General features: G+C 47.9%; 2 protein-coding genes, 2 pseudogenes and 24 gene segments (V, D, J or C); 1 reads left to right on the forward strand and 27 right to left on the reverse strand.

Annotated features, from left to right (window-relative positions):
* Positions 1-12,907: 12,907 nt before the first annotated feature.
* LOC119941213 lies at positions 12,908-25,748 on the forward strand. The segment is given in 8 exon segments: positions 12,908-13,097; positions 14,011-14,082; positions 14,802-14,879; positions 15,489-15,521; positions 18,532-18,849; positions 20,637-20,681; positions 21,865-21,933; positions 25,016-25,748. Coding segments are annotated over 8 exon segments (930 nt in total).
* A 13,720-nt stretch (positions 25,749-39,468) lies between these two features.
* On the reverse strand, positions 39,469-39,941 carry LOC119941220 (annotated as a pseudogene).
* Positions 39,942-42,361: 2,420 nt separating this feature from the next.
* LOC119941224 lies at positions 42,362-42,919 on the reverse strand. The segment is given in 2 exon segments: positions 42,362-42,765; positions 42,877-42,919. Coding segments are annotated over 2 exon segments (447 nt in total).
* A 2,080-nt stretch (positions 42,920-44,999) lies between these two features.
* Positions 45,000-45,667, reverse strand: LOC119941229. The segment is given in 2 exon segments: positions 45,000-45,433; positions 45,581-45,667. Coding segments are annotated over 2 exon segments (477 nt in total).
* A 1,652-nt stretch (positions 45,668-47,319) lies between these two features.
* On the reverse strand, positions 47,320-48,672 carry LOC119941234. The segment is given in 4 exon segments: positions 47,320-47,478; positions 47,670-47,741; positions 48,176-48,489; positions 48,630-48,672. Coding segments are annotated over 4 exon segments (588 nt in total).
* Positions 48,673-48,797: 125 nt separating this feature from the next.
* LOC119941239 lies at positions 48,798-52,664 on the reverse strand. The gene is made up of 4 exons (XM_038761615.1): positions 52,616-52,664; positions 52,139-52,461; positions 49,277-49,388; positions 48,798-49,009 (listed from the first exon to the last, which is right to left on the reverse strand). Exons 1-4 carry the CDS (start codon positions 52,656-52,658, stop codon positions 48,798-48,800), a joined length of 690 nt encoding a protein of 229 aa, XP_038617543.1. The 5' UTR covers positions 52,659-52,664.
* A 205-nt stretch (positions 52,665-52,869) lies between these two features.
* Positions 52,870-54,347, reverse strand: LOC119941247. The segment is given in 3 exon segments: positions 52,870-52,908; positions 53,880-54,193; positions 54,305-54,347. Coding segments are annotated over 3 exon segments (396 nt in total).
* Positions 54,348-56,757: 2,410 nt separating this feature from the next.
* LOC119941251 lies at positions 56,758-57,354 on the reverse strand. The segment is given in 2 exon segments: positions 56,758-57,197; positions 57,312-57,354. Coding segments are annotated over 2 exon segments (483 nt in total).
* A 3,234-nt stretch (positions 57,355-60,588) lies between these two features.
* Positions 60,589-61,139, reverse strand: LOC119941259. The segment is given in 2 exon segments: positions 60,589-60,992; positions 61,097-61,139. Coding segments are annotated over 2 exon segments (447 nt in total).
* Positions 61,140-61,275: 136 nt separating this feature from the next.
* On the reverse strand, positions 61,276-63,895 carry LOC119941268. The segment is given in 4 exon segments: positions 61,276-61,306; positions 63,252-63,322; positions 63,428-63,741; positions 63,853-63,895. Coding segments are annotated over 4 exon segments (459 nt in total).
* Positions 63,896-64,114: 219 nt separating this feature from the next.
* LOC119941279 lies at positions 64,115-66,534 on the reverse strand. The segment is given in 3 exon segments: positions 64,115-64,153; positions 66,069-66,382; positions 66,492-66,534. Coding segments are annotated over 3 exon segments (396 nt in total).
* Positions 66,535-68,701: 2,167 nt separating this feature from the next.
* Positions 68,702-69,226, reverse strand: LOC119941290. The segment is given in 2 exon segments: positions 68,702-69,057; positions 69,184-69,226. Coding segments are annotated over 2 exon segments (399 nt in total).
* A 198-nt stretch (positions 69,227-69,424) lies between these two features.
* LOC119941301 lies at positions 69,425-71,588 on the reverse strand. The segment is given in 4 exon segments: positions 69,425-69,453; positions 69,538-69,613; positions 71,086-71,399; positions 71,502-71,588. Coding segments are annotated over 4 exon segments (462 nt in total).
* A 408-nt stretch (positions 71,589-71,996) lies between these two features.
* On the reverse strand, positions 71,997-74,219 carry LOC119941312. The segment is given in 3 exon segments: positions 71,997-72,179; positions 73,730-74,043; positions 74,168-74,219. Coding segments are annotated over 3 exon segments (540 nt in total).
* Positions 74,220-75,543: 1,324 nt separating this feature from the next.
* LOC119941321 lies at positions 75,544-76,593 on the reverse strand. Its single transcript, XM_038761696.1, has 3 exons — positions 76,551-76,593; positions 76,126-76,439; positions 75,544-75,873 (listed from the first exon to the last, which is right to left on the reverse strand). The coding sequence occupies exons 1-3, from the start codon at positions 76,591-76,593 to the stop codon at positions 75,544-75,546; spliced, it is 687 nt and encodes a 228-aa protein (XP_038617624.1).
* A 1,368-nt stretch (positions 76,594-77,961) lies between these two features.
* Positions 77,962-80,510, reverse strand: LOC119941328. The segment is given in 3 exon segments: positions 77,962-78,093; positions 80,055-80,365; positions 80,468-80,510. Coding segments are annotated over 3 exon segments (486 nt in total).
* A 64-nt stretch (positions 80,511-80,574) lies between these two features.
* LOC119941333 lies at positions 80,575-81,796 on the reverse strand. The segment is given in 3 exon segments: positions 80,575-80,664; positions 81,235-81,632; positions 81,754-81,796. Coding segments are annotated over 3 exon segments (531 nt in total).
* A 3,397-nt stretch (positions 81,797-85,193) lies between these two features.
* LOC119941339 lies at positions 85,194-85,867 on the reverse strand. The segment is given in 2 exon segments: positions 85,194-85,720; positions 85,825-85,867. Coding segments are annotated over 2 exon segments (570 nt in total).
* A 2,649-nt stretch (positions 85,868-88,516) lies between these two features.
* On the reverse strand, positions 88,517-89,032 carry LOC119941344. The segment is given in 2 exon segments: positions 88,517-88,878; positions 88,990-89,032. Coding segments are annotated over 2 exon segments (405 nt in total).
* Positions 89,033-91,482: 2,450 nt separating this feature from the next.
* LOC119941352 lies at positions 91,483-91,999 on the reverse strand. The segment is given in 2 exon segments: positions 91,483-91,844; positions 91,956-91,999. Coding segments are annotated over 2 exon segments (405 nt in total).
* A 447-nt stretch (positions 92,000-92,446) lies between these two features.
* LOC119941361 lies at positions 92,447-93,049 on the reverse strand. The segment is given in 2 exon segments: positions 92,447-92,895; positions 93,007-93,049. Coding segments are annotated over 2 exon segments (492 nt in total).
* A 505-nt stretch (positions 93,050-93,554) lies between these two features.
* Positions 93,555-96,277, reverse strand: LOC119941370. The segment is given in 3 exon segments: positions 93,555-93,638; positions 95,632-95,996; positions 96,235-96,277. Coding segments are annotated over 3 exon segments (492 nt in total).
* Positions 96,278-96,479: 202 nt separating this feature from the next.
* Positions 96,480-98,647, reverse strand: LOC119941376. The segment is given in 3 exon segments: positions 96,480-96,518; positions 97,928-98,301; positions 98,605-98,647. Coding segments are annotated over 3 exon segments (456 nt in total).
* Positions 98,648-100,492: 1,845 nt separating this feature from the next.
* On the reverse strand, positions 100,493-101,083 carry LOC119941382. The segment is given in 2 exon segments: positions 100,493-100,878; positions 101,041-101,083. Coding segments are annotated over 2 exon segments (429 nt in total).
* A 544-nt stretch (positions 101,084-101,627) lies between these two features.
* On the reverse strand, positions 101,628-105,626 carry LOC119941391. The segment is given in 4 exon segments: positions 101,628-101,739; positions 102,151-102,275; positions 105,114-105,427; positions 105,584-105,626. Coding segments are annotated over 4 exon segments (594 nt in total).
* Positions 105,627-107,116: 1,490 nt separating this feature from the next.
* On the reverse strand, positions 107,117-107,729 carry LOC119941400. The segment is given in 2 exon segments: positions 107,117-107,553; positions 107,687-107,729. Coding segments are annotated over 2 exon segments (480 nt in total).
* A 4,219-nt stretch (positions 107,730-111,948) lies between these two features.
* Positions 111,949-112,452, reverse strand: LOC119941408. The segment is given in 2 exon segments: positions 111,949-112,310; positions 112,410-112,452. Coding segments are annotated over 2 exon segments (405 nt in total).
* A 3,118-nt stretch (positions 112,453-115,570) lies between these two features.
* LOC119941415 lies at positions 115,571-116,144 on the reverse strand (annotated as a pseudogene).
* Between the last annotated feature and the right edge of the window lie 5,752 nt (positions 116,145-121,896).

The raw sequence follows: 121,896 nt of genomic DNA on the forward strand, positions 1-121,896 counted from the left end.
CTGCCCACAGTAAGTCCTCACTGAAAAATATTGATTGATTGATTAGGTACCCACTCCACCTTACCCTCCCCTCAGCACTCATGTACATGTCTTCAAACTCAGTTGATTTCCCCCAATTGCAGTTTATTTTAGTGTCTGTCTTCCTTGCTAAGCTGTAAGCTCCTTGCAGAGAGAGATCATGTTTACTCATTCTATTGTGCTCTCTCTGTGCTGGGGAAGATACAAAATCATCAGGTCACACATGGGGCTCGTAGTCGGGGTAGGAGGGAGAACAGGTATTGGAAACCCATTTGTGCAGATGAGGAAAGTATGGTGCAGAGAAGTTAAGTGACTTGTCCAAGGTCACAGAACAGATAAATAGTGGAGCCAGAATTAGAACCCATGTCCTCTGACTCCCCAGGCCCATTCTCTTTCCACCAGGTCACAGTAAATGTTCAAGAAATGCCAATGATTGATTGATTGATCTTGCAGTTTAAACAAAAACAAACATTCCTGAATTATGTTCCCTGATCCATTCTTGTAGGAATTTTGAGTTTGCTCTTTATTTCCCTGAATCAACCACTGATAAATTCATTGAAGACTTTAATGTCTTCTCTTGGGCTTTTCTAGGGCAAAGGATGAGGATAACCCTTCTTCTTCAATGACTCATTTCTCTTTACAGATCAGTCTTCAGTTGCTGTTAATCTCTCGCATTGCCCTGAGAAACACAGGCTATTCAAGCTTGTTTGAAGTTATTCCTAATTCCTCCTAAGTAGGGGGCTTAGTTAAAGTGAACATGGATATGATTTTATTTTATTTATTTTATTTTATTTGTACATATTTATTCTATTTTATTTTGTTAATATGTTTTGTTTTGTTCTCTGTCTCCCCCTTCTAGACTGTGAGCCCACTGTTGGGTAGGGACAGTCTCTCTATGTTGCCAACTTGTACTTCCCAAGCGCTTAGTACAGTGCTCTGCACACAGTAAGCGCTCAATAAATACGATTGAATGAATATTATTCTCCTGGCTCTCCGACTGCCGTTACAGACTTCTTTATTGCTCCTGAGAGAGTTCCAGCCCAAGCCACCTTGAGCCATTCGTTCAGCCCAGCCAAACTGTTCTGATGGAAGATTTTCTCTCTCCAGCAAGCCCGCCACTGCTTAGCTCCTTTGCGGGGTCTTTTTGCAGAATTAAGGCCTTTGTCTACCCCTTTGGGAGAACTTCCACCCCCCCGGGAGCTCCTAATACCAAGAAAGTTCCCACACTCTCTCTGATAGTGGGCAGAGCTGCACCAGAGCTTGGAATTACCAAGAACCACAGATACTGGATTTGTGTCATCACAGCTGCAAGGGGGATCTCACCAAACCCTCCAAGAGTATTTCCTGTGCCAGGGATCATGTCGCAGCCTGTGTTCTACTTTCCCACATGCTTAGTACCCTCCCACCCCCAAACCGGGCCAGACTCTGGGCCAGGGCCCCACAGGGCACAGAGAAATTTGGCAACCCCTTCCCCTTTGGAGGTTGACATGATGACTCGGGAAGCCGGCCCCCATTCGGGCAGTGGGAGCTGGGACCGGTGCCTGGATAGTTCCTGGCATGTGGTCCCACCAGCTGGGCCTTTCCAGGGGTAAGTCAGCCTTGTCAGCTAGGGTGGGTAAGGTAGAAGAGGGGTGAAACTCAGGTGGGTACGGAAGTGTGGTGGTAGCCAGCGCTGCACGGAGCGGGTTGTCCTGGAGCACTGTGGAAGGTCCCACCTGACACAATAATACAAGCTCACCTCTTCCAGGAGGCCTTCCCAGACTGAGCCCCCTCCTTCCTCTCCCCCTCCCCATTCCCCCCACCTTACCTGCTTCCCCTCCCTACAGCACCTGTATATATGTTTGTACATATTTATTACTCTATTTATTTATTTATTTTACTTGTACATATTTATTCTATTTATTTTATTTTGTTAATATGTTTTGTTTTGTTGTCTGTCTCCCCCTTCTAGACTGTGAGCCCGCTGTTGGGTAGGGGCCATCTCTATATGTTGGCGACTTGTACTTCCCAAGCACTTAGTACAGTGCTCTGCACACAGTAAGCAATCAGTAAATACGATTGAATGAATGAATGAATGAAAGCTGGCATTGCTCACCTCCACTTGGAACACCAACAGCTTGGAGCCGCTTTTGTAGTTATGGTCCTTGATGCTTTCTGCCTTATCCCAATTGACCTTATTCCTGGTTGTGGAGACGTAGAGGAGGTGCTGCTGGGGCTTTCCTGGCTGTGAACGGTTCCAGTGGATGTAGCTCATGAACTTGCCAGCACTCTTACAGAAGAGGCCCATGTTTTTGCCCTTCTGGATGGTGATGGAGACCAGGCCCTGTTTCAGGGTGACCATCGTGTCCTTGGAAGCCATGAGGACCCACAGTAGCTGCAGAGAGGACCAGCCCCTCCCCGAGACAACCTCACATTCCCTCCGGACCACTGGGGCTGAAGTGACATTCACTCAGGCCTCCAGGGAATTCATTCAATCATTCAATCATATTTATTGGGCGCTTACTGTGTGCAGAGCACTGTACTAAGTGCTTGGGAAGAACAAGTCGGCAACATATAGAGACGGCCCTTACCCAACAACGGGCTCACAGTCTAGAAGGGGGAGACAGACAACAAAACAAAACATGTAGCTCTGAAAGGAGGATGAGATGCCCCACCATGGTCTGGGCTTCTCTGCCATAAGGAGCGAGGCACTGAAAGGGGCTTCGATACTCTGCAGCTGCACCAGAGCTCTAGCTGCGGGAGAGAAGATATTGGGTGCTCAGTGGTTGAGCACCGTGTAGTGCGGGATATAGGCGGTGCTGTGGGTACACTGGGGTGGGACAGGTTTGTGTCTCTCCACAGGGGACAGGTGAAATTGGAGAGATTCTTGAAGTTATTAAGAGAGTATATGAGATGAATCAATCAACTGTATTTATTGAGCACTTACTGTGTGGACTGTATTAATCACTTGGAGAGTACAGTATAGCAGAGTTGGTAGATTCATTCTCTGCCCACAAGGAGCTTACAGGCTAGAGAGGGGAAAAGGCATTAATATTAGTAAACATATTGCACATATGTATGTAAGTGTATCTACATGTTTTGTTTTGTTGTCTGTCTCCCCCTTCTAGAGTGTGAGCCCATTGTTGGGTAGGGACCATCTCTATATGTTGCCGTCTTGTACTTCCCAAACGCTTAGTACAGTACTCTGCACACAGTAAGCCCTCAATAAATATGAATGAATGAATGAAATCCAAGTGCATTGGGGACCCAAAAGGGAGTGGGAGAAGAGGAAATGAGGGCTTAGTCGGGGGAAAGTCTCTCAGCAGAGATGTGATTTTAATGGAAGTTTGAAGATGGAGAGAGTGATTATCAGTTGTATATGAAGGGGGACGGAGTTCCAGACCAGAGGCAGGATGTGGGCGAGAGGAGTCGGCGGCGAGATAGATGAGATCAAGGAACAGCGAGAAGGTTGGCATTAGAAGGGGGAAGTTGAGACAGGTGTTGTCCACAGACTGAATGAAAATGCAGAGAGCCAAAGGGGTAGGGGAATCTGATTCACTCTCTCTAAGAGAACGATTGAAAAAACCAAATGGTGTTACAGTGTCTTCTGTGGTTGAACCTAAGCTCATGCTATTTATTTGCATGTTTGGTGCTAAGTGCTTTCCTGGTTTTCTGTTCTGGATGAGCTGAGAATCACTGGGACCTTCTAGAGACCAGAAACTCATCCAATCATGCAATCATTCAATCAACGGTATAAAATCAGTGCCTACCATGTGTACGGCACTGACTTAAATGCTTCAGAGTGTGTGTGGGAGGAAAAGGCCAGTTTCTGCTCTCAAAGAATTAACAATCTAACCGGGTAGATGGGTGGATGTAAATCAGAAGCATTTAGAGAGAACAGGAAGAACAATAAAGATGCAACTTGAACCAGCAAGAGTGTGAAAACTAAAGAATTTAATGAATTAATGGAATGTGTACATTGGAAGCAGCCTCACCTAGTGGAAAAAGCACTAGACTTGGGTTCTAATCCCCTGGTTGGCTACTTTTCCGCCTGTGTGACCATGGCAAATCATTTAACTTCTCTGCATCTCAGTTAGTTACCCCATCTGTAAAACAGGGATTAAATACTTTTTCTCCCTCTCCTCTAGACTGTGAGAACCACATGTCTGGACTGATTAACTTGAATCTATTCCAACATTTAGGACAGTGCCTGAGGCATAGTAAGCATACAATAAATAATATTATTGTTATTTTCATTCATTCATTCAATCATATTTATTGAGCGCTTACTGTGTGCAGAGCACTGTACTAAGCGCTTGGGAAATACAAGTTGGCAACAAATAGAGACGGTCCCTACCCAACAGTGGGTTATTGTTATCATTTATGTAAGTACTTATGGGAAGTACTGGAAACTTGTACTTCCCAAGCGCTTAGTACAGTGCTCTGCACACAGTAATTGCTCAATAAATGAGATTGAATGAATGAATGAAGCACAAAGGCACTTGCTAGGTGGGTGATAAAAATGAATTGGGGAATCCAGTCTTTGCTGTAACTTTATGATGAACCCCTGTGTCATCACACACTGGGTCCCCAGGAAAAACCTGATCAGGTTGATGATACCTTTGAGAAGACTATTTAGATAAACTTGTTCAACTATTGGAATGACAAAGCCTCAAACAATAGAGCTGAAAAAAAACTAGGAAATGGACTCATATCTCATTTTCTTCCTCATAAAAGATGGAATACTGGCTCAGTGGAAAGGACCCGGGCTTTGGAGTCAGAGGTCACGGGTTCAAATCCCGGCTCCACCAATTGTCAGCTGTGTTCCTTTGGGCAAACCACTTAACTTCTCTGTGCCTCAGTTACCTTGTCTGTAAAATGAGGATTAAGACTGTGAGCCCCCTGTGGGACAACCTGATCACGTTGTAACCACCCCAGCTCTTAGAACAGTGCTTTGCACATAGTAAGCACTTCATAAATGCCATCATCATTATTATTATTACTGTATTACAAAAGTAATAGTCCTTCCTGGATCCTGCAGCCTGAGCTTTTCTTTCTCTGTATGGATGGGACTTTTTCTAAAGCTGAGCCATTTGCTTAAGAATCCTTGTCTTTAAAGACTTTTCTCAGTTCACAGGTTTAAGCCCCACAGAGATCCCTGAATGGGTGTCCCAAAGACAGTGCTCTTCCTCAATCCTGCTGCTTGGAGATGATGGTGGCGTCTGTTAAGGCAGAGCAAGAATTCATTCATTCAGTCGTATTTATTGAGTGCTTACTGTGTGCAGAGCACTGTACTAAGCGTTTGGGAAATACAAGCTGGTAACATGTAGAGACGGTCCCTACCCAGCAGTGGGTTCACAGTCTAGAAGCGGGCTCACAGTCTAGAAAAGCAAGAATGGGAGCCTGCCAGGTTCTGAGAAGGTATTGGCGGGAATTGTGATGTATGCCCAATCTCTGGCTAAAGTGAGTGGAGCCTCTGGGATTGTTCTCAGAGCAAGAGCTGCAGTTTGGACCTGTTTCCTCCAGAAATCAAGCTGGAGTCACCATTAGTTTGCCAAAGACCTTGAACCAGAGAATCAGTTCCAGAGCTGTGAAGGTTCAGGCCCTGTTCCTCGTGATTACAGACAGTGACTTTTTGTATGAGGGGTTGAGGCACCTGTGTCATCAAGGAGTCCCAGCTGGCACAGCAATAGATGCCAGCATCACTCTCGTCCAGTTTCTGGCCCAACAGGGAGCAGCTTTGATCACTTGCCATGTAATCGTGGATTTTGTTTGAGGTGAATCCGGATTCCAGGGTGAGTTCAGACTTGGCCAGGTTATAGTAGAGCAGTCGCTGGGGATCCTTCTCAGGCTGCTGGTGATACCAGTGAATGTACTTGATCCTTTTGTTGGAAAACTCACAGGAAAACGTTGTGGAAGCCCCCGCCTTTTCGGTGACTGAGACCAATGGCTGGTCCAGGGTGAGTGTTGTCTGACCAACTGCAATGGGGGCAGAAAGCAAACAGCCACATTGAGGAGGACGATGAGGAGGGGAAGGAGAATGAGGAGTATGAGGAGAGGAAGGAGAATGAGGAGGAGGAGGAGGAGGAGGAAAAGAAAAAGGAGCAGGAGGAGGGCAAGGATAAAGATGAAACATAGGAAGAGAAGAAGGAGGAAGAGATCATTCCCGAAGAAGTTAGCCTGGGAGCTGACTTCATTCATTCATTCAATCAATCTTATTTATTGAGCACTTACTGTGTGCAGAGCACTGTACTAAGCGCTTGGGAAGTACAAGTCAGCAACATATAAAGACGGTCCCTACCCAACAACGGGTTCACAGTCTGGAAGGGGGAGACAGACAATGAAACAAAACATGTGGCCAGGTGTCAAGGGAGCAGGGTGGAGAGAAGTAGGGTGACAGACCCCAGCATATTTCTACCTGTGGCACTCGATAGGGAGGAGGTAAGGAGGAGACGATGGTGGGGCTGGGGACCCTGGGGTTGGAGCGGTGAGTCACTGAAGTCTCCACTCTGCTGACTGGCTGGGTTTCTTGCTTTTTGACTGAGATGGGGGAAACGGCGGGGAGAAGTGACTGGGGTGTCCAGGAGTGATCATAGGGTGGCTGAATTCTTACTAATAATTATTACCATGGTTTTCGTTAAGTGCTTAGTATATTCATTCATTCATTCATTCATTCATTCATTCAATCGTATTTATTGAGAGCTTACTGTGTGCAGAGCACTCTAATAAGCACTTGGGAAGTACAACTCGGCAACATATAGAGACGGTCCCTACCCAATAATGGGCTCACATTCTTGAAGGGGGAGACAGACAACAAAACAAAACAAGTAGACAGGTGTCAGTAACAAATACCAATCCCAAACTCTGTACTAAGCACTGGGGTAGAAACAAGGCAATCAGGCGCACAGTCAGTCTAAGAAGGGGGGACAAGAGGTATTAAGTCCCCATTTTATGTATGAGGGAACGGAGGTACAGCGATAGTAAGTGACTTATCAAAGGTCCCACAGCAGATAAGTGGTGGAGCTTCAATTAGAACTCAGGTACTTTGCCAAGCGCTTAGTACAGTGCTCTGCATACAGTAAATGCTCAATAAAGACTGAATGAGCGAAGGTCCTCTGACTTGCAGGCCCGTGGTCTTCCCACTAAGCCATGCCGCTTCCATATTGGCCACGAGGAGGAGCTGGGAGGATGATGATAAGGGTGATCATGTCATTTATTAAGAGCTTCCTGGATGCTAAGCACTGTTCTAAGTACTGGTGTAGATACAAGCTGATAGGTCAAAAGAGAAGAATAAAGAGATTCATTCGATCGTATTTGAAGATGGATGAGGCATCCATCTCACTTTCCTCCCCCCTCAACCTCCAAACCCCTTTCACACCATCTTTTCTTCTTTTTTTTAGGGGGAGACGGGTAGCACAGCACATTAGGGGCTCTGGAGGGAGGGTTGGGATGGGGAGAACAGGGCTCTGTGCATTGTTGGTAATCAATTGGATTGATTGCAAAGAAATGACCAGAACAAGTGAGGTGACCATTTTAAAAGCTCCATCCTTCAGGCTGGACTCTATCTTCTTCCTTCAAGGCTGGTGCCCGGACCTTAGGGCATGTGGGCAGGGGACACCAAGTGAGACCTCGAAACTTGGCATTCCTGGTTTAGGGCAACAGGTCTGGGTGTTGTTGACCCCCATATTGTGTCTTTGGGGGCTCAGTGCAGGAATATGAAATGCTTCACCAGAAAACAGTGCCCTGTTGCTCTTTTTCCACAACCCAGGCACCTCTCAAGTCAATCTGGGGAGAAAGTCGAGGAATCACTGAGCTGACCCATAAGTGGCAGTCAGGACATTAGAGGGGATCGATCCACTCTGTGCCACCTGCCATCCTTGCTTCTCTCCCACTTCAGCCCAGCCCACAGACTTCACTCTGCAAACACCATTTTACTCACTGGGCCTCAATCTCATCTCCCTCATCGTCCACTTTCTGCTCACACGATCTCTCCTGCCCAGAAGTGCGGCCCCTTTCCATCCATCAGACTACCTCTCTACCCATCTTTTAAGCCCTAATAAAATCACACCTTCTCCAGGAATTCTTCCCTGGCTAATCTTGCATCTCACCCAATTATATCACCCAATTCTCTTTTCCTTCTGTTCTCATCTAGGGACTTGGGTTTCTCCCCCGAGGCACTTTGCTATTCACGCTGCCCATACACTCAAAGCACTTAAAAAATACATATGCATACTTTGATGATCTCCCCCCTCATATGTTTGATTTTGTCAGAGAAGCACCTTGGCTCAGTGGAAAGAGCCTGGGTTTGGGAGTCAGAGGTCATGGGTTCTAATCCCGACCCTTCCACTTGTCAGCTGTGTGACTTTGGGCAAGTCACTTCACTTCTCTGGACCTCAGTTCCCTCATCTGTAAAATGGGGATTAAGATTGTGAGCCCCACAGGGGACAATCTTGATTACCTTGTATCCCTCCCAGCTCTTATAACAGTGCTTGGCACATAGTAAGCACTTAACAAATACCAGCATTATTATTATTATTATTAGTATTATTATCTGTCTCCCTTTTTTTTCTATAAGCTCCTTGAGGGCATAAATTGTGTCACTCTACTGTATTGCAATCTCCCAAGCAATTATTTTAGTTTACTGGTTTACACACAGTGAATGCTCAATAAATCCCAGTGATAGATTAACTGATGGGGAAGTAGAGGAAAGAAGTTTTCAGGATGGCCTGCGGTCACAGTGAGCAGCAGTTCTAGGGCCCCTGGAATAGGTGCCATGGGCTGGTTGCAGGGTGAATAGGCCCATCCTGATTGTCAGTTTACAGGTTTAGGCCCTAGAGCGATTCCTGGGTGAGTGAATGAGGCTCGGGGAGGATTTTGGGTTGTCCCAGAGCCCACAGGACAGGTGAGCCAGAGTGTCCTTCCTCAGACCACCCCAAACCCTCAGAGACAACGGTGGCATCTGCTCAAGTAAGGCAGGAATGGGAGGCCACCAGCATCTGAGAAGGGGACACTGGAAATTGTGCTCTGTGCCCAACCTCTGGTTAAGACCAGTGGGATGGCAGGGATTGTTCTCCGGAAAAAGAACTGCAGGTCAGATATCCTGGCTCCAGAAACCAAGCTAGGGGCCTGGCTTAGTTTGCCAAGGATCCTGAAACAGGGGGTGAGATTCAGTGCCAGAGCTGTAGAGGGAAGGTCCTGCTCCTGGGAACCACAGATAGTGACTTTTATAAGAGGGGCGGAGGGACCCGTGTCATCGTGGAGTCCCAGGTGGTGCAAAAATAGGTGCCAGCATCACTCCTACCCAGTTTCTGAACCACCAGGGTGCAGCTTTGATCACTTGACTTGTAAGCATGGATTTTCTTTGAGTTGAACCATGATTCTAGCTTGGGTTGAGACATGGCCAGGTTATAGTAGAGCAGGCACTGGGCAGCCTTCCCATGCAGTTGGCCATACCAGTGAATGTACATGATCATTGTGTTGGAAAATTCACAGAGAAATATCATTGACTTCCCTGCCTGTTTGGTGACGGAGATCAATGACTGGTCCAGGGTGAGCACTGTGTAGCCTACTGTGATGGGGGAGGAAAGAAAATGTCCTTGAGGAATAGGAGGAGGATGAGGAGAAGGAGGTGAAGAAAGAGGAGGAGAAGGAGAAGGAGGAAGAAGAGAGGAAGATGAATAGGAGGTGAGGAAACAGGAGGAGGACGACAAGGAGGAGAAGGAGAAAGAGAATGAGGAGAAGAATGAGAAGGAGAATGAGGAGGAGGAGGAGAAGAGTAAGGAGGAGGGAACCATTCCAGGGTAAGAGCAGCTGAATTACCAGGAAGCAGGGTGGTGAGAAGGAGGGTGACAGACTCCCAGCTTGTGTCTGCCTGCAGCGCTTAGGGTTTTGGAGAAGAGAAAAGAAGGAGAGGATAGTGGTTCCCACCTGAACCTGAGCATCAAGTTGTCTGAAGTGGGGCCTGGGCCCAAGGGTTGGAGCGAGTCAGTGAGTCACCCAGATCTCCACTCTGCTGATTAGCTGGGCTTCTTGCCTTTTGACTGGGAGTGGGAGTAGAGAGATATGATCACATGGTGGCTGAATGCTTGTCGGCCCCCTAGGAAGACTGTGAGCCCACTGTTGGGTAGGGAACGTCTCTATATGTTGCCAACTTGTACTTCCCAAGTGCTTAGTACAGTGCCCTGCACACGGTAAGTGTTCAATAAATACGAATGAATGAATGAATGAAGAGTTAGGAGGAAAAGGAAATATCCTTCTCACTTCCCTTCACCACTCCTCCACTTCCAGATCCAGAGAAGAGTGTTTGCTCTGGCTCCGCCACCTGGCCTCCTCAGAAACGAACCCAGGGAGAAGGCAGAGGAGTCACTAAGATGTCCTGTCATTCGGCAACCAGGTTTTTAGAGGAGATCAATCAGCTCTGTGTCGATCCTCGCTCCTCTCCCACCACAGACCAGCCCACACACTTCTCTTCTCAAACACCAGCTGCCCACTGTGTCTCAATCTCACCATTCTTGTCATCCTCCTATTGCTCATATCCTCCCTCCTGACTGGAAGCGCCTCCCACTTCCCAAGTGGCAGACCACTGCTCTCCCCATCTTCAAAGCCCTATTAAAATGACACCTCCTCCAGGAAGCCTTTCCAAACTAATCTCTCATCTCTTCGCCGGATTCTCCCTCCCTTCTGCATTGTCTATGTGTTGGGGTCTGTTCCCCATAAACTCTCTGACACTCACCCCACCCTCACAACACTTGTGTCCGAATGTATCCATTTATTCAATCGTATTTATTGAGCACTGTTAAAATGCCACTGCTTCCTCTAACATATAACTTTAATGTCTGCAACACTTGTGTCCATATGTATCCATTCATTCAATAGTATTTATTGAGCACTGTTTAAGTGTCACTGCTTCCTCTAACATATAACTTTAATGTCTGTCTCCCCAGCTAGCCTGCAAGCTCGTTGAGGGCAGGGATTGAGCCTGTCTATTTTATTGTAGTCTCCTAATGGCTTAGTTCAGTGTCCTGTAACCCAGCAAGTGCTCAATGCTAGGGGCATAGTGAGGTGCAGTTGGTCCACCCTTTGACGCTTAGGTCTAGGGCCTTTGGAATATTTTCCATGGAAACATCGCTGAGAGGGTGGTGCCAGACACGTTGTCTTTGCCAGTTTACTGTACTACAGCGATCCCTGGGTGAGTGGATGAGGTTCAGGGAGGATGCTGGATTATCCCAGAGTCCACGGCACATGAGAGCCAAAACGTCTTTCTACAGCTTCCAATCCTCAGAGGCGATGTTGTTATCTTGGCAGGCAGAGCAGGGCTGGAAGGCCAATGGTGTCGGAGAAGGGGATGGGTGGGAATTATGCCCTGTGCCCAACCTCTGGCTAAAGTGGATTATAATAATAATAATAATACTAGTACTTGTTAAGTGCTCACTATGTGCCAGGCACTATACTGAGCAATGGAGTGGAAACCAGAAAATCAGGTTGGACACAGTCCCTGTCCACAGGGGGCTCACAGTCTCAATCCTCATGTTGTAGATGAGGTAACTGAGGCACAGAGAAGTGAAGCGATTTGCCCAAGGTCACACAGCAGACAAGTGGCAGAGACAGGATTAGAACCCATGACCTTCTGACTTCCATGCTCATGCTCTAACCACTATGCCATGCTGCTTCATGGGGTTGGAGAAGCAGCGTGGTTCAGTGAAAAGAGCCCGGGCTTTGGAGTCAGAGGTCACGGGTTCAAATCCCAGCTCCGCCAACTGTCAGCTGTGTGACTTTGGGCAAGTCACTTCACTTCTCTGGGCCTCAGTTCCCTCATCTGTAAAATGGGGATTAAAACTGTGAGCCCCCCTTGGGACAACCTGATCACCTTGTAACCTCCCCAGCGCTTAGAACAGTGCTTTGCACGTAGTAAGCGCTTAACAAATACCATCATTATTATTATTATGGGGTTCCTGGCTTTGTTCCCAGGGAAGAGCCGCAATTCAGAGCTGTCTGCAACAGAAACTATCCTGAAGTCCCTCTTAGTTTGCCAAGGAGATTTGAACAGGGGATGAGATTCAGTGCTAGAACTGTGAAGGGTTGGTTCTGCTCCCGGTGACCATGGACAGCAATTTTTTTGTATGAGAGGAGGGGGGAGCTATGTCACCATGGAGTACCAGCTAGCACAGTAATAGATGCCAGCATCACTCATGCCCAGGTTCTGGATCACCAGGGTGCTGCTTTGTTCTTTGCTTTTGTGAATGTAGACTTTCTTTGAGTCGAATACTGGATCCAGATTCGGCTGGGCTGTGTCCAGGTCATAGTAGAGCAGGCGTTGAGGAGCTTTCCCAAGTTGCTGGCAATGCCAGTGGATGTAGGTGATGCTTTTGTCAGAAAACTTGCAGAGGAATGTTGCCGGCCTGTTTAGTGATGGAGATCATTGACTGGTCCAGGGTGAGCGCTGTGTGGCCTGCTGTGATGGGGGCAGAAAGTAAATGCTGTGATGAGGAGGAGGAAGAGGATGAGGAGGAAAAGGACCAGGAGGAGGAGGAGGAGGAGGAGGAGACGCAAGCAGCTCCAGAGAGAGCTAACCCAAGGTGAAAGCAGCAGACTTACCAGGGAGCAGGGCAGCAAGAAGGAGGGTGACAGACTCCAGCATGTCTCCACCTGCAGCAGTCGGGGCTCTGGGGAGGAGAGAAAGAGGAGACAACAGTGGTTCCCACCTGATCCTATTAAAGACCAGTGAGGGATGGGGGAAGAATGAAAGGCAGAGTGGCTTTCAGGATAGCCCAGGGGGACAGTGATGGGCAGTTGTTCTATCCTTCGGCCCATAGTTTTTGGATCCCTGGAATAGGTGCTGTGGAAAGGTGGCTGAGTTGGTGGTCCTGGCTGTCACATTACAGATTTAGGCCCTAGGGGGCTCCCTGGGTGTATGGGTGGGGCTCAGGGAGGAGCCTCCAACCTCCAACCCCTCTCTTGGAGGAAAACCATCAAAGGAGCCAGAGCTTTGCTCCGCTGGATCCAGGGCTTTCAGTTAAGCTGCTGGGAGGTTTCTGTAAAAGGAGTTAGCACCGTGTCAGGAGTGAAGTACTTCGGCACAGGAACTAAACTGATAGTCACAGGTAAGTTGAGGAAAGCTCATAGTAGTTGAATGAAACGGTCCAGTTTGAGGGTTCTAAACTGTTTTTAATCAATGGAGTGGTTTAGATCAAGTCTATGCAGCTCTTGGGAAATGGGTTTAGTTGGATGTCCACTCCAGGGTTGAAGGTGCTGTACTATTCCAGAACTCTGTCTTATTTACAGCAACTGGGAAAGCCAGGACAAGGTAATAGGTGAGTGTTCTTGGCCGTAGGGCAGTGTGGAAATTAGATGCAGACTCGATTGAGGTGCTCAGAGGGGAGATGAGAGACAGTAGGGAAGTGCTCTGCCTTTCTGGGCCCCAGGGGAGCTCAGAGAAGGTTCAGAGAGAATCCCTTGAGCTTTGGGCTCCTGGGAGGTGGTGGAGACCAACTCTGTTATATTGCACTCTCCCAAGTACTTAGTACTGTGCTCTGCCCATACTAAGTGCTCATTAAATACGAAGGATTGGTGATTGATTGACCAGGACTTTGGACCTTCAGGGAGAAGATGAGGGTTTGGGTCAAAGGGGAGAAAGAAATATTGAACCCTCTCTGGAGAGTGAGCTGCACATAATGTCAGTGACCCATCCTGTCTCGGGGCTCACAGATGATGAACCTGCCCTAGAGTAAAATATTTCCTAAGCTTCTCAAAGAGGCCAGGGACCAGGATTCCATCTCCTTCATCCAAGGGGTCTCTGGTGCCCTGTTTCTGGGAAGCAGTACACAAACAGGGGGCTTGATGCAGGAGGGAGACATCTGGAATTTTCCTCTTGGTGTCACAGGAGGTCCCTGGGAGCTGGGATTCAGGACAAGGGTCTATATCTAGCGTCCTTCCCAACCATTAGTTCTTTTGTCTCTTACCTGGCCCAATCCCTAATTTCCTCGCCACTCAAGGGAGGATAATCCCATCTTCCAGCTCCAGGTCTGTCTCTCAAGATCTGGGGGAACATTGTTGAGGAAATTAAAGTAATGAAAGATGAAGATGCAGGTACCACTGGGTCAACAAATCAAGTATGATCACCCAGCTGAGTGCTTGGGAGTAAGGGAGCAGGAGGGACTAAACTCTGAGCTACCTGAATGGGTAACATTGATTTCTGGTTTCCATAAGATCGGATTTGTGGAGAGATCAGATATCTTTGGAGTCAAATACAGCTAGGCACAAGGAAGACAGCAAAGGGAGATTTGGAAATCCATTCTTGTTCTGGTGGGAATCCCCTTTAGGTGGTGAGTGTGTGAGGGCTTTGAAAGTTCAAGCCTTTATGTGGCAAGGATAGAATGGAAAAGGGACAATGAAATATCCACTATAACAGCCCCATGTTTTGTCCTTTGGATATTGCTGCACTATTGGGAACACAAAGAATCATTGCCGAGCAACATTGCCATCTCAGGGGACAAGGGATGAGGGAAAACAATTATTTCAGGCTTTTATTTAAGGACCCAATTATTATGATCCTTTTTATGGAAAATGGTTTGGTGATGGAATAACACTTATAATCACCTGTGAGTATTCCTAGAACAGGAAGAACTTCCAAATCATCCAGGAGAGGTAGGTAGACATTTTAGGAGGGATCAGGGAGGTTGATGAGAGGGTTTGCAGGAGAAAAAGAGACGGCAGAGTTGGATTTGCCATGGTACACTGATATCCATCTGGAACTCAGTGCTAAGCTGAACCTTTGTATAGTGTTCCGTGCCTACATTCGTGTAAAGCGCTCAGGCACTGTGCCTTCCAGAGTGGTGTTTATACTAAAGTGTTCGGTTCCGGCACCAAACTCATCGTCGTAAATGGTAAGTATGGAGGTAATTCTTTCTGTAGAGATTAGGATCTAGATGGGCCCCGATGCCAAGAACCCCCAGAAAACTTTCTAAATGGGGTCTCCCAGAGGGGTTAGCTATGACATTCTGGGGCCTCCTGACTGCCCCAACCAAGACACCTTTACTGTGCCCGATTTACCTCTACTCAAGCTCCTAGCACGCTTCTTCACACAGACACTAAGCACTTAAAATACCATAACTGTGTAGCTTAAACTGGGAAATTTGGCAGGAAAGATTGGCCCTGAATGGTGATTTCATTGCAGAAGTTTCTTCCACTTGGGAGTCTGGGGCCCTTTTGAGCACCAGTAAGAATCTTTTTCTGATGCCGCCAACAGGAGAAGTCAAATAGTAGAATCCACTAATGTGGCTTAAATCTGTGAATCTGTGATTCAATTATAGACTGAAAACTAGTGATGGGGGAGGGAGCATGATTGCCAGTTTTCTTGTACTGTACTTTCCCAGGCGCTAGTACAGTGCTCTGCACATAGTTAGCATTTAGTAAGTACTATTGATTGATTGCCCTCTCTAAGACTTTGACGGCAGTTTTTGTAACTCTGTATCATACTGTGGGGTTGGTGAAAGTCTTCGGAACTGGGACGAAGCTCATCGTAACAGGTATGGCATTTGAATTGAAATGTTGGCTGTTCAGGCCACCCAAAGATGGCCAAAGTAGCCAATGTTACCTGTGGATGCTTTGAATGATGCCAAAAATGACGGCTTGTATTTCTAAGGGTGTTTAATGATGGCTTGGTTAGGTATCATTGTTGAAGTCACCGGGAATTGGGAATTCATTTGGTTCTGAGTTCTCCTTTCCAAGGGGCTAAAATATTGGGTGGTTTGGAGACTCCCTTTTATCTGCAGAACTTTTCAAAGGTGATGGCTTTAGAACGCCTTCCATAAATGAACCCAATACAGTTCTTGTGAAAAATGACCAAGGGAGGCATTGTATCAATTAATCAATCAAAGGCATTTGTATAGCCCTTACTGTGTGAAGAGCACTACTTTCACGGCTTGGGAGAGTAGACCTGATACCTGCCCACAAGGAGCTTACTTACAGACTTCTGATCGCATATGTGCAAAGTTACAATAAAACCCATCCAACTCCAGTCTAATGGTCAAATGGGCAGAGGAAGGCTTCAGCAATGAATCAGTAGGATTCCACTTTGACTTACCAGGAAAACTAGTCAGAATTCCAAATGCTGAGAAACAGATTAACTAAATTTAGCCATTCACCAGCTAAAGCGATCATCATGAACATTTATATGTTCTGATGAGGACAAGGATCCTGGCGGTTTACAAGGTTAACACAAATCTTGGGGGTTCCACAACAAAGTGTACCAATAACTTTCTTTTTCTCCTTTTTATGAACATTCACATTAAAAATTCCAGTTTCCTCTATGAGACTATTCAAATAAATTATTTAAATAATGCTGAGGAGATCTGAAAAGAGTAAACTCATTTATCCTCCAAATAGATTGATGTTTGGATTTGTGATTCAACACTTGTCTCCTGTGTGGATAAGTCACTTACCTTCAGAGACCACAGCTTTTAAAATGGGGATTAAAACTGTGAGCCCCATGTGGGATATGGACTGTGTCCAACCTGATTAGCTTGTAACTACCCCAGCTCTTAGTACAGTGTCTGGCACATAATAAGTACCTAACAAATAATAATTAAAAAAAAAGCAAAATAACAAAAAAAACTGACCATTCAGCATGCTTTCCACTACTTTACATTTTATTGAAATTGCCTCTACATGACACATCATTGATTAATGAATTTTAATGAAAGCATTTTGATCAATAGTTTCCTTAGATAGCTAAAGACCCTTTAGATAATAAGCTTGTTGTGGGTAGATAATAAGCGTGTGTGTCTACCACGTCTATTATAGTGTACTCTCCCAAGCATTTAGTACAGTGCTCTGCACATATAGTAAGTGCTCAGTAAATAGGATTGATTGATAGAAGAAAGATTTATGACATATGTGCTCTTAAAAAATGTTTGAATGTGTAGGCTGCACCTACAAGCTAGATAAATTCCATGAAGGATCATGAGGTGAAATACTAGGATTGGAAAGCAGCAGGGGGATGGAAAACCTTCAATTAAATTTTGAGGGCAAAATGACCCTAATTGCAACTGTGTAGGAGGTATCAAAATTTTCGGGGCAGGCACAAGGCTTGCTGCTACTGGTAAGTGCAACCCCTGAGAACTCCAAAACAAATGGAGCCCTAGAGTGGGGGAATGAAGGTGAAATGTCCAAAGATTCATTCTTTTTTATGATCAGATGATGTGGTAAATTCTGGAAGTGAGAGAGTGTGGCATAGTCTTTGGCTTTCTGTCTGCCAAACATGAGAAACACTGAGTATCCTAATGGGGTTCTATGTTGGTTCGGCAGAATGGTTTGAGATAGGCAAAATGAATTAACGTGAAGCTATTAAAAATGTAAAATGGACCAGAATCTAATGTAGTAAAGAAGAAGAAGAATACTAAATTGTGGGAGACTTGCTCCAGTTGGATTAATAATGGTATTTGTTAAGCACTTACTATGTACAAAACACGGCACTAAGCGCTTGGGTAGATACAAGGTAATCGGGTCGGACACAGTCCCTGTCCCACAGGGAGCTCTTAGTTTGAGTTGGAAGGAGAATGGACATTGACTCCCCATTTTGCAGATGAGGAAACTGAGTCACAGAGCTGTTAAGTGAGTTGCTCAAGGTCACACAGCAGTTGAGGCAGAGCTGGGATTAGAACCCAGGTCCTCTGAATCCCAGGCCTGTCCACTTTCCATTAGACCATGCTACTCCTCTGCATGATTCTCTGATTGATTTCACTGGCACATCAGTGTGGGATTCCCAAAATTGTCAGGATCTTATTCATTGATAAAATATTTGCCTTTGATCCTGGAGTGTAGAAAATAAAGAAGACTTGAGTTTGAGTGATTCTGTGGCTAAGATGCCTTTGGGTGCCTTTTCTTCCATAGAGTAATTTAGGATGAAAATGGGTTCATTCCACAACAGAAATTCTAAAAATACCAGATGTGCAAATCTGCTCTTTACTAATTGACAACTGCATCCCAGTTGTCAGCTGTGTGACTTTGGGCAAGTCACTTAACTTCTCTGTGCTTCAGTTACCCCATCTGCAAAATGGGGATGAAAACTGTGAGCCCCCCATGAGACCACCTGATCACCTTGTATCCTCCCCAGCACTTAGAACAGTGCTTTGCACATAATAAACGCTTAATAAGTGCCATTATTATTATTATTATTATTATTATTATTATCTCAGTGACGTGAATTCCCAGTGCTACGAGTTAAGTGTTCATGGAGGTTTGGGGCTCTGAAACTGTGTCCACTAGACTCCCTCTAGGGAATAAGCTCTTTGTCAGCAGGGAACTTGTCTACCATTCTTTAACAATGTGCCCTCCCAAGTGCTTAGTACAGTGCTCTTCACTCAGTAGGCATTCAGTAAATATGATAGATTGATTAATTATTGATGCTGACAAATTTCAACCCTCTTATGTGCTTTATTTCCTTTCCTTTTTTTTCAGGCTTGTTGTAATTGCCATGCAGTGGTGGAACTCAGATCTCTGAACATTTTGTCTTTTATTTTTATTTTTTATTCTCAGAGAAAGATGCTACCCCACAATTGAGTGAACCCATCAAGTTTTTCCCATCTTCACTAGAGCAGAAACAACAAAATACAGAAACCTATGTTTGCCTCTTCAAGGATTTTTACCCTGATGTTATCAGAATGCACTGGAAGGAAGAGGGGAGTGATAAGATCCTGGAGTCCCAGCAAGGGGACCCATTCCTAAAGGAGGACAAGTACTGGCAGATGAGCTGGTTGACCGTTAAGAAATCATCACCAGGAAAGATTTACAAATTGATATACAAACATGAGAAGACTGGTCGGGAAGAAAAGGAAGTGCTTTTCCCAGCACCAGGTAGGGTTTGCTCATAGATGCAGAACTAATGACACTTCGATATTGCTAATGATTTGAAACCCAAATGCCAACGGTCAGGTTCTCTTTCGAAGGAACAAAGAGAATTTTGCTGTCACGATAGAACCCTGACATCTAATCTGGGTTCTGCCATGCGTCTGTTTAACCTTGGGTGAGTCACTTCACCTCTCTATGCCTCAGTTATCTCATCTATAAAATGGGGATTAAGATTGTGAGCTGCATGTGGGACAGGGTCTGTGTCCAACCTGACTAGCTTGTATCTACCCCAGTGCATAGGTAATCGCCTGGCACATAGTGAGCACTTAACATATAGCATTTTAAAAAAATGAAAAAAACTCTTGTCCCTAAACTTATTTTTCTTTTTTTAGTATGTTTACTTCTACTTAAAGCAACGTGGCTCAATGGAAAGAGCACGGGCTTTGGAGTCGGAGTTCATGGGTTCAAATCCCAGCTCCGCCAATTGTCAGCTGTGTGACTTTGGGCAAGTCACTTCACTTCTCTGTGCCTCAGTGACCTCATCTGTAAAATGGGAATGAAGACTGTGAGCCCCCCGTGGGACAACCTGATTGCCTTGTAACCTCCCCAGTGCTTAGAACAGTGCTTTGCACATAGTAAGTGCTTAATAAATGCCATTATTATTATTATTATTATTAAAGACCAAATTTCTGAGCTTTTCATTTCTTGCACTTAATAATAATAATAATAATAATAATAATAATAATAATAATGACATTTGTTAAGCGCTTACTATGTGCAAAGCACTGTTCTAAGTGCTGGGGGGATACAAGGTGATCAGGTGTCCCACATGGGGCTCACAGTCTTAATCCCCATTTTACAGATAATTTGCACTTAATTCATTTTGCACACTTTGCACTTCATCAATATGAATTTCATGTTTTAGGAAGAACAAACTAACCTTAAGAAAATTAATCAGTGGTATATATTGAGCATTTATTGTGTGCAGAGCACTATACTAAGCATTTAGGAGCAAAGCCAAGAGACTCTGAGTAGCCAAAAGCCTGGGACATGTCCAGTTTTGTGGCATTTTAGTGGAAAAGTGTTTGTCCACTGTATCTTTTCTCCAATAAGTACAAGTCGACTCAGGCTCTGCATTTCAGACCATCTCTCTTCCTCATAGCATTCCCCCCATTAGATTGTAAGCTTTTTAAACATAGAGATCATGTCTACCAACTCAACTTTCTTGCACTCTCCCGAGTGCTTACTACAGTGCTCTGCACAGAGTAAGTGTTCAGTAAATACCACTGATTGATTAACTGATTGATTTGTTTAGTTTCCCCAATGACACAAACATTCCTCTGTATTTTCTCTCAACTTTGGGAAAAGAAGAATTTCTGAATGCCGGGACTGCTATCAACCAGAAAATGCTTGTCGATTCCAAAATAAAAGATCTCTTTTCCTTTCACTTGATGGGGAGAACTCTAGGAAACACTTTCATGTCTTCAGCCCAACGACCAGTGAGGAGGGCAGAGATTTCTTCCTGGAGAAATCCTCTCCTCTTTTCCTATTATGTTCATGCATCTGGGCAAGTCATAAATCTTTGGTTTTTGTTTAAGATTGAAACCATTACATGCTGATATGCAGGCATTTGGTTTGAGCTGAAAGTCATTAAGCATGAGATAATCACAGTGGAGTTGATGGCGATTTTTTTCTCAGTGGAAGTTTAGCAGGCCTTTCTGTAGGGATCAATGCGGATATTTCCACTGAACTGGCTTGAAAACAGCTCTAATTCTTGTGTTTGTTTCTTCTAGCTCCTGTCTCCATCACTGCTACAAAAGCCTCTAATACGGTCAAAAGTAAGTCTCTCTTTGTTTTGGCTGCAGTTTAGGGAATGGTGACTTCCTCATCCTTGGCTTTCCCATGCTCATAGGAAGATAGTTCCTTTTCCCAGCTTAGTAATTGTTGAAGAAATGAGAAGCAGCATGGCCTAATAGAAAGGGGACAAGCCTGGGATTCAGAGGATCTGAGTTCTAATCCCAGCTATGCCACATGTCTGCTGCATGACCTTGGGCAAGTCACTTAACTTCTCTGTGGCTCAATTTCCTCATCCGCAAAATGGGGATTGACTATGAACCCCCGTGTGAGACAGGGAATGTGTCCACCTTGATTAGCTTATATCTACCCCAGGGCTCAGTACAGTGTCTGGCACATAGTAATCACTTAACAAATACCATTAATATGCTAACATTATTATTACTATTACTAATAAAAATAACATTCACTTAATAAGCACTCCAACTTTCTTTCTCCTACTTAATGTTTCTACTCATTAGGCTTCTCTCAAATACATAAACATTTCCCTCCACTGAATTTTGTGGTGAAAAACAAAATTCCAAATTTAGAGAGCTGATACTTCCAGGCAACTCTTTTTGGTACAAGGAAAGGCTCCTTTCTCTCTCACCTGAGGGGGAGAATTCCAGGGAACAAGTTTATTTCTTCATCTCAACCCTCATGTCCATGGCTCAGTGGAAAGAGCACGGACTTTGGAGTTAAAGGTCATGGGTTCGAATTCCGGCTCCACCACTTGTCAGCTGTGTGACTTCAGGCAAGTCACTTAACTTCTCTGGGCCTCAGTTACCTCATCTGTAAAATGGGGGTGAAGGCTGTGAGCCCCACGTGGGACAACCTGATAACCTTGTAACCTCCCCAGCACTTAGAACAGTGCTTTCCACATAGTAAGTGCTTAATAAATGCCATTATTATTATTATTATTCTGTGTGCGGAAGACTTTTCTTCCCAATGGAATATTCTCCTTTCAAGTACAGATGCATGCTTTATTGTATAGGAGATGAATGTTTGGCTTTTATGCATTCATGTAAAGTCACCCTACACTGACGTACAAACATTTGGTTGGAGCTCAGGAATCTGTGACTATTTTTCTGCATGGAGTTGTAACATGTCTTTCTATAGTGTTGACTATGTGGGTTTGTGCTTAATTGACCTGGAAATAACTCTAATTCTTGTTTTTGCTTCCCCTAGCTCATCGTCCCACCGTTGCCCCTACAGCCAAGGAAGACTGCACCACTGTTCCAGATCACATCCCCGGGGGTAAGTCTCTCTCTGCTCTGAGCTGTGGCTCAGGTAAAGGGCCTTTTCTCCTCATGACCGTCACCAGCTCGAGGTGGGAAGGGCCGAGCTGCCCAGCCCATCATTCGTGGGAGAAACTGGCAGGTCCCTTGGGAAGGGCAGTGCTCTGATGCCTGGGCTTCCCTGCCCATTGCTGGGAGTCAATGGGTGGTTAGAGCAGGGGATCTGGGCTCCGGGGGAGGGCTGGCTGTGAGGCCACAGGTTAGAGCCGCTCCTGGGAATAAAACTGTCCCAGTCAACCAGTATCCCCTGTGGGTTTCTGGGCCCCTCTCCTCAAATCCTCTCGGCTGCCTCCGCCTCCTCCAGTTCTTCTTCGTTCTCCTCTCCTCCTTCTTGGGTCCCTTGGCTACACTTTCCTGGCTGGCTCTGCCTCCTGGGCTATGAGATTTGGAAGCCGTTGCCCCTCCGGCTCGTAGCCAGGGCTGTGTGATTCTGTGCTCTAGGATGGACAGGGTTATGGTTGCCCCCCAACAACCCTCTGAACCTTGTGCAACTGGTACCTCAACCTCCATTTAATAATAATAATAACAATAATAATGGCATTTATTAAGCGCTTACTATGTGCAAAGCACTGTTCTAAGTGCTGGGGAGGTCACAAGGTGATCAGGTTGTCCCGAGGGGGGCTCACAGTCTTAATCCCCATTTTACAGATGAGGTAGCTGAGGCACAGAGAAGTGAAGTGGCTTGCCCAAAGTCACGCAGCTGACAAGTTGCGGAGCCGGGATTTGAACCCATGACCTCTGACTCCCAAGCCCGGGCTCTTTCCACTGAGCCATGCTTAGTAATTTAAGTGGATTAAGAGCAGGAGAGGGCCACCTTTTTTTATGATATTTGTTAAGGGCTATGTGTCAAACACTGTTCTAAGTGCTGGGGTAAATGCAAGTTAATTAGGTTAGACGCAGTCCCTGTTCCGCATGGGGCTCACAGTCTAAGTAGGAAGGAGAACAGGAGAAATGAGGCACAGAGAAATTAAGTGATTTGCCCAATATCACTGACACCCAGACTTGAGTTCTTTCCACTAGTCCAGCGTGCTTTTCTTGAGAATTCATCCCATGGGTTCCCAGGATGGTAGCTAATCTGGGCCCAGAGGGGCCAGCACTGGTTTTCCAGTCTCCTGAGGAAGATAGTCAGGGTGGGGGCCCAGGGGAGGAGAAGAGAGGGCCCTTCCTTTAAGGGACCCTTTCCTTAACTGAAATCATTTTTATCCCCTCGATATGAGTATCAGAATAAGACATCCTGTAGCTCCTTATCAGCACAAATGTTCAGGCCATTCACCAAAGTATCATCTTTAAGGAGAGAAGTGAACAGTGCTTGGCACATAGTAAGCACTTAACAAATGCCATCATTATTACTAGTCATTGCAATCGTAGTCTACTAGTAGTAGTAACAGCTGAGTGACTAGATGGTGCTTGAGAAGACCAGGATAAAGAAGTGACTTGTTCCCTGCCCATTTGGAGCTGTTGCCCAACAAGGCTGGAATAAAAACATTTACAGCACACACCCTAAGTCTCCTAGAATCAGTTTGCCCCAAGCCTCCCAAATCTTCTTGCCAGCTTAGTAGGGTGAGCTAGGGGAAATAGGGGATGTCTACTGGTCACTCCCCCTGATCTCCACACCCTGCAGGGCCAGTATAAAGGCTGGGTCTTGTGTTTTTGACTCCCCTAGGCCTGATGCAGAGCTTCGTGGGCTCTCAGGAAATCCCGGGGGCAGAGTGACCAGTGGTTGTCCAGAGGCAGTGATGGAATGGAACTGCCACCTGGAACGGGACTGGGGGAGGTGGGGAATCTCTGGCCGAGGCAGAAGTGGGGGTCATCAGAGGCCAGAATGTGGCAGGACAGCCTGTGGGGTTCCACCTTTGTAGGACCAAATTTGCTCCCCGGGGGCTGCTTGGAAATTCCCTCCCTTTTCTGGGGTTACAAATGCAAAAGAAAAATCCCCAAGAATTTCTCAACTGTGCTGTCCATGGAAGTCCAACCTGTTATAGTTGTAATGGTATTTATTGAGCACCAACTGAGTAAATTGCACTGTACTAAGCATTTGGAAAAGCGAAACGACACATATAACAGGTTTTGTATCTATAAGGAGTTTTCGCTGATGGGAGAGACAGACACAGGAATATTTATCAAGAATGGAATCAGATCTAATAATTAAATGTACAATTGAATATGTCCACACATCTAAGGGCTGAGAAGGGGAGTCCTCTCTTACCAAGGAGGCTCTCACATCATGATCTTGGGGCTGAGTCCCTGAAACTCTTTCTCCCTTGGAATATATGATTCTGGCCAAACGTCTTCTTATTAATCAAATCCCACACAACTAGGCCAAGGGGGTGACCATGGAAGCTTGTTGGAGGCAGGTTTAAAACAAGCCAAATGGAACACTTCTTCACAACAGTCTTGTTAACAATGTCAGCAATCAGTTAGTAAGTTTCTTTATACCTGAGAAGCAACATGGCTTAGTGGAAAGAACACGGGCTTGAGAGTCAGAAGACGTGGGTTCTAATCCCGGCTCTGCCACTTGAATGCGGGCAAGCCACTTAACTTCTCTGTGCCTCAGATCCCTCATCTGTAAAATGGGGATGAAGACTGTGAGGCCTAGATGGGACAAACTGATTACGTTGTATCTACCCTGGTGCTTAGAACAGTGCTTGGCACAAAGTAAGCACTTAACAAATACCAAAAAAAAAACCCTTGGGTTTTGTCTAGCACTTCTATGCCCAAAGTGCTCTCAATTACTTTTCTTAATTTTGCCCTCACAACAACCCTGTGAGGTAGGTAAAAAACCTCCCTCAAGCTCCCTCTATCAATCAATGTTATTTATTGAGCCTGGAAAACACTTGGGAGAGTACAATAGAATTAATAGATGTGATCCCTGCCCTCAAGAAGCTTACAGGAATCATTCAGGAAGCCACCATCAAACTGTTCCTCCGAGCATCCCGTCACCGTTGGGCCCCATCGCTGCTGCCAGTGTCAGAGTTCCAGGGAAGGGGTCCACTGGTCTGACACTGATCTGGCTTTGTTCATGTTCAATGTTTTTATTTCAGTTAAACAAGATGTGCAGTTCGTGAACACAACTGCTTTTTACACCTACACCATCCTTCTGCTCAAGAGCACCATGTATTGCGTCGTCATGTTGTTCTTCACGTACAAAAGGACCATGTCCAGTTAGAGGGGTAGAGGTTCGGCCCATTGACATCTCCGGAGAAATGTATGGGGGCCAACGGGATTTTCCAAGACCACATGCACGGCTTCCCTCCAGACCTGCACACGAGGGGCACAGTGGTACATGGATGTTTGATATGTGTTATTTTTGTTGCAATTACAAGTAATTCTTCTAAGTAATCACCAGGCAGAGGTTTATTTTCTAATTTTACTTTTGAACTGTAGAGAAAAATGAGGTTGTAACAAACACTCTTTCATTGATATTGTTTTTTATATTCTGGGCTTAGTTTTAGACTTATTTCTCATTTTCTTTATCAGTCTGTTTATTCACAAAAATAAAAGCACCACCATTCCTGCTACTAACAGTTGTGGAATTGTTCTTTCTCCTGTTCTCACCAGTAAATAATTTGTGTTTGCTTGTCTCCACCATTGGATTGTAAATTCCCACCCCCAATCCTTAACCTGGGAGCTAGTTGGGGCAGTAATTGTGTCTAATCTGTTGCATTTACCCCAGTTCTTAATGCAGTGTTTGGCACTTAACAAATACCACAATTATTATTATTAGTAGTATGATTATTATTGTTAGTAGCATGATCATTATTAAATTCCTCAGGGCAGGGACTGTGTCTTTCAGTTGTATTGATGACTCCCTATGATAAGCGCTCAATAAATGGTATTGATTGAAAAACCTCCACATTTGATGATGATTAATTTTATTTTTATAAAATTCTTCTTAAGGCTGAGGAAGCCAGGGGGATGTAGTGGAAGGAGAATAGAGCTGGCAGTTTCGGAGATTTCGGCTGTAGATCTGGTTCTAACAGCTCGGCTGGATGACTTTGGACAGATCCTCTTGCATCTCTAGACCCCAAATTCATCTGTAAAATGGGGCTAACACTAAATGCTGATTTTTTTTCACCACCCAGGGTAAAATTCACTAGGGTCAGGAGGACAAGGGGTAGGGGGATAGAGTGAGATCTCTCTATGCGAACAGACTATGGAAATGAAAAGTGCTATTAGCATTCCCCACGATACAGTCGTAATATGTTGTTTCAAAAGATGTTTGAATCATAATTGGTTCAGTTCTGGGGGATGTTTTCCCTTAGACCTATGTGTTATAGATTGGAATCCATTCCAGAACCTCTGGAAAAATAATATGAAATTTCTTGACATGCAATATTCTGTAAAAAGATCACTAAACTTCTATTTATTCCCTACTTAAAGAAATTCAAATCATAACATCCCAATGGTAATGAAATACAGAGGTTCAATATGGTTCTTAGCCTTTGCAGAAGGCTGAGGAAGTAGAAGCTTACTCTTATGACTGTGGCTGTGATACTTCAATTTTTGTAAAAAATGTGTCTGATTTATGCTGAACTGCAGCATCCTTCTTTTCTTCATAAAGCACCTTGTCATTGATTAAGTCCTTCCAAACATCTCTTTCCGCCTTTGAACTCCTCTATCGTGGTCACCTGGCATCAGTCATTTCTTAAAAGTGCATCTTTTTTCTTGAAAATTGATCCCAAGATCAGGGTCACCAGTAGTGCTCAGATTTTAGCCTTAGCAGGGGCCAGGATAACTTCCTACTTTTCCGTCTCCTCCTCCTTCTCCTTCTCCAACATAGGGGAATGGGGCTTTCTCTGCTTCATCTAAAAGCAGCACAGAATCGGGGTGCATTAGAAGGGCAGGGATTTTATCTGGATTTAGCAGACTTTTCTACTGTATCACAATCCTCTACTGTTTTCAGATAGTACAGAAAAGCCGTCAGTTTATTCATTATTATTAATAATTAATTAATTAATTAATAATGGCATTTATTAAGCGCTTACTATGTGCAAAGCACTGTTCTAAGCACTGGGAAGGTTACAAGGTGGTCAGGTTGCCCCACGGGGGGCTCACAGTCTTAATCCCCATTTTATAGATGAGGTCACTGAGGCACAGAGAAGTTCAGTGACTGGCCCAAAGTCACACAGTTGACAACTGATGGAGCCGGGATTTGAACCCCTGACCTCTGACTCCAAAGCCCGGGTTCTTTCCACTGAGCCACGCTGCTTCCCCTAATATAATAATAATGATGTTGATAATGATAATAATAGAGAAACAGTTTGACCTAGTGAAAAGAACTCAGGCCCAGAAATCAGAGGATTTGAGATCTGATGCCTGGTGTGTCATTGCCTGCTGTGTGACTTTAAGTCACCTAACTTCTCTTTACCTCAGTTTTCTCAGCTCTATAATAGGGATTAAATCCTACTCTCCCCTACTTAGACTATGAGGCCTACGTGGGACAGGAACTGTGTCCAACCTGATTAACATGTATCTATTTGCTTAGTACAGTGCTTGGCACATAGCAAGCACTTAATACATACACAGAAGTATGATAACAATAATAGTGGTATTTGTTAAATGTTTACTATGTCCCAAGCATTGTACTAAATACTGGGATAGATAAAACATCAGGATGGACACAGTACCTTGGGAACACAGTCTAAGCAGGAGGGAGAACAGATAAATTGCACAAGTTGGGTTCTTCCCAAGCGCTTAGTACAGTGCTCTGCACACAGTAAGCACTCATTAAATACGATTGAATGAATGAATGAAAAAGAGACATTTTATATTTTGAATCACCACAATCCTCTCTTACACGTTTTATCTATTTAACATCAAAGTCATTCAGGGTTAATAAAAGGCACAACCATATCATCAACATAAGGGTATGCCTGGGGCTCTTCAAAGTAATTCTGTATTTTGAAATCAAGCCTAACTTCTATATATGTCATTACACTGACAATTATTAAGAATTGCTTATACTAATAGAAGACACTGACAGATCCTTAAATAAAAGGAAATAAAAGGGGCTTTCAAGAGTAATTCTGTCCTTTGTAAACAATTCTAATTTTCTGTATATCATTAAATTTACGATTATTAAGAGGTGACTCTCTTAATAAAGTTTCCCAACCTGACTCATTTACATCCCAAACAATACGTCAGGAAATGTTTCATCATCATCATCAATATATTTATTTTATTGAGCACTTAATGGGGAAAGAAGACTCTATTAAGGTTTGGGAGAATATAACACAACAGAGATTGTAGACATGTTCCCTGCCCACCCGAGCTTACAGTCTAGGGACCAGCCAGGGGACCTGGACCAGAAGGGGTGACCCAAAGGGGAGCTAAATATTTAATCATATCATCTCTTAAGAAAAGCAGTGTGGCCTAATATATAGAGCATGGGCCTGGGAATCAGAAGGAACTGACTTCTAATCCCAGCTCCACCACATGTCTGCTGTATGAACTTGGACAGTTACACTTAACTTCTCTGTGCCTCAGTTATCTCATCTGTAAAATGGGGATTAATACTGTGAGCCCATGTGGGGCATAGACTGTATCCAACCTGATTATCTCGTATCTACTCCGGAGCTTAATACAGTTCCTGGCACAGAGTAAGCATTTAACGAGTACATTTTTTTTAAATAATCTTCCAAATGAACAATCAAACAGCCAAACCAAGGTCATGTCCTTCAACTGGATGCAAAAATGAAACAAAAACCTTGCCAGTAGCCTCAAGAGTGTTTGCTTAAAGGCAAAGGTTGTGGCCATTTGCTGGAAGAGAATGGCAGAGTGAGGTTATCAAGGATGCTGAGACCCTGGACAGACTTGATGTGAATTCCCACCAAAGCAGGATGTTTAAGTCAGAGGTTGGGGTTTGGTGGCCAAGAGGCTGCTCTTGGTCTGCTTTTTATTTTGAATTGACTGTGAGGTGAAAAGAATTAGAACAAGTACTTGGTAACATGTTGGCACAACATTATTACAACCCCAGAACTATGATCTCTACTCTGTGTCGGTCTTTGTTAATCCAGTAGTATTCAGGGTCAGTCGAAGCACCGGGCGGGGTATTTACCTCAAGAATTTCTGTACATTTTTGTCACTGCTGATAAAAGATATGAGAAGGTTTCTGAGCTGCTCTAGAGATGACAGTGAATTAGCACCCACGAAACGGTTCACCAACAAAAACAATGAGAAAATTAATTTTTAAAACTGTGTTTCGTGATGTTAATGCGTTTCTCCCAACCTGTTAATTTGATACATTGCTTGAACCCCTGGCAAAGACTCTAGGCTGTCCAATTTCTGAGCCGTAAATCACCTGCCTCACTTTCCCTTCACCAAGCCGGTCACCCCAAAGTCTCCACAGGCTGTGAAAGAGAAACATGGACTGCTTTTCTAGGGGAGCACAGTGTCTCTGGACAGCTGGACTCTGCTGGAAACTGGTGAATGGGATCAGTCAGAGAGTTGACCCAGTGCAAGGTTAAAGGCCGATGAATGGCTCCACTGTACCAACGACTCCTGGGGTTTGGGCCCCACCATGGCCCAGCACCTGCCCTTGGGCCTGTCTGTTCCATCAGCTCAGCCATTGCTCAATCATTCATTCATCAATCGTGTTTATCATCAATCGTATTTATTGAGCGCTTACTGTGTGCAGAGCACTGTACTAAGTGCTTGGGAAGTCCAAGTTGGCAACATATAGAGACGGTCCCTACCCAACAGTGGGCTCACAGTCTAGAAGGGGAAGACAGACAACAAAACAAAACATTAACAAAATAAAATAAATAGAATATAAATGTACAAATAAAATAGAGTAATAAATATGTATAAACATATATACATATATATAGGTGCTGTGGGGAGGGGAAGAAGGTAAGATGGGGGGTGGGGATGGGGAGGAGGGGGAGAGGAAGGAGGAGGATCAGTCTGGGAAGGCCTCCTGGAGGAGGTGAGCTCTCAGTAGGGCTTGAAGGGAGGAAGAGAGCTAGCTTGGTGGATGTGCAGAGGGAGGGCATTCCAGGCCAGGGGGAGGATGTGGGCTCATATTTTAATGAGCTCCTTACTGTGTGCAGAGCACTGTACTAAGCTCTTGGAAGGGTACAGTGTAAATAGGGAAGCAGTGTGGTTCAGTGGAAAGAGCACGGGCTTCGGAATCAGAGGACGTGGGTTCTAATCCCGGATCCATCACTTGCCTGCTGTGAGATCTTGGGCAAACCACTTAACTTTTCTGTGTCTCAGTTACTTCATTTGTAAAATGGGGGTTAAGGCTGTGAACCCTACGTAGGACAACCTGATTACCTTGTAGCTACCCCAGTGCCTAGAACAGTGCTTGGCACATAGTAAGCGCTTAACAAATACCATCATTATTATGATGGTACAGACAGTTTCCTTGCCCACAATGAGTTTACAGTCTAGTGGGGGGGACAGACATTAATATAAATAAATAAATTATGGAGATGTACAAATGTGTTGTGGGGATGAGGGTGAGGGTGAGGGTGAGGGTGGGGTGAAAAGCAGCTTGGCTCAGTGGAAAGAGCACGGGCTTGGGAGTCAGAGGTCATGGGTTCAAATCCCGCTTCCACCAATTGCCAGCTGTGTGACTTTGGGCAAGTCACTTAACTTCTCTGTGCCTCAGTTACCTCATCTGTAAAATGGGGATTAAGGCTGTGAGCCCCCCGTGGGACAACCTGATCACCTTGTAACCTCCCCAGCACTTAGAACAGTGCTTTGCACATAGTAAACACTTAATAAATATTATTATTATTATTATTATTAATAAGGATGTGATTCCAACTGCAGAGGCATTGCAGAGGGAGATGGAGTTGAGGAAATGAGGGCTTAGTCAGGGAATATCTCTTGGAGATGTGATATTAATAAGGGATGGAGACCACCTAGTCTCAGCAGCCCCCAGCTTGGCCATTGCCCTGTCTGCTCCTGCTCTCTCAAGCAATGTGGGCCCCTCAGTGCCCTCTATCCCTCCCCTGGTTCCTCCCAAACCAGGCCCCAGGAGCCCAGGAATAGGGTCAGAAACAAAGTCCAGTGCGCTTTTGCCCTCGCTGTCCATCTGGCCACTTTCTCCTGGACTGTGGAGGCAGATGCCTGGGCTACCACCCATGGGCCACCAGTAGCTAAGAGCCCCGTGAGCCATCACATCAGACTGCCACCAGTGACTAACAGTCCTGACCATGCTGGAAATCCTGAAGTTGCTAAATATGGAAATCCCCATGCTCAGGGAAGTTTCTTCGGTTCATTGGAAAAGGAGCACCCCGGCTAGCCATCCCCTACCTCTGTTCTGGTCCTCCCCCACCCCCCGGCTCACCCCAGCCGGGGTCGAACTGCGGGTGCCAGGAGGGTGACTGTTTTCTTCTCGGGCCCCTCTTGTATTGTTTTGTTTTTGTTAGCCTGCGGTCGGGTAGGGGGGAAACGTTCTCAGTGAAACCGGCCCGAACCGGTTAGGGCTCCGGGAGGGGGCTGGGCTGTTTGTGCGATGAAGTGAGAACAGTTAGCCCACAGGCAGAGCTGGGTCCCGGGCCTGGCCGCAGCTAATGGAAACCCGGCAGAGCAGGCGGGCGCCCATGATAGGTATCAGGCGTGCAGTAGGGGCTGTGGTCGTACCCCATTGACACCCCAGCAACCCCAGCTAGAGCTCCAGCGCGTGCAAGGCGCATGGCCTGCCCAAGCCCTGAGCCTGCAGGCAGCCACGAGGACCACAGGTTGCTGGGAACCCCGAGCGCAACTAGGCCCAAGCCCCGGAAACCCAACCGAGCCTGTAGTCCTCACTAGTAGTAGCGGAGTAACAGCATCGCTCATCGCTTCCTGAGCACCGTGTACTGTATTAAGCACTTGAGATGTACCTCAGAAACACAGGCCGTTGTCAACCTCCCTACCCACAAAGAGCTTACACGTCCATGGGGGAGCTGGCAAAGAAATATTCCCAAGCAGTGGAATCGGAATCAACGTCATCAAATGTTCAACCACGATGGAGTGAGCCAGGGGACCAGGACCAGAATGGGCCATCCAGAAGAGAAGTGTGCTCCTTCCTCACTGATGATGGTGGGTGGGGGAGGGCTTCAGGGAAGACTCAGGCAGCTTGACCTCCTCTCCCTCTCATCTCTTAGGGTCTGACACTGAAGCCGGGTTTTCCCTTTCTCTACTGGTGCCCTGGTTTCCAAGTTAAGATAGAGGAACTAAAGGCCCTCTCTGTCTCAGAGAAGAGAATTTCAAGGAATTCGGGGGGAAATCTGGACCCAAGACAAGACTGTGCATATATGACTTTGTGCAAATGAGCAGAAAGAGAGAGAGAAAGAACAAGAGAGACAGATAAAAAGTGAGAGAGAGAGAGAGAAGAAACAGGAAATTCCACTGGTTTTAGTAAACAAATATCAGACAGAAAGTTTTGGACTTTCACTAAATCATAAGCAACCGGAGGGTAGGAACCATGTCATTTACTCTCAAGGCATGTTCCTTAGTGCCGAGCTCAGGGCTCTGCATACTATAGGATCTCATTATAGACTGACTGTGCAGGTGATAATTACCAGGGTTGATATCTGTCTCCCTCTTCCCCTGGCCTCCCACACTGACAAGCTCTGAGGGGAGGAGATATTTCCACTCTGCGCACAGGAGCGAGAGTGGGATTTGAGGGGGAAAAAGACAGATTCCCAGAGGAGGGAAAGGATTGTTGATTCGTTATCATGGGCCTGTTAGGGTGAGGTCTGTCAGAAGAAAAACCTTCAATGAACATTGCCCTCTCCAAGGAGATTGACTTGTCAGTCAGTGGCTGGGAAGACCAAATGATGCGCAGATCTTGGAAGGCTTTTCTTTTAGCAACGGATCTTCTTTTTCCCCAAGCAAAACCAGTGTCTGTGTGAAAATGGTAATGGTCTTGTAGCCTATCTGCCAGCCATTACTGAACACTGGTTTTAAGTAAAATATTTACTGAGCTCTACTTTGTTTGAAAAGATAGTACTACTAGCAGTGAGATTGTACCCATACTAAAAATGGCATAGTTAATATGCACACTGGGCAATTTTGTTTCTGAGGGGTGAATCTTATTTTCCCCTGGATTCTTTTCCTCCCAGACTGGGGAGATCCACAACCTCCACTGCAGTTAAGACAAAAGTCACTTCAGAATTTGTCTCTTCTAAATGGTTAATTTTCCTCTAGGAGAAGGCTGTTTCCCAATCAGTCAGTCAGTGAGTCATTCCACAAGAATTTCTCAGGTGTCTTTGGAGTTTGTAGAATTTGTCTCTTCTAAATGGTTAATTTTCCTCTAGGACAAGGCTGTTTCCTAATCAGTCAGTCAGTGAGTCATTCCACAAGAATTTCTCAGGTGTCTTTGGAGTTTGTAGCTACCAGAGTAGAAGTTTCTTGGGTAGGTGTTAGAGAAGAAATATGAGCCCTCAAGGAGCTTATTAAAAGAGAAATCGAGGCAGACAAACAGGTATTCATCACCAACAAACATGCCAGTGTGAGAGCTAGTCACAAGAATTATCAGAGAGAGGAAGCAGAAGGGGGCTAGGGCCAGTGAGGGGAGTGAGATCACTCCGGGTGCTATATTGGGACACGTTTTGGGACTAGAGGTGGTTTTTAGGGGTCAGAATTGTATACTGAGTTCCCTTCCTCTGCCCCCTCACCGACCAAAGGCATTCAGCGGAGGTTAGGCTTATGGAAATCATTCCCACAGAAAGTTGTGCAGGTAGATGGTTAATAATGGGTTACCCAAGGGAAAATATAGGGATGTAGACAAGTTTATTGAGCAATTACTCTGCACAGAGCACCGAAACTATTGGAATAGTACAGCAGAAATACTAGACATGGTCCCTCCTCCAGGAGGCCTTCCCAGACTGAGCCCCTTCCTTCCTCTCCCCCTCGTCCCCCTCTCCATCCCCCCATCTTACCTCCTTCCCTTCTCCACAGCACGTGTATATATGTATATATGTTTGTACATATTTATTACTCTATTTATTTATTTATTTTACTTGTACATATCTATTCTATTTATTTTATTTTGTTAGTATGTTTTGTTTTGTTCTCTGTCTCCCCCTTTTAGACTGTGAGCCCACTGTTGGGTAGGGACTGTCTCTATATGTTGCCAATTTGTACTTCCCAAGCGCTTAGTACAGTGCTCTGCACATAGTAAGTGCTCAATAAATACGATTGATGATGATTGAGACTGCTGCATTTCCAGCACCCCGCCCCCGACGCTGGGGATGGAGGCCACTGAGGCAGGTGGGGGCTAAGAGGCTGCAAGTTTCCACTCCACCGGGCTCTGCCAGCTCGGGCCCTGGCCACCTCAGAGTTGTTTTTTTCCATATGAGAATCCTTGACTGGATTTTGTCTAAGCAGTAAAAGTGGAGCTGGAGGAGGAACGGCTGAGAACCTTTCTGGAGAACTGCTCTCACACCCTAACCCCAGCCGCTGCCATGAATTTCACATGAAACTTGTGGTTTGTTAAAAAAAAATGCAACCCCTGTAATGAAGTCATGTTATTTTTTCCTACAGTGACTCCCATGGTGTGGCTTAACTGCCATCATCTAAATGTTGAGGCTCCAAATCCAAATTTCCTGTTCCCTACCTCAATTGCACCTGCTGGTACTACAGATGTCATTCACCAACGCTAAACTGATTTCATTTTTGAGAAAGGCATCAGGTTGGGGATAGTTCAAAGTTGAGCTTCTCCAATGATTCACCCTATTTCCCCTTTACTGCATCAACTGTGCACTTGAGTCCGTAACCCCTAAGCACTTAGGTCCCTCAAGACTGTAAGCTCATTGTGGGCAGGGTTTGTTTTTTGGTTTTGAATTTTTGTGTTGTACTCTCCCAAATGATTAGTATAGTGTCCTGCTCTCATTAAGAGCTTGATCAATATGACTGATAGATTGATTAGGTACCCACTCCTCTCTCATCCCCATAGCGCTTCCTTACATATCTTCAAAATCAGTTGATTTTCCCATCTGTAATTTATTTTAGTGTCTGTCTTCCCCTGATAGAGTATAAGCTTCTCGAGAGCAGAGGTCATTCATGCTAACTCTATTGTACTCTCTCAAGGCTTTAGTACAGTGATGGTTTTTAATAATGAATAATTGTGGTATTTGTTAAAGCACTTACTATGTGTCAAGCACTGTACTAAGTGCTAGGGTAAATACTAGATAATCAGGTCTCATATGAGGCTCACAGTCTAGGTAGGAGGGAGAACAGGTATTAGATCCCCATTTTTGCAGATGAGGGAACTGAGGCCCAGATAATTTAAGTGACTTGCCCAAAGTCACAAAGCAGGAAAATAGCAGAGCCAAGATTAGAACCCAGGTCCTCTGATTCTCCAGGCCCATATTATTTCCACTGGGCCACAGTAAGCATTCAAGAAATTCCAATGATTGATTTATTGATTGCTCCTGCAGTTTTAACAAAATCAAACATTCCCGAGTTGGGTTCCCTGATATATTTTTGTGGGAGTTTTGAGTTTACTCTTTTTTATCCTGGATCAACCATTCATAAAATCCTTGAAAGCTTTAATAGTCTTTCTTGGACTTCTCTTGGGCAAAGGATGAAGATAACCCTTCTTCAACAACTCATTTCTCTTTTTGGATCGGTCTTTAGTTGTTCCCTTTGGTATCTCATATTGCCCTGAGAAATACAGGTCATTCAGAAGCTTGTTCTAGGCTTTCTCGAATTCCTCTTAAGCTGGGGACTTAGTTAAGTGAACATGGATATTATTATCATGGCTCTTAAATTGCCCTCACAGAATTCCTTATTGCAGCTGGGAGAGGTCCAGCCCAAGCCTCCTTGAGCAGTTGGTTCAGACCAGCCAAACTGTTGTTACGACAAATTTCCTCTCCCCAGGAAACCCAGTGCAATTTGCACCTTTGTGGGGCCTTTTTGCCAGAATTAAGGTCTTTGCCCCTTTCTGGGAATTTCCTCCCTTCTGGTAGCTCCTAATACCCAGAAAGTTACCCAGAAAGTTCCCGCACATTATGTGATAATGGACAGAATTAACCAGAACAACAGTTACTGTAACTGCCATTCTGTGTTGTCACAGTTGCAAGGGAGATTTCACCAAACCCTCCAAAGGCATTTCCTGTCCTAGGGATCATGTCACTCTTTGTGTTCTGCTCTCCCACGTGCTTAGTAGAGTGCAGTGCTTGGCACCCAGAGGGCATCAATAAATACTATTACTACTTCACTGAGGGCACCTGCCTCTGGGCCCTTACTAGGGGCCAGGGCCTCCCAGGGCACAGAGACATGGCAATCCCTGCCCCTTAGAGTTTTACAAGATTAATAGGGAAGCTGGTCTACATTCAGGCACTGGGAGCCTGCACCAGGACTGGTGCCTGGATCATTCCTGGCATGTGATCCCACCAGCTGGGTCCCTCCAAGGGTAAGTAAATGGAGTTCAGTCTGCTTTTGTAGCTAGGGTGGGTATGGTAGAAGGAGGGGTGAGATGGAGGCTTGGTGGGAGCAGCTCTGCAGCACACTTTTGTACAGGGAGCGGGGTGTCCTGGAGCACTGTGGGAAGTCCCAACTGGCACAGTAATACATGCCAGCATCACTTGCCTCCACCTGGAACACTATCAGTTTGCAGCTATTTTTGTTGTCACGGTCCTCGCTGCTCTGGAATTTTTCTGCCTTGAAACCCTCATCCCAGTTGGCCTTGTTCTTGGTTGTGGAGAAGTAGAGGAGGCGCTGCGGGGGTTTCCCGGGCTGTAAGCGATACCAGTGGATGTAGCTTGGGAACTTGTTGGTGCTCTTACAGAAGAGATGTGCAGTTCTACCCTGCTGGATAGTGAAGGAGACCAGGCCCTGGTCCAAGGTGACCATAGCATCTCCAGTGGCCACGAGGGCACACAGTAACAGCAGAGAGGACCAGCTTCTCTCCAAGACAACCCCATGCTCCCTGCGGACCACCGGGGCCAAGGCGATATTCTGCCAGGCCTCCAGGAAGGCTGAGAGGAGGGTGAGATGCCTCACCATGGACTGGGCTTCTCTGCAGCAGGGAAGGAGGAGCTGAAAGGGGTTTTGATCCTCTGCAACTGTACCAGAGCTCTAGTTGTAAGAGAGATGATGTTGGTTGCTCAGTGGTTGTGCTCTCTGGACACTCCGCTACACACTATGTTGTACAGGGTGTGGGAGGTGCTGAGAGATCACTGGGGCCGGACAGGTTTGTGGCTCGCCATAGGGGGCAGGTGAAACTGGAGAGATTCATCTTAAGAGAGCACAAGAGAGGAATCAATGAATCATTCAATCGTATTTATTGAGTGCTTATTGTATGCAGAGCACTGTACTAACATTTGGGAGAGTACAATATAACAGCAGGTAAACACGTTCCCTGTCCACAAGGAGCTAACAGCCTAGAGGTGAATCAGACATTAATGTAAATAAATACATTACAAACTTGTACATTAGTGTATAAAGGATGTGAATCCAAGTGCAAGGGTGACACAGAAGGGAGTGGAAGCAGAGGAACTGAGGCATTAGGGAAGGGCTCCAGGCAGAGATGTGGTTTTAAACGATTTTGAAGATCGGGAGAACGATCATCTGTTGGATATGACTTGCTGTGAGCAGGGAAAATGTCTGTTTATTGTTGTAATGTAGTTTCCAAAGTGCTTAAAACAGTGCTTAATCTATGATTGAATGAATATGATGGGGGAAAAACAGTGCTTAATCTCTGATTGAATGAATATGATGGGGGAGGGAGTTCCAAGCCAGAGGCAGGACACGGGCAAGTGGTCAGTGGCAAGAAGGATGAACTGGAGGATGAGCTGAGTAGGTTGGCATTAGAGAAGTTGTGACAGTCCCTGTACCAGCAGGGAATGAAAATGCGGAGAGCCAGGTGAGCTAGGGGAATATGAGCATGTGCTTTGAGTTTGCTTCCACTTAAGGAACACTTGAAAACTCTAAATGTGTTGGTGTTTCACTAGCTTCTTAATTTGATCCTAAACTCATGCTGTTCATTTGCATGTTTGGTGCTCATTACTTTTTGGTTTCTGGTTCTGACTGAGCTGAGAATCACCGGGACCTTCTAGGGGCCAGAAAACTCATACAATCATGCATGGCTCAGTGGAAAGAGCACAGGCTTTGGAGTCAGAGGTCAGGGGTTCAAATCCTGGCTCCACCAATTGTCAGCTGTGTGACTTTGGGCAAGTCACTTAACTTCTCTGTACCTCAGTTCCCTCATCTGTCAAATGGGGATTAAGACTGTGAGCCCCACGTGGGACACCCTGAGCTCACCTCCTCCAGGAGGCCTTCCCAGACTGAGCTCCCTCCTTCCTCTCCCCCTCCTCCCCCTCTCCATCCCCTCTGCCTTACCTCCTTCCCTTCCCCACAGCACCTGTATATATGTATATATGTTTGTAAGTATTTATTACTCTATTTATTTTACTTGTACATATTTATTCTACTGATTTTATTTTGTTAATATGCTTTGTTTTGTTCTCTGTCTCCCCCTTCTAGACTGTGAGCCCACTATTGGGTAGGGACCATCTCTATATGTTGCCAACTTGTACTTCCCAGGTGCTTAGTACAGTGCTCTGCACGCAGTAAGTGCTCAATAAATACGAATGAATGAATGAATGAGCAACCTGATCACCTTGTAACCTCCCCAGCGCTTAGAACAGTGCTTTGCACATAGTAAGTGCTTAATAAATGCCATTATTATTATTATTATTTATCAGTGCCTGCCATGTGCAGAGCACTGAATTAAGTTCTTTGGAGTATACGTGGGAGGGAAAAGACTGATTTCTGCCCCTGAGGAATTAGCAATCTAATAGGGGAGACAGTTGGACATAAGTCAGGAGCATATAGAGAGAGCAGGAGGGACCCCAGGAAAAACCTGCTGGGTTTGAAGATAATGCTGTAAAGACTACTAAGTTAAACTTGTTCACCTAATGGAATGACAGAGCCTCAAATGATAGAGTTGTAAAAACTAGAAAATGGACTCATATCTTATTTTCTTCCTCAAAACTCAGGAAATACTGAATGACAGAAATAACAGTCCCTCCTGGAGCCTGCAACATAAATATTTCTTCCTTTGGGTGGATGGGACTTTTCTAAAGCCAATCCCTTCACTTAAAAATCCTTGCCTTCATAGACTTCTCTCGGTTTACTGGTTTAGGCCCCAGAGCAATCCTTGGGTGTACGGAGGGGGCTCAGGGAAGATGCTAGTTTGTCCCAGAGCCCACGGGACATGAGAGTCATTGTTCTTCCACAATCCCACTACTTAGAGTTGATGACGACATCTCTTAAGGCAGAGAAGGACTAGGAGGACACTGATGTCTGAAGAGGGAATGGTGGGAATTGTGCTCTATGCCCAACCTCTGGCTAAAGTGGGTGTGACCTCTGGGATGGTTCTCAGAAAAAGAGTTGTGGTTTGAACCTGTTTCACCCAGAAACCAAGCTGGGCCATCATTAATTTGCCAGGTACTCTGAAACAAGGAGTGAGATTCAGTGGCGGAGCTGTTGGGAGCAGGCCCTGCTCCTGGTGACCACAGACAGTGACTTTGTGTGTGAGGGGCACAGAGACTTATGTCACCATGGAGTCCCAGCTGGTACAATAATAGGTGCCAGCCTTACTCGTGTCCACTTTCTGTATCAACAGGAAACAGCTTCGATCCTCTGATTTGTAAGCATGAATTTTGTTTGAGTTGAATCCTGATTCCAGGGTTACTTCAGACTTGGCCAGGTTATGGTACAGCAGGCTCTGGGGAGCCTTTCCCTTCTGCTGATGATACCAGTGGATGTGAGTGATGCTTTGATCGGAAAACTTGCAGAAAAGTGATACTAAAATCCGACTCGTTTGGTGATGGAGATCATTGGCTGGTCCATGGTGAGTGCTGTCTGGCCAGCTGCAAAGTGGGCAGAAAGAGAATCACTGTGGTGAGGATGGGGAGGATTAGGAGATTGAGGAGACAATTCTAGGCTGAGCTAACCCGGGATGAAAGCAGCTGACTTACCAGGGAGCAGAGCGGTGAGAAAGAGGGTAACATAACCCAGCATGTCTCTGCCTGCAATGCTCAGGGCTCTGGGGAAGGAATGATGAGGAGGTGATGGTGGTTCCTACCTGTACCTGAGCCCCAGGTAGTCTGAAATGGGCCCGGGGACCCTAGTCACTGAGGTCTCCACTCTGCCAATTGGCTGGGCTTCTAGTGACTGGAATGAGGGAATGGACGGGAAAGGTGATTGGGGTAACCCGGGTGCTATCACATAGTGACTTGATGCTAATGGGCCATGGGAAAGGACTGGGAGGAGAAAGGGAAGATGCATCTATCTCATTTCTCTCTCTAGCCAGTTCAGGACTTCTGTCACACCGTTTTTCTTCTCATTTTCTCCCGGGTTTCTAGCTTTAGGGGACACAGATAGCATAGGAAATTGGGAAGGAGGAGGCGGAGAGAAAGGTTAGGGAGAAGCGCCTTGCTCAGTACAGTGTCCTGTGCACCATATGCTTTCTGCTGATATACTTGATTTATGGATTAATTGATATGGATGGAAGACCAGAACAGGTTCGGCTGGCCACTTGCAAACCTCCATCCCTCAGGCTGAACTCTACTTCTTTTGAGGTTGGTATGAGCATATCAGTGCCCAAACCCTGAGACAAGTGTGCAGGGGCAATCAAGTGAGACCATAAATCCATCACCAGAGAACAGTGCTCTGTTCCGGTTCCTCCAACCAGGCTCCTGGCAGGTTAACCTGGGGAGAAAGCAGAGGCATCACTAAGATGATCCATATAAGTGGAAGTCAGGAATTAGAGGGGATCGATCCATTCTGCCCCTCCTTCTATCCTTGCTGCTCTCCCGTTACAGCCCAGCCAACACACTTCACTCTGCTAACACTAGGACTTGATCTCATCTCCCTCATCAACCACTTCTTGCTCACCAATCACTCCTGTCTGGGAGTGCTCACCCTGACCTATCTATCAGACCACCACTCTACCATTTTTTATGCCCTAATAAAATCACACCTTCTCCAGGAGGTCTTCCTAACTTATCCTCTCCTTCCTGTCCCCTCCCTCCTGTGCAACCTATGCACTTGGGTCTTTTCCCCCTAAGCACTTTGATACTCATTCACCTCTCAATGCAACCGCACTTTGTGTACATGTCCTTATACTCTGCTCCTTCTCTGTGTGTGAAATTAATTTTAGTGTTGTGCCTCTTACTATACTGTAAGCGTCTATACTCTCCCAAGTGCTTTCTTCAGTGTTCTGCACATAGAAATTGCTCAATAAGTACCAGTGATTGATTGATTGATGGAGGAGGGATGAGAGAGTAGAGGTTTTCAGGAGGGACAAGGCTCACAGTAAGGGTCAGTTGCTTCACCCTTTGTTCTAGGGTCTCTTGAATAGGTTCTGGGGGAAGATGGCCATGTGTTTGGGCCCCACCAGGTTGTAGGTTGTGAGTTTATAAATTTAGGCCCAGAGCAATCCCTTGGTAGGTGGATGGGGCTCAGGGAGGATACTGAGTTGTCCCAGAGCCCACAGGGCAGTAAGAGACAGCTTGGAGAAGATGATAGTGTCTGTTAAGAGCAAGACTGGGAGGCCAACAATGACTATGAACGGTGGTCTGTGGGAGTTGTGACTCGCCCGCTTACTTCCTGCCCTCCCTGTCCCATTTACAGATATGAAGGACTCCCAGTGTACTTAATAATAGTAGTAATAATGGGGTTGTTTGATAAGAGCACACTTTGTGCCAAGCATTAAATTGACTGCTGAGGTGGATTAAATACAATCAGGTGTGACAGAATCCCTGTCCCACATTCTGCCATTTTCCTTATCTGTAATGTATTTAAATGTCTGTATCCCCTTTACTAGACTGCAAGCTACTTGAGGGCTGGGGTTGTGCCTCTCTGCTGTACTGAACTTCCTCAAGCATTTATTTCAGTGTTCTGCACACAGTAAGTGTTCAAGAACTACCAGTGATCGATTGATCAATTGATGTGGGAAGGAGAGAGGAGTGGTTTTCAGAACAGCCTGGGGGCCTAGTGAGGGACAATTGGTCCATCCTTTGACCAGATTTCTAGAGCCTCTGGAATAAGTTCCAAGCCAAGGGAGATGAGTCGATGGGCCCAGCTGGGTTGTTGGTTGGCACTCTTCAGGTTTAGGCCCTGGAGCGGGCAGTGGATGGCATTCACTTTAGGATACTGGGATGTCTCCGAGCCCAAGGGATATGAGTCAGAATATCCTTTCACCGACCCATCCCTTGGAGATGATCGTGGTGTCTGCTCTGCCAGAGCAAGACTGGGAATCCATCAACATCTGAGAAGCAGATGGTGGGAATTGTGCTTTGTGCCCAACCTCTGGCTAAGGTGGGTGTGGCTGCTGAGACTTTTCCCACATGAAAAGCTGCAGAACGGACCTGTTTGAACCAGAAATCCAACTGGGAACAAGCTTAGCTTGCCAAGGAGCCTGAAACAGAGGCCGAGATTCAGTGCTGGCGCTGTGCAGGGGGCAGGCCCTTCTCCTGGTGAATATAGACAGTGACTTTTTGTATGAGGGGAGGAGGGACTTGTGGCACTGTGGAGTCCCACCCAGCACAGTAATACGTGCCGGCATCACTCATGCTCAGCTTCCGTACTTTCAGGATACACTGATGATCTTTGCTCTTGTAAGAAGAGAATTTATCGACACTGAATCCTCCATCCAGAGTGGGTTGAGATGTGGCCAGGTTACAGTAGAGCAGTCGCTGGGGACCCTTCCCACGCTGCTGGCGATACCAGTGGATGGAGGTGATAGTTTGGTCAGAAAGCTCACAGACAAATGATGCTACTGACCCGGCCTGTTTGGTGTTGGAGACCATCAGCTGGTCCATGGTGAGCGCTGTCTGGCCAGCTGCAATGGGGGCAAAAAACAAATCACAGTGATGAGGGCAAGGAGGAGGAATAGGAGGTGGAGGAGTCAATTGTTAGCTGAGCTAACCCAGGATGAAAGTAGCTGACTTACCAGGGAACAGGGCGGTGAGAAGGAGGGTGACAGAGCCCAGCATGTCTCCGCCTGCAGTTTTGGGGGCTCTGGGGAGGAAAGGACCTGCTTCTGAAAGGTTCTGTAGTATGGCCGCGGACCCTGGGGTTGGAGCACTGAGTCACCAAGGTCTTCACTGTGCTGATTGGCTGAACTTCTTGTGACTAGAATGAGGGGACAGAGGGGAAAGGTGATTGGGGTAACCTGGGTGCTATCACATGGTAACTACATGCTTATTGGGCATGGAGGAGAGCTGGAAAGAGAAAGGGGAGATGCATCTATTTCATTTCTCTTCACCACCAATTCAAGCCTGCATTCACAATGTCATTTCTACTCATTTTCTCCCAATTTTCTTGTTTTCAGGGCACAGGTAATAGAGGGAAATGGGAATGAGAAGGTGGAGAGAAAGGTTAGTACAGTGTCCTGTGCCCCAGTAGGTGTTCTGTTGTTAGTACTACTGGATGGATTGATTGACAGCAGATGAAAGAGCAGAACAGGTTCAGTTGGCCACTTGCAAACCGCCATCCCTTAGTCTGGACTGTACTTCTTTTGGGAACGGGATGAGGGTATCGATGCCCAGACCCTGGAACATGTGGACAGGAGGCACCAAATTAGACCTTGATCATTGGCATTTCTGGTTTAGTGTACTAGCTCTGGGTGTTATTAACCCCCAAGTTATGCCCATGGGGGCTCAGTGTAGGCTTTTGAAATCCATCACCAGAGAACAGTGCTCTGCTCTGGCTTCACCACCCAGTGAACCTGGGTAGAAGGCAGAGGAATCCCTGAGATGACTCTTAAATGGCAGCAGGGACATTAGAGGGGATTGATCTGCTCTGCCCCAACTTGCATCCTCGCTCCTCTTCCACTACAGCCCAGAGAAGCAGCGTGGCTTAGTGGAAAGAGCATGGACTCTGGAGTCAGAGGTCATGGGTTCGAATCCTGGCTCCACCATTGGTCAGCCGTATGCTTTGGGCAAGTTACTTAACTTCTCTGTGCCTCAGTTACCTCATCTGTAAAATGGGGACTAAGACTGTGAGCCCCACGTGGGACAACCTGCTAACCTTGTATCTACCCCAGTGCTTAGAACAGTGCTTTGCACATAGTAAGCACTTAACAAATGCCATCATTATTATTATTATTCACTCTGATAACATCATCCTACTCACTGGGCCTCGATCTCATCTCCCTCATCATCCATTTATTTTTTTTTAATGGTATTTGTTAAGCACTTACTATGTGCCAAGCAATTTCTTGCTCACCAATGCCTCCTTCCTGGAAATGCCTGCCCCTTCTTATCCCTTAGACCACCACTTTCCCCAACGTTTAAGCCCTAAAAAAAGCCCGCCTTCTCCAGGAGGTCTTTCCTGACTAATCTCGCATCTTTTTCTCCTACTCTCCTTCCTTCTGTGTCACCAATGAACTTGGGTCTCTTCTGCCTAAGCACTTTGGTACTCACCTCAACCCCAAACACCACAGCACTTATACCCTGCTCCATCTCCATATGTTTAATTCATTTCAACATCTATCTCTATTGCTAGACTGTAAACTCTCTCGGGGTTGGTATTGTGTCCACCTACTGTATGGTACTCTCTCATGTGCTTACTTCAGCGTTCTGCACACAGAAATCGCTCAATGGCTATTGGGAATGATCGATTGATTGAGGAAGGATTGAGAGATTACAGGATTACGGGAAGGCCCACACTTTGGTCCTTAATTCTAGGCTCTCTGGAATAGGTTCCATGGAAGGATGGCCGCATGGGTGGTCCCAGCCAGGTTGTTGCTGTCAGTTTACAGGTTTAGACTCCAGACTCCAGAACGATCCCTGGGTGGGTGGAGGGGGCTCAGGGAGGATGCTGGTTTGCCCCAGAGTCCACAGGACATGAGAGCCAGATTGTCCTACCATGATCCTTCTGCTTATAGACAATGGTGGTGACTGTTAAGGCACAGCAGGACTGAGAGGCCATCCATGTCTGAGAAAGGCGTGGTGGGAATTGTACTCTGTGCCCAACCTCTGGCTAAAGTGATTGGGTCTGCTGGGGTTAGGGAAAGTCTGCATGGAAAGACCTTCAGGATAGATCTGTTTGTCCTGGGGAATGCATCATAGTTTACCAAGGAGACTGAAGCAGGGGCTGTTGTTCACTGCTGGATCCGTCGGGGCCAGAAGTTGCTCCTGGTGACCACAGACTGTGACTTTTTTGTACGGGGAATAGAGGCAGCTGTGTCACCGTGGAGTCCCAGCTGGCACAGTAATAGATGCCAGTATCACTCATGCCCAGTTTCTGGACCACCAGAATACAGCTTTGTTCATTGTTCTTGTAAGCATAGAATTTGTCCGAACTGAATCCTGCATCCAACGTCTGTTTTGATATGCCCAGGTTATAGTAGAGCAGGCGCTGGGGAGCCTTCCCAGGCTGCTGGCGATACCAGTGGATGTATGTGATGCTTTTCTGAGAAAGCTCGCAGGGGATTTTTGCAGACTTCCCGGCCTGTCTGGTGATGGAGACCATTGGCTGGTCCACGGTGAGCGCTGTCTGGCCTGCTGTGATGGGGGCAGAAAGTAAAAGTCTATGGTGAGGAGGAGGAGGAGGAGAAGGAAGAGGATGAATAGGAGAAGATGGAGCAGGAGAAGGAAGAGGAGACCGTAGCTCCAGATAGAGCTAATCTGTGGCAAAAGCAGCCGACTTACCAGGGAGCAGGATGGCGAGAAGGAGGGTGACAGACCCCAGCATGATTCCACCTGTAGCGCTCAGGGCTCTGTGGAGGAAGCAAGGTCCTACCTGACTCTGGTTCCCAATTGTTCTGAAGTGGGACCAGGGACCCTAGGGTTGGAGAGGTGAGTCAACAAGGCACCTGTTCCACTGACTGGCTGCACTTTTTTTTTTACTGGGCTGTGGGGACAGAGGGGAGATGTGATTGGTGTATGGAAGTGTGATCACATCATGGCTGAATGCTTGTTGGCCACGGGGAAGAACTGGGAGGAGAAAGAGATGAGGCATGGCAGAGAGATAGCAGGAGCAGCAGAGAGAACCCGTCACACGCCACTGCAGGCTTATTGAGCAATCCTGGAAGAAGTGACTTGATCTTGTCTGCACTTCACTGAAATGTCAGTCAGTCAATAGTATGTACTCAATGCCTGCTGTGTTCAGAGCACTGTACTGGGTGAGCCTAAAAGAGGACTGAAAACCGTGTTGAAGGAACACGGATCTTGAGTTGAAGGAATTTATAATTGGGTGGGGTCAAGCCAATGCTGGATGGAGAATCAGTCAGAGAATATAACTAATGACAAAAGAAATGGAGTCTCAGATCTTTCTCCTTTCATCCAGTTCCAGGTGGGCTGTGAGAGTCGTGAATCTCCCTCTTGCTTCTCTGCAGGGCTTGATTGGTTCTGGGAGAGGTTGGGAGCTCCTGAGCTCCAACCCCATTTCTTGGCCTTCTCCTCCCATCAGTGGCCAGTAAGGGGTCTCAGTCTACTACTAATAATGGTAATAATGGTAATGTTTGTTAAGAGCTTACCATGTGCCAAGGACTTTATCGAGCACGGTGGTGGATAAAATAAGAACAGGTGTGACAAATCCCTGTCCCATATTCCGTATTCTGCCATTTTCCTTATCTGTAATTTATTTTAATGTCTGTCTCCCCGATGTGGACTTCAAGCTCCTGGAGGACCAGAGTTGGGTTTGTGTAGCATACTAAGCATTTAGTTCAGTTTTCTGCCCACGGTAAGTGCTCAATAACTACCAACAACTCAATAACAGCCCACAGTAAGTGCTCAATGACTGATTGATGTGGGAAGGGGAGAGGAGTGCTTTTTTGGGATAGCCTGGGGACCTAATGAGGGGCAATTGGTCCACACTTTGACCAGTGTTCTAGAGTCTCCGGAATAAATTCTGAGCAAAGGGAGCCAAGTAGCTCAGTCCAGCTGGGCCTTTGATTGTCAGTCTTCAGGTTTAGGTCCCAGAGCGGGCAACAGCAGTGACTGCCCTTGGGGTTCTGGGAGGATAATGGGTTGTCTCCAAGACCACCAAATATGATCCTTCCACAGACCCCAAACCTTGAATAAGATTATGGTGTCTGCACTGCCAGAGCAAGACTGGGAGGTCACCAGCATCTGAGAAGGGAAGAGTGGGAATTGTGTTCTGTGCCCAACCTCTGACTAAGCTGGCTGGGGCTGCTGAGGTTGGTCTGCAGAGAAAGAGCTGCAGAATGGAGTAGTTTGCTCCAGCAACCAAATCGGACTAAACTTAGTTTGCCAAAGAGGCTGAAGAAGAGGGTGAGATTCAGTGCTGGAGCTGTGATGGGGGGCAGGGCCTGCTCTTTGGTGATCAGAGACAGTGACTCTTTGTAGGAGGGGCAGAGGGACCTGTGCCACTGGGGAGTTCCAGTTTGCACAATAATAGATTCCAGCATCGCTCAAGTCCAGTTTCTTTAGCCGCAGGGTACAGGTTTGATCTTTGGCCTTGTAAGCATAGAATTTGTACGACTGAATCCTGCCTCCATTGCACGTTGAGATGTGGCCAGGTTCATATAGAGCAGTCGCTGGGGAGCCTTTCCAGGCTCTTGGTGATACCTGTGGATGTAGACTGTCTTTGGATCAGAAAACTTGAAGAGAAAAAAATGCCAATGATCCAGGCTGTTGGGTGATGGAGAGCATTGGCTGGTCCATGTGGAGCACTGTCTGGCCAGTTGCAGTGGGGGCAGAAAGTAAATCACCATGGGGAGGATGGGGAGGAAGAGTAGGAGGTGGAGAAGCCAATTGAAAACTGAACGAACCTCACAGAGAGGGGCAGCTGCTCCTCCCTTTGACCCTTAGTTCTTGGCTCTCTGGAATAGGTTCCGTGGAAAGATGGCTGTGTGGGAGGTACCAGACAGGAGTTTACAGGTTTAGGCTCTAGAGTGATCCTTGGATGGATCGTTGGGACTCAGGAAGGATGCTGAATTGTCCAGAGCCCACAGGACATGAGAGATAATGCTCTTTCACAATCCCACTGCTTGGAGATAATGGTGGCATCTGTTAAGGAGAGCAGGCCTTGGAGGCCACCGATGTCTGACAAAGGCACAGTCAGAACTGTGCCCTGTGCCCAACCCCTGGTTAACATGGGTGAGGCTGCTGGGATTGTTCTCTAGAAAAAAAAATGCAGGACTGATCTGTTTGCCCCAGGAGATCCTCATAGGTTACCGAAGAGGGGCTGAGGTTCACTACTGGAGCTGTCAGGAGCAGGCCTTGCTCCTAGTGACGACAGACTGTGATTTTTTGTACGGGAAATTGAGGGACCTGTGTCACCGTGGAGTCCCAGCTGGCGCAGTAATAGATGCCAGCATCATTCGTGCCCAGTTTCTCAATCATCAGGGTGCAGCTTTGATCTTTAGTCTTGTAAGCATGGAATTTGTCTGAACTGAATCCCGCATCCAACGTCTGTTTCGATGTGGCCAGGTCATAGTAGAGCAGGCGCTGGGGAGCCTTCCCAGGCTGCTGGCGATACCAGTGGATGTATGTGATGCTTTTCTGAGAAAGCTCGCAGGGGATTTTTGCAGACTTCCTGGCCTGTCTGGTGATGGAGACCATTGGCTGGTCCATGGTGAGTGCTGTCTGGCCTGCTGGGATGAAGACAGAAAGGATATGTCTGTGGTGAGAAGGAGGAGGAGGAGAAAGAGGAATAGGAGGAGATGGAGCAGGAGAAGGAGGAGGACAATGCAGCTCTAGGTAGACTAACTCATGGTGAAAGCAGCCAACTTACCAGGGAGCAGGGCGGCAAGAAGGAGAGTGATAGATCCCAGCATGTTTCTGCCTGCCACTTTTGGGGCTTCGAATAGGAGTCAAGGAGAAGAGGATGATGGTTCCCACCTGACCCTGAGTCCCAAGTGTTCTGAAGTAAGATCGGAGACCCTCGGGTTGGAGAGGTGAGTCACCATGGTATTCGCTCTGCTGATAGGCTGGGCTTCTTTCTTTTGACCGGGCTGGAGGCCAGAGGGGAGATGTGATTGGTATATTGAAGTGCGATCACATTATGACTGAACGCTTGTTGGCCATGGAGGGTGCTGGGAGGGGAAAGAGATGAGGCATGGCAGAGAGGCAGAGAGATCCCATCATATACTACTGTAGGCTTCTTTAGCAATCCTGAGAGAAATGACAAGATTTTATCTACACTCCACTGAAATGTAAGTCAGTCAATAGTATGTACTGAATTTATTCATTCAACTGTATTTATTGAGCACTTACTGTGTGTACAGCACTGTACTAAGAGCTTGGAAAGTACAATTCATCAATAGAGACAAGCCCTGCCCAAAACAGGCTTACAGTCTAGAAGAGGGGAGGCAGACATCAAAACAAATAACAGGCTACAATAACATCAATATAAATGCCTACATTTTCAGAGCTCTGTACTCGGTGAGAGATAAAGAATACAGAAAGACACGGACAGTGATTTGAAGAAGTTTTTTGAAGGGAGGGTGTGGTGTGGTGAATCTAATGCTGGATGGAGAATTAGAAAATAGAACTATTGAGGAGAGAAACAGGGACTCAGAACTTTCTCATTTCATCCAGTTCCAGGTGGGTTGTGAGAGTCAGACTCTCCTACTTAATTCTCTCCAGTGCTTGATGTGTTTTGAAAGAGAGTGGGGGATCTTGAGGTCCAACCTTTCCTTGCCCTCCCCCTCCCATCTCTGGACATGAAGGACTCCCAGTGAAAATAATAAGGATAATATGGTAACAATGGTGGTGTTTGTTAAGAGCTTACTATGTGCCAATCACTGAATTGACTGCAGGGGTGGATTAAACTTGATCAGGTGTGAAAAAAATCCCTGTCCCGTATTCTGCCATTTTCCTTATCTGTATTTGTATCTTCATTTTAAGATCTGTCTCCCCTTTCTGGGTTGCTAGTTCCTTTGAGGGCCAGGATTGTGTTTGTCTACTGTACTCTCCCAGTCATTTAGTTCAGTGTTCTGCATACAGTAAATGCTCAGTATCTACCAGTGAATAACTGATTGACTGATTGATGTGGGAAGGAGAGAGGATTGCTTTTGGGGGTAGCCTGAGGGCCTAGTGAGGGGCAATTTGTCCGTCCTTTGACCAAACTTCTAGGGTCTCTGGAATAGGTTCCAAGCAAAGGGAGCAAAATAGGTGAGCCCAGCGTGCTGTAGGTTGTCAGTCTTCAGGTTTAGGGCCCAAAATGGGCAGTAGCAGTAATTGCCACCCCATCACTGAGTGGGTGGATGAGTTTCACAGATGTATTTGAGCCCAGGGGATATGAGAACCAGAGAGCCTTTCCACAGGCCCTATCCCTTGGAGATGACTGTGGTGTACACTCTGGAATAGCAAGACTTGGAGGCCACCAGCAGCTGAGGAGGAGGTGGTGGCAAATGTGCTCTATGCTCTATGCCCAACCTCTAACTAAGGTGCATGGGTTTGATGGGATGAGTCACTGACATATCCTCTCTGCTGATTGGCTGGACTCTTTGTGACTTGAATGAGGGGACAGATGGGAAAGGTGTTTGCGGTAACTCGGGTGCTATCACATGGTAACTACATGCTTACTGGTCACAGGGGAAGACTGGGAAGAGAAAGGGAAAATGAATCTATCTCATTTCTCTCTACCACCAATTCAAGACCTCTTTCACACTGTCTTTTCTTCTCATCGTCTCCAAGCTTTCTTGCTTTGGGAGCACAGGTAACATAGGGAAATGGGAATGAGAATATGGAGGGAAAAGTTGGGGTGAAACACTGTGCTTAGTACAGTGACCTGTGCACCATAAGCATTCTGTCAATAATATTGCTTGATGGATTGATTGATTGATTGGAAACCTCCTTCCTTCAGGTTAGAGGCCAGCATGAGCTTATCTCTGCCCAAAGCCTGGGACATGTGGGCAGGAAGCACCAAGTGTGACCTCGAATCTTGGCATTTCTGGTTTAATTCACCAAGTCTGGATGGTATTGCCACCATATTGTGCCCATGGGAGCTCAGTGTGGGTATCTGAAGCCCATCACCAGAAAACAGTGCTCTGCTCTGGCTACATAACCCAGGCTCCTCGCTAGTGAACCTGGGGAGAAGACAGAGTAATCACTAAGATGACCCATAAATATCAGCCAGAACATTAGTGGAGATCGATTTTCTCTGCCTCACCTTCCATCCTCCGCTCCTCTCCCACTACAGCCCAGACCACACACTTTGCTTTGCTAACCCCATCATCCCCACTAGTCCTCAGTCTCATCTACCTCATCAACCACTTCCTGCTCATGCAATCTCTCCTGCCTGGAAGGGCCTGTCCCTTCCCATCCATCAGGTCACCACTCTCCCCATTTTTCAAGCCCCGATGAAATCATACCTTCTCCAGGAAGTCCGCCCTCACTAATCTCTCATCTTCTTCCCCTACTCTCCCTCCCTTCTCGGTCACCTCTGCACTTGAGTCTGTTCTCACTAAGCACTTTGATACTCACCCCACCCCCTAACACTACAGAACTTATGTACTTTTGTACATATCCTTATAGCCTATTCCTTCCACTATGTGTAATTTATTTTCCTTTCTGTCTCTCCTGCTAGACTAAGCTCTGTGAGGGTCTGGATTGTGTCCACCTACTGTATGGTACTCTTCCAAGTGCTTAGATTAGTGTTCTGCATAAAGAAAGTGTTAACTACCAGTGATGTATTGATTGATTGATTGACTGATTGAGGAGGGTTCTAGAGAGTAGAGGTTTTCAAGAGGGCCCAGGCTCACAGCAAAGGGCAACTGAGCAACCATTTTCCCCATAGTTCTGGAGTCCCTGGAATAGATACCGTGGAGTTGTGGCTGCGTAGGATGGGGTGGTGGTGGGGTGCCAGCCAGGTTATCGGTTGTCAGTTTACAAGTTTAGGCCCCAGAGTGATCCCTGGGTGGGTAGATGGGACTCATGGAGAATGCTAGGTTGCACCAGAATCCACAGGTCATGAGAGCCACAGTGTCCTTCCATGATCCTACAGCTTGGAGACAATTATAGCATTGTTCAGTCAGAGAGGGCCTGAGAGGCCACCAATATTTGAGAAGGGGAAGGTGGGAATTGTGCTCTGTGCTCAATCGCTGGTTAAGGTGGGTGGGGGCTGATGGGATTGTTCTCCAGAGAAAGAGCTGCAGGGCAAATCTATTTGCACCTGGGCCTCATAGTTTGCCAAGGAGACTGAAGCAGGGGGAGAGATTCACTGCGGGGGATGTGGAGAGCAGGTCTTGCTCCTGGTAACTACCAACAGTGATATTTTTGTACGGAGAGCAGAGAGACCTGTATCACTGTGGAGTCCCAGCTGGCACAGTAATAGATGCCAGCATCACTCATGACCAGGTTCTGGACCTCCAAGGTGCAGCTTTGATCTTTGCTCATGTAAGCATAGAATTTGTTCGAACTGAATCCTGCATTCATCGTCTGTTTAGACGAGTCCAGGTGATAGTAGAGCAGGCGCTGGAGAGCCTTCCCAGGCTGCTGATGATACCAGTGGATGTACGTGATGCTTTTCTGAGAAAACTCGCAAGGGATCTTTGCACTCTTCCTGGCTTGTCTGGTGATGGAGACCACAGGTTGCACCATGGTGATCGCCGTTTGCCCTGCTGTGATGGTGACAGAAAATAAAAGTCTGGGTGAGGAGGAGCAGGAGGATGAGGAGCAGCAGGAAGAGAAGGAAAAGGAGGCATTGGAGAAGGACAAAAAGGAAGAAATGCAGTTCAAGACCAGGCTAACCCAGGGTGAAAGTAGCCGACTTACCAGGGAGCAGGGCTGCGAGAAGTAGGGGGACATAACCCAGCATGTCTCCGCCTGCAGTGCTTGGGGTTCGGGGCAGGAGAGGAGGATGATTCCCACCTGCTCCTAATCCCCAAGTGTTCTGAAGTGGAATGGGGTACTCTGGGTTTGGAGAAGTGAGTCACTGAGGTCTCTGCTCTGCTGATTGGCCGAGCTTTATTCTTTTGGGTGGTAAAGGAAGGGTGCAGAAGAAAGGTGACGGGGGTACCAGAGTGCGTTCACGTGGTCACTACGTGCTTATTGGCCATCTGGGAGAGCTGGGAGGAGAAAGAGATGAGGCACTTCAGAGAAATAGAGGGATGGCGGGGATAGCAAAGAGATCCCAACACAAGTCACTGCGGGCTTCTTGAGCAATCCTGAGAGAAATGAAATAGTGGTGGTGTTTTTTCAGAGCTTATTATGTGCCACTACTGTACTGAGCACTGGGGTGGTTAAAATACAGAAACTGTGACAAAATTCCTGTCTAACATTCTGCCATTTCCCTGGCTGTAATTTACCTTAATGTCTGTCTCCCCTTTCTGTACAGGAAGCCCCATGAGGGCCCAGATTATGCCTGTCCACTGTATTATACTCCCCCAAGCATTTATTTCAGTGTTCTGCACACACTAAGTGCTCAATAATTTTATTGATTGATTGATGGGGGAGGAGAGAGGAGTGGTTTTTTGTGACACCCTGGGGGCCTAGTGAGGGACCAACCTTTGACCATAGTTGTAGGGTCTCTAGAATAAATTCCGAGCAAAGGCAGCTGAGTAGGTGGGCCCAGCTGAGTTGTCTACTGTCAGTCTTCAGGTTTAGGCCCCATGGCTAGCAAGAGCAGTGACTGAGTGGGTAAGTGGGGTTCAGGGAGAATGGTGGGTTGTCTCCGAGCCCTCGGAACATGAGAGCCGGATTGTACTTCTGCAGACCCCATCCCTTGGAGATGTTGATGGTATCTGCTCTGGCAGAGAAAGACTAGGAGGTCACCAACAACTACAAAGAGGATGGTGGAAACTGTGCTCTGTGCCCAACCTCTGGCTAAGATGCATGGGGCTGCTGGGGTTTGTCTGCAGAGAAAGAGCTGCTGGATGGAACGGTTTGCTCCAGAAACAAAATCGGGGCCCAACTTAGGATGTCAAGAAGACTGAAGTAGAGGGTGAGATTCAGTGCTGGAGCTTTGCAGAGGCACAACTTGCCACTGGAGACCACAGACAGCAGTTTTTTGTATGAGAGGCAGAGGGACCTGTGTCACTGTGGAGTCCCAGCTAGCACAGTAATAGGTGCCAGCATCATTCATTTCCAATTTCCGTACCCTCAGGGAACATTTTTGATCTTTACTCTTGTCCACATAGAATTTGTCTGAGCTGAATCCCGCATCCAGCTTGTGTTGAGACGTATCCATGTTATAGTAGAGCAGGCGCTGGGGAGCCTTCCCAGGCTGCTGGCGATACCAGTGGATGTAGGAGGTCCTTCGGTTGGAAAACTCACAGAGAAATGATGCTACTGACCTGGCCTGTCCTGTGACAGAAATCATTGGCTGGTCCATGGTGAGCGCTGTCTGGCCAGCTGCAGTGGGAGCAGAAAACAAATCACTGTGGTGAGGACGGAGAGGAGGAGTAGGAGATTAAAGAGACAATTTTAGGCTGAGATAACCCAGGATTAAAGCAGGCGACTTACCAGGGAGCAGGGTGGCGAGAAGGAGGGTGACAGACCCCAGCATGTCTCCGCTTGCAGTGCTTGGGGCTCTGAAGAGGAAGTGAAGAGGAGATGATGGTGGTTCCCACCTGTTCTGATCCCCAAGTGTTCTGTAGTGTGGCCGGGGCCTTGAGGTTGGATTGGTGAGTCACCAAGATCTCCACTCGGCTGATTGACTTGGCTTCTTGTTACTGGAAAGAGGGGGCGGAGGGGAAAGGTGATTGAGGTAACCTGGGTGCTATCACATGGTAACTCCATGCTTATTGGCCTTGGGGGAGGGCTGGGAGGAGGAAGGGAAGCTGCATCTATCTCATTTCTCTCCCCCACCAATTTAAGACTCTTTTTACACCATCTGTTCTTTGCATTTTCTCCCCGTTTTCTTGTTTTTGTGGAACAGGTAGCATAGGTAGCACAGGTGGGAAGGAGGAGGTGGAGGCAAAGGTTAGGGAGAAGCACCGTGCTTAATATGCCTATGCGCTGTAGGCATTCTGTCAATTCTATTGCTTGATGGATTGATTGATTGTGGATAAAAGACCAGAAAAGGTTCAGCTGGCCACTTGCAAAGCTCCATCCTTCAGGCTGCATTCAACTTTTTTCCAGGCAGGGTTGAGTGTATCAATGCCAGGACCCTGGGACTTGTGGGAGGGAACAACAAAGAGACCTCGAACCTTGGCCCTCATAGTTTGGGGCACCAACTCTGGGTTTTATTGACACCCAAGTTGTACTCATGAAGGTCCAGTGCAGGCATATTTATTCAATCTCGTACTTATTGAGCACCTACTGTGTGCAGAGCACTAAGCACCTGGGAGAGTACACTACAACAATAAACAGACACAATCTCTGCCCATAATGAGCTTACAGTCTTGAGGGGGAGACAAATATTAACATAAATAAATAAATTACAGATATGTACAAAAGTGCTTTGGGGCTGCGAGGGGGGAAGAACAAAGGGAGCAAGGCAGGGTGACCCAGAAGGGAGTGGGAGGAGAGGAATGAGTGTACTTAGTCAGGGAAGGCCTCTTGGAGGAGATGTGCCTTCAATAAGGCTTTGAAGGGGGAGAGAGTGATGTCTGTCATATTTGAGGAGGCAGGGCATTCCAAGCCAGAGAACAGTATCTCTGTCTCCACCACCCAGGCTCCTCGCATGTGAACCTGGGGAGAAGCCAGAGGAATTACTGAGATGGGTCATAACTGACAATTAGAAATTAGATTATGATAAGCAGCGTGGCTCAGTGGAAAGAGCATGGGCTGAGAGGAAATGGGTTCAAATCCTGGCTCTGCCACTTGTCAGCTGTGTGACTTTGGGCAAGTGACTTAACTTCTCTGAACATCAGTTACCTCATCTGTAAAATGGGGATTAAAACTGTGAGCCCCCCATGGGACAACCTGATCACCTTGTAAGCTCCCCAGTGCTTAGAACAGTGCTTTGCACATAGTAAGCACTTAATAAATGCCAACATTAGATGGAATCTATCCGTTCTGCCAGACCTTCCATCCTCACTCCACTCCCAATAAGTGCCAAACCCCCACACTTCCCTCTGCAAACACCATCCTACTCACTAGTTCCTGATTTCATGTCCCTCATCATCCACTTGCTCATGCAATCTCTCCTGACTGGAATTGCCTGCCCTTTCTTGTTCATCAGACCACCAATCTCCCCATCTTTTAAGATCTAATAAAACTGCACTTTCTACAGAAGGTCTTCCCTGATAAATCCCTCATCTCCTTCCCCTACTCTCCCTCCCTTCTGTGTGACCAGTGAACTTGGGTTTGTTCCCCTAAGCACTCTGATACGCTTCCAACCCCCTAAAACCAAAGCACTTATGTACATATACTTATACCCTGCCACTTCTCCATATGAATAATTACATTTAGTGTCTATGTGAAGGGCAAAATTGTGTCCACTTTCTATATGGTACTCTCCCTAGGACGTAGTTCAGTGTTCCGCACACAGAAAGTGCTTAGTAACTACTGGTGATTGATTGATTGATCGTTGGAGGAGGAACTGAGAGAGTAGAGGGTTTCAGGAGGGCCCAGGTTCACAGTGAGGGGCAGTTGCTCCACCCTTTGACCCTTAGTTCTCCGCTCTCTGGAATAGGTTCTTTGGAAAGCTATTTGAGTGTGGTTGTTGTTTTTCAGCTTATAGATGTAGGCCCCAGAGCGTTCCTGGGTGAGTGATTGAGGTTCAGGAAGGATGCTGGGTTGTTCCAGAGCCCACATGACATGAGAAATAGAGTGTCCTTCTATGATTCCACTACTCGGAGATGATGGTGGTATCTATTAAGGCAGAGCAGGACTGGGAGGCCACCAGTGTCTCAGAAAGGCACAGTTGGAAATGTGCTCTGTGTCCAACCTCTGGCTAAAACTGGTGGGGCCGCTGGGATTGTTCTCTGGAAAAAGAGCGGCAGGACAGAACTTTTCACAGCGGGGGGCCCTCATAGTTTATCAAGAAGACTGAAGTAGGGGATGAGAGTCACGGCTGGAGCTGCTGGGGGCAGACCTTGCTCCTGGTAACTGCGGACAGTGACTTTTTGTATGAATATCAAGGGGACCTGTGTCACCGTGGAGTCCCAGCTGGCGCAGTAATATATGCCAGCATCACTCGTGCCCAATTTCTGGACCTGCAGGATGCAGCTTTGTTCTTTGCTCTTGTAAGCATGGAATTTGTCAGAACTGAATCCTGCATCCTGTGTGGGTTGAGATGTGGCCAGGTTATAGTAGAGTAGGCGCTGGGGAGCTTTCCCAGGCTGCTGGCGATACCAATGGATGTACCTGATGCTCTTGTCAGAAAACTCGCAGGGGATCTTTGCGATCATCCTGGCCTGTCTGGTGATGGAGACCATTGGCTGGTCCAGGGTGAGTGCCGTCTGTCCAGCTGGGATGGGGACAGAAAGTAAATGTCTATGATGAGGAGGAAGATGAGGAGGAGAAGGAGGAGAAGAAGGCAGTTCCAGACAGGGCTAACGTGGAGCAAAAGCAGTCGACTTACCAGGGAGCAGGGTGGTGAGAAGGAGGGTGACAGACCCCAGCATGTCTCCACCTGCAGTGCTTGGGTTCTGGGGAGGAGAGGATGGTGGTTCCCACCTGTTCCTGAGCCCCCAGTGGCCTGAAATGGGGTCCAGGCCCTGGGGTTGGAGCAGTTAGTCACCGAGGTCTCCGCTCTGCTGATTGGCTGGGCTTCTTGGCTTTGGACTGGTTTGGTGGAGTGAAGAGAAGAGGTGATTTGGAATCCAGACTGCATTCACATTGTCATTAGGTGCATGCTGGTTGTCGGGGAGAGCTGTGAGGAGAAAGAGATGAGTCACATCAGAGAGGCAGAGAGATGGCAGGGGGAACAGAGAGACCCTGTTATATGCCACTGCAGCCTTCTTGAGCAATCCTGAGAGAAATGACATCATCTTTTCTGCACTTCACTGAGAAGTAGTATGCCTAGTGGTTAGAGCAGGGGCCTGGGAATCAGAAGGACCTGGTTTCTAATCCCGGCTCCACCACTTGACAACTGTGTGGCCTTAGGCAAGTCACTTCACTTCTCCGTGCCTCAGTTATCCCAACTGTAAAATAGAGATTAAGACTGTGAGCCCCATGTGGGACATGGACTGTGTCCAGCCAGACTCAGTTTTATCCAATCCAGTACAGTGTCTGGTACATAATTAGCACTAAACAAATGCCATAAAAAATGTCAGTCAGTCAATACTTGTACTGAATGAATGTCTGCTGTGTTCAGAGCACTGTACCAGCTGAGAGTAGAAGAGGACAGAAAGACATGGACCCTGACATGAAGAAGTTTATAATCGGGTGAGGTGAATCTGAAGCTGGATGGTGAATCTGTCGGAAAATATAACCAATGAGACGAGAAACGGACTCAATCCCACGTGGGCTGTAAGAGTTGTTACCCTCCTGCTTGCTCCTCTGTACTGGGCTCAGTTGGTTTGGGAGAGGTGCGAGGCCCTCAGCTCCAGCTTAACTCCCTGCCCTTTCCATCTCTGACCATGAAAGACTCCCAGGTTATGTAATAACAACAATAATAATGATGGTGGTGTTTGTTAAGATCTATGTGCCAAGCACTGTACTGACCTGCTGAGGGGGATAAAACGCAGTCACTTCTGATACAATCCCTGTCCCACATTCTGCCACTTTCCTTATCTGTAATTTATTTTAATGTCTGTCTTCCCTTTCTGGACTGCAAGTTCCTTCTGGGCTGGGATTGTGTCTGTCTACTGTATTGTACTCTCCCAAACATTTATTATTCTACACACAGTAAGTGCTCAATAGCTTCCAGTGACTGATTGATAGATTGATGTGGGGAGGGGATGAGAACAGGTTTTCCAGACAGCCTGGAAGCCTAGTGAGGGGCAATTGGTCCATCTTTTGACCACAGTTCTAGGGTCTCTGGAATAAATTCTGAACTAATGCTGGAGTGAAGTCAGTGGGCCCAGCTGGGTTGTCAGTTGTCAGTCTTCAGGTTTTGGCCTCAGAGTGGGCAGTGGCAGTGACTGAGTACTGGGTGGTTGGATGGGGTTCAGGGAGGATATTGAGTTGTCTCCGAGTCCACCGGATATGAGAGCCAGAATGTCCTTTCACAGAACCCATCCCTTGGAGATGATGGTGGTGTTTGCTCTGCCACAGCAAACCTGGGATGCCACCAGTGTTTGAGAGGGGGACAGTGGGAATTGTGCTCTGTGCCCAACCCCTGGCTAAGGTGGATGGGTCTAATGGGGTTGGAGTGCAGAAAAAGATCTGCGGGAAGGACCAGAAACCAAATCAGGGCCCAACTTGGTTTGCCAAGGAGACTGAAGCAGGAAGTAAGATTCGGTGCCAGACCTGGTGAGGAGGCAGAGCCTGCTCTTGGTGATCAGAGACGGTGATTTTTTTGTATGTGGGGCAGAGGAACCTTTGCCATTGTGAAGTCCCAGCTGGCAGAGTAATAGGTGCCAGCATCACTTTTTCTCAGATTCTGTACTTTCAGGGTACAGGTATGTGGGCAAGGGAGTACCAAGTGAGACCTCAAACTTTGGCATTCCTTGTTTAGATCACCCACTCTGGGGGTTATTGACCCTCACGTTGTGTCTATGGGGGCTCAGTGCAGGCATATGAAACCCATAGCCGGAGAACGGTGCTCTACTCTGGTTCCATCATTAAGGCTGCTCGCCAATTAACACGCAGAGAAGACAGAGGAATCACTAAGATTTCCTAACAGATGACAGCCAAGATCTTAGAAGGGAATCGATTCACTGTGCCCCCCCTTTCATCCTCACTCCTTTCCCACTACAGCTCAGCCCACACACTTCATTCTGCTAACACCATCCCACTCACTGGGCCTTTATCTTATCTCCCTCATCATCCATTTCTTGCTCAAGTAATCCCTCCTGCCTAGATGTGCCTGCCCCTTCCCATCCACTAGACCTCTGCTATCTTTTACACTCTAAGAAAACCACACTTTCTCCAGGAGGTCTTCCCTGATTAATCTTTTATCTCCTTTCCCCACTTTCCCTTCTGTATCATCTATGCATTTGAGTCTTTTCCCCTTAAACATTCTGATACTCACTCGCCCCCAGCCCCTAACAGCACAGCACTTATGAACATATCCTCATACCTGCTCTTTCCCCATATGTGTAATTCATTTTAGTGTCTGTCCCTCCTGGTAGATTTTTAGGTCCATAAGGGTCAGTATTGTGTCTACCTACTTTATAATACTCTCCCAAACACTTAGTTCAGTGTTCTTGCATGCAGAAAGTGTTCAATAATTTCCAGTGATGGATTGATTAGTGGAGGAAGAACTGAGAGAGTAGAGAGTTTCAGGAGGGCCTAGGCTCACAGTGAGGGGCAGTTGACCACCATTTTACTCATAGTTCTCAGCCTTCTGAACTAGGTTCCAAGGAAAATTTTCTGCGTGGGAGAGCCCACCCAGATTGTCATTTGTCAGTTTACAGGTTTAAGCCCCAGAGCTATCCCTGGATAGGTGATTGTGGCTTGGGAAAGATGCTAAGTTGTCCTAGAGCCCACAGGACAAAAAGACAGTGTTCTTCCATGATCCCACAGCTTGGAGGCAATGGTGGTGTCTGCTAAGGCAGAGGAGGACTACGAGGCCATTGATGTCTGAGAATGGAGTGCTAGGAATTGTGCTCTGTGCCCAACCTCTGGCTAAGGTGGATGGGGTCCCAGAGATAGTTCTCTGCAGAGAAAACTGCAGGGCAGAACTGTTTGTTCCAGGAACCAAATTGGAGCCAAGCTTATCCTTCCAAGAAACTTGAAACAGAGGGTGAGATTCACTGCCAGAACTGTTGCGGGGGAGGCCTTGCTCCTCGTGACCACAGACAGTGGTTTTTTTGTATGAAGGGTGGAGGGACCTGTATCACTGTGGAGTCCCAGCTGGCGCAGTAATAGGTACCAGCATCACTAATGCTCAGCATCCGTACTTTCAGGATACAGGTATAATCTATGTTCTTGTAAGTAGAAAATTGATCGGAGCTGAATCCTGCATCCAGGCTGGGTTGAGATGTGGCCATTTCACAGTAGAGCAGGCGCTGGGGAGCCTTCCCGGGCTGCTGGCGATACCAGTGGATGTGCCCGATGTTTTTGTCGGAAAGCTTGCAGAGAAATGATGCCGACGCCCTTGTCCTTTTGGTCAGGGAGACCATTGGCTGGTCAATGGTGAGCGCTGTCTGGCCAGCTGCAATGGAGGCAGAAAGAAAAGCACCATGGTGAGGATGTGGAGTAGGAGATTAAGAAGACAATTCTAAACTGACTAACCCAGGATGAGAGCAGCTGACTTACCAGGAAGCAGGACGGTGAGAAGAAGGGTGACAGATCCCAGCATATCTTCTCCTGAAACAATTGGGGCTCTTGGAGAGCAGGAACGGAGGAGATGATGGTGGTTCCCACCTTTCCTGAGTACCATGTGTTTTGAAGTGCGGCCGGGGCCCTGGGGTTGGAGCGGTAAATCACCGAGCTCTTCACTCTGCTGATTGGCTGGGCTTCTTGTGACTGGAATGAAGGGACAGAGGGGAAAGGTGATTGGGGTAATCGAGATGCTATCCCATGATAACTGCCTGCTTATTGGCCATGGGGGAGGGTTGGGAGGAGAAAAAGAAGATATATCTATCTTATTTCTTTTTCCCACTAAGTCAAAACTCCTATCACACCATCTTTTTCCGTCATTTTCTCCCAGTTTTTTTGTTTCGGGGGCACAAGTAGCATAGGGAAATGAGAATGAGCAGGAAGAGGGAAAGGTTGGGGAGAAGCACAGTGCTTAGTACATTGTCCTGTGCACCATAGGTGTTCTGTTGATACTCTTCAGTGATGTATTGATTAAGTGTGGATGACAGACCAGAACAGGTTCGGTTGGTCCCTTGCAAACCTCTGTCGCTCAGCTTGGATTCTACTTTTGAGACCCGGATGAGCCTATCAGTGCCTGGATCCTGAAACAAGTGCACAGTGGGCTCCAAGTGTGACCTCTAACCTGGGCATTCCTGGTTTAGGGCACCCACTCTTGGTGTTATTGACGTGTCTGCGGGGGCTAAGTGGATGCACATGAAACCCATTGGCAGAGATAATAATAATAGTAATAATGATGGCATTTATTAAGCGCTTACTATGTGGAAAGCACTGTTCTAAGCGCTGGGGAGGTTACAAGGTGATCAGGTTGTCCCACAGGGGGCTCACAGTCTTAATCCCCATTTTACAGATGAGGTAACTGAGGCACAGAGAAGTTAAGTGACTTGCCCAAAGTCACACAGCTGACAATTGGCAGAGCCGGCATTTGAACCTGCGACCTCTGACTCCAAAGCCCGTGTTCTTTCCACTGAGCCACGCTGCTTCTCTATCAGTGCTCTGCTCTTGCTCCACCTTCCAGGGTGCTCATTCATTCATTCAATCACATTTATTGAGCACTTACTGTGTACAGAGCACTGTACAAAGCACTTGGGAGAATACAGTATAGCAACAAACCAAGTGAACCTGCAGAGAAGACAGGATTTACTAAAATTGCCTATCAGTTGATAGCCAGGTTCTTAGAGGGGATCGATCCACTCTTCCCCACTGCTCATCTTCGCTGCTCTCCCTCTTCAGCCCAGACCACTCTTCTAACACCATCCTACTTACTTGCCTTGATCTCATCTCCTTTATCTTCCACTTCTTTCCCATTCAATCCCTCCTGCGTGGATATGTCTGTGCCTTCCCATCCACGGGGCCACAGCTCTCTCCATCTTTTAAGCTCTAATAAAATCACATATTCTCCAGGAGGTTTTCCCTGACTAATCTCTCATCTCCTTTCCCTACTCTCCCTTCTATGTCATCTATGCATGTGGGTCTTTTCCCCCTAAGCACTTTGATAATAATCACTCCACAACACCACAGCATCGATGTACTTATTCTCATACCCTGCTCTTTTCCCATATGTGTATTTCATTTTAGTGTCCATCTCTCCTACTGACTGTGCCCACTTACTTTATGGTACTTTCCAAAGTTCAATGTTCAGCACACAGAAAGTGCTCAATAACTTCCAGTGATGGATTGATTGATTGGGGAGGGACTGAGAGAGTAGAGGTTTTCAGGAGGGCCCAAGCTCACAGTGAGGGGCAGTTGTTCCACCCTTTGGCCCTTAGTTCTTAGCTCTGTGGAATAGGTTCTGTGGAAAGTTATCTTTGTGGGAGGTTCCAGACAGGTTGTCAGTTGTCAGTTTACAGGTGTAGGTCCCAGAGCAATCCCTGGATAGGTGGATAGGGCTCAGAGAAGATGCTGGGTTGTCCCAGAGCCCAAGGGTCATGAGAGACAGTGTATTTCCACAATCTCAGAGCTTGGAGATGATGGTGGTGTCTGTTAAGGGAGAGCAGAGTGGGAGGCCACCAATGTCTAAGAAAGGAATGGTGGGAATTGTGCTCTGTGTCCAACCTGTGGCTTAGGTGGATGGAGCTGCTGGGATTTTTCCCACCTGAAGAGCTGCAGGATGGACCTGTTTGCTCCAAAAAACAAACTGGGGCCAAGCTTAGCTTGCCAAGGAGCCTGAAACAGAGAGGGAGATTCACTGCCAGAGCTGTGGGGGGCAGGCCCTGCTCCTGGTGACTACACAGTGATTTGTTGTGTGAGGGGCAGAGGGACCTGTGTCACTGTGGAGTCCCAGCTGGCACAGTAATAGATGCCGGCTTCACTAATGCTCACTTTCCGTACTTTCAGGGTACAGCTTGGATCATTGCTCTTGAAAGTAGAAAATTTACTGGCGCTGAATCCTGCATCCAGCGTGGGTTGAGATGTGGCTGTGTTACAGTAGAGCAGGCGCTGGGGAGCCTTCCCAGGCTGCTGGAGATACCAGTGGATGTAGCTGATGCCTTCTTTGGAAAACTCACAGAAAAATGATGCTAATGTTCCAGTCCGTTTGGTGATGGAGACCATTGGCTTGTCCATAGTGACCTCTGTCTGGCCTGCTGCAATGGAAGCAGAAGGTAAATCACCATGGTGAGGATGGAGAGGAGGAGTTGGAGAATAAGGAGACAATTCTAGGTTAAACTAACCCAGGATGAAAGCAGCCGACTTACCAGGGAACAGGGAGGCAAGGAGGAGGGTGACAGAAACCAGCATGTCTCTGCCTGCAGCACTCGGGGCTCTGAAGAGAAGGCAAGGAGTAGAGGATGGTGGTTCCTTCCTGTCCCTGAGCCCCAGTGGTCTGAAGTGGGGTCTGAGGCCCTGGGATTGGAGTAGTGAGTCACTGAGGTCTCTGCTCTGATATTTGGCTGGGCTTCTTTCTCTTAACTGGTTTACGGGGGTGGAGAGAGAGGTGACTGGGGTACCAGAGAGCTTTCATATGGTCACTAAATGCTTGTTGGCCATGGGGGAGAGCTGGGAGGAGAAAGAGATGAGACACGTCAGAGAGGCAGGTGTAAGTAGGTAGGTAGGCCTTGGGGGAGGGCTGGAAGGAGAAAGGCCAAGTGTATCGATCTCATTTTTTCTCCCCCCACTAAGTTAAAACTGCTTTCGCACCATCCTTTCTTCTCATTTTCTCCTTGTTTTCTTGCTTTGGGGGCCCAGGTAGCACAGAGAAATGGGGAAAAGGAGCTAGAGAGAAAATCTTGGAAGAAACACCATGCATAGTACAGTATTCTGTGCACCATAGGCATTCTGTTGATATTCTTGATTGGTGGACTGATTGATTGTGGATGAAGGACCAGAACAGATTTGGTTGGCTGCCTGCAAACCTCTGTCCCACAGTCCGGACTCTACTTCTTTTGAGGCCGGGATGAGGACGCTTATCTGTGCCCAGACCCTGAGGCATGTGGGAAGGGGGCACCAAGTGAGCCCTCCAACTTTGGCCTTCCTGGTATAAAGGCACTAGCTCTGAGTGTTTTTGATCCCCACTTTGTGCCCAAGCAAGCTCAGTGCAGGCATATGAAACCCTTCACCAGAGAACAGTGCTCTGTTCTGGCTCCACCACTCCGACTCCCCTCAAGTGAACCTGGGGAGAATGCAGAGGAATCACTAAGATGATCAATATGTGGCATCCAGGACATAAGAGAGGATCGATCTGTTCAAACCCACTTTCCATCCAAGCTCCTCTCCCAGTATAGCCCAGCCCACAAAATTCACTCTGCTAACCTCATCCTCCTCATTGGAAAGTGATTTCAGCTCCCTCATCATCCACTTCTTGCTCACCAATCCCTCCTACCTGAGAGAGTCTGCCCCGTCCCATCCACCAGACCAAAACTCTCGCCATCTTTTACTCTTCAATAAAATCACACTTTCTCCAGGAAGTTTACCTTCACTAATCTCTCACCTCCTTCCCCTATTCTCCCTCCCTTCTGTGTCACCAGTGAACTTGCGTCTGTTCCCCCAAGCACTTTGATACTAGCTCCATCCCTGCAATGCCACAGCACTTACATACTTATCCTTATACCCTACTTGTCATTCATTCAATCATATTTATTGAGCACTTACTGTGTGCAGGGCACCGTACTAAGCACTTGGGCAGTACAAGTCAGCAACATATAGAGACGGTCCCTACCCAACAAGGGGCTCACAGCCTAGAAGGCGTACTTAATTTTAGTGTCTGTCTCTCCTGCTGGGCTGTAAACTCTGGGAGGGTAGGGATTGTGTCTCCCTACTGTATAGTACTCTCCACTGTGCTTAGTTCAGTGTCCTGCACACAGAATGCGCTCAAAAACTACGGATGTTTTATTGATTGATTGATGGACGAAGAAATGAGAGAGTAGAGGCTTTCAGGAGAGCCCAGGCTCACAGTGAGGGGCAGCTGCTCAACCCTTTGGCTCTTATTTCTCGGCTCTCAGGAACAGGTTCCATGGAAAGATGGCTGCATGAGTTGTCCGAGACAGGTTGTCTACTGTCAGTTTACAGGTTTAAGCTCCTGTAAACTCCTGGGTGGGTGGAGGGGGATCAGGGAGGATGCTGGGTTGTCCCAGAGCCCACAGAACATGAGAGCCAGAGTGTCCTTCCACACTCCAGCTGCTTGGAGACGATGGTGGCATCTGTTAAGGCAGAGAAAGAGTGGAAGGCCACTACTGACGAAGAAGGGGATGGTGGGAATTTTGCTCTGTGCCCAACTTCTGGCTAAGGTGGATGGGCCACTGAGATTGTTCTCCAGAGAAAAGAGCTGCAGGACAAGATCTGATTACCCCTCAGGGCCCTCCATTGCTTGAAACAATGGGAGAGATTCACTGTTAGAGCTACAGAGGGCAGACCCTGGTCCTGATGACTACAGACAGTAATATTTTTGAAAGGACGGTTGAGGGACCTGTGTCACTGTGGAGTCCCAGCTGGCACAGTAATAGGTGCCCGCATCATTCACTTCTAGTTTCCTTACACTCAGAGTGCAGCTTTGATCTTTGGCCTTGTAAGTAGAGAATTTGCCTGAGCTGAATCCTGAATCCAGAGTGGGTTGAGATGTGGCCATCTTACAGTAAAGCAGGCGCTGGGGAGCCTTCCCAGGCTGCTGGCGATACCAGTGGATGTAGGTGATGCTTTGGCCAGAAAACTCACAGGGAAGTGATGCTGTTTTCCCCGTCTGTTTGGTGATGGAGACCACCGGCTGGTCCATGGTGAGCGCTGTCTGTACTGCTGCAATTGGGGCAGAAATAAATCACCGTGGTGAGGATGGGAGGAGGTGGTGGAATTGAAGGAGACAATTGTAGGCTGAGCTAACCTGGGATGAGAGCAGCCAACTTACCTGGGAGCAGGATGGTGAGAAGTAGGGTGATATAACCCAGCATGTCTCTGCCTGCAGCGCTCGGGACTCTGGCGAGGAGGCAAGGGGAAGGTGATGTTGGTTCCCACCTGTCCCTGAGCCCGGGTGTTCTGAAATGGGACTGGGGACCTTAAGGTTGGATCGTAGTCACCGAGGTCTCCAATTCTGCTGTTTGGCTGGGCTTCTTGAGTTGTGAATGAGGGGTTAGAGGGAAAAGGTGATTGGTGTAACCCGGGTGTTAGCACATGGTAAGCCCATGCTCATTGGCCTTGGTGAAGGCTGGGAGGAGTAAGGGAAGGTGCATTTATCTCATATTCCCACCCCCACCAATTCAAGACTCCTTTCACATTGTCTTTTCTTCTCATTTTCTTCCAGTTTTCTTGTTCTGGGGACACAGGTAGCATAAGAACTTAGAAGTGAGGAGGTTTGGAGTAAGGTTGGGGAGAATCACCGTGTTTAATACAGTGTCCTGTGCACCATAGGCATGCTGTCGATATTCTTGATTGATGGATTGATTGAATGTGGCTAAAATACCAGAACAGGTTTGGCTGGCTGCTTGCCGACCTCCACCCTTCAGTCTGGACTCTACTTCTTTCAAGGCCAGGATGAGCTTATCTGTCCCTGGACCCTGAGACATGTGGGCAGGGAGCACCAAGTGAGATCTCGTACTTTGGCATTCCTGGTCTAGGGAACCAACTTGGTGTTATTGACCCCCATGTTGTGCCCATGGTGAGTCAGTGCAGTTAGATAGCACCGGCAATGGGTTCATCATCAGAGAACAGTGCTCTACTCTGGCTCTATCACCCAGCTTCTAGGTGGCTACCAGGACAGTAGAGGGGCTCGATCTGCTATTCCCCATCTTCCATCCTCACTCCTCTGCCACTACAGCCCAGCACATCCACCTCACTCTGCTAATACCATTTGTACTCCCTGAGCCTTGATCTCATCTCCCTTGTCATCCACTTCTTCCTCATGAAACCTCCCCCCCCACCCCCAGGAAGTGACTACCCTTTTCACTTTATCAGACCACCACTCTCCTCAACTTTTAAGCCCTAATAAAATCCCACCTTCTCCAGGAGGTCTTCCCTGACCAATCTCTCATCTCCTTCCCCTACTCTCTCTCCCCTCTCTGTCACCAGTGAACTTGGGTCTGTTCCCCCAACTACTCTGATACTCACCCCACCCCAGCAACATCACAGTACTTATGTGCATATTCTTATACCCCACTCCTTCCCTCTTTGTATAAGTCATTTTAATGTCTGTCTATCTTGCTTGATTGTAAACTGTGAGGGTTGGCATTGTGTTCACCTACTATAGGATATTCTCCCTGGCCCTTAGTTCAGTGTTCTGCACAGAGAGAGTGTTCAGTAACTACCAGTTATTGATTGATTGATCGATTGAGGAGTGTCTGAGAGAGTAGAGGGTTTCAGGAGGGCCCAGGCTCTCAGTGAGGCTCAGTTGCTCGGCCCTTTGTTTCTCTGGAATAGGCTCTGTGGAATGATGGCTGCATGGGTAGCTAGATTGTCAGTTGTCAGTTTACAGGTTTAGGAACCACAGCTATCCCTGGGTGGGTGGAGATGGCTCAGGGGGGATGCTGGGTTGTGCTAGTGCCCAGAGGACACAAGAGCCAGATTGCCCTTCCACAATCTCACTGCTTGGAGATAATGGTGGCATCTAAGGCAGAGTGGGATTGGGAGGCTACCAGTGTCTGAAAAGGGGATTGTAGGAATTGATCTGATTAAGGTGGGTGGGGTCATAGCGATTGTTCTCCAGAGAAAGAGCTTCAGGTCAGATCAGCTTGGAGAAGCAGCGTGGCAGTGTGGCTCAATGGAAAGAGCCCGGGCTTTGGAGGTGGAGGTCAGTGGTTCAAATCCCGGCCCCGCCACTTGTCAGCTGTGTGACTTTAGGCAAGTCCCTTAACTTCTCTGGGCCTCAATTACCTCATCTGTAAAATGGGGATTAAGACTGTGAGCCCCCTGTGGGACAACCTGATCACTTTGTAACCTCCCCAGTGCCTAGAACAGTGCTTTGCACATAGTAAGCACTTAATAAATGCCATTATTATTATTATTATTATTATTATTATTATCCATTTGCATCCAGGGCCCCTCAAAGTTATGGAGGACAGTGAAGCAGGGGGTGAAATTCACTGCTAGAGCTACTGGGGGCAGGCCTTGCTCCTGGTAACTGTATCAGTGACTTTTTTGTAAGGAGTGCAAAGGGATCTGCATCACTGTGGAGTCCCAGCTGGCACAGTAATAGGTGCCAGCATCAGTCGTGCTCAGTTTCTGGATCTCCAGGGTGCAGCTTTGATCTTTTCTTTTGTAAGCATAGAATCTGTTTGAATCGAATCCTGCAGTCATCGCCTGTTTCAATGTGTTCAGGTTATAATAGAGTAGGCGCTGGGGAGCCTTTCCACGCTGCTGCCGATACCAGTGGATGTACATGATGCTTTTGTGAGAAACTTCGCAGTGGATCTTTATGGTGTTCCCAGTCTGCCTGGCAATGGAGACCATTGGCTGGTACAGGGAGAGTGCTGTTTGAACAACTGCAGTGGGGACAGAAAGTAAATGTCTTTAGTGATCAAGAGGAGGAGGAGGAGGAGGTGGAAGTAAAGGAGGAGAAGAACGTAGCTCCAGACAGGGCTAATGTGTGGCAATAGCAGCCAACTTACCAGGGAGCAGGGCAGCAAGAAGGAGGGTGACAGACCCTAGCATGTCTCTGCCTGCAGCACTTGGGGCTCTAGGGAGGAGAGAACGGTGGTTCCCACCTGTCCCTGAGCCCGCAGTGGTCTGAAGTGGAGTCCGGGCTGTGGGGTTGGAGCAGTGAGTCACTGAAGTCTCTGCTGTGCTGATTGGCTGGGTTTCTTTCTTTTGCAAGGTGGAGCCAAGAGGTGATGGGGTAGCAGGGAGCACTTACACGTTCCCTACATGCTTGTTGGCCACTGGGGAGAGATGGGAAGAGAAAGAGAAGAGGAACATCAGGGAGGCAGAGGGATGGCAGGGGCAGCAGAGAGACCCCATCATACGCCACTGCAGGCTTCTTCCGCAATTCTGAGAGAAATGACATGATCTTGTCTGCACTGCAGTGAGAAGCAGGATGACCTAGTGGATAAAGCAGAGGCCTGAGAGTCAGAAGGACCTGGGGTTTAATCCTGGCTCTGCCACTTGACTGTTGTGTGGGGAAGTCACTTCGCTCCTCTGGGCCTCAGTTATCTCATCTGTAAAATAGGGGTTACGACTGTGAGCACCATGTGGGAGATATAGTGTGTCCAGCTGGATTCACTTATATCTATCCCAGTATCTGACACAGAATAATCACTTAAGTGCCATGAAAATAAAATCGGACAGTAAATAATACGTACTGAATGCCTGCTGAGTTCAGAGCACTGTACCGGGAAAAAGTAAGAGGATGGAAAGACATGGACCCTGACTTGAAGGAATTTATAATTGGGTGAGCTGAATTTGCTGCTGGTTGGAAAATCAGTCAGGGAATATAACAAATGGGGAGAGAAACAGAGACTCAGATCTTTCTCCTTTCATCCAGTCCCATGTAGGCTGTGAAAGTTGTGAGCCTCCTGCCCACTCGTCTCTACTGGGCTCGATTGGTTCTGGGAGAGGTGGGAGGTCTCTTCCTGCCCTCCCCTTCCCAACTCTGACCATGAAAGCCTTCCTGGCTACTTAATAATAATAATAATAATAGTGGTGTTTGCTTAGTGTTTGCTATGTGACAAGCACTAGATTAATGTCTGGGGTGGATAAAATACAATCACATCTGACTCAATCCCTGTCCCACATACTGCCATGTTTCTTATCTGTAATTTTTTTTAATGACTGACTCCTCTTTCTGGACCGCAACCTCCTTTCAGCCCAGAATTGTGTCCATCTACTGTATTGTGCCCTCCCAAACATTTAATTAGTGTTCTGCATGCAGGAAGTGCTCAATACCTACCAGTGATTGATTGACTGATTGATGTGGGGAAGGGAGAGGAGTAGTTTTCAGGACAGCCTGTGGGCCTAGTGAGGGGCAATTGGTCCATCCTTTGACCAGAGTTCTAGGGTCTCTGGAATAAATTCCGAGCAAAGGGAGCTAAATAGATGGGCCCAGCTGGGCTGTCAATTGTCAGTCTTCAGGCTTATATCCCAGAGTAGGCAGTGGTGGTGACTGCCATCCCATCACTGGGTAGGTGGATGGATTTCAGGGAGGATGTTAGATTGTCTCTGAGCCCACGGGACATGAGAGCCAGAGTGTCCTTCCACAGACCCCCATCCCTTGGCAGAGCAAGACTTGGGAGTCCACAAGAGTCTGAGAAGGGGTGGTGGGAATTGTGCTCTGCCCAACTTCTGGCTAAGGTGGATGGGGCTGCCAGGGACAGAAAGAGCTACAGGACAGAAAGGTTTGTTCCAGAAACCACAACAGGGCCCAACTTAGTTTGCCAAGGAGTCTGAAACCAACGGTGAGATTCACTGCTGGAGCTGTGTGGGCGAAGGCCCTGCTGTAGCTGTGTGGGAGAAGGCCTTGCTCTTGGTGAAACAGGCAGCGTTTTTTGTATGAGGGGCAGAGGGACCTGTGTCACTGTGGAGTCCCAGCTGGCACAGTAATAGGTGCCAACATCACTCTTGTCCAGTTTCCATATCCTCAGGTAACAGCTATGATCTTTGCTCTTGTATGTGTAGAATTTATCTGAGCTGAATCCTGCATCCAGCGTGGGTTGAGACGTGGCCATGTTACAATAGAGCAGGCGCTGGGGAGACCTTGCAGGCTGCTGGCGATACCAGTGGACGTAAGTGATGCTTTTGTTGGACAGCTCACAGAGAAATGATGCCAATGCCCCGGCCTGTTTGGTGATGGAGACCATTGGCTGGTCCATGGTTAGTGCTCTCTGGCCAGCTGTGATGGGAGCAGAAAGTAAATCACTGTGGTGAGGATGGGGAGGAGATTAAAGAGAAAATTCTAGGCTGAGCTAACCCGGGATGAAAACAGCCAACTTACCAGGGAGCAGGGCGGCAAGAAGGAGGGTGACAGACCCCAGCATGTCTCTGCCTGCAGCACCTGGGGCTCTGGGAAGGAGGTAAGGAGGAGAGTATGGTGGTTCTCACCTGTCCTGAGCCCCGGGTGATCTGAAGAGGGGCCAAGGAACTTGTGGTTGGAGCCGTGAGCCACCAAAGTCTCCATGCTGCTGATTGGCTGGGCTCCTTGTGACTTGAATGAGGGGACGGAGGTGAAAGGTGATTGGGGTAACCCGGGTGTTATCACATGGTAACTACATTGTTATTGGCCATGGGGCAGGGCTGGGAGGAGCAAGAGAAGATGCATCTATCTCATTTCTCTCCCCTACAAATTCAAGTCTCTTTCACACTGTCTATTCTTCTCATTTTCTCCCAATTTTCTTGCTCTAGAGGCACAGGTAGCAAAGGGAAATGGGAATGAGGGGGTTGGGATATAGGTTTGGGAAAAGAACTGTGCTTAGTACAGCGTCCCGTGCATCTATGTGTCCTGTTGATACTTGAGTGTGGACAAAAGACCAGAACGGGTTTGGTTGACCCCTTGCAAACTTGTGTCCTTCAGGCTGGGCTCTATTTCTTTAGAGTCAGGTATGAACGTATTGGTGCCTAGACCATGGGACGTGTGAGCAGGGGGCACTAAGTGTGACCACGAATCTTGGCGTTCCTAGTTTAGCGCACCAGCTCTTAGTGTTATTGACCCCCATGCTGTGCCCATGGAGGGCTCAGTACAGGCATATGAAACCCATTGCTAGAGAACAGTGCTCTGCTCTGGGTCCACCATCCAGGCTCCTCAGAAGAGAACCTGGGGAGAGGATGGATGATTCACTAATATTTCCTAGCAGTTGGCAGCCAGGATCCTAGAGGGGTTCGATCCACTCTGACTCACCTTTCATCTTTGCTGCTCTCCCACTATAACCCAGCCCATACACTTCGCTCTGCTAACACCATCCTACTCACTGTGTCTTGATCTCATCTTCCTCATCATCCACTTTTTGCTCACTCCACCCCTCCTGTCTGGTTGTGCCCGCCCCTTACCTCCACCAGAGCAGCACTCTCCCCATCTATTAAGTTCTAATAATATCACACCTTCTCCAGGAGGTCTTCCCTGACTAATCTCTCATCTCCTTTCCCTATTCCCCTTTTTGTGTCACCTAGGCATTTGGGTCTTTTCCCCCTAATCATCCCATCCCCACAATGCCATAGCACTTGGACCTAGAAGGGAAGAAGCAGGAACTGATTTCCGTGGCTCAATGGAAAGAGCACGGCTTTGGAGCCAGAGGTCATGGGTTCAAATCCCAACTCCACCAACTGTCAGCTGTGAGACTTGGGGCAAGTCATTTAACTTCTCTGTGCCTCATTTACCTCATTTGTAAAATAGGGATTAAAAACTGTGAGCCCCCCTTGGGACAACCTGATCACCTTGTAACCTCCCCAGTGCTTAGAACAGTGCTTTGCACATAGTAAGCACTTAAATACCATCAATATTATTACATATCTTTATACCTTTATTCTTCCCCATGTGTGTAATACATTTTTGTGTCTGTCTCTCCTGCTAGACTGTAAACTCTGTGAGTCAGGATTATGTCCACCTCCTATATGGTGCTCTCCCTAGGGTTTAGTTCAGTGTTCTGCACACAGAAAGTGCTCAGTAACTACCAGTAATTGACTGATTGATCGTTGGAGGAGGGACTGAGAGAGTAGAGATTTTCAGGAGGGCCCAAGCTCACAGTGAGGGGCAGTTGTCCCTTAGTTCTTGACTCCCTGAAATAGGTTCAGTGGAAAGCTATCTGCACGGGAGGGTGGGGCCCAACCAGGTTGTTGATTGTCATTTTACAGATTTAGGCCCCAGAGCAATCCCTGGGCTAGTGAATGGGGCTCAGGGAGGATGCTGGGTGATCCCAGAGTCCACAGGACATGAAAACCTATTATTTGGAAATGATAGTGTAATCTGTTAAGGCAGAACAGGACTGAGAGGCCACCAGTGTCTGAGAAGGAAACTGTGGGAATTGTGCTCTGCTCCCAACCTCTGGATAAGGTGGGTGGGGCTGCTGGGATTCTCCAGAGAAAGAGTGACAAGACTGATGTTTGCTAAATGGGCCGCCCCCCACCACATTGTTTGCTAAGTAGACTGAAACAATGGGTGATATTTATCACTGCGGGAGGTGTGGGAGACAGTGACTTTTTTTGTACAGGGAGTAGAGGGAGCTGTGTCACTGTGGAATCCCAGCTGGCACAGTAATAGGTGCCAGCATCACTCGTGCCCAGTTTCTCAATCTCCAGGATGCAGTTTTGATATTTTTTTTGGTAAGCAGAGAATTTGTCTGAACTGAATCCTGAATCCAACGTCTGTTTCGATGTGTCGAGGTTATAGTAGAGCAGGCGCTGGGGAGCCTTCCCAGGCTGCTGACGATACCAGTGGATGTAGGTGATGCTTTTCTGAGGAAATTCGCAGTGGATCCTTGCGGATTTCCCAGCCTGTTTGGTGATGGAGACCATTGGCTGGTCCATGGTGAGCGCCGTTTGGGCCGCTGTGTTGGGGACAAAAAGTAGAAGTCTTTGGTTAAGAGGAGGAGCAGGGAGAGGAGGAGGGAGAAGCAGGAGGAGTCCGCAGCTCCAGACAGGGGTAATCCAGGGCTAAAGCAGCTGACTTACCAGGGAGCAAGGCAGTGACAAGGAGGGTGATGCAGCCCAGCATGTCTTTGTCTGCAAGCCCCGGGTCTCCGGGAAGGAGAGGACTGTGGTTTCCACCTATGCCTGAGCCCCAGGTGTTCTTAATTGAGCTCTGGGCACTGGCGTTGGAGAGATGAGTCACAGAGGTCTCCACTTTGTTGATTGGCTGGGCTTCTTGCCTTTTGACTGGGATAGATGTGTGTAAAGGAGAGGTGATTGGGCTACCAGATTGCATTCACATGCTTACTACATGCTTGTTGGCCACCGGGGAGAGGTTGGAGGAGAAAGAGAAGAGGCACATCAGAGAGGCATAGGGTGGGTAGGGGCAGCAGGGAGATCCCATCACATGCCACAGCAGGTTACTCGAGCAATCCTGAGAGAAATGAAATGCTCTTGCCTGCACTACACTGAAATATCAGTCAGTAGTATGTACTGAATGCCTACTGTGTTCACAGGACTACCAGGTAAGAGTAAAAGAGGAGAGAAACATATGGACCTTGACTTGAAGGAGTTTATAATAGGGTGGGGTGAATCTAATACTGGTTGGAGAATTAGTCAGAGAATGTAACTAAGGAGGAGAGAAACAGGGACTCAGGCCTTTCTCCTTTTATTCAGGCCCTGGCAGGCTGTGAGAGTCGTGACTCTCCCGCTTACTTCTCTCACCTGCTTGCTTCTCTCTAGGGCTTGATTTGCTTTGGGAGAGGTTGTGGAACTCTGAGCTCCAACCCCACTTCCTGCCCTCCCCCTCCCATCTATGTCCATGAAGGACTTCACTTCTCTGGGCCTCAGTTCCCTCATCTGTAAAATGGGGATTAAGACTGTGAGCCCCCCGTGGGACAACCTGATCACTTTGTGTCCTCCCCAGCACTTAAAACAGTGTTTTGCACATAGTAAGCACTTAACAAATGCTATCATTATTATTTTTATTACATAATAATGGTGGTGTTTGCTAAGAGTTTACTATGTGCCAAGGACTGTATAGAGTGCTAGGGTGGATAAAATACAAGCAGGTGTGACACAATCCCTTTCCCACATCTTCTCATTTTTCTTATCTGTAATTTATTTAAATGTCTGTCTCCCCTTTATGGACTTCAAGTTCCTTCAGGGCCTGGATTGTGCCCTGTTTACTACATTGAACTCTATCAAACATTTAGTTTGGCATTCTGTACCACAGTAAGTGCTCCATAACTACCAGTGATTAATTGGTGGATGTGGCAAGGAAAGCGGGGTGTTTTTCAGGAAAGCCTGGGGATCTAGTGAGGGATGAGGGTCAATTAGTCCATCTGTTGATCATGGTTCTATGGTTTCTGGAATAAGTTCTGAGAACTGGGAGCCAATAAGTGGGCCTAACTGGACTGTTAGTTGTCAGTCTTCAGGTTTAGGCCCCAGAGTGGGTAGCGGCAGTGATTGCCATCCGGTTGCTGGGAGGGTGGATGGAGTTCAGGAAGGATGCTGGGTGATATGAAAACCAGCGCGTCCTTCCACAGACACCATTCCTTGGAGATGACTGTGGCGTCTGCTCTGGCAGAGGAAGACTGGGAGGCCCCCAGCCTCTGGGATGGTGGGAAATGTGCTCTGTGCCCAACCTCTGGCATCTGAGGAAGGGATGGTGGGGCCGCTGAGATAATTCTCTTTCTATGGAAAAAGCTGCAAGACAGACCTGTTTGCTCCAGAAACCAAGTTGGGGTCTAATTTACCGTGCCAAAGAGCCTGAAACAGCGGGTGAGAATCACTGCTGGAGCTGTGGGGAGCAGGTCAATCAATCATATTTATTGAGCGCTTACTGTGTGCCGAGCACTGTACTAAGCGCTTGGGAAGTACAAGTTGGCAACATATAGAGACAGTCCCTACCCAACAGTGAGCTCAGTCTAGAAGGGGACTGGTTCCTGGTGACCCCAGATGGTGGTTTTTTGTATGAGGGGCAGAGGGAACTATGTCACTGTGGAATCCCAGCCGGCACAGTAATAGATGCCCGTATCACTCATGCTCAGTTTCTGTACTTTCAGGGTACAGCTATGATTCATGGTCTTGTAAGTAGAAAATTTATCAGAGCTGAATCCTGCATCCAACTTGGGTTGAGGTGAGGCTGGGTTACAGTAGAGGAGACGTTGGGGAGCTTTACCGGGCTGCTGGCGATACCAGTGGATGTAGGTGGTGCTTTGGCCAGAAGGTTTGCAGAGAAATGATGCCATTGACCCAGCCCGTTTGGTATGGGAGACCATTGGCTGGTCCATGGTGAGCGCTGTCTGGCTAGCTGCAATGGGAGCAGACAGTAAATCACTATGGTGAGGACAGGGAGGAGGAGTAGGAGATAAAGGAGACAATTCTAAACTGAGCTAACCCAGGATGAAAGTAGCTGACTTACCAGGGAGCAGGGCAGCGAGGACAAAGGTGACATAACCCAGCATTTCTCTGTCTGTAGAGCTTGGGGCTCTGGGGAGAAGACAAGGAGGTTCCCACCTGTACTGAGCCTCAGATGTTCTGAAGTCGGGCTGAGGCCCTGGGGTTGGAGCCTGGAGTCAACAAGGTCTCCGCTCTATTGATTGGCTGGGCTCCTTGTGACTGGAATGAGGGAACTGAGGGTAAAGATGATTGGGGTAAACCAGGGTGCTGTCACATAGTAACTACATGCTTATTGGACATGGGGGAGGGCTGGAAGGAGAAAGAGAAGATGCATGTATATCATTTCATTCCCCCACTCAAGGCTCCTTTTACCCCATCTTTTCTTCTCATTTTCTCTCAGTTTTCTTGTTCTGGGGGCACAGGTTGCATAGAAAAATGTGAAGGAGGAGGTGGAGAGAAAAGTTGGGGAGAAGAACCATGCTTAGTACAGTTTCTTGTGCTCCATATGTATTCTGTTGATGTTCTTGATTGATTCATTCAATCATATTTATTGAGTGTTTACTGTGTGCAGAACACTGTACTAAGCACTTGGGAAGTACAAGTTGGCAACATACAGAGACGGTCCCTACCCAACAGTGGGCTCACAGTCTAGAAGGGGGAGACAGAGAACAAAACAAAACATATTAACAAAACAAAATAAATAGAATAAATGTGTACAAATTAAATAGAGTAATAAATGCATACAAACATATATACATATATACAGGTGCTGTGGGGAGGGGAAGGAGGTAAGGTGGGGGGGATGGGGAAGGGGAGGAGGGGGAGAAGAAGGAGGGGGCTCAGTCTGGGAAGACCTCCTGGAGGAGGTGAGCTCTCAGTAGGGCTTTGAAGGGAGGAAGAGAGCTAGTTTGGCGGATGTGGGGAGGGAGGGCATTCCAGGCCAGGGGGATGACGTGAGCCCGGGGTCGACCGCAGGACAGGCGAGAATGAGGCACGGTGAGGAGATTAGCGGCAGAGGAGCGGAGGGTGCGGGCTGGGCTGGAGAAGGAGAGAAGGGAGGTGAGGTAGGAGGGGGCAAGGTGATGGACAGCCTTAAAGCCGAGGGTGACGAGTTTCTGCCTGATGCGTAGGTTGATTGGTAGCCACTGGAATTGATTGTGGAAGAAAGACCAGAACAGGTTCTGCTGGCCACTTACAAACCTTCGTCCCTCAAACTGGACTCTGCTTCTTTTGAGCAGGGCAGCGAGGACAAAGGTGACATAACCCAGCATCTCTGTCTGTAGAGCTTGGGGCTCTGGGGAGAAGACAAGGAGGAGGACGAGGACAAGGACAAGGACAAGCGCATAGAGAGCACAAGTGAGAGCTAGATGTCCAGATCCTGAGACATGCGCATAGAGAGCACAAGTGAGAGCTAGAACCTTGGCAGTCCTGGATTAGGGCACTGAGTCTGGGTGTCCCTGACTCTCAGGTGGGGTCCACAAAGGCTCAGGACAGGTGTGTGAAACCCATCGCCAGAGAACAGTGCCCTGCTTGGGCTCCACCACCCAGTATCCTTGCAAGTGAAACTGGGGAGAAGGTAGAGGGAGTCAGTGAGATTCCCTATTGGTTCATGGCCAGGATCTTAGAGGGGATTGATCCGCTCTGCCCCACCTTCCATTCTCACTCCTTTCCCATTAAAGCCCAGCCCAGAAACTTTGCTCTGCAAACATCGCCCTACTCCCTGGGCCTCAATCTCGTGTCCTTCGTCATCCACTTCTTGCCAATGCAATTCCTTCTGCCTGTAAATGCCCTCCCTTTCCCATCCATCAGACCATCACTCTTCCCAACTTTAAAGCCCTAATAAAATCACATCTTTTCCAGGAGGTGTTCTTTGAATAATCTCTCATCTCCTTTCCCCCCTCCCTCCTGAATCTGTCACCAACTGACTTGGATCTTTTCCCCCTAAGCACTTTGATATTCATCCCACCCCCATAATGCCACAACACTTTCATTCATTCAATCGTATTTATTGAGAGCTTACTGTGTGCAGAGCACTGTACTAAGCACTTGGGAAGTACAAGTTGGCAACATATACAGATGGTCCCTACCCACCAGTGGGCTCACAGTCTAGAACACGTATGTACTTATGTACATAACCTTATACCCAACTCCTTCCCCATATGTGTAATTCATCTTAGTGTCTGTCTCTCCTATTAGACTGTAAACTCCATGGGGGTCAGGATTATGTCCACCTACCTAGGGCTTAGTTCAGTGTCCTGCACACAGAAAGTGCTTAGTAGCTACCAATGATTGATTGGTTGATAGATGGAGGAGGGCCTGAGAGATTAGAGGGTTACAGGGGGGTCCAGGCTCTCAGTGAGGGGCAGTTACTCCACTCTTTGGCCCTTAGTTCTCAATTTCCTGGATTAGGTTCTGTGGAAAGATGGCTGCATGGGTGGGCCCAGCCAGGTTGTCAGTTGTCAGTTTACGGGTTTAGATCCCAGGGTGATCCCTGGGTAGCTAGGTGAGGCTCAGGGAGGATGATAGATTGTCCCAGAGCCCAAGGGACACGAGAGCCAGAGTGCCCTTGTATGATTTCACTGCTTGGGGACAATGGTAGCATCTAAGATAAAGAGTGGGAGGCCACCCCTGTCTGAGAAGGGAATGGTGGGAATTGTGCTCTGTGCCCTACCTCTGGCTAAAGTGGGTGGGGTTGTTGGGATTGTACTCCAGAGGAAGAGCTGCAAGACAGATCTGTTTGTTCATTCATTCAATTGCATTTTTTGAGCACTTACTTTGTACAGAGCACTGTACTAAGCACTTGGGAAGTACAAATCGGCAACACATAGAGATGGTCCCTACCTAACAATGGGCTCACAGTCTAGAGGGGGGAGATGGACAACAAAACAAAACATGTAGACAGGTGTCAAAACTGTTGAATAAACAGAATTATAGCTATATGCACATCATTAATAAAATAGAGTAGTAAATATGTACAAGTAAAATAAATAGAGTAATAAATATGTACAAACATATACAAGCGCTGTGGGGATGGGAAGGAGGTAGGGCAGAGGGAGGCGGGGTGATGGGGAGGGGAGGAGGAGAGGAAAATGGGGTATCAGTCTGGGAAGGCCTCCTGGAGGAGGTGAGCTCTCAGTAGAGCTTAGAAGGGAGGAAGAGAGCTAGTTTGGCTGATGTGGGGAGGGAGGGCATTCCAGGCCAGGGGAAGGACATGGGCCGGGGGTCGACGGCGGGACAGGCGAGAACGAGGTACAGTGAGGAGGTTAGCGGCAGAGGAGTGGAGGGTGTGGGCTGGGCTGGAGAAGGAGAGAAGGGAGGTGAGGTAGGAGGAGGTGAAGTGATGGAGAGACTTGAAGCTGAGAGTGAGGAGTTTTTGCTTGCTTACCCCTCAAGAGCCCCACAGAGTTTGTCAAGGAGCCTGAAACAATGGTTGTGATTCACTTCTGGAGCTATGGAGGGCAGACCCTGCTCTTGATAGCTACAGATGGTGATATTTTTGTATGGAGAGTAGAGGGACCTGTGTCACTGTGGAGTCCCAGATGGCACAGTAATAGATGCCAGCATCACTCAGTTCCAGTTTCCTTATACTCAGGGTGCAGCTTTGATCTTTGCTCTCGTAAGCATAGAATTTGTCTGAGCTGAATCCGGCATCCAGCTTGGGTTGAGACGTGGCCTGGTCAAAGTAGAGTAGGCGCTGGGGAGCCTTCCCAGGCTGCTGGCGATACCAATGGACATAGGTAGCCTTGTTGGAAAACTCGCAGAGAACTGAAGCTAGTGTTCCAGCCTTTTTGGTGATGGAGACAATCGGCTGGTCCATGGTGAGAGCAGTCTGCCCAGCTGCAGTGGGGGCAGAAAGCAAATTGCCATGGTGAGGACCCGGAGGAGGTGGAGGAGACAATTCTAGGCTGAGTTAACCCAGGACAGAAGCAGCAGACTTACCAGGGAACAGGGAGGCGAGGAGGAGGGTGACTAAGCCCAGCATGTCTCCTCTTGAAATACTTGGGGCTCTGGGGAAGGGGCAAGGAAGAGAGAATGATGGTTCCCGTTCAGTGGTCTGAAGAGGGGCTGGGGACCCTAGGGTTGGAGTGGTGAGTCACCAAGGTCTCCCCTCTGCTAATTGGCTGGGCTGCTTGTGACTGGAATGAGGGGACGGAGGGGAAAGGTGATTGGGGTAATCTGGTTGCTATCACATGATAACTGCATATTTATTGGCCATGGGGGAGGGTTGGGAGGGGAAAGGGAAGATGCCTCTATCTCATTTCTCTCTCCCACCATTTCAAGACTTTTTCCACACTGTTTTTTCTTCTCATTTTCATTGGCTCTTTAAATAGGTTCTGAGAAAAGATGGCTGCGTGAGTGAGCCCAGCCAGGTTGTTGCTGTCATTTTACAGGTTTAGGCCCCAGAGCGATCCCTGGGGGGGCTAAGGGAGGATGCTGGCTTGTTCCAGAGCTCACAGGACATAAGGGTCTGAGTGTCCTTCCATGAATCCGCTGTTTGGAGATGATGGAGGCTTCTGTTAAGGCAGAGTAGGGCTGTGAGTGTCTGAGGAGGGGATGGTGGGAATTGTGCTCTGTGCCCAACTTCTGGCTAAGGTGGATGAGGCTGCTGGGATAGTAGTCCAGAGAAAGAGCTATAGGACACATCTGTTTGCTTCCGGAGGACCCCATAGTCTGCCAAGAAGACTGAAACAAAGGGTGAGATTCACTATTGGAGCTATGGAGGGCAGGCCTTGTTGCTGGAACAACAGAGAGTGATATTTTTGTACAGAGAGCAAAGGGACCTGTGTCACTGTGGGGTCCCAGCTGGCACAGTAATAGATGCCAGCATCACTCGTGCCCAGGTTCTGGACCTCCAGGGTGTAGCTTTGGTCTTTCCTCTTGTAGGCATAGAATTTGTCTGAACTGAATCCTGCATTCATCGTCTGTTTAGCTGTGGCCATGTTATAGTAGAGCAGGTGCTGAGGAGCCTTCCCAGGCTGCTGGCGATACCAGTGGATGTATGTGATGCTTTTCTGAGAAAAGTCACAGGAGATCTTTGTGGACTTCCTGGCCTCTCTGGTGATGGAGACCGCTGGCTGGTCGAGGGAGAGTGCCGCCTGTCCGGCTGCGATGGGGACAGAAAGTTAATGCCTTTGATGATGAATAGGAGGAGGAAGAGGAAGAGAAGGAGGGAAAGAACGCAGCCTCCAGACAGGACTAAAGGGTGGTGAAAGCAGTCAACTTACCAGGGAGCAGGGTGGCAAGAAGGAGAGTGACAGACCCCAGCATGTCTCCGCCTCAGTGCTCAGGGCTCTGTGGAGGAGACAAAGAGGAGAGGATGATGGTTCCCACCTATCCCTGAGCCCCAAGTGTTTTGAAGTGGGCCTGGGGGCCTTGGATTTGGAGGGTTGAGTCACGGAGGCTTCCATTCTGCTGATTGGCTGGGCTCCTTTTGACCAGATTGACGGAACTGAGCAGAAAGGTGGTTGTTGTAACCCGGGTGCTATCACATGGTAACTCCACAATATTGGCTATGGGGGAAAGCGGGGAGGTGATAGAAAGATGCATCTATCTCATTTCTCTCCCCAACCAGTTCAAGACACCTTTCACACTGTCTTTGCTTGTCACTGTCTCTTAGTTTTCCTGTTTTGAGGGCTCAGGTTGCATAAGAAGATAAAATAAGGTGGTGGAGAGAAACACTAGGGTGAAGCACTTTGCTTAATACAGTATCCTGTGCACCACAGGCATTCTGTCAATTGTATTGGTTGATGGATTGATTGTGCATAAAAGACCAGAACAGGTCCCATTGGTCACTTGCAAACCTCTGTCTTTCGGGCTGAACTCTATTTCTTTCAAGGCCAGGATGAGCATATCTGTGCTCAGACCCTGGGGCATGTGGGAAGAGGGCACCAAATGTGACCCCAAATCTTGGCATTACTGGTGTTATTGACTGCCACATTTTGCCCATGGACGCTCAGCACAGACTGTTCATCACCAGAGAACAGTGCTCTGTTATGGCTCCACCACCCAGTCTCCTCTGAAGTGTACCTGAGCAGAAGACCGAGGAATCAATCACTAAAATGACACATACGTGGCAGCCAGGACATTGGAGGGATTAATCCATTCTGCCCCACCTTCCATCCTCACTCCTCTCCCACTACAGCCCAGCTCACACATTTTGCTCTGGTAACACCGTCCTCCTCACTGGGCCTCCAACTCATCTCCCTCATCCACTTTTTGCTCACACAATCAATCCTGCCTGGAAGTTCCTGTCCCATCCCATCCATCAGACCATTGCTCTCCCTATTTATCAAGCCTTATTAAATTACACCTTCTCCAGGTCTTCCCTAATTCATCTCTCATTACCTTCCCCTACTCTCCCCTCTGTGTCACCTATGAGCTTGGTCCTGTTTCCACTAAGCACTTAGATACTCACCCCACCCTCTAGCACCACAGCACTTATGCACATATCCTTAAACCCTACTCCTTCCCACTATTTGTAATTTATTTTAGTGTCTGTCTCTCCTGATAGTAAGTTCTGTGGGGGTTGGGATTGTGTCCACCTACTGAATGATACTCTCTCAGTCGCTTTGTTCAATGTTCGGTACAGAGGAACTGCTCAGTAATTGCCAGTGATTGATCGATGCAGGAGGGACTGAGAGATTACAGGGTTTCAGTAGGGCCCAGTTGGTTCACCCTTTGGCCCCTAGTTCTCAGTTCTCCAGAATAAGGTCCATAGAAAAGCTATCTGTACGGGGAAGTACCAGCCAGGTAGTCTTGTTGTGAGTTTACATTTTTTAGACCCCAGAACAATCCTTGAGTGGGTGGGTGGATGGATCTCAAGGAGGAGTCTGGGTGGTCACAGAGCCCACAGAACATGAGAGACAGTGTGTCCTTCCATAATCTTGCTGCTCAGAGATGTTGGAGGCTTCTGTAAAGCCATAGCCAGACTGGGAGGCCACCAGTGTCTGAAAAGGGGATGGTGGGAATTGTACTCTGTACCCAACCTCGGGCATATGAGAAAGGGATGGTGGGGCCACTGAGATTGTTCGCCACAGAAAGATCTTCAGAACACACCTGTTTGCTCCAGAAAACAAACTGAGGCCCAATTTAGCTTGCCAAGGAGCCTGAAACAGATGGTGAGATTCACTGTTGGAGCTGTTAGGGGGAGGCCCTCCTCCTGGGGATTGGAGTTGGCAGTTTTTTGTATGAGGGGTGGAGGGAACTGTGTCACTGTGGAGTCCCAGCTGGCACAGTAATAGGTGCCAACATCACTCATACTCAGCTTCCAAACTTTCAGGTTAAAGCTTAAATCGTTGCTCTTGTAAGTGTAGAATTTATCTGAGCTGAATCCTGAATCCAGAGTGTGTTGAGACAAGGCCAGGTTACAGTAGAGGAGGCGCTGGGGAGCCTTCCCAGGCTGCTGGTGATACCAGTGGATGTACGGGATGCTTTGTCCAGAAAACTTGCAGGGAAGTGATGCCGATGTCCTGGCCTGTTTGGTGGTGGAGATATTGGCTGCTCCATGGTGAGCACTATCTGGGCAGCTGCAATGGGGGCAGAAAGTAAATCACTGTGGTGAAGACGGGGAGGAGGAGGAGGAGATTAATTTTAGGCTGAGCTAACCCAGGATTAAAGCAGGTGACTTACCAGGGATCAAGGTGGCGAGAAGGAGGAGGGTGACAGACCCCAGCATGTCTCTGACTGTAGCGCTCAGGGCTCTGGGGAGGAGGCGAGGAGGAGATGATGGTGGTTCCCACCTGTTCTGATCCCTAAGTGTTCTGAAGTGTGGCCGGGGCCCTGGGGTTGGAGCTGTGAGTCACCAAGGTCTCCATTCTGCTGATTGGCTTGGCTTCTTATGGCCCTTAATCTCAACTCCCTCGTCATCCACTTCTTGCTCACACAGTCCTTCCTGCCTGAAAGGGCCTGTCCCTTCTCATCCACCGGACCAGCACTCTCTCCATCTTTCAACCCCTAATGAAATCACACCATAACCAAGACGTCATCTCTGACCAATCTCTAATCTCCTTCCCCTACTTTTCCTCCCTTGTGTGACAACAGTGAACTTGGGTCTGATCCCTCTAAGCACTTCGATACTCACCCCATCCCGAAAATGCCACAGCACCTATGTACATAACCTTATACCCTGCTCCTTCCCTCTATGTGCACTTAATTTTAGTGTTTGTCTCTCCTGCTGGGCTGTAAACTCAATGAGGGTTGGAACTGTGTCCATTTCCTGTATAGTATTCTCCATAGTACTTAGTTTGGTGTTCTGCACACAGAAAGTCCTCAATAACTACCAGTGATTGATTGACTGATGGAGGAGGGACTAAGAGAGTAGAAGGTTTCAGGAGGGGCCAGGCTCACATTGAGGGGGAGTTGCTCCACCCTTTGGTCCTTAGTTCTTGGCTCTGTGGATTAGGTCCCCTGGAAATGTGACTGAATGGGTGGTCTCAGCCAGGTGGTTGTTTGCCATTTTACAAGTTTAGGCCTCAGAGTGATCCCTGGGTGGGTGGGTGGGGCTCAGGGATGATGCTGGATTGTCCCAGAGTCCATGGGACATGAGAGCCAGAGTGTCCTTCCACGATCTTGCTGCTTGGAGATGAAGGAGGCTTCTGTTAAAGCACAGCCCAAATGGGAGGCCACCAGTGTCTAAGAAGGGGTTGGTGGGAACTGTGCTCTGTGCTCAACCTCTGGCTAATGTGGGCGGAGCTGCTGGAATTGTTCTTCGGGGAAAAAGCTGCAGGACACATCTGTCTGCATCTGGAGGCCCCCATAGTTTGCCAAGGAGACTGAAGCAGTGGGTGAGATTCACTATTGGAGCTGTTGGGGGAAGGCCCTGCTCCTGGTGACCAGAGTTGGCAGTTTTTTGTATGAGAGGTGGAGGGAACTGTGTCACTGTGGAGTCCCAGCTGGCACAGTAATAGGTGCCAACGTCACTCATGCTCAGTTTCCTTACTTTCAGGGTACAGCTCAGATCATTGCTCTTGTAAGTGAAGAATTTGTCTGAGCTGAACCCTGAATCCAGAGTGTGTTGAGACGAGGCCAGGTAACAGTAGAGCAGGCGCTGGGGAGCCTTCCCAGGCTGCTGGCGATACCAGTGGATGTACGTGATGCTTTGTCCAGAAAACTTGCAGGGAAAGGATGCCGATGTCCCAGCCTGTTTGGTGGTGGAGACCATTGGCTGGTCCATGGTGAGCACTGTCTGGCCAGCTGCAATGGAGGCAGAAAGTAAATCACTGTGGTGAAGATGGGGAAGGAGGAGTAGGAGATTAATTTTAGGCTGAGCTAACCCAGTATTAAAGCAGGTGACTTACCAGGGATCAGGGTGGCGAGAAGGAGGGTGACAGACCCCAGCATGTCTCTGACTGTAGCACTCAGGGATCTGGGGAGGAGGCAAGGAGGAGATGATGGTGGTTCCCACCTGTCCTGATCCCCAAGTGTTCTGAAGTGCGGCCGGGGCCCTAGGGTTGGAGCGGTGAGTCACCGAGGTCTCCATTCTGCTGATTGGCTTGGCTTCTTGTGACTCGAATGAGGGGATGGAGGGGAAAGGTGATTGGGGTAACTGGGTGCGATCCCATGGTAACTACATACTTATTGGCCATGGGTGAGGGCTGGGAGGAGAAAGGGAAGATGCATCTATATCATTTCCCTCCCCTACTAAGTCAAGATTCCTTTCACATCATCTTTAGTTTTCATTTCTCCGAGTTTTCTTGTTTAGGGGGCACAGGGAGCATAGGGAAATGGGAAAGAAGAGTTGGAGAGAAAGGTTGGGTAGAAGCACCGTGCTTAATATAGTGGTCTGTGTGCCACAGGCATTCTGTTGATACTCTTTATTGTTGGATTGACTGATTATGGATTGAAGACCAGAAGAGATTCAGTTGGCCACTTGCGAATCTCTGTCCCTCAGTCTGTACTCTATTTTTTTGGAGGCCTGGATGAGTGTATCAGTGACTGGGCCCTGAGATACGTGAGCAGGGGGCATCAAGTGTGACCTCAAATTTTGGCTTTCCTGATTTAATTCACCAGCTCTGAGTGTTAATTTCCCCTCCTTGTGCCCATGGGCACTCAGTACAGGTATATGAAACCTTTCACCAGAGAACAGTGCTCTGTTCTGGCTCCATCACCCAGGCTCCTCTCAAGTGAGTCTGGGGAGAAGGCAGTGGAATCACTAAGATGACCAAAATGTAGCAGCCAGGGCATTAGAGAGGATCAATTTGCTCTGACCCATCTTCCATCCTCGTTCCTTTCCCAGTACAGCCCAGCCCACAAACTTCACTCTGCAAACACCATCCTACCCACTGGCCCTTAATTTCAACTCCCTCATCATCCATGTATGACCTTGGGCAAGTCACTTAACTTCTCTGAGCCTCAGTTACCTCATCTGTAAAATGAGGATTAAGACTGTGAGCCCCACGTGGGACAACCTGATCACCTTGTATCCCCCCAGCGCTTAGAACAGTGCTTTGCACATAGTAAGCGCTTAACAAATGCTATTATTATTATTATTATCCACTTCTTGCTCACACAATCCTTCCTGCCTGGGAGGGTCTGTCCCTTCTTATCCATCACACCACCACTCTCTCCATCTTTCAACCCCTAATGAAATTACACCTTTTCCAGGAGGTCTTCCCCATACTTTCCCTCCCTTGTGTGTCAACAGTGAACTTCGGCCTGATCCCCCTAAGCACTTTGATACTCACCCCACCCCCAAAATGCCACAGCACCTATGTACATTGCCTTATACGCTGCTCTTTCCCTCTATGTGTACTTATTTTTTGTATCTGTTTCCCCTGCTGGACTGTAAACTCTGTGAGGGTCGGGATTGTGTCCACCCCTATGTAGTACTCTCCATAGTGCTTAGTTCATTGTTCTGCACACAGAAAGTGCTCAATATCTACCAGAGATTAATTGATTGATTGATGGAGGAAGGGTTTAGAGAGTAGAGGCTTTCAGGAGGGCCCAGGCCCAAAGTGAGAGGCCCTTAGTTCTAGGCTCTCTGGACTAGGTTTGCCTGGATGCACCCAACTAGGTTATCAGTTGTCAATTTATGGGTTTAGGCCCCAGAATGATTCCTCGGTGGGTGGAGAAGGCTCAGGGAGGATTCTGGGTTTAGAAAAGCAGCACGGCTTAGTGGAAAGAGCATGGGCTTGGGAGTCAGAGGTCATGAGTTCTAATCCCGGCTCTGCCACTTGTCAGCTGTGTGACTTTGGGTAAGTCACTTAACTTCTCTGTGCCTCAGTTACCTCATCTGCAAAGTGGGTATTAAGACTGTGAGCCCCACGTGGGACAACCTGATAACCTTGTATCTATCCCAGCGCTTAGAACAGTGCTTGGCATATAGTAAGCGCTTAACAAATACCACCATTATTTTGTAGTAAGTGCTCAGGAGAGTACAATACAACAGAATTAGCAAGGCACACTCACTACCCACAGTGCTCTTCACATAGTAGAGAAGCAGCATAGAGTAGTGGCTAGAGCACGGTCCTGGGAGTCGGAAGGTCATGGGTTCTAATTCTGCTCTGCTACTTGTATGCTTTTGACCTTGGGCAAGTCACTTCACTTCTCTGGGCCTCAGGTGTCTCATCTGTACAATGGGGACTGAGACTATGACCCCCAGGTGGGACGGGGACTGGGTCCAACCCAATTTGCTTGTATTCACACCAGTGCTTAGTACAGTGCCTGGCACATAATAAGCGCTTAACAAATGCCATCATCATCATCATCCTAGAGCCCACAGGACATGAGAACAAGAGTGTCCTTCCACATTCTCATTGCTTGGAGACTTTGGTTGCATCTGTTAAGGCAGAGCAGGACTAGGAAGCAACCAGTGTCTGAGAAAGGAATGGTGGGAATTGTGCTCTGTGGCCAACCTCTGGCTAAGGTGGGTGGGGTTGCTGAGATGGAAGAGTTGCAGGACAGAACTGTTTACCCCTCAGGGCCCCCCACAATTTGTCAAGGAGCCTGAAACAATGGGTGAGATTCACTGTTGGAGCCTGCCCTCGGTAACTACAGGCAGTGATATTTTTGAAAGGACGGTTGAGGGACCTGTGTCACTGTGGAGTCCCAGCTGGCACAGTAATAGGTGCCCGCATCACTCATTTCCAGTTTCCTTACACTCAGAGTGCAGCTTTGATCTTTGGTCTTGTAAGCATAGAATTTGTCTGAGCTGAATCCCGCATCCAGCTTGGGTTGAGATGTGGCCAGGTTGAAGTAAAGCAGGCGCTGGGGAGCTTTGCCGGGCTGCTGGCGATACCAGTGGATGTACATGTTGCTTTGGCCGGGAAACTCACAGGGAAATGTTGCTATTTTCCCAGTCCGTTTGGTGATGGAGACCATCGGCTGCTCCACGGAGACCGCTGCCTGACCAGCTGCAATGGGGGCAGAAAGCAAATCACCATGGTGAGCATGGGGAGGAGCCGGAGGAGTTGGAGCAGACAATTGTAGACTGGGCTAACCTGGGATGAGAGCAGCCAACTTACCAGGGAGCTGGATGGCGAGAAGTAGGGTGATATAACCCAGCATGTCTCTGCCTGCAGCACTTGGGACTCGGGGGAGGAGGCAAGGAAGAGATGATGGTGGTTCCCACATGACCCTAGGCCCCCAGTGTTCTGATGGGACCCTAGGGTTGGATCCGTGAGTCACTGAGGTCTCTACTCTGCTGTTTGGCTGGGCTTCTTGAGGTGTGAATGAGGGGATAGAGGGGAAAGGTGATTGGTGTAACCCGGGTGCTAGCACATGGTAACCCCATGCTCATTGGCTTTGGTGGAAGGCTGGGAGGAGTAAGGAAAGATGCATCTGTCTCATATTCCCTCCCCAACCAATTCAAGACTTCTCTCACAAGATCCTTTCTTCTCATTTTCTTCCAGTTTTCTCATTTTGGCGGCACAGGCAGCGTAAGGACTTAGGAACGAGGAGGTTTGGAGAAAGGTTGGGGAGAATCACCGTGCTTAGTACAGTGTCCTGTGCACCATAGGCATTCTGTTGATACTTTTGATTGATGAATTGATTGTGGATAAAAGACCAGAACAGTTTTGGTTGACTGCTTGCAAACCTCCATCCCTCAGTCAGGACTCTACTTCTTTCGAGACCAGGATGCGCTTATGGATGAGCTCCAGGACGGTCCCTGGAGACATGTGGGCAGGGAGCAATCAAGTGAGATCTCGAACCTTGGAGCTCCTGGTCTAGGGCACCAACTCTGGTTGTTATTGACCCCCATGTTGTGCTCATGGGGGGTCAGTGCAGGCACATACTATACTATGCAGGCATAGTATAGTGCTCTGCACACAGTAAGTACTCAATAAATATGATTAAATGAATGAATGAATAAGGCACTGGCAATGAGTTCATTATTAGAGAACAGTGCTCTACTCTGGCTCTATCACCCATGCTCTTCCGTGGCAACCAGGACAGTACAGGGGATTGATCTGCTAATCCCCAGTTTCAGTCCTCACTCCTCTGCCACTACAGCCCAGCATACTCAACTCACTCTGCTAACACCATTCTACTCACTGGGCCTTGATCTCATCTCCCTCATCATCCACCACTTGCTCTTGCAAATCCTTTTATCCAGGAAGTGCCTTCCCCTCCCCTCCATCAGACAACACTCTCCCCAGCTTTAAAACCCTAATAAAATCCCATCTTCTCCAGGAGGTCTTCCCTGACCAATCTCACCTCTTTCCCCTACTCTCTCTTCCTTCTGTGTCACCAGTGACCTTGGGTCTGTTCCCCCTAACTACTTTGATACTCACCCCACCTACAAACACCACAACACTTATGTGCATATTCTTATGCCCCACTCCTTCCCTCTCAATTAAGTCATTTTAATGTCTGTCTCTTTTGCTGGATTGTGAACTGTGAGGGTTGGGATTTGTTTCCACCCACTATATGACATTCTCCCTGGCCCTTAGTTCAGTGTTTTGCACAGAGAAAATGCTCAATAACTACCAGTGATTGATTGATTGAGGAAGGTCTGAGAGAGTAAAGGGTTTCAGGAGTTCCCAGGCTCACAGTGAGGGGCAGTTGCTCCATGCTTTGGCCCTTAGTTCTCAGATATCTGGAAATATCTGTGTTCTGTGTTCTATCCAGCTACCCTGGGATCAGTCTGGGGCTGGGTGAGGCTCAGGAAGGATGGTGGGTTGTCCCAGAGCCCAAGGGACGTGAGAGTCAGAGTGTACATTAAAATGACTTAGAGAGGGTAGGAATGGGCTTTAAGAATATGCACATAAGTACTGTGCTGTTTGTGATTATCAAAGTAGTTAGAGGGGACAGACCCAAGGTCACTGGTGACACAGAACGGAGAGAGAGTAGGGGAAGGAGGTGAGAGATTGGTCAGGGAAGACCTCCTGGAGAAGGTGGGATTTTATTAGAGCTTAAAAGTTGAGGAGAGTGGTGGGAAGGGGAAGGCACTTCCTGGATGAAAGGATTTGCAAGAGTAAGTAGTGGATGACGAGGGAGATGAGATCAAGGCCCAGTGAGTAGAATGCTGTTAGCAGAGTGAGTTGAGTGTGCTGGGCTGTACTGGCAGAAAAGTGAAGATGGAAGGTGGGGATTAGCAGATCAATTCCCTCTATTGTCCTGGTTGCCACCGAGGAGCGTGGATGATAGAGCCAGACTAGAGCACAGTTCTTTGCTAATGAACTCATTGCCAATGTCATATTCATTCATCCATTCAATCATATTTACTGAGTGCTTACTGAGCACTGTACTATGCCTGCATGGAGACGATGGTGGCATCTGTTAAGGCAGAGAAAGAGTGGGAGTCCACCACTTTCTGAGAAGGGAATGGTGGGAACTGTGCTCTGTGCCCAACCTCTGGCTAAGGTGGGTGGGGTTGCTGGAATTGTTTACCAGAGAAAGAACTGCAGGATATATCTGTTTACCCCTCAGGGGCCTCCCATAGTTTGCCGAGGAGGCTGAAACAATGGGTGTGATTCACTTCTGGAGCTACGGAAGGCAGACCCTGCTCTTGAGAACTACAGGTGGTGATATTTTTGTGTGGGGAGTAGAGAGACCTGTGTCGCTGTGGAGTCCCAGCTGGCACAGTAATAGGTACCAGCATCACTCATTTCCACTTTCCTTATATTCAGGATGCAGCTTTGATCTTTGCTCTGGAAAACACTGAATTTTTCTGAGCTGAAACCTGCATCCAGCCTGGGTTGAGACGTGGCCAGATTATAGTAGAGCAGGCGCTGAGGAGACTTTCCATGCTGCTGCCAATACCAGTGGATGTACGTGATCCTTTCGTCAGAAAACTTGCAGAAAAATGATGCTATTTTCCCTGTCTGTTTGGTGATGGAGATCATTGGCTGGTCCATGGTGAGTGCTTTCTGACCAGCTGCAATGGGGGAAGAAAGAAAATCATTATAGTGAGGATGGGGAGGAGGAGGATGAGGTGGCAGAGACAATTCTAGGCTGAGCTAACCCAGGAAGAAAGCAGCAGACTTACCAGGGAACAGGATGGTGAGAAGGAGGGTGATAGAACTCAGCATGTCTCCTCCTGCAGCACTCAGGGTTTTGGGGAGGAAGCAAGGCAGAGAGGATGGTGGTTTCCACCTGACTGGTTTCCACCTGACCCTGAGCCCCAAGTGTTTCTGAAATGGGCTCTGGCACCCTGGGGTTGGAGTGGTGAGTCTCTTAGGTCTCCACTCTGTTGATTGGCTTGTCTTCTTGTCACAGGAATGAGGTGTTGGAGGGGAAAGGTGACTGGGGTAACCCGGGTGTTATCACATGGTAACTCCATGCTTATTGGCTATGGGGGGTGGGGGGGGGGGGATGGGAGGAGAAAGGGAAGCTGCATCTATCTCATTTGTTTTCCCCACCGGCTCAAGACCCCTTTCATACTGTCTTTGCTTGTCATTTTCTCCCAGTTTTCTTGTTTTATGGTCCCAGTTAGGCTAGGGAAATGAGGACAAGGAAGACTGGGGAGAAGCACCATGCTTAGTGCAGTGTCTTGTGCACCATAGGTGTTCTGTTGATACTCTGGAATAAAGGATTGATTGTCTCCTGTGACCATGTCTCCTGGTGACCACAGGTGGTGGTTTTTTGTATGAGGCACGGAGGGAACTCTGTCACCGTGGAGTCCCAGCTGGCACAGTAATAGGTGCCGGTATCACTCGTGCTCAGTTTCCGTACTTTCAGGGTACAGCTATGATCTGTGCTCTGGTAAGTAGAATATTTATCGGAGCTGAATCCTGCATCCAGCCTGGATTGAGATGTGGCCACGCTACAGTAGAGCAGGCGCTGGGGAGACTTCCTGGGCTGTTGGCGGTACCAGTGGATGTAGGTGATGCTTTGGCCAGAAGGCTTGCAGAGAAATGATGCCGATGACCCAGCCCGTTTGGTGTGGGAGACCATTGGCTGGTCTATGATGAGCGCTGTCTGGCCAGCTGCAATGGGAACAGATGGTAAATCACTATGGTGAGGACAGGGAGGAGGAGTAAGAGATTAAGGAGACAATTCTAAACTGAGCTAACCCAGGATGAAAGTAGCTGACTTACCAGGGAGCAGGGCAGCGAGGACAAAGGTGACATAACCCAGCATTTCTCCGTCTGTAGAGCTTGGGGCTCTGGGGAGAAGACAAGGAGGGGACGATGGTGGTTCCCACCTGTACTGAGCCTCAAGTGTTCTGAAGTCAGGCCGAGGCCCTGGGTTTGGAGAGGTGAGTCACCGAGGTCTCCACTCTGTTGACTGGCTGGGCTCCTTGTGACCGGAATGAGGGGACTGAGGGGAAAGATGATTGGGGTAAACCAGGGTGCTATCACATAGTAACTACATGCTTATTGGACATGGGGAAGGGCTGGGAGGAGAAAGAGAAGATGCATCTATCTCACTCATTTCCCCCAACAATTCAAGACACCTTTCACACTGTCTTTGGTTGTCATTTTCTCCCAGTTTTCTTGTTTTGTGGGCCCAGTTAAGGTAGGGATATGGGAACAAGGAAGGCTGGGGAGAAACACCGTGCTTAGTGCACTGTCCTGCGCACCATAGGTGTTCTGTTGATACTTCTGATTGATGGATTGAGTGTGGATAAAAGACCAGAGCAGCTTCAGTTGACCACTTGCAAACCTCCATCCCATAGGCTGGATTCTACTTCTTTTGAGGCTGGGATGAGCATATAGGTGCCCAGACTCTGGGACATATGGGCAGGGGGCACCAAATGAGATCTCAAACCTTGGCGCTCCTGACTTAGGGCACCCGTTCTTCGTATTATTGACCCCCATGTTGGGGACTCAGTGCAGGCTTCATATGAAACCCATTATCAGAGAATGGTGCTCTGCTCCGACTCTACCACCCACCCTCCTAGAAGGAGGAGGCAGAGAGAAGGAAAATTGGGGTAAAACTGGGAAGAAAGAAAGAAAGAAGAAAGAGCCAGGGAGAAGGCAGAGAGCAGTCACTGAGTTTTCTATGGGTTGGCAGCCAGGATCTTAGAGGGGATTGATCCACTCTGCCCTACCTTTCATCCTTGCTCCTCTCCCATTACAATCCAGCACACACTTTGCTCTGCTAACACCTTCTTAATCCCTGTGCTTTGATCACATTTCCTTCATCATCCACTTCTTACTCACACAATCCCTCCTATCCAGAAGTACCTGCCCCTTCACTCCCTTCAGACCACCATTCTCCCCGTATTTTGGACTCTAATAAAGACACACCCTCTCCAGGAAGTCTTCTCTGACTAATCACTCATCTCTTTCTCCTACTCGGCCTCCCCTCTGTTTCACCTGTGCACTTGGGTCTGTTCCCCTTAAGTACTTTGATACACACCCCACAACACTTGTGTACAAACACTTATACCCTGCTCCTTTCCCCCTTTGTATAATTAATGTTAGTGCCTGTCTCCCCTGCTAGACTGTAAACTCTAGGATTGCGTACACCAACTGTGTGGTACTCTTCTTAGCACTTAGTTCAGTGTTCTGCACACAGAAAATCCTCAAAATTTCCCAGTTTTTGATTGGTATATTGATTGAGGAGGGGCTGAGAGGACAGAGGTTTTCAGGCAGGCACAGACTCTCAGTAAGAGGCATTTGCCTCCCATTTTAACCATAGTTCTAGGGTTCTCAGAGTAGTGTTGTGGAAATGTGACTGAGTAGGTGGACTCAGCCAAATTGCTGTTTGTCAGTTTACAAGTTTAGGCCCCAGATCCCAACATGTCTCTGCCTGCAGTGCTTGGGGCTCTGAGGAAGAGACGGTGGTGGTTCCCACCAGTCCCTGAGCCCCCAGTGGTCTGAAGTGGGCTTGGGGCCCTGAGGATTGGGCTGCTGAGTCACTGATGTCTCCACTCCACTGACTGGTGGGGCTTCTTGGTTTTGACTGGGTTGGAAGATAGAAAGGGGAGGTGACTGGGGAACCAAGATGTGGTCTCATGGTAGCTGAATACTGGTTGGCACTGAGGGAGAGCTACCTTCCACTATGAGACACGCTTCAGGACATTCTTTCTTCCCAGTTTTACCCCAGTTTTCATGTTTAGCTGGCACAAAGTAACTCAGGGGATTGGGGATGGGTGGTTGGAGAGAGGAAGATGAGGGAGAAGCCCAGTGCTTAGTACAATGCTCTGTGAACCATACACACCCAGTAGATTCTCTCAATTTGGAGACTGATTGATTGTGGGGAAATGACCAGAATGTTAAGTGGCCACTTTCAAACCTCTATCCTTCAGGCTGGAATCTAGTCTTCTTCATTCAAAGCCAGGATGAGTGTATTGGTGCCTAGATCCTTGGGCATGTGGGCAGGGGGCACCAAGAGAGACTTGAACCCATGTAGCTTCCTGGAACAGAGCACCAGCTCTGGATGTTAATGAACCCAACATGGGGTTCATGGTGGCTCAGTGCAGGCATAAAAAACCCAACAGCAGAGAACAACTCTCTTCTCTGGCTCCACCACTTAGTCTCCTCACAAGTGAACCTGGGGAGAAGGCAGAAGAGTCACTAAGATTTCATATCTGTTGCAGTCAGAAACTGAGAGAATGAATCAGCTCTTCCTCTCCTCCTGATCCTTGCCCCTCTCATAACAATTTAAAACTGTTTGCTCCAGAAACCAATCTGAGGCCCCACTTAGCTTGCCAAGGGGCCTGAAATAGAGAGTGAGAGTCATTGTGGGAGCTGTGAGGGACAGGCCCTGCTCACGGTGACCACGACAGTGTTTTTTTGTAGGAGGAACAGAGGGACCTGCGTCACCATGGAGTCCCAGCTGGCACAGCAATAGACGCCAGCATAGCTCACACTGAGTTTCTCGACCACCGATGTGCAGCCTTGATCTTTGGTCTTATAAGGATAGATTTTGTCCGAGGTAAATCCCGATTCTGGTGTAGATGCAGACGTGTCCAGGTGATAGTAGAGCAGGCACTGGGGAGCCTTCCCAGGCTGCTGGTGATACCAATGGATGTACGTGATGCTTTTGTCAGAAAACACGCAGAGAAATTTTGCATAACTCCCTGACTTTTTAGTGATGGAACTGAATGGCTGATCCAGGGTGAGGGCTGTCTGTCCGGCTATGGTAGAGAAAGAAAGTAAATGACCATGGTGAGGAGAAGGAGCAGCAGCAGGAGAAAAATGCAACTCCAGTCGGAACTAACTTTCATTCATTCATTCAGTTGTACTTATTGAGTGCTTACTGTGTGCAGAGTACTGCACTAAACACTTGGGAGAGTACAATGCAAGAATAAACAGACAGATTCCGTGTCCATGGTGATCTTACAGTCTAGAGGGGAGTGAAAGCAGGAGACTTACCGTGGAGCAGGGCAGTGAGAAGGAGGACAATTGACACCAGCATGTCTCTGTAGTGCTCGGGACTCCTGGGAGGAGACGATCTTAGTTCCCATCTGTCTCTGTCCCAAGTGGTCTGAAGTGGGGCCAAGGTCATGGTGATTGGTGCAGTGAGTCACCAAGATCTACACCCTGTTGATTGGCTGGGGTTCTTGTTTTTTTACTGGACTGGAACATAGAGGAGACGTGAAAGGTGTACTAAAGTGCGATCACATCATGGCTGAATGCTTGTTGGCCATGGTGGAGAGCTGTGAAGAGAAAGAGATGAGGCACATCAGAGAGGCAGGGGGATGGCAGAGGCAGCAGAGAGACCCCATCATATGCCACTGCAGTCCTCTTGAGCAATTCTGAGAGAAATGACATGATCTCATCCGTACTGCCTTTAAGTATCAGTCAATAATACAGACTCAACACCTACTGTGTTCAGAGCACTGAACCAAGAAAGGACAAAAGGACTGAACAACATGAATCTCGACATCAACAGGGTTTGCAGTTGGGGTGGGGTGAATCTGCTGTTGGATGGAGAACCAGCAACATAGTATAACTAAAGACTGAGGTTTTTCTCTTTTCACCAAATTGCAGTTGGACTTTGAGACTCGTGACTCTCCAGTTTGCTCCTTTCCAGTGCTCGATTGGTTCTGGGAAAGTGTGCGTTTCTGAGTATCTTCTGAGTATCAGTCCTACTCCCTGCCCTCCTCTTATATCTATGGGCAGGAAGGACTCCCCATCTACATAGTGATAATACTAATAATGGAGGTATTTGTTAAGAAGTTGTTATGGGCCGAGCACTCAGCACTGGGACAGATAGAAGACAGAGATGACCCAATCCCTATTCCAGACTCTGCCATTTGATTATTGGTAATTTATTTTAGTGTCTGTGTCCCCCACTAGAATGGCAGGACCTCGAGGGCTGAGATTGGGTTGGCCTTTTGAATTATACTGTCCCAAGCATTTAATTCACTGTTCTGCACATGGTAAGTGCTCAGTAACTACCAGTGATTGGCTGATTGAGTGATGGGGAGAGGAGAGCCCGTGTGAGCCCGTTCTAGACTGTGAGCCCATTGTTGGGTAGGGATTGTCTCTATCTGTTGCCGAACTGTATTTTCCAAATGCTTAGTACAGTGCTGTACACACAATAAATGCTCAGTAAATATGATTGATTGAATGAATGAATGAATGAATGAGAGGTGGTTTTCAGGATAGCCTGGGGGCATAAGAGAGGTGGTTGGCTCACATTTTGAAACACGAATATAAGTTCCCCAGGACAGGTGTCATGTAAAGTGACAGAGTGTGTTGTCCCAGCCAGCTTGTCTGTTTATAGGTTTCGGTCCCAGAGCGATCCCTGGGTGTGTGGAGGGGGCTCAGGGAGGATGCCGTGTGGTTCCAGAGCCCATGAAATATGAAAGACATAGTGCAGACCCTGACCCTTGGAGATGAGGGTGGTGAGACAGAGCAGGACTGGAAGGCCACCAGCTTCTGAAAAGGGGATGGTGGGAATTGCGCTCTATGCTAAGGTGGGGCTGCTAGGATTGATCTCTGGAGAAAGAGCTGTGGTTTAGAACTGTTTTTGCCAGAAACCAATCCGAGGCCCTGCTTAGTTTGACCACAAAACCGAAACAGGGGGTGAGGTTCACTGTTGGAGATGTTGCAGACAGACCCTGCCCCTGGTGACCACAGACAGCAGTTTTTTGTTTGGAGGTGGAAGAAACTGTGTCACCGTGGAGTCCCAGCTGGCACAGTAATAGGTGCCGGCATCATTCACGTCCAGGTTTTGCACTTTCAGGGTACAGCTTCGATCATTAATCTTGTAGGCATGGATTTTGTTAGAGTTGAATCCTGTATCCAGGTTGGGTTGAGAGTTGACCAGGTTATAGTAGAGTAGGCGCTGGGGAGCCCTCCCTTGTTGCTGGCGATACCAGTGGATGTACTTGATGTTTTTGTCAGAAAACTCACAAATAAACGTTGCAACACTCCTGGTCTTTCTGGTAATGGTGACCATGGGCTGGTCCAGGTATAGCACCATCTGTCCAGCTGCAATGAGGGCAGAAATTGGTCATGGAAAAGAAGAGGGAAAGGAGAGGGAGGAGGAGGTGGAAAAGAAGGAGGAAGATTAGGAGGAGGAAAAGGAGGAGGATGTGGATGAAAAGCAGAGTGAGGAGGAGAAGAGAAGGAGGAGGATTAGGAGAGGGATAGGGACAAGGAGGAGGAGGAGAATGTGGATGAAAACAAGAAGAAGAAGGTGAAGACATAGGAGGAGGAGGAGGAGGCAGCAGCTACATAAAGAGCTAACTCGGGGTGAAAGCAGCCAACTTGGGGTGAAAGCAGCCAACTTACCAGGGAGCAGGGTGGCAAGAATAAGTGTGACAGACCCCAGCATGTCTCCTTCTGCAGCTCTCGGAGCTCAGGGGAGGAGACAAGGAGGAGAGGGTTGTAGTTCCCACCTGTCTCTGAGCCCCAAGTGGTCTGAAGTGGGTCTGAGGACCCACTGGGGTTGGAGCCGTAAGTCACCGAGGCATCCGCTCAAGTGATTGGTGGGATCTCTTGCTTTTCTACTGTGGTGGAGGGACAAAGGGGACAGGAGATTGGGGTACCAGGGTGTGATCACATGGTGGCTGATAAATTATTGGCCACCGGGGAGAGCTGGGAGGAGGAAGAGAGGAAATATCTGTCTCACTTCCCTCCACCATCCCTCAATTTCCAGAATATCTTTAGACCATCTTTTCTTCCATTTTTCCCTGGTTTTCTTGTTTTGGGGGCACAGATACACAGGGTATTGGGAATGAATCAGGGAAGAGGATGGCTAGGGAGAAACACAGCACTTAGTACACTGTAGACTCTCAGTAGTTACTATCAATTGGTGGATTTGTTGTGAAGAAATGAGGAAAAGCATTTAGGTGGCCATTTTTGGACCTCTGTCTTTCAGACTGGACTCTGGTCCTCTTACTTCGGGGCTGAGACGAGCAAGACAGTGCCTGGATTCCGGGGCATGTGGGAAGTGACACCAAGTGAGATCTGGACTCTTGAAGCTTCCTGGAACAGGGCATCAGGTTTGGGTGTTAATGATGCCCACATGTGCCCCATTGAGGCTCAGCACAGGCATATGAAACCCACCACCAGAGAACACGGCTCTGCTACAGCTCCACCACCAAGACTTCTCAGAAGTGAATCTGGGGAGAAGGCAGAGAAGCTGCTAAGATTTTCTTTGGGTTGTAGCCAGGATCTTGGAGGGGTAGATCACTTCCATTCCTCCTGCTCATCCTCTCTTTTCCCACTACAACCTAGTCCACACACTTCATTCCGCTAACAGCAACCTAAAACCTACATCCTTTGCCTCGACCTCATCTCCCTCATCATCCACCTACTGCTCATGTCCTTCCTCTTGCCTGGAATTGTCTCCCTCTTCATATCCGTCAGACCACCGCTCTCCCCTCCTTCAAAGTCCCAGTAAAATCACACCTCCTCCAGGAAGCCTTTCCTAACTAATCTCTCATCCCCCTCACCCTCCCTTCTGAGTCAACTGCACTTGGGTTTGTTCCCCTTAAGTACTTTGATACTCACCTCACCATGCCACAACACTTTTGTATGTATTCTTATACCCTGTTGCTTCCCACTACGTAGAATTTTTTTGTCCAGACTGTAAGCTCCTTGAAGGCAGGTATTATACATTTTTAAACACTTGGTTCAATGTTTTACACAGAGTAAGTGTTCAGTAATTACCAGTGATTAATCAATTGATAGGGGAAGGAAAGAGAAGTGGTTCTCAGAATACCCTGGGGGCATAAGGAGGGGCTATTGGGCCACCATTCTGCCATAGTTCTAGGGTCCCTGGAGTAGTTGTCATGGAAATGTGGCTGAGTGCGTGGTCACAGCCAGGATGTCATTTGTCATTTTGCAAGTTTAGACCCCAGAGTGGTTCCTGAGTGTGTGGGTGGGTTGTCCCAGAGTCTACGGGACAAGGGAGCCAGAGTGTCCTTCCACAGACCATCGGTCGGAGACTATGGTGGCATTTGTTCAAGCAGAGTGAAGCTGACTGGGAGGCCACTGGTACCTGAGAAGGGGATGGTGGGAATTGTACTCTGTGCCCAACCTCTGGATAAGCTGAGTAGGGCTGCTGAGATTGCTTTCCAGAGAAAGAGCTGCATGCAATTTTGGCCTGCTTCCTCCAAAAACCAAACTGGGGCCCCTGTCAGTTTGCCAAGGAGCCTGAAATTGGGGGTGAGATTCAGTGCCAGAGCTGCGGGGGGCGGACAGGCCTTTCTCCTTTTTGTATGAGGAACGGAGTATCCTGTTTCACTGCGGAGTCCCAGGTGGCACAGTAATAGGTGCCAGCATCACTCATAACCAGTTTCCATACCACCAAGCTGCAGCCTTGGTCTCTGGTCTTGAAAGTGGTAATTTTTTCTGAGCTGAGTCCTGCATCCAGTGTGGCTTGAGACGTGGCCAAGTTATAGTAGAACAGGTGCTGGGGAGCCTTCCCAAGCTGCTGGCGATACCAGTGGATGTACTTGATCTTTGTGTCAGACAACTTGCAGAGAAATGTAGCAGCACTCCCCATCTTTTTGGTGATGGAGACCAGGGGCTGGTCCAGGGTGAGGGCTGTCTGGGCCACTGTGAAGCGGGGACAAAGCCAACGGCTATGGTGAGGTGGAGGACTAGAAGGAGAGGGGGGAGAAGAAAGAGGAGGTGGAGGAGAAGGAGAAGAAGAAGGAAGAGGAGAGGAGAGGAGGCGGCTCCTGATGGAGCTAATGGGGATGAAAGTATTGAACTTACCAGGGAGCAAGGAAGAAAGAAAGAGGGTAACAGATCCCAACATGTCTCTGCCTGCAGCTCTCGGGTCTCTGAGGAAAAGACGGTGGTGGTCCCACCTGTCCCTGAGCCCCCAGTGGTCTGAAGTGGGCTTGGGGCCCTGAGGGTTGGACTGGTGAATCACTGAGGTCTCTGCTCTGCTGATTGGCGGGGCTTCTTGGTTTTGACTGGGATGGAAGATAGAAGGAAGAGGTGATTGGGGAACCAAGAGGCGGGCACATGGTAGCTGAATGCTAGTTGGCTCTGAGGGAGAGCTAGGAGGAGAAAAAGGTGAGACATCCATCTCCTTTTCCTTGCCACCTTCCACTATGAGACACCCTTCAGAACATCCTTTCTTCCCAGTTTTACCCCAATTTTCATGTTTTGCTGGCACAAAAAAGCTAAGGGGATCAGGGATGGGTGGTTGGAGAGAGGAGGATGGGGGAGAAGCCCAGTGCTTAGTACAATGCTTTGTGAACCATAGACACCCAGTAGATTCTCTCAATTTGTGGATTGATTGATTGTGGGGAAATGACCAGAATGTTAAGTGGCCACTTTCAAACCTCTATCCTTCAGGCTGGAATCTGGTCGTCTTCGTTCAAAGCCAGGATGAGTGTATTGGTGCCTAGACCCCTGGGCATGTGGGCAGGGGGCACCAAGAGAGACTTGAACCCATATAGCTTCCTGGAACAGAGCACCAGCTCTGGATGTTAATGAACCTGACATGGGGCTCATGGTGGCTCAGTGCAGGTATAAGAAACCCAGCAGCAGAGAACAGTTCTCTTCTCTGGCTCCTGCACTTAGTCTTCTCACAAGTGAACCTGGGGAGAAGGCAGAGGAGTCACTAAGATTTCATACCTGTTGCAGTCAGAAACTGAGAGAGAAAGAATCAGCTCTTCCTCTCCTCCTGATCCTTGCACTTCTCACAACATTTCAAAACTGTTTGCTCCAGAAACCAATCTGAGGCCCCACTTAGCTTGCCAAGGGGCCTGAAATAGAGAGTGAGATTCATTGTGGGAGCTACGGGGGACAGGTCTTGCTCCTCGTGACCACAGATAGTGTTTTTTGTAGGAGAAACAGAGGGATCTATGTTACCTTGGAGTTCCAGCTGGCACAGCAATAGTTGCCAGCATCACGCACACCGAGTTTCTCGACCACCAATGTTCAACATTGATCTTTGGTCTTATAAGCGTAGATTTTGTCTGAGGTAAATCCCAATTCTGGTGTAGACGCAGACGTGTCCAAATGATAGTAGAGCAGGCACTGGGGAGCCTTCCCAGGCTGCTGGCGATACCAGTGGATGTATGTGATACTTTTGCCAGAAAACTCAGAGAGAAATTTTGCATAACTCCCTGACTTTTAAGTGATGGAACTGAATGGCTGATCCAGGGTGAGGGCTGTCTGTCTGGCTGCGGTGGGGAAAGAAAGTAAATGACCATGGTGAGGAGGAGGAGAAGGAGCATCAGAGGAGAAAAATGCAACTCCAATTAGAGCTAACTTTCATTCATTCAAGCGTATTTATTGAGTGCTTACTGTGTGCAGGGCACTGTACTAAACACTTGAGAGAGTAAACAGATTCCCTGCCCAGAATGATCTTACAGTCTAGAGGGCAGTGAAAGCAGCTGACTTACCAGGGAGCAGGGCAGTGAGAAGGAGGGCAATAGACACCAGCATGTGTCTGTCTGTAGTGCTCAGGATTCCTGGGAGGAGACGACCTTAGTTCCCACCTGACTCTGAGCCCCAAGTGGTCTGAAGTGGGGCCAGGGTCGTGGTGATTGGTGCAGTGAGTCACCAAGATCTACACCCTATTAATTGGCTGGGGTCTTGTCTTTTTACTGGGCTGGGGAACAGAGGGGAGACGTAAAAGGTGTACTAAAGTCTGGACTACTGCATCAGCCTTCTCTCTGATCTCCCATCCTTGTGTCTCTCTCCACTTCAATCCATACTTCATGCTGCTGCCCGGATTATCTTTGTCCAGAAACGCTCTGGGCATATTACTCCCCTCCTCAAAAATCTCCAGTGGCTACCAATCAATCTGCGCATCAGGCCGAAACTCCTCACCCTGGGCTTCAAGGCTGTCCATCACCTCGCCCCCTCCTACCTCACCTCCTTTCTCTCCTTCTACAGCCCAGCCCACACCCTCCGCTCCTCCGCCGCTAATCTCCTCACCGTACCTCGTTCTCGTCTGTCCCGCCATCGACCCCCGGCCCACGTCATCCCCCGGGCCTGGAATGCCCTCCCTCTGCCCATCCGCCAAGCTAGCTCTCTTCCTCAAGGCCCTGCTGAGAGCTCACCTCCTCCAAGAGGCCTTCCCAGACTGAGCCCCTTCCTTCCTCTCCCCCTCCTCCCCCTCTCCATCCCCACCATTTTACCTCCTTCCCTTCCCCACAGCACCTGTATATATGTATATATGTTTGTACATATTTATTACTATTTATTTATTTATTTATTTTACTTGTACATATCTATTCTATTTATTTTGTTAGTATGTTTGGTTTTGTTCTCTGTCTCCCCCTTTTAGACTGTGAGCCCACTGTTGGGTAGGGACTGTCTCTATATGTTGCCAATTTGTACTTCCCAAGCGCTTAGTACAGTGCTCTGCACATAGTAAGCGCTCAATAAATACGATTGATTGATTGATTGATTAAAGTGTGATGACATCGTGGCTGAATGCTTGTCGACCATGGTGGAGTGCTGTGAGGAGAAAGAGATGAGGCACATCAGAGAGGCAGAGGGGTGGCAGAGGCAACAGAGAGACCCCATCATATGCCACTGCAGTCTTCTTGAGCAGTCCTCAGAGAAATGACAAGATATCATCTGTACTGCCTTAAAGTATCAGTCAGTCAACAATATGGATTCAACACCTACTGTGTACAGAGCACTGAATTGAGAGAGGACAAAAAGACTGAACAACATGAATCTCAAAGTCACAGGGGTTTGCAGTTGGGGTGGGGTGAAACTACTGCAGGATGGAGAACCAGTAACATAATATAACTAATAACTGAGGTTTTCCTCTTTTCATCCAATTGCAGCCGGACTTTGAGACTTGTGACCCTCCAGTTTGCTCCTTTCCAATGCTCGATTGGTCCTTGGAAAGTGTGCGTGCTTGAATATCAGCCCAACTCTCTGCCTTCCTCTTATATCTATGGGCAGGAAGGACTCCCAGTCTACATAATGATAATATTAATAATTGAGAGATTTGTTGAGAGCTTGCTATGGGCCAAGCGCCCAGCACTGGGGTAGATAGAAGACAGAGATGACCCAATCCCCATCCCAGACTCTGCCATTTGTTTATCGGTACTTTATTTTAGTGTCCGTGTCCCCTGCTAGCTCGGCAGGTCCTCAAGGGATGGGTTGTGTCGGTCTTTTGAAATACAGTGTCCCAAGCATTTAATTCAGTGTTCTGCACATAAGTGGTCAATAACTACCAGTGATTAATTGATTCATTGATTGAGTGATGGGGAAAGGAGATGGAAGTGTTTTTCAGGCTAGTCTGGGGGCATAAGAGAGGTGGTTGGCTCGCATTTTGACCCATCGATCTAGGGTCACCTGTAAAGTGACTGAATGGGTGGTCCCAGCCAGGTTGTCCATTTATAGGCTTAGGCCCCAGTGCGATCCCTGGGTGGGTGAGTGGGGCTCAAAGAGGATGCTGTGTGGTCCCAGAGCTCATGGAATATGAGAGACATAGTGCAGCCCCTGATCCTTGGAGGTGATGGTGGCATCTGCTCAGGTTGCAGACCCTGACCCTTGGAGATGAGGTTGGGTGTCTGCTAAGGCAGAGCAGGACTGGGAGGCCACCAGCTTCTGAGAAGGAAACGGTGGGAATTCTGCTCTGTGCCCAACCTCCGGCTAAGGTGGGGCTGCTAGGATTGATATCCAGAGAAAGAGCTGCAGTTTGGAACTGTTTGTGCCAGAAGCCAATCTGAGGCCCTGCTTAGGTTGACCACAAAACTGAAACAGGGGGTGAGGTTCACTGTTGGAGCTGCTGCTGGCAGGCCCTGTTTCTGGTGACCACAGAGAGCAGTTTTTTGTTTTGGAGGTGGAGGGAACTGTGTTACCGTGGAGTCCCAGCTGGCACAGTAATAGGTGCCGGCATCACTAACGTCCAGCTTCTGAACTTCCAGGCTACAGCTTTGATCATTAATCTTGTAGGCATGGATTTTGTTAGAGTTGAATCCTGTATCCAGTTTGGGTTGTGAGTCGGCCAGTTTATAGTAGAGCAGGCGCCGGGGAGCCTTCCCAGGCTGCTGGCGATACCAGTGGATGTACATGATCTTTGTCTCAGAGAACTTGCAGAGAAACGTTGCAGTGCTCCTGGTCTTTCTGGTAATGGTAAGCATGGGCTGTTCTAGGGTGAGGGCTGTCTGGCCCACTGTGAAGCGGGGACAAAGCAAACAGCCATGGTGAGGTGGGAGACTAGAAGAAGAGGGAGCAAAGAGAAAGAGTAGGAAAAGGAGGAGGAGAAGAAAAAAGAGAAGAGGAGGCAAATTCATATGGAGCTAACTTGGGGTGAAAACAACCAACTTACCAGGGAGCAGGGCAGCAAGAAAGAGGGTGACAGACCCAAGCATATTTTGGCCTGCAGGACTCGGGGATCTGAGGTGGAGGCAGTGGTGGCTTCCACCTGTACCTGAGCCCCCAGTGGTTTGAAGCGGGCCTGGGACCCTGAGGGTTAAACTGGTGAGTCACTGAGGTCTCCACTCTGCCGTTTGGTGGGGCGGCCTTCTTGGCTTTTGACTGGGATGGGAGATGAATGGGAGAGGTGACGGGGAACCAAGATGCAGTCACATGGTAGCTGAATGCTGATTTGCTCTGAGGGATAGCTGGGAGGAGAAAGAAATGAGACATCCATCTCCTTTCTCTTGCCATCTTCCACTACAAGATGCCTTTCAGAGCAACTTTCCCAATTTTACCTCAGTTTTCATGTTTTGCAGTCACAAAATAGCTCAAGGGTTTGGGGATGGATGGTTGGAGAGAGGAGGGTTGATGATGATGATGGCATTTATTAAGTGCTTACGATGTGCAAAGCACTGTTCTAAGCGCTGGGGAGGTTACAAGGTGATCAGGTTGTCCCACGGGGGGCTCACAGTCTTCATCCCCATTTTACAGATGAGGGAACTGAGGCCCAGAGAAGTTGTGTCTTGCCCAAAGTCACGCAGCTGACAAGTGGCAGAGGTGGGAAGAAGGGCAGGGGAGAAGGGTAGGGGAGAAGCACAGAGTTTAGTACAATGCTCTTTGTACCACAGGCCCTATGTACATTTTATCAAACAGTGGATTGATTGATGGCAGAAAAATGCTCCGAACATGTTGGGTTGGGCAGGGCACTTTAAAATCTCCAACCTTCAAACTGGCCTCTAGCAGCATGGCCTAGTGGAAAGAGCATGGGCTTGGGAATCAGAGGACCTGGGTTCTAGTCCTGGCTCTGCCATTCATCTGCTGTGGGCAAGTCACTTTACTTCTCTGTGCCTGTTACATCATCGATAAAATAAGGATTAAGGCAGTGAGTCCTGTGTGATACAGGGACTGTGTCCAACCTGATTATCTTGTACGTACCCTAACGCTTAGTGCCTGGCACATAGTAAGCACTTTACAAATACCTCAGTTGTTATTATTATTATTGTTAGTCCTCTTTGGTCGAAGCCGGGATGAGTGTGTCAGAGCCTGGAAATCAGGGCATGTGGGCAGAGAGCATAAAGTGGGCCCTACACTCTTGGAGCTTGCTGGCACAGGGGCACCGGCTCTGGGAGTTAATGACCCCCATGTTAATGACCCCTCAGCACAGAAATAGGACCCCATCACCAGAGAACAGTACTCTGCTATGACTCAACCACCCAATCTCCTCCAAAGTGAACCTGGGGAGAAGACAGAAGAGCCACTAAGAGGTGGCATCTGCTTAGGTAGAGCAGGACTAGGAGGCCACCTGCATCTGAGAATGGGACAGGTGGGAACTGTGCTCTTTCTCCAACCACTGGCTAAGGTGGGTGGGGCTGCTGGGTTAATTCCCTGGAGAAAGAGCAGCAGGATGGACCTATCTGTTCCAGAAACCAAACTGAAGCCTCTCTTAGTTCATTGAGGAGAACAAAACAAAGGGTGAGATTAAGTGCCGGAATTGTCGGGGGCGGGCCCTGCTCCTGGGGACCACAAACTGATTTTTTTGTACAAGGGGTGGAGGGACCTGTGTCATCGTGGAGTCCCAGCTGGCACAGTAATAGCTGCCGACATCACTCTCACCCAGATTCCTTACAACCAAGGTGGAGCTTTGATCTTTGCCCTTGTAAACATAGATTTTATCTGAGCTGAATCCTGAATCCAGCGTGGGTTGAGACATGGCCAGGTTATAGTAGAGCAGGCGCTGGGGACCCTTCCCAGGCTGCTGGCGATACCAGTGGATGGAGTTGATGATTTGACCGGAAAACTTGCAGAGAAACGATGCCGTTGTCCCGGCCTGTTTGGTGATGGAGACCATCGGCTGGTCCATGGTGAGTGCCGTCTGGACGGCTGTTATAGGGACAGAAAGCAAACAAGTGTGATGGTGAGGAGAAGGAGGACGAAGAGGAGCAGGAGAAGGAAGAGGAGGAGGAAAAGAATAGCTCAATGAGAAGCTAACTCAGGGTGAAAGCAGTCAACTTACCAGGGAGCAGGGCAGAGAGAAGGAGGGTGACAGACCCCAGCATGTCTCCTTGTATGATGCTTGGAGCTCTGGAGAGGTGACAAGGAGGAGACGATAGTGGTTGCCACTATCTGAGCCCCACTGGGCTGGATTGAAGTGGGGCCTGGACTCTGGGGTTGGAGTGGTGAGTCCCTGAAGTTTTACCTCTTGTGATTAGCTGGGCTTCTTGCCTTGTGGCTAGGATGGGGGGAGAAGAGAGTAGAGGTGACTGGGGTACCAGGGTGTGGTCACATGGTTGCTATGGGCTCTGATGCTTGTCTGCTGTGTGACCTTGGGTAAGTCACTTCACTTCTCTGGGTCTGAGTTAACTCATCTATAAAATGGGGATTGAAACTGTAAGCCCCACATAGGACAGGGACTGTGTCTAACCCGATTTACTTTGCCTGGCACAAAGTAAACACTTAACAAATACCATAATTATTATTATTATTATTATGGGCTTGTTGCTGCAGGGGAGGGCTAAGAGGAGAAAGAGATGAGGTGATTGTCTCATTTCTCTCTCCTCACAACTTCAGGACTCCCGTCTATTCATCTCATTTTCTCTTGTTTTTCTTGTTTTGGGGGCAAAATTAGCGTAGGGGTTTGGGGATGAGGTGGGGGACAGAAAGATTCGGGAGAAACACGGCATGTATTACAGTATTTTGTGCACCATAGGCGCTCAGTAGTTACTATCAGTTGGTGGAATGATTGATTGTGGAGAAATGACCAGACCAGGTTAGGTTGGTCGTTTTCAAACCTCCATCCTAGGCTGGTCTCTAGTCCTCTTGTCTCCAGGTGCCAGAACCCCAGAGGATATGGGCAGGCCATGGGACACCAGTTCTGAGTGTTACTGACTCCCTCCACATGAGGCCCTAGGAGGCTCAACGTGGGCATATCAAATCAACCACATTTATTGAGCTCTTTCTGTGTGCAGAGCACTCTGCTAAATGCTTGGGAGAGTACAATATAACAGAGTTACATATGACACTGATTGCCAGAGAACAGTGCTCTGCTCTGGCCCCGCCACCCTGTCTCCTTGGAAGTGAACCAGGGAGAAGGTAGAGGCATCACTAAGACTTCCTGTCAGCTACAGGCTGGGACTTAGAGGAGTTTGATCAGCTCTGCTCCTCTTACAGATCCCCTCTCCTCTCACACTACAGCCTAGTCCACACACTTTGCTCTGCTAACACAAACCTACTCTCAGTGCCTTGAAATCATCTCTCTCGTTGTCCACCTCTTGCTCACATACTCTGTCCTGCCTGGAAATGCCTCCTCTTTTACATCGGCAGACTACCATTCTCCTGATTCTCAAAGGCCAAATAAAATCACACCTCCTCCAGGAGGCCTTCCATGACTCATCTCCTCACCCTATTTTTCCTCCCTTTTGTGTCTTCTAGACACTTTAGTCTCTGCTCTCTAAGCACTTTGGCATTCACCCCTCTCACAGTCCCAAAGCACTTACATACAAATCCTATACTCTCAGAGTCTGCTTCCACCATACCCTGTAAGATCTTTTATGGCAGGGACTGTGTCTGTTGGCTGTATTGTACTCTCCCAAATGCATAATTCAGTGTTCTGCACACGGTAAGGGCTCCCTAACTACTGGTGATGGATTGATGGATGGGGCAAGGAAAGGGGAAATGGTTTTCAGGACAGAACAAGGGCTTGGTAATGGGAAATTTGCCTACCCTTTGATTCATATTTTTAAGATCCCTGGAAAGTTTCTGTGAAAGGTTGCCGAGTGGGTGGATCCAGCCAGCTTGTCTGATGTCCGTTTACTGGTTTAGGCCCCAGAGTGACCCCTGGATGAGTGAATGGGGCTCAGGGAGGATGCTGGGTTGTCCCGGAGCCCATAGGACATTTGATCCACAAACACTGACCCTTGGAGATGACGGTGGCATCTGCTCTACACGAGTGGGGGGCCACCAGCGTCTGAGAAGGGATGGGAATTGTGCTCTGTGCCCAACATCTGGCTAGGGTAGGTGGGGCCTCTGAGATTATTCATCAGAGAAAGAACTGCAGTTTGGACCTGTTTGCTCCAGAAACTATTATGAGAGCACCATTACCTTGCCCAGAAGACTGAATCAGGGATGAAATTCAGTGCCAGAGCTGTGGGAGGCAGGCCTTTCTCCTGGTGACCACAGACAGTGACTTTTTGTATGGGGAGCGGAGGGACTAGTGTCACCATGGAGTCCCAGCTGGCACAGTAATAGATGCCAGTGTCACTCACACCCAGTTTCCTGACCAACAGCGTGCAGCTTTGATCTTTGATCTTTGATCTTGTAAGCATAGATTTTCTCCAAACTGAACCCTGGCTCCAGTGTGTGTTCGGCAGCGGCCAGGTGATAGTAGAGCAGGTGCTGAGGAGCCTTCCCAGGCTGCTGGCGATACCGGTGAATGTACGTGATGCTTTTGTTGGAAAACTCACAAAGAAACTCAGCATAATTTCCTGGGTGTTTAATAATGGAGACTATTGGCTGAACCACGGTAAGGGCCATCTGTCCGGCTGAGATGGAGACTGAAAGTAAACATCTGTGGTGAGGAGGAGGAGGAGGAGGACATAGCTCCAGAGGGAGCTAACCAGGATGAAAGCAGTCAACTTGCCAGGAAGCAGGGTGTTGAGAAGGAGGGTGATAGGCCCCAGCATATCTCCACCTGCAGTGCTCAGGGATCTGGGAAGGAGATAAGGAAGAGAGGATGGTGGTTCCCACCTATACCTGTGCCTTAAGTTTTCTGAAGTGGGACCGGGGACTTTGTGGTTGGAGTGGTGAGTCACTGAGGTCTCCTCTCTGCTGATTGGCTGGGCTTCTTTAATAATAGTAATAATAATGATGGCACTTATTAAGCACTATGTGCAAAGCACTGTTCTAAGCACTGGGGAGGTTACAAGGTGATCAGGTTGTCCCACCGGGGGCTCACAGTCTTAATCCCCATTTTCCAGGTGAGGTAACTGAAACCCAGAGAAGTTAAGTGACTTAATAATAATAATAATAATGTTGGTATTTGTTAAGCGCTTACTATGTGCAATGCACTGTTCTAAGCGCTGGGGTAGATACAAGGTAATCAGGTTGTCCCACGTGGGGCTCATAGTCTTCATCCCCATTTTACAGATGAGGGAACTGAGGCCCAGAGAAGTTAAGTGACTTGCCCAAAGTCACACAGCTGACAAGTGGCAGAGCTGGGATTTGAACCCACGACCTCTGACTCCAAAGCCCGGGCTCTGCCCAAAGTCACACAGTTGACAGTTGGCGGAGCCAGGATTTGAACCCATGACCTCTGACTCCAAAGCCCATGCTCTTTCCACTGAGCCACGCTGCTTCTCTTTCTTTTGACTGGTTTTGTGGGGTGGAGAGAAGAGGTTTTTTAGGGCAACTCACATAGTCTTTATGTGTTTGTGGACCGTGGGGGAGAGTTGGGAGGAGGAAGAGGTGAGGCACGTTAGGGAGGCAGAATGATGGCAGGGGCAGTGGAGTTTTATACTCCACTCCAGCCTTCTTGAGCAATTCCAAGACAAATGGCATCATCTTGTCTGCACTATAATGAAATATCAGTCTATCAATCCATCAATGGTATTTATTGAGCACTTTCTACTTGTGGAGCTGTCAGTTGCAGGCAGTCAATAGTACGTACTGAACACCTACTGTGTTCAGAACACTGTCTCAGGTGAGAGTAAAACAGCATACAGTGACATGTACTAAGCACTTAGTACAGTACTTTGCTCATAGTAAGCACTCAATAAATATGATTGAATGAATGAATGACCCTGACTTGAAGGAGTTTATAATGTTGATGATGATGATGGTATTTGTTAAGCGCTTACTATGTGCCGAGCACTGTTCTAAGCACTGGGGTAGATAAAAGATAATCAGGTCATCCCACACGGGGCTCACAGTCTTCATCCCCATTTTACAGATGAGGTCACCGAAGCACAGAGAAGTTAAACGATTTGCCCAAAGTCACACAGCTGACAAGTGGTGGAGCTGGGATAGAAACCACGACCTCAGGCTTCCAAGCCCAGGCTCTTTCCACTGAGCCGCGCTGCTTCTATGTGTCTGGGAAGGGGATGGTGGGAATTGTGCTCTATGCCCAACCTCTGGTTAATGTCGGTGGGGACTTTGTGATTTTTCTACAGTTTGGACCTGTTTCCTCCAGAAATTAACCCCAGCCCTGCTACTTTGCCAAGGAGTCTGAAACAGGGGGTGAAATTCATTCCTGGAATGGTAGAAGGCAGGCCCTGCCCCCGGTCACCACAGAGTGAGTTTTTGTGTGAAGGGCAGAGGGATCTGTGTCACCATGGAGTCCCAGCTGGCACAGTAATAGATGCCAGCATCACTCCACCCCAGGTCCCTGATCATCAGGGTGCAGCTTTGATCATCAATCTTGTCAGCTTGGAATTTCCAGGAGCTAAATCCTGAATCCATCGTGGTTAGCGACGTGGCCATGTTAAAGTAGAGCAGGCGCTGGGGAGCCTTCCCGGGCTGCTGGAGATACCAGTGGATGTACGTGATCCTACTGTCAGAAAACTCACAGAGAATCGTTGCGGGCTTCCCATACTGTCTGGTGATGGAGACTGTTGGCTGGTTCAGGGAGAGAGCCGTCTGTCCAGCTGTGATGAGGACCAAAAGTAGAAGTCTGTAATGATGATGAGGAGGAGGAGGACATAGGTCCAAAGAGAACTAACCCCGCGTGGAAGCAGCTGACTTACCAGGGAGCAGGGAGGCGAGTAGGAGGGTGATGGATCCCAGCATGTCTCTGCCTGCAGCACTTGGGGCTCTGGGGAGGAGGCAAAGAGGAGAGGATGGGGGTTCCCACCTGTCTCTGAGCCCCAAGTGGTTTGAAATAGGACCGGTGACTCTGGGGCTCTGGGTTTGGAGTGGTGGAAGATAAGCTGACGGGGTACTAGAGTGTGGTCACATGGTGATTGAATGCTTATTGGCTGCCAGGGAGAAGGAAGAGTTTTCACATCCACCTCAATTCCCTCTGCCACCCCTCCACTCCTAGAATACTTTCGAACCATTTTTCTTCCCATTTTCCCCCATTTCCCATTTTGGAGGCACAGATAGCACAGGGTACTAGAGATGGGTAGGGGGAGAAGAGGACTGGGGAGAAGCACAGTGCTTAATACATTGCTCTGTAGACCCTCAGTAGGTACTATGGATTAGCTGAGTGATTGCAGAGAAATAGAATAAGTTATGTTGGCCACTTTCAAGCCTTGATCCTTCTAGCTGGACTCTTCTTGAGGATCGGGGAGACAGGGACTGAATGTTTTTGTTGTTCAGTGATTTGTGCAGCAGAGTAATAATAATGATAATTTTGGTATTAAGCACGCACTATGTGACAGGCACTGTACTAAGCACTGGGGTGGATCCAGGGAAATGGGGTTGGATACAGTCCTTAACCTGCATGGGGCTTACAGTCTTAATCCCCATTTTACAGATGAGGCAGCTGAGGCACAGAGAAGTGAAGTGGCTCACCCAAGGCCACACAGCAGACAAGTGGTGGAGCCGGGAGTTGAGCGTATCAGCACCCAGTCACCAGGGCATGTGGGCAGGGGGCACCGAGTCAGACTCGGATGCTTGGAGCTTCTGGATTCAGGCCACCAGCTCGGGATATTAATGACCCCCACGTGGGGCCTATGGGGGCTCAGTGCAGGTGGAAGAAACCCATCACCAGAGGCCAGTGCTCTGGTCTGGCTCCACCACCCCATCTCTTCGGAAGTGAACCTAGAGACGAGACGGAAGAGCCGGTAAGATTTCCCAACTGTCGCAGGCAGGACCTTAGAGAGTTCTGTTCCACCAGCTGACCCTCGTTCTTCTCCCACCTCAATGCAGCCCACACACTTCACTCTGCTGACACTATGCCTTGATCACATCTCTCTCGTCATCCACTTTTTGTGTTTGTGCACTCTTGAGTGCCTGGAAATGCTTCCCCCTTCATATCCAGCAGAACGCCGCTCTCCCTATCTTTAAAGCCTTAATAAAAATCACACTTTCTCCCAGACTAATCACAATTCTCCCTCCTTATTCTGTTTCCCTTCTGTATCCCCTATGCACTTGGGTCTGTTCACCCCTAGCACTCTTATACCACCCCACCCCAATGCCACAGCAATTAGAGAAGCAGCGTGGCTCAGTGGAAAGAGCCCAGGCTTGGGAGTCAGAGGTCGTCGGTTCGAATCCCGGCTCTGCCAATTGTCAGCTGTGTGACTTTGGGCAAGGCACTTAACTTCTCTGGGCCTCAGTTACCTCATCTGTAAAATGAGGATTAAGACTCTGAGCCCCAAGTGGGACAACCTGATCACCTTATATCCTCCCTGGCACTTAGTACAGTGTTTTGCTTGTAGTAAGTGCTTAACAAATGCCATTATTATTATGTACACATTTTTATTCTCAGTTGTTTCTCCTTACTTATAATTTATTTTTGTTTCCGTCTCCCCTACTTGACTATGAGCTACACTAGCACAGGGATTGTGCCTGTCTACTATACCATACACTGCCAAAAGCTTAGTTCAGTGTTCTACACACTGTAACTGTTCAATAATTACCAGTGATTGATTGACTGATGAGGAGAAAGGAGAAAGGAGTGGTTTTTAGGGTAGCCTGGGGACATAGTGGGAGATAGTTTGTCCATCCTTTGACCCATAGTTCTAGGGTCCCCAGAATAGGCAACATGGAAACATAGATGGGAGGTTACCCCAGTTTTTTTTTTTTTTCATTTGTTAAGCCCTTACAGTGTGGCAGGCACTGTACTAAGAGCTAGGGTAGATGTAATATAATCAGGGTGGACAAAGTCCCTGTCCCAGAATTGGGCTTACAATTTTAATCTCCATTTAACAGATGAGGTAGCTAAGGCACTGCAAAGTGAAGTGACTTGTCCATGGTCACACAACAGATACATGCTCTTTCCACTGGGCTATGCTGCTTCACAAGGTTGTCAGTTGTCAGTTTACCAGTTTAAGCCTTAGAATGATCCCTGGGTGGGTGGATGGCATTTGGTATTTCTTAAGTGCTAACTATGTGCCAGAGCACTGTCAGCTCATCAGGTTGCTCACAGTCACTGTCCCACATGATGCTCACAGTCTAAATTGGAAATAGGTAATGAATCTACATTTTTCAGATGAGGGAACTAAGGCCCAGAGAAGTTAAGTGCGTGCTAGGGATTGATTGCAGAGCAGACAAGCTCCAGAACTGGATTTAGAACCCAGTTCTTCTGACTCCAGGCCTGGGCTCTTTCCACTAGACCACACTGCCTAGTGAATGGGGTTTGGAGAGGATGTTGGGTATTCCCAGAGCCCATGGAACATGACAGCCACAGTATCCTTCCACATGACAGCCACAGTATCCTTCCACACATCCCTCCCCTTGGAGAGTAGGTGGCAACTGCTCTGAGACAACAAGACTCAGGCCACCAGAAAGGGACAGTAGGAATTGTGCTCTGGGCCAAAACTCTGGCTAAGGTGGGTGAGGCCACAGACGTTATTCTCCAGAGAAGAAGCTGCAGTTTGGACCTCTGTGGGGTTTTTTGTTTGTTTGTTTTGTTTTTTTTGTTTCTAATGGTATTTGTTAAGCACTTACTATGTGCCAGGCACCGTACTAAGCCTTGGGGCAGATACAGGATAGTAGGATTGGACACAGTCCCTGTCCCACGTAAGGCTCACAATCCTAATTCTCATTTTACAGATGAGGTAACTGAGGCACAGAGAAGTTGAGTTTGCCTAGGATCTCACAGCAGGTACGTGGTGGAATCAGGATTAGGACCCAAATCCTTTGGCTCCCAGGCCTGTACTCTTTCTACTAGGCCTTGCTGTCACCTGTTTCCTCCAGAAACCCAGCTGGGGTTTGTCCAAGAGCCTGAAGCAGGGAGTGAGATTCAATGCCCAGATCTGTGAGGGGCAGAGGCCTTGTTCCTGGTGACCACAGGGAGTGATTTTTTTTGTATAGGAGATGAAGGGAGCTGTGTCACTGTGGAGTCCCAGCTGGCACAGTAATAGATGCCAGCATCACTCATACCCAGTTTATCAACCACCAGTGTGCAGCTTCCATCTTGGTACTTGTAAGCCAAGATATTCTTTGAGCTGAATCTTGAATCCGACGTAGTTTGTGAGCTGGCCAGATCATAGTAGAGCAGGCACTAGGGAGCTTTCCCAGACTGCTGGTGATAACAGTGGATGTACGTGATCTTTTTTCCGGAAAACCTGCAGGGGATCGTTGCGGGCATCCCAGTCTTTTTGGTGATGGAAAACATGGGCTGGTCCAGGAGGAGTGCCGTCTGGACAGCTTGATGGGGGGCAGAAAGCAAACAGCCATGGTGAGGAGGAGCAGGGGGAAGAGGAAGAGAAGAAAAAGGAAGAGGGGGCCAGTTTTACAGAGAGCTAACCTGGGGCGAAAGCAGCTGACTTACCAGGGATCAGGGTGGCAAGAAGGAGGGTGACAGACCCGAGCATGTCTCTGCCTGCAGCTCTTGGGTCTCTGGGAAAGAGGCGAGGAGGAAACAATGGTGGTTTCCACCTTTCCCTGAATCCCATGTAGTTCAAAGTGGGGCCTGGAACCCTGAAGTTGGAACAGTAAGTCACCAAGCTCTCCCCTCTGTTGAGTGTCTGGGTTTCTTGTCTTTTGATGGGGGTTGGAGGAAAGAGGTGATTGGGTTTCCAAATGTGGTCACACGGTCATTATGTGCTCTCTGCCAGGGAAAGCTGGGAGGAGAAAGAGACGAGGCACATCAGAGAAACAGAGCAATGGAAGGGGCAGCAGAGTGACCCTGTCACACTCCGCCGTAGGCTTCTTGAGCAATCCTGAAAGAAATGACAGCGTGGCTCGGTGGAAAGAGCCCGGGCTTTGGAGTCAGAGGTGGTGGGTTCAAATCCCGGCTCTGCCAATTGTCAGCTGTGTGACTTTGGGCAAGTCACTTCACTTCTCTGGGCCTCAGTTACCTCATCTGGAAAATGGGGACTAAGACTTTGAGTTCCCTGTGGGACAACCTGATCACCTTGTAACCTCCCCAGCGCTTAGAACAGTGCTTTGCACATAGTAAGTGCTTAATAAATGCCATAATAATAATTATTATCATTATTATTATTATTATTGGGAGTCAGAAGTCATGGGTTCTAATCCTGGCTCTGCCACCTGTCAGCTGTGTGACTTTGGGCAAGTCACTTAACTTCTTTGTGCCTCAGTTACCTCATCTGTAAAAGGGGGATTGACTGTGAGCCCCACATGGGACAATCTGATAACCTTGTATCCCCCCACTCCACCCAGTGCTTAGAACAGTGCCTGGCACATAGTAAGCGATTAACAAATACTATTATTATTATTATTATTATTATTATTATTATTATCTTGTCTGCACTGCATTGAAATGTCAGTCAGTTCATTTTGGGCAGGGATTGTCACTGATTATTGTTGTACTGTTCTTTCCCAAGGGCTTAGTACAGTGCTCCGTACACAGTAAGTGCAACATGGCTCAGTGGAAAGAGCATGAGCTTGGGAGTCAGAGGATGTGGGTTTTACTCCTGGCTCCACCACTTGTCTGCTGTGTGACCTTGGGCAAGTCACCTAACTTCTCTGTGTCAGTTACCTCATCTGTAAAATGGGGATTAAGACTGTGAGCCCCACGTGAGACAACCTGATTACCTTGTATCTACCCGAGTGCTTAGAACATTGCTGGGCACATAGTAAGTGCTTAACAAATATTATTATTATTATTATTATTATTATTATTATGAATGAGTGAACGTGTACTGAATGCCTTCAGGGCACTGTACTAAGTGAGAGGACAATAGGACTGAAAGACACAGACCTTGGCCTTAAGGAGTTTATCATCAGGTGGGTGGATTTAATGCTGGATAGAGAACTAGTCAAAGAATATAAAGACTATAACAAATATTGGAATATAACTAATGAGAAGAGAACAAGTGACTCAAGTCTTATTCCTTTCATTGAGTTCCGGGTGGGCTCTTAGACTTTTAACCCCTCGGTTTGCTTCTCTTCAGTGCTTGTTTGATGCTGACAGAGGTTAGGGGGAGATGTCCTGAACTCCACCCCTTCGTGAAGCAGCATAGCTGAGTGAATAAACATAGGTTCGGGAGTTAGAAGGAACTGCTTTCTAATCTGGCCTCTGCCACTGAAGCCTCTGGGGTAGATATAAATTAATCAGGTTGGACACAGTCCCAGTCCCACATGAGGCTCACAGTCTAAGTAGGAAGGGCAACAGATATTTAATCCCCTTAATAATAATAATAATAATAATCATAATAATAATAATGGTATTCGTTAAGCACTTACAATTTGTCAAGCACATTCTAAGTGTTGGAGTAGATACAAGGTAATCAGGTTGGACACAATGCCTGTCCCACATGGGATCACAGTCTTAATCCCCAAACAGTGCACGGCACATAGTAAGTGCTTAACAAATATAATAATAATAATTATTATTATAAGTGCTTACTAGGTGCAAAGGAGTGTTCTAAGCGCTGGGGAGGTTACAAGGTGATCAGGTTGTCCCACGTGGGGCTCACAGTCTTAATCCCCATTTTACAGATGAGTTAACTGAGGCACAGAGAAGTTAAGTGACTTGCCCAAAGTCACACAGCTGACAAGCGGCGGAGGCGGGACTAGAACCCATGACCTCTGACTCCAAAGCCCATGCTGTTTCCACTGAGCCACACTGTTTCTCTAATAACAAATGCCATTATTAATATTATTATTATTTTACAAAAGAGGAAACTGTGATACAGAGAAGTGTGCCTGGAGTCACACAGGTGACAATATGTTGCCAACTTGTACTTCCCAAGTGCTTAGTACAGTGCTCTGCACACAGTAAATGCTCAATAAATACGATTGAATGAATGAATGAATGGTGGAGTCAGGATTAGAACCCAAACCTGTGCTCTTTCTATTAGGCCATGCTTAGCAGCTGCAGTCGGTGTGATTCTAGAAGGGGATGGTTCAGTGGGTGAAGCAGACCCCTCTCCCGTTTGCCACCGATGAGCCCACTGTTGGGTAGGGACCGTCTCTATATGTTGCCAACTTGTACTTCCCAAGCGCTTAGTACAGTGCTCTGCACACAGTAAGCGCTCAATAAATACGACTGAATGAATGAATGAATATTCTGTGCAGAAAGGAGACAAGCCTGTGGCAATGTGCTGAGTCCCAGCTGGCGCAGCAGTAGATGCGAGCATCACTTGCATCCAGATCCTGGACCACAAGAGTGCAGCTGGTAGCATCTGTCGTATTAAATGTGGATTTTGTCCGAGGTGAATCCCGGAGCCAACACAGCTTGAGACTTGGCCAGGAGGAAGTAGATCAGGTGCTGGGGGGGCCTTCCCATCCCGGTGATGATACCAGTGGTTGGAGCTCAATTTTCAGCCAGAAAACCTGCAGACAAGGGTGACGAACTTCCCCGGTGGCCAGTGGCTGGTCCAGGGGGAGTGCCGCCTGGCCAGTTGAGATGGGGGCAGAAAGTAAATGGCTGAGGTGAGGACAAAGAGGAGGAGGAAGATGAGAAGGAGAAGATGAGGAGGAGAAAGAGGAGGAAAAAGAGGATGGGATGGAGGAAGAAGCCCAAGAAGAAGCTAACCCAGGATTAAAGCAGCCTACTTACTGTGGAATAGGGCAGTTAGAAGGAGGGTGACAGACCCCAACATGTCTCTGCCTGCAGCGCTTGGGACTCTGGGGAGGAGAGGATGGTGGCAGCCACCTGCCCCTGAGACCCAGGTGTTTTAAAGTGGGGGCAGGAAGGGTGGCTGGGTTGGACCAGGTGAGGCACCAAGATCTCAATGCTGCTGATTGGCTCCGGTTCTAACCTTACGTCTGAGGGAAGGAAAAGACTGGGAAACTCCAAAGAGATCACATGATTCTGCCCCCCAGGCATGTGAAAGAGGAGAACCGGAGCAAAGATCCAGTTAGAATCATATGTCACTTTGGTCTCTTGGTGTGGAATATTGAAAGATTTAAAAAAGTGAACACAAAGAAAATTCATGATTGTCTCTTCACACGCCAAGCTGAACTGCTCTCTGAGTAGTGATAAATAGCGTTTATTGAGAACTCATTGGGTGTAGTGCATTGTCTTAGATCATAGTGTTCTGCACATAGTAAGCGCTCAATAAATATGATTGAATGAATAACAAAGTGGCACGTTCCTTGCCCACAAGGAGCTTTCACTCTAATGAGGGAGATAAACAGAAAGCTATTTCCAACTAGAATAGGCTGCACAACAAAGGACTTCTGGGAAAACTATAGGAGAAGAACACTCTCTTTAATCTCCACAAGGGAGACATTTTAATAATAATAATGATGGCATTTGTTAAGTGCTTACTATGTGCAAAGCACTGTTCTAAGTTCTGGGGAGGTTACAAGGTGATCAGGTTTTTCAACTATTGGAAGTCTGGAGGGTTCCAGCAAGGATCTTTGGGAAACTGGTCCAGGCCCAAATGGATTGATCTCTTTTTGCCTTATCTTTTGTGTATGAAAAAGAAGTATCATTCCCTGTGCTTCATCAATGACAAGGAGAGCATAAATAGATAAAATACAAGGGCTTTCTATTTTGGGCAAGTCACTTAACTTCTCTGTGCCTCAGGTCTCTCATCTGCAAAATGGGGATTCAATACCTGTTCTCCCTCCTACGTAGACTGTGAGCTCCATGTGAGACCTTTTTTTTTTAAAAAAAAGAATGGTGTTTGTTAAGCGCTTATTATGTGCCAGGCACTGTACTAAGCACTGGGGAAGATACAAGCTAATCAGGGGTTCACAGTAATAACCCCCATTTTACCGATGAGATAAGTGAGGCACAGAGAAGTGATGTGACTTTTCCAAGGTCACACAGCAGACAAGTAGAGGAGCCTGGATGATTGTGTATTTACCCCAGCCCTTAGTACAGAGCTTGGCACATAGTAAACACTTAACAAATACCATAGTCCTTCATTAAAGTACTTTATCCATCAATGCCATTTTTTCATAGGACACCCAAGTCCTCCCAGATGTACACACAATTATGAACATTTAAGAAGTAGATGGCAAATCAAGACATCAATAAGACAGTAACTGGGCAGAAATATTCAAAATCGTTTTCTTCCAAAGAGGGATTAATAACAGATCAGGGCCTAGCCAAAGCAAATAGTACTTTTGTTTGATAAACATTGACTTTTTACCCTGATAGGCAGACAGGTGAACCCAGGAAGCTATAGAGGGCAGGAATTAGGGAGATGAAGTTAATCAGGGGTGGAGGAAAATTAGTGCAGAAGAAGCTGCTCTCTGCCCTTTTTAAAGAAAATTTATCAAAGCTAAACACAGCCCAGAAGACCAGGAATATTGGCTGGGAGAACAAGTCTTCTAGATTTACCCAGGTGTTTCAGGGGAAATGGTGTACCCCTTAATCAATCAATTGTATTTATTGAACACTTGCTGTGTGCTGAGCCCTGTACTAAGCGTTTGGGAGAGTACAATCTAATAATATAACATACATTTCTTGCTCACAAATCTAGAACATTTAAGCATTTGATACCCACTACTTAAAAATTCTTATACTCTACTATTTTCCCCATCTCTAATCTATTTTAATGTCTGTTTCCCTCTGTAGGTTATAAGCTTGTGAGCAGGGACTGTGTCTACCAACTCCGTTGCTTTTTACTTTCTCAAGAGTTTTAGTACAGTGCTCTGCACACAAGTGCTCAATAGATAGCATTGATTGATTGACTGATGGACTCCACTCAGAAAACACAACAGACCATAACTAAACCAACTGACCTAAACCCTAAGAAAAGATATGATGGAGAGCTGAGGACCATTTAGGCAAAAATCCCAAATCAGACATGGTATAGGGCAATGGCTGATGATGACAGGGCTAAAAATGTGCAGAAAGGGGAGAATTATTAATATTAATGATAATAATATTTGTTAAGTGCTTACTATGTGTCAAGCACTGGGGAAGATATGACAATCAGGTCAGACAGTGCCTGTCCCACACAGGGCTCTCAATCTAAGTAGGAAGAAGAACACACATTGAAACCCCATTTTTTAGATGAGCTGAGGCAGAGAGAAGTGAACTGATTTGCCTAAGGTCACACAGCAGTCACGTGGCAGAGTCAGGATTAGAACCCAGGTCCTCTGATCCCAGATCCCTCTTTCCACCAGATCATGTGGCTTCTCAAGTTAAAGAAGCTTAAGTCTGGACTCCAGACAGGTAAAGAGGAACAGAAGTTA

Source organism: Tachyglossus aculeatus, chromosome 2 (assembly GCF_015852505.1).
Source record: "Tachyglossus aculeatus isolate mTacAcu1 chromosome 2, mTacAcu1.pri, whole genome shotgun sequence".
Lineage (NCBI taxonomy): Eukaryota > Metazoa > Chordata > Mammalia > Monotremata > Tachyglossidae > Tachyglossus > Tachyglossus aculeatus.

What these genes read in the sequence shown, in the direction of transcription:
- LOC119941321 (XM_038761696.1), bottom strand. Translation starts at nt 76,593, where the DNA reads ATGCTGGGTTATGTCACCTTTGTCCTCGCTGCCCTGCTCCCTG. An exon ending in CCTCGCTGCCCTGCTCCCTG is followed by an intron (nt 76,440 to 76,550) that starts GTAAGTCAGCTA and finishes CTCCCATTGCAG; the next exon opens with CTAGCCAGACAGCGCTCACC. An exon ending in GTGCCGGCTGGGATTCCACA is followed by an intron (nt 75,874 to 76,125) that starts GTGACATAGTTC and finishes ACGGTAAATTAG; the next exon opens with ACCCCAACTTGGTTTCTGGA.
- LOC119941239 (XM_038761615.1), bottom strand. Translation starts at nt 52,658, where the DNA reads ATGCTGGGTTATGTCCCCCTACTTCTCGCAGCCCTGCTCCCTG. An exon ending in GGGACTCCACAGTGATACAG is followed by an intron (nt 49,389 to 52,138) that starts GTCTCTCTGCTC and finishes TCTCCTCAATAG; the next exon opens with TTCTATTTTCTAATTCTCCA. An exon ending in TATTCTTTATCTCTCACCGA is followed by an intron (nt 49,010 to 49,276) that starts GTACAGAGCTCT and finishes CATTTCTCTCAG; the next exon opens with GATTGCTAAAGAAGCCTACA.